This window comes from Cyanistes caeruleus, chromosome Z, assembly GCF_971803275.1.
Source record: "Cyanistes caeruleus chromosome Z, bCyaCae1.hap1.1, whole genome shotgun sequence".
Classification (NCBI taxonomy): domain Eukaryota; kingdom Metazoa; phylum Chordata; class Aves; order Passeriformes; family Paridae; genus Cyanistes; species Cyanistes caeruleus.
The window spans coordinates 41,437,247-41,581,425 of NC_141732.1; the positions used below are offsets into that span (position 1 = coordinate 41,437,247).

Genomic DNA, 144,179 nt, shown 5'->3' on the forward strand with positions numbered 1-144,179 from the left:
TTTTTCCACGTATTTACTGTTTATCTTTAGCATATTTCCCAACTAAAAAAAAACACTAAAATTAACATGTTTCCATAAGAATTTCTTTGTGAATAGTGGGGCAATTTGTCATTTTTAGTTTTTACATGTCATTTTACAGTTTAGTAAGACAGAAAAAGTGTGCATCACACACATCCAGTGCAAAAAACATTAAAAGCAAAACCACTAAACCAAACAAAGAACCCAGAATTTTTATTTCTCCCAATGTCAAAGAGTTTGGAATTTGTTCATGGATCAGTGGTATTAGTTAGGTTTAGCTTTATCAAATATACATTTATTTTTTTCTTCTCTTTTTGAGCTATTTGATATTAAAATCCCCTGCAAACTACTTTGGAAGACAAATGCAACTTTCTCTTTGGAAAACACAGAAGTCATTGCCTATGACTTTTCCTAAAAAAACCCTTTTTCTAAACGCCTATGATAGGTCATGACTGCAATAAACTTCTGTACTTTTCTTCTGAATTCTAACATGGTTAATTTAATAAAAGAAACTTTTTTCATGTTCTTGGTTCATGAGTTACCCATTAATACAATCTATTCAGTGCTCAGTCTTCTCCATATCCTTCTGTTACTTTTCCCCCTACTCACACATTCATAAGAAGAAAGAGTTCAAATGAGAGTACAGGATGGATGCAATAATTATCTCTAGAAAATAATTTTAATTAATTCAACTTCATGTATGACATGAAAACTGATTTCAAACTTGGAAATTAATTTCTTCTCCAAAAAACATGTCTTATACTAGTTTCAAAAGTATTAAAAGCAAAATTGATGCTACTAGGGCAGTCAGAATTAAACACAACCCTCAGATTAGTACCAATAGCCAAGGTTGAAAAGATCTGAGCTGAAAAGGGCTTCAAACATAAAAAAGAAGATAATGTTCTTCCAAACAAAGGATAAAAGGGAATTTAGGTATTAAAGAAAATAGGAAAATTAAGTCCTTCCCTTAGCTGTTATCACCCCTAAAATCAAAGCATAGCTGTAAAAATAAAAGTAAACCAAAATGGCTTGGGTTATCATTAATGTAAGAATACCTGATGAAATAGCAAGTGTTGTCCTGAGGCATAAAAGTTGTCAAATGCACTTTTACAAGTTTATTAGATTGTGCAGGTAAGCAGTAATAGTTCCAACAATGCTGTCCTGCACATGTGTCCTGGAATGTGGAGTCCTGGACAGAACCATGAAGGTTCATCCATCCATGCAGGTAGGATGATGAATCAGAGGAAGCAACATAAATTAAAGAGTTTGTTTAGCTTGGGGGATTTTCAAAAAACACTTATTTAGCAGAAATTATCCAGTACCTTTATACTTTTTATGTCAAACTCATCATAGATGTCAGGAAGATGATAACGCAAGAGAACTAAATAAATTAAATTTCAAAATTGCTAATAATTTATATACTTGTCCATAACTTTAGTTCTTATGTCCAAACTGATATATATGAAAGAAGGTTGCCTGCCTTTGAAAATGTTGTTGTTTTTTTTAAAATTTCTAAATAATGTAGCATTATATTGTATTTTTATTATAGTCACTAATACAGGAAAATAATCTGATTTGTACAACATCATCTCTCTGCAAATAAAATACCCAAAAAAAAGCATCATACTTTAAGGTTCCAGTATTTAAAGAAGTAGTGAAGTCTAGCAAGGATAATAGGTTAAAATTCATCATCAGTTTTTCCTGGCTGCAAATCTCTGTTTCAGAGTTCACATAGTGTATTTATTGATATCAGAAGTAAAGGCTTGAGATCCATTTCATCAAAATAATTAAGCTTATCTCTAATTTAAATATCAGTCATCAAATAATCTTAATGATACTATGCAAATGTTTTAATTTTTTTTATCTTTATTCATGGTTTGGTTTATATTGTCATGTAAAACTAAAGTTCTGGAGCTCCTTGGCTTCATGAATAAATAGCTAATTAATTTGGGTTATAGATGGAGAATTATCTCCCCCAAAATGCCAGATCTTAGAATTTAATATTTAATTTGCTTTTAGCAAGAAAAAAATAAATTGCTGGAGTGTGAAGCCAAGTCTAATCCAGCAGCAGCTTTGAATAATCCGTAAACCCTTTGTTTAAACTAAAGTAAAAATTTCAAGGATGGGTGAGAAAACAAAATAAAAGAAAACTAACATTCATCAGCTGAGTTGCAAATGCAAAGTACACTACTAATCTTTTTAATTGGATGTGCAGAAAAGTGATTCAAAAGCTAATGTCGATAATAAATGCATTGTATAGTAGATAGCAATTTCAAGAGAAAAACTCTTTAGACCAACAGCTATGTCCCATGTTCAAACTCTCTTTTGTATTAAAAAGGGAATTTAGTAGCAATTAATACAGCCACTTTCCATTTAAGATAAAATTTACAGTGCAGAAGTGAGCTGCTTTTCTCCAGAATGTGGTATCTCTTCATATAAATTAAATATGAATTTAGACTTTGAAATTCCTGAAATGTTACTTTTCAGATCAAATATGAATTTGTGTAGTCATATAATTAATTCAAGTGACCGATTAAAATCTCTGCATCCAAATTTTTCTGTTTAACATGAATAATTTTGTGAATATCTTAATGCATAAGTGATACACTCTCTATACTTCAGTGCCTTACGCATATAATTACACAGATATAGATACACACCCCTCAAATTTCCTATCTTTCAAACTTCATATTTTACCGAAACACAAGGAAAGAAGATTTGAATACATAACTTACTTTGTTAGTTTGATCCTTTTGAAGTGAGTTTGCCAGAGAAGCTCTCTTTTAGAGGTGTAATGACAGACATTGACCATGAGGGACTAGTGAACTATACTGTTAAGGACTTTTAAGCTAATTTAAATGTTTTCAGTGAATTAAGTTTTGTCTTCAACATGGATGAGAAAGGAGCTGGGTGACAGCTTTTGATTTTACTAGGCTTATTTGATTAGAAATACCTTGTGATCAGACTGCAGCACATAAATGTGATGAAGCAAGATTAAGTAGGAATAGAAAATAAACAGAGAAATAATCACCAAATAACAACACTAAGCTGAAAGCTGAAAACCAGGTAAGAATCCAAGTCAATACAGCTAACATGGCTTGATATTTCTGAAGATCCATCCTTGTGATTTTGGTTGTTATGACCTGAATCTGCTATCTATATTTTTATCCTAATGGATAGCTAGCTTTAGCCCAAGTAGATCATGTATGATCTTCAGTTCATAGCAGCGATTTTAGAATGACCAGTATTTCTGAAGTCAAAGTCATTCTAATAAAAAGGCATAATATAAAAACCTTTTGTCATTTTAAATGCTTAAATACCTGAGACAGTTAGACTAAAAAAAATAAAAGACAAAACAAGACCCAAAACCAAACAAACCCAACAAATCAAAACAGAAAATCAATCCAGCGATCAAGACTTCATTATTTTTTTAAAATAAATTTCTGAGAACTATAAATACATTAAGCTGTCATGCCTTTCCTGAAAATACAGATGTTAATACTGTATAAAGGATGTAAAATGTTCATCCAAATGGAAAACCAAGGAGCTAGCCAGTTCTGAAACTGCAGTAGAAAGAACCAAACTTGACAGGAAGTGAATCATATTCCCTCTGAATATCAGAAAACATTTGATTTAGAAGGGTCTCCAAAAGCTTTCTATTATATCCATCTTCATATTGAATAGTTAGTCTAATACCATTGTCCTGAAGGTTAGAGTTAGAAAATATGTTAAGAACTTTGAGTCCAGCTGTTACCAAGTCTGCTACTAAACAATCTCCATGAATGCCACATCTGCACTTCTTTTACTATTCACTAATATTCATATTACAGATACTTATTACATAATATTCATATTATTTGCCTCCTTTTCTCAGGACAAGATTGTTTTATCTCTCCTGTAATATGCAGCCAGGTCATACAGATTTTTACTGTGTCACAAAACTTCACAAATGGCTGGTACTAACTAAGGAGAAGAGCTAGGGTGCAAAGTACTGATGTACAATAGTAAATATTTATTCATGCACACGAAGTGTACCAGCAGTACTGAGGCATCCTGAATGTGATTCTACATAAGATTTGAATAACCTTTGAAGGTTCACCGATTCTGTGATTTGATTAATCAGTAGCAACACATCATCCATTACAAGTGATAGTAAAAGTCTGAAAGTAACTTCATTTTTTTCAGAATTCTCATCACTTGTCTAGTGATTCAGATATCCAAGGAGATGGACTTTCCATAGTTACTTATCTACAATACTAAAAACCATTGAGCCCTCCACCAAAGAAAGATGTATTAGAGAGATTGGGATGCTGCTGTTATCTTGGCTGCCCAAGGGTGTCATTATCCTTCACAGACAGCTCTAAGCTTCCAAGAAGAAAGGTCCTTATTTCATGGGCTAGGTTTTTATAAAGTATTGTTTCTTTAAGTATGGACAATATCTAAGTCTTCTAATACCTGAGTATTCAGTAAATTCCACTAGCTCATTACCTTAAATTGTACTGTAATACACTTTTACAGTATAAAGAGTGATTGATATAACATCTAGGGAAGGAATTTTCTTACTGTGCAACAATGGAAGTTGCTGTAATGTTTATAATACTATAATGTCGATAACTTGAACATTTATTCTGAAGAAAGACTATTGTTCTTGACTGCTATCTCAAATGAAAGTGACCAAAAATCTATGACTTTAAGTAAGACTTTCTCTGCTGCAGTGTCCCTACATATGGTTAGACTGATCAGGGAAGCTGAGAGGGTGTCTTTTGTTGTTCCTTGATTTACATAAAGAAATCTGCACCTCGTTAGTAAAGATCATGTACTTCAACACAAAACTTGCCAGATCTGGATACAAAATGATGAAAATTATGCCAATGTATATGCATGATCATGCAATGTGCTTGAACTAATCAGTCATAGGTGCATATGAAATGGAACATGAAATGGCCTGAGCTTTGTTAACAGTATATGATAAATTATAATAACATGAATAAAACAGTTTATGCAAATAAATGTTTAATGAAAATAATTATAGTTCAATTTACTGCAGTTTTGCAAAGATACATTCATTGGAAAGATGTTTAAGATACTGGCTGAACCAGCAATGACTTTCCAGTATGTGCTTCTAGTTAAAGAAATATTTACTTTTTCCAAATACAGCAAAATTCTAGATGAATTTCACAGTAAATGTAGCTCTGCTCAGTGCAAACAAAGGATTCAGAATAAATACTGATTCTCTCTTTCAACTTCCTCCCAGCTATCAAAAAAAGGAACACTGACTTTTACTCTAGGCTATATGGGATACTTCCATTCCATTAAGTACTTTTGAAAAAATTAGAAAAATGTAATCTGAATAAGTAAAGTCACTTTCAAAACTGTAAACTCAAATGCTTGTAGGCACTTTTAGAAAGTGCTCCTGCATTGGGTAAATTTTTGTGCAAATTGCACTGAAGTGTGTCAATCGTATTTAGCACAAGTTTCACATTGGAATACCATTTAATACCCTTATATGAACAGAAGTGTTTAAATCCTGTTTATATAGGCAGTAGAGAATTCTCACTCTGTAGAACAGTCATCTTAGAAATTTTGAGGCAGCTCAGATCTAGAGACAAAAATGTGCAGGCCCATCTAAGTATCAAATCCAACTTATTGGTAGCAGTTTTCATATCTCTGAAATGTCATTCACAGTAAAACACTTCTCAGTACTTTTTAAGATTATCAAAAAAAAGGCAATGTATTTGCATAGATCACCAGTCAAATTCAGGTCAATGTAATCATGCAAAATGGCATATTTCTAAATTATCTGAGGAGCACTCATGCTACATTTGGTGTCCCATCTGTTAGTGGTTTTAAGAGTAATAGGGTTTGTTTCGGTTTTCTGGTTGTTTTTTTTTAAATTTTTTTATACTTTATAATGTTCTGGTGCTGATTTTAAGAGCTATACATTGTTGTGTGATTGGTTTTGCAATCATAATGCCATAATCTGCCTACGCAGCATCAGGCATGCTGGCATCAGATTGGGCTTACCTTTCCTTTGCAAGGAAGGAGAGTTTTTGCTCACAAACTAGGAGGGATCATGGGCAGAGATTAAAACTGTATGTGATGGGGAAGGGGGAAAATATCAAGCGAGCAGATGAGGCAGAAGGCTAGTATGGTTGAACAGGGATCTTTGCTTTGGAATAAGGGAAAAAATGAAGGTTTATGACAAGGTCAAGTGTCATGGGAAAAACATCGAGAGACTGCAAAAATGATGAAGAAGGAGTTTTTTACAAGGGCATAAAGTGATAGGACAATGGTGAATAGCTGCAAAATGAAAGAAAGTAGCTAGTTCAGATATTGGTAAGAAATTCTTTCCTGTGGGAGTAGTGAGGCACTGGAAAAGGCTGCCCAGAGAAGTTGTGGATGTCCCCTTTCTGGAAGTGCTCAAGGCCAAGATGAATGGAGCTGGGAGTAACCTGGTCTAGTGGAGGCTCTCTGTGACCACTACAGGGGATTTAGAACTACATGATCTTTAAGGTTCCTTCCAGACAAAGCAATCCTATAATTCTATAATTCTATGAATTTTTATTCTAACCAAAATTCTTCCTTGTTTTTGCAGTATTAGTTTTTATAGTTTTGTTGGATTTTCCATAATGTTAATGTTGTCATTATTTTTACTTTTTTAAAATCAGTCTGAAAGTCTTTCTGGTTTAGGAAGCAGTAACAAAAAACAGCTTGAAATATATGCCACTTAAATTATGATAAGAAAAGTATTTAACAAAAGTGGTTTGTTGGTTTGTTTGTTGGTTGGTTGGTTGGTTGGTTTGTTTTAAGGGATTGTTTTTTGCATTTGTTTGGCATTTTTTGTTTGTTTCTTTTCAGGCTTTTTTTCTCCTTTTATCTTTTGGAGATAACATGTTTCTTTTTCCTTTTACTTAAGATTTAGTCAAAGCACTACACTAATCTAAGGTCAATATTCCTTTTTTAATACTTGTTACATATGTGACATTCATGAAGTTTATGTAAGAGGTCTAGATGGTCTGCTGCATTAAATAACTGTTAATGTACAGTTTCAATCTTTCTGTGCCATTCATTACAGATGAAATCTTTACATAAAATCATAGACAAATAACTTTTCTATTGAGCTACAATTTGTGCTCATAAGTATAATACTGTGATGCTAGGTATACTCATCTGTGAACAGCAATCAACTAGAATCATCTACAACAGCTCTGTGACTGTTCATAGCAAATTATTCATGTGGAGAAACAACCTAGCCACAGTGAAGGACCACAGCAGAACTGTAAACTTAGTTTAACATTGACCTCTGTAATGTCTGACAAAACAATGAATGATATCAGATTTCAAGCCTTCCAATTTTTATGTGTCGTTTGGTTCTTTCCTCAAAGGCTTACCAAATTAAAAATTACGTCACTATACCCTTCTTTTAATTTAGGCCTATTTCCTCTGCTTTCACATGAGAAATATGAAAGTCAGAATACATGGTACAGTGTGTGAATTCCTCTGTCAATAGTATTTACTCTAGACCTGCTTTGATGACTTTTGTCTGACACAGAAAAAATAATGTTGCAAAGGTCATATGCCCTCTCTTCTCAAAAGAATACACCATCCCCATTTTCTCTCAAACGTCAAAATTCTTATAATCTTGTTAATGTTTCTGAAAAGTTACCAAGTACACAGAATTTATTGTCAACAGCTGTAAAACTACCACTCTACGATGATTACTGTTTCTTTCTTCAGTTATGACTCTCACTCTGTGCATGAATTTTTGCTTCATTTAGTCTTCCAAATGGATCAAAAAAATTGGTCTGGCATTTGCAGTTAAAGGTAATAATCATCCCTCTGGAAAGCTGAGGCAATTTGTAGAATGAAATGTCTCAGGCTTGTTAGTTCTAACAAGAGAAAATGAGTCAGAACAGATTTCTTTCCATGCTTCTCTTTTAGATCCTGAATAGAGCCTTAGATTTAATTTTGTTCTTATTTGGAAACATGTAAAGTTGACAGTTTCCTGGACTGTTCAGAAAAGACATTTTAATGATAAGTACAGATAATCACACAAACTGCAGCATTTTAGAACAAGATTAAATCTATTGCCTGGCTTTTTTAGGCCTTATAGAAATTTTATTTCAGATGTTTCATTAGCTGAACTCTAACAGCTCTTCAGGACACTCAGAATTCTAAAACTACATAAATGATTAGAAATGCATAAAGAAAAGATTCTCTGTGATTTGTTTGCAAGAAACAAGAGCATACCATCTATTAGGATGGCAGAAATGAAAATGATAAAAGTTGCATGTTAGTTACTACTGATATATTGCAGGCTTACACTTCCCAGCAAAATACATGCTGAGGCAAATTGTTTTGTTCTTCTAAATAAACAATTGCTAGCATACTCCTTCTACCTGACAAACTGCATTTTCAATTTTATATTCTTTAATCTATTTGTTAAATTAGATAACTTGATTATAAGGATAAAATTATATAAAAGCCAAAATAAACCTCACAATATTTGCCTTCACCCTTTTAAAAATGACCTTGAAATTTCATTATTGTATGAATGTAACAAGACTTTAATGAATTAAATGGTTGAAATGGAAAAGAAATAAGATACTCTGAGATGTCACAAACCTTGAGCTCTAGTGAATGAGAAACAGATTGAGGGTGCATTTCCACCATCACAGTCCTCAGTCTAATCGTACTGCTAAATTGTCTCATTTGGGCTAGCCATCTTAACAGTGACTCAGATACTGCTACTGATGAGCTTGCTTTCATTTTTCTATTCCCTAGATGTAATTTGGTGTATAACGAAGGTATATAGAATATAAGTCAGCCCTGGCAGCCCAGAGAGCCCATCCTGTCCTGGGGGCATCAGGCACAGCACTGCCAGCCAGACAAGGGAGAGGATTGTCCTGCTCTGCTCTGCCCTGGAGCAGCCTCACCTCGAGTTTTGTGAAAAGTATGAGGGGCCTGAATATAAGAAGAATATAAAGGTACTAAAGTATGTCCAGGGAATAGTGACCCAAGATGGTGACAGGTCTTGAGGGACAAACTTAATAAGGAAATGCTGAAGTCACTTGGTCTGTTCATTGAAGAGAAGGCTGAGGGATAATCTTATCACAGTCCAAACCTTCCTCAGTGTATGATTCTGAAGTTGATTGGGTTATCATTTTTTTCCCACTATACACAGGTACCTTTTTTTAAAGTTTATGACACAAGTTCTAAAGGCAATTCTTCATTCTTCTGTGTGTGTCATTGCAATGTTTTCATGCAGTTTAAGAATACTGGAAAAACTTCTTGTCTCCTTTTAGAGGTACTGGAAACAAAACTACTACTGTGAAAGTTGTGAATATGGCTGCCACTTTTTCACTACACTGAGTAAGTTGTTAGTAAGTTGTTTTCCCCCAGTTCTAATCAAACAGATATTCACTAAAATTGCATATTACTCAAACTGGCTTTGTAAATCCAGAAAAGACAACCTAAGAAAAAAACAGTAGATTACATATGCTAATATTTGTAGATAAGAGCATTAAATTAGAGATTTTTGGTTATTTGGCTGTAAAGCGACAAGGTTTATTAATATAAACACTTTCCTGTGTAGTGCCTTTCAAACAGGAGAATTCCAACACCAATATCCAGATTAACTGTCAAACAGGAAGCAATATTACAGGTATTCTATGCAGCTTGATGACATGATGATATGCAGTGGAAAAGAGGTAGAAGGCACATGATCTTTCCCTCAAATCAGTTTCTACCTTATGCATAGTAAGAACAAGACTCCCTCTGCCTCCTGTCTTTTTTCCATGGTGTTTGCTTTTCTACACATATTCTCTGTCTTCTAATGTATCCCACTATTTCCAAATAATCTTTCTCTTCAAACCTGTCTTATTTTCAGGGTTCTCCCTGTTCAAGAAGGTAGGTGTGATGTATGAAATTTATCTAAAGAGAAAAGCTCAATGTTCCTAAGAAACCAAAGTATTTCATAACTTTAATATCAATATCATAATTTCATATAATTTAATATATATTGTTTTCTCCTTTATTGGTTTCTAGTATGTTAATGTAATTGTTCTATTTTTGGAACTTTGCTGGAATACTGTGGACATGCATAGGTGCTCCACAGAAAGAAAAAAAAATTAAAATTTTGGAAAAAAAATCTAGTGACAAGAAAAGTCAGGTTCTCAACCAAGATTCACCTTGTACTGTTTTGAGCAGGAAAAAATAATTTAAAGGAGCTTGGTAATATTTCGTGCTTTAGAACTTTTTCAATTTCCCCCTCAAGTCATTATAAATAACCATAGGCTTCTCATCTTACACTGGAAGTAATACAACTGAATTCAGATGTTTCAACAAATATTCCAAGCTCCGTCTTTTTAAAAGAAGCACCTGTCCCTGTAGGTAATTGATGGATTTTCTCTGCTTTTGAAGGGGAAAAGAAAAGCATGCTTTTATGGGGCTCTTGCCAGGAATGAAAGGTACAGCTTTAAAACTGCAGAGTAGATTTTACATGGTCACGTAAGTATACTTCATATATGTTAAAACCATGACATCATATAATATATTTCTCCCATTGAAGAAATCCTCTTTGGTGAGAAAACAAATTTTAAGATGTATTGGGATGGAAAGTAGGAGGGATAGCCAGACCCATCATTAAGGATTAGATAAATTCCAGAACTGCTCCTTACCTATATAAATTATTCCATGATCCTCAAATAAAATACTATTTCTTTTATCTCTAAATTATTTTTAAATTCTTCAAAATACAGAACTATTCCAACACCAAGGAAAATAGTGACTGAAGGATCTGTACTTTAACTAATATACCTACTTATGGCTCAAAAAATGTAATAATACCTCTGAGAATTGTTTGGTAATATAATAGGCCATTTACGGTTTTGGTTCCTCTATAGCATAATAGTCCTTTCATGGGAAGAAAAAAACCCCTTTTTATTGCTTCACTCGAGTGTCTCATATTTCTTTTTCTATTCATTTTAAAACCCCTTTTTGGGCTATATACAAGTCTCAGGTGAATTGTTTGGCCTTCTGAAAAAACAATATTTCTTCTGATTGAGTTTCATGCGCTTATTCTCTATGAAAATCTTAACACTCTTTTTCTGTTCTGTTTAAGCCTTAATAAAAATTTTCAAAATGTTTTCCTACTCAGTTTAAGCTTCATAAAGACACATTTTAAAAACCTTTAAATTATGTTTATTGCATATTCAGCCCAGGACCATTCAGGGCCCTTCCCACCCTCCTCAGGCTGTGGGGCCCAGCACTGCACACAGGACCCAGGGTGAGGCCGCAGCAGGGCTGAATCCAGCAGGATGATCCCAGTCACAGCTGGTGATGCTGTGTCTGATGCAGCCCGGGATGGGGTTTGCCCTCCTGGCTGCCCGGGCACACACTGCTGATTCGCCCTGAGCTGCTGCAGACCAGCACCCCCAGATCCCTTTCTGCAGGGCTGCTCTACACACACTCCTCTCCCAGCCCATGATCACCCTGCCCAGTGCTACTCCCAATTCCAAGGGCAGAAATCTGGCAAGTATTGAATTACATGCCATTGATAATTGCCCAGTGCTACAGTATATGCGGATCCCTCTGCAAAACTGAGATGTAGAAGCCACCTTCAACAGCACTGCTCAGTTTGGTATCATCAGCACACTTGCTAATGGTGCATTCAAGTCCTGCATCCAGATCACTGCTGCCCAGAACTGGTCCTACAATGAATTCCTGAGGAACACCACAGGTGATTGCTCACCAGGCAGATGCAGCCCCACACATTAAAACCCCTGAAGTTCTGACATTCTGCCAGTTCTTCATCCAGCACACTGTGTACCTGATCAACACAACAGCTTGTCCAAAAACAAACTGTGAGGTGACGTGGTGCTGGAACTGGCTAGCTCTCCCTCAGCTCCACACCAGGGGTGGGACACACCCCGGGAGCAGGATTACCCGAGGTGCAGCTTAGAGTGGATGCTCTATGGCACTGCTGTAGCGTCAGGTGCAGGGTGGAGGCAAGGACGAGGAGAAGGCCTTTTGTATGGGTTCCAAGGAAGGTTTATTTCCAGGGAAAGTCCAGGGACAAAAGACAAAAGACACAGGGCGTACAGCAATTTATAGACAGGGAAGGTTTCAAGGTTCTAATAATGAACCAATAGGGCTGTCTTGGGGAGGAGTACAAGGCAGGGTTTAACAATATATCAACCAATGAGGAAAACACAGAGAGGAGAATAGAGGAAAATCACCTGGTCACCTGGATCAATGAGGGGGGGTGGGGAACGTGGAAGAATCAAGGGCAGTCCAGGCTGGGGGTTGGCACAAGGGAGGATTGACATCTGAGGGGAGGAGGAACAGGGAACATTCGGGAACAAGGGGCAGGTATCAGGGTAGACTGACAACCAGGACAGGAAGATATAACTCGGACTGAACTATTAACATAGAAGACAACAGAATAATCCGTTAGAGGGAAGTATGCCACAAGAGTGAGGGACAGTATCAAAAGCAATACTCAAAGCAAGAAAAGCTGCAATGACCGCTTTCCCTTCACCCACTAGATGAGAGATCTTATTGTAGAAGGATATCAAACTATTTAAGCAGGACCTTCCCTTTGTTGAACTCACACTGTTCCTGGAGATTGCATTGTTTTTGAAATGCCATTCAGTAGTTTCCACCATTAACTCTTCCCTCATTTTTCCAGGTACTGAGGTCAGACTAACAGGTCTCTAGTTTCCTGTGGCCTCCTTCATGTCCTCTGTAAACTGAATAACACTGGCCAGATTTTATTCAGTGAGGATCTCCCCTGATTCCCCAGACCTTTGATAAATGACCATGGGGTTCCTCTTTTAATATATACTAGATCCTTCAGTACTCCAGGATGAATCACACCAGGTCCCATGGATTTATGAACAACTCGTCCCTTAAAATTTCCGTGTCCACTTCCACAGTTGCGGTCTTCCAACTTAGAGGAATGGGCAGGTCAAGATGTATCAGTATTATTAAAGAATGAGACAAAGAAGGCACTAAATGACTCCACTTTTCTTTTTTTTTTCATTATTTTTTTCCAGATGACCATCTTCCTCTAGTATCAGTTTAATATTTTCCTTAGACCTCTTGCTATTAAATAACTTAAAAGTGCCTTTCACGGAATTCCCTCAAAATATAGGTTAATGAGGAAACTTACTATTTGCTTGTTTTAGTTTCCTTTCAAAGTAAATTTATGAAGTAAAAAAATGCATGTTTGCTGGACTGTTTGGATCTGTCAGAGGAAATGTGGCAGAAGTTACAAACGCAGTTTATATTGATTCTGTCATTATTAATATTTGGCTGGGGCTAACACAAGGTTTTCCACAAATGTGAGAATGGAATGGCACAGTGTGGGGTGTGCATAACTCCAAACTTAAAGGGAAATAAAAGCAGAGAAAAACCTCTCAAAAAGGAGGGGTTGTTTTGGGTTAGATTGCATGAGAGTGAACATGAATTCTTCCTGAGCCTGAGGAATGTGGTATTAGCCCAGGAGACCACCTGAGTGAGGCTGTTTTCACAAGCTGTGGAGTCTCCAGAAAGATCCCACACCTTGCAGCCAAGCTCCCCCCAGGACAGACCCATGTCCCTCTGTGCAACCCCAGAGTGGTGGTACCTGGTCTGCCCTTGCTGCTTTCTGCCTGCCCACACAGCCTCACCGTGTTCTGCTTCTCCCACCTGTTCCAGCTGTGTGCCTGGGGCCATCTGGGACCATCTCTGGCCTTGGCATGGGGAGCTGGGCCTTCCTTTGTGGCTTGGCAGAAACTCCTGATGCCAAAACCAGGAGCTGGCCTCCTGATGCCAAATTGAGCTGCCCCATGCTCATTTTGCATGGTCAGCTTGGCTGCAGAAGGGGACCTATGTCAGAGGAAGGTGCTCTCAAGACCACAGAGGAAAAGAGCTTTTCTGTGGGGTTTGCTCACAATGTTTCAGGTCTTCACTGCAAGAAAAACCGAGATCTACTGAATATGAGTATTCTGAAAAACATGTAGCGTTAGTGGATGATCAAATGCATTTTTTCTGATAGCAGTTGTTAATAAAGCCATTTTTTAATCTATGAAAGTTTTTTAGAGCCAGGAAATTCAGAGTGATTTCTGCTCAGTGTCTAGAATACAAGTACATGCTTAGTATGAGGCATGCCAGTTTAAAGCTGTCATCAATGAAAATAAAATATTCCACAAAACTGCTTTGCACAGAAATGACTGAATGGAACAGTTATTTTGGCTCCGTAGTCTATAATATTTCTCATTTTGTATCACTTGTCATTCCATATTACAAAGATTCAGACACACTTAGTTGTCCTTGCCCAAATTGTGGTACAGGATTAAACTGCAAATTCTAGGCTTTATCTTGTCTATTCCTACATTTTGTTTCTCTGAAACAACTTTCCTGTCATTTAATATCCAAGGAAAACCATCTCCATATAAATTAATTCCTTAGACTTCCCTATTACACATACCACATATATTTTAGAGATAAAATTAATCTTTTAAGGATTAATTTTCTATATAGTCTATGAAAATTTCTATAAGCATCCTCTGTTTAAAGTGCTTCATGCTTTGCCCTTTTTCCAAGATTCCTTAAAAATAATACCATACAGTAGTATACCTGGGTCAGGAAAACGAAAACACAATTAAGCAAAATCAAAATCTATTGTTTGCATTTTCACAAATTATTATGAAAAATAATTCATTATAAAAATTGTATTTTGTACACCTATTTTAGAGTGTATGAGGAAGAGTATTCTTGGCACTACAGTCTGAAAGCTGCTTAGTGAAAAAAGATCTGGGGGTGCAGGTGGACAGCCAGCTCAGCATGAACCAGCAGTATGCCCAGGTGGCCAAAAAGGCAAACAGCATTCTGACTTGGATCAGGCATATCAGGAAAATTAGTGTGGCCAGTGGGACTAGTGAAGGAATCATCCTCCTGTACTTGGCGGTCGTGACTTCGTTCCTCAAATCCCTTGTCCAGTTCTGGGTCCCGAAGGACATTGAAGTGCTGAAGTGCATCCAGAGAAGGACAAGAGTTGCTGAAGGGTCTGCAGCACAGGTCCTGTGAAGAACAGCTCAGGGAGCTGGGGGTGTTTAGGAGGAAAGGAAGCTCAGGGGGCCTTATGACTCTCTCTGCAACTTTCTGAAAGGAGGATGAAGCCAGGTGGGGGTCAATCATTTCTCATTGGCAACAGGTGACAGGGGAAGATAGCCTCAATTTCTGCCAGGAAGGGTTTGGATGCACTTTCTCTGAAAGTCTGGTCAGGCAATAGGTTGCTCAGGGAAGTGTTACAAAGGTGTGTTTGTAGCACTTGGGAGTGTGGCTTAGTGGCAGCATGTCCATGCTACTTTAACAGCTGGACTCGTTGATGTTGAAGGTAATACTTCCATGATTCTATGAATCTATGGGATTCCACATAGATTCTGAAGTCAACAACGAAGAGAAAATTAGATAGCTTGAGTGTATGGACACTGTTTACTGAATTTCAGAAAATATTTTTTACAAAGACTGTTAGTTTTTTTACAAAAACTCCCCTGGGCTATTTTAATGGCTCACTGCTTACCCAGGGTGACTAATCTTTTGAGGTAACAAATCTGTCTTGGTCTCAGAAAGCAAACTTTTTCCTAAACACAGCCTACAGAATGTCAGTAATGGCTCATGCAGAAATTATTCTGGAATGTGTCACATTGTCTTAAGTGCTATTCCCTGTTGTGCCTTAACACCTGCCTGTGCTGTACATCGACGCTCAGCTGTTCAACCAGTCTGTAGCTGAATTAGAGTGACTATTGCTGACTCTAGTTGCCTGTCTTTAGTTATCTCATTACTTCCTGTTTCCAGTGCTAAAATACTGGATGGCTTTAAGTGAATATTATCTGATCCAACCTCTAGGTCCTGTTTCTGAAAACTAATAGTATTTCAGTTCTGCAATATTTAACTGGTGTTCATTAAATGTTCCCACAAGGCTGTAATAAAATTTATCACAAAATATATAGCAAAACTCATAATTTTGTCTGTGTGAAATTATTTTCTGGAGAATAGAACTTGATTAAAGCCCTCCAGGTGTTTAAGAGATACCTGTCAGAAGCTGAATGATCTGTAAAAGTTATTGTCATAGTTGAATTTCAATCCTTGAGACAAATTAAGGAATATTTTTGACATATATTAAAAATTGGATTAAAGGTTCTGATGTCTCCCACTGAAAGTTTTTTAGAGCTAAGTGAGGAAGGAATGGAAAAGTTTAAAACATCACAGGAATCAATCCTATACAGGAATTAATCCCATGCTGCTTGAGTATATTGACATGGAAACTTAATGAACTTCTCAGGCATTCTAAAATACATCAATTTCTAATTTCAGTTATTTAATCCACGAGGTCTTATTTTTTCTTTCTAATATTAAAAATGAATTAATAACTGTAGCCATTGCAGTTGTAGTTCAGTTTGCAGCACCAGCTGGGAATTTGCAATCAATTAATATGAAATTGCTTGAAGTAAAAGTACAGTTGCTATTACTGTAGATGAAAGTTTCTTATAATTGTAAGTAAAAAAGTGTTGGCAAGAAATAAATATTGAAAATTATTTTTAATATTAAACATTAAATAACAGGCAACACGCTTTCTGTATGTTAGTGTGTCTCCATAGAATAAGCGTAAACAGCAGAAACAATAGGTATAGTATCAGGCAAGAGATTATACTATACCACTTTTACTATTCTATATCACACTATCTCCACCTTATGATCCCTACGGTCAAAAATTTCTTCATTTTTGTACTGTTACAATATTACTATAAGACAGTTAACATTAAAGTCATTAAACAGACTAAACCTATGATAAATAATGAAGTTTTTCCATTTTTACAACCAAATCTAGAAAGTTATTCTACAACAAGTCATTCAACTTGTTGAAGGACTTGGAGAAAGCACCTTGAAGCTCCAAGTCCATTATCCCTTGAACAAAGAAAGAATCCAGAAACACTGGTGAAATATTTTTTTAAAACTGTACTGTAGCACTGGTGTCCCAGGGAGGACCCAAATGACTGCACAGTGCTGGGGCCTGGCCAGGCCTATTGAGCCATGCTCAGCACTGCTCAGTGGCCTCAGGAGGGTCTCTGAATCTGACCATGAGATGACAGCAGGCCCTGCAGCTGCTGCCACACCGCGACAGACACTGCGGCTGCTGCAGCGCCAGCGACAGGCACTGCCACTGAAACCACTGGAACAGAATCAACCGCTGCTGCTGCAGAGAGGCAGAAAAGTACACAAAAGTCACCAGGTAAAAAAGCTTCAGCAAAAACAGTCAAGGAGTGTAGGAGCTAGGGCCTGGTGCTCGGAAGATATCGGGATGTAATGGAAAGATAGTCACCCCCCTCCTCTATAGTGTATGGTAATGAACCCTGTAATTAGCCAATAGCACCTAGCTGTGATGAAAGCAGATGGGAGTGACACTGTGGACCTAGGCTATAAGGTGTCAAATTCTCCAGCAATAAACACCATTTCTGCCATCCATCACATTGATGCTTGTGTGCGACCGAGTGGCCTGAGCATGGCCACCGTGCTGTTCCTGAACCAGGGTGTCTGCCTTGCTAGGCAACATTTGGTGCCGAAACCCTGGAAACCAATTGCGAAAAGTGGGATTCAAACCCAGAAAGCCAGGACTGCCTGGAAAACAGGAGCAGCGGCCAGGACAGCTGGACCACTCCTGGTGAGGGACACGTCCCTGAGACCAGAAGGAAGATGGAAGCCCTGATAAAGGTTGTATCTGAATTACATAAACAGTGGGGAATAGATTGTAAGTCTAGAGATTTTACACTTGCTATCGCAAGGCTTTTGTATATTGAGGTCATAAATCAGCTAGTAAAGATTATCCACCCTAAAGTGTGGGAGAGATGTACTAAAACCCTTGCCGAAGAGACCTGGAGGGCAGCAAAAAACTGTTTGCTGGCCACCCCGAAATTTGGGGTCAGAGCAGCCACCCAGACATTACAGCCCCCAGGTGAGAGCGGCTTGGCTGAGCCAAAAGGGGCCCAAGAGGGTGATACATCCCCTCAATTCCCGAAACCCGATCTGCTCTCGGAGGGACAGCAGAGAGCAGAAGTTTTTTGGAGAAAGTTAACAGAGGAAGCCAGAGGTGCTGCAGAGAAAGCCTGGGGGGGACCACCGCCCCATGTATCCCAAAATGGTGCTGAGCAAAAAGACAAAGAGCGAGGGGAAAATGTCCTTGGTGAGAACAGGGAACAAACACTAGCATTGATGAGCGAACATGGTCGGGAGGATGAGAATGATGAAGTACATGAGAAAGAAAGAGAATGTGAAACGAAAGAGAAAAGATGTGGGGGAGATGTTCAGAGAGAAAGGGAAACGAATGTGAAGGAGAGGGGAGGGGGGCCAGCCAAGAAGGGGAAAGGAGAGGAGGGTGGAACAGAGGGTGGAGTGAAGGGTGGAGTGAAGGACAGGGAGAACCAGGACGGGGGATCAGCTCGCCCACAGGGGGTGTAGGTGGGGCCGGAGCCCAACAAAAAGGCACGGGAAACCGGAAATAATGAGCCAGTCGAGTTCAGACTCCAACCGAGATACTAGCGAAGGTGAACGGTCTGCGACCGACTCCTTAGAGGAGGAAACAACAAAGATAAACAAGAATACCCCCCTCCACATTAAAAAAGAACTGAGAGAGGATACTCCTCTCACAGATTGGGGACAGATAAAAGCTTCATATGCCACCTGGGTCCCTTCAGCAGCGCTAGCGTTCCCAGTCCAGGTGACAGAGGGGGGACAGAGGATCCACTCACCAATAACTCCTAAACTGCAAGGCTCCAGCCTGCAACAGCTGATGGGCACAGACCCAGCAATGATTACCCCATGCCTATCAGTTTTTAACTTCAGTGTTTCTAACGATTTTTGTGTGCAAGTTGTGATTGTTCCCAGGGTCCTGTACCACCTGGATGAAGAGTTGAGCCTGCAAGTGGAGAAATTCACCTGACTTCAGAAAAGAGAACTGGTGGCAGGAATGACCATAGTGATGCTGCTTAGCCTGGGAGCAGCTGGTGCTGCCACAGGTGTCTCTGCCATCGTGACCCAGCAACAGAGACTGTCTCAGCTACAAATGACAATTGATGAAGACTTGCAGATAATTGAAAAACCATGTGTTTTAAATAGGCTCGTGTCTTTTGTCAAGAGCCAACTACAAAAAGTCAACATCCTGTTTGTAGAAAGACAGCAGATGCTCTAAAAATACACTTGGTCACCGCATGTGCCTTATGTTTGTTAATGAAAAATTGTAGTGTCTATTTTATAAGTTTTTAGCCTTTCAGTTAAGCATAGTGTATCCTATATTTTACTCAAGTCTATAATATCTACTTTTAAAACTTGTTATAATATAGATAAGTTAGATAAAATGTTTAGAGCTAGATATATAGAAGATAACGTTAGAACTTTTAAGACTAATATACCTCATATTCTAGCAAATTTGATTAAGCATAAAGAGGGGGAAAAGTAGGAGCTAGGGCCTGGTGCTCGGAAGATATCGGGATGTAATGGAAAGATAGTCACCCCCCTCCTCTATAGTGTATGGTAATGAACCCTGTAATTAGCCAATAGCACCTAGCTGTGATGAAAGCAGATGGGAGTGACACTGTGGACCTAGGTTATAAGGTGTCAAATTCTCCAGCAATAAACGCCATTTCTGCCATCCATCACATTGATGCTTGTGTGCGGATTGGACCGAGTGGCCTGAGCGTTGGCCACTGTGCTGCTCCTGAACCAGAGTGTCTGCCTTGCTAGGCAACACAGGGAAGACAGGGAGTGTTGCAGTTTGTTTATTTAATTTTGTTAAGCACATATTAAAATTGTTGGTACATTCTTGTTTCCCCCCTGTTGTTGTGTAATAGTTTAGCCTTAGTTGTCAATATTGTTAACCCCTCCCCTTTTTCCTGAAAGTTCCCTGTCAGTTGTCTTCACCCTGCCCCATCTCCCCTATCCATCATTGTAAACCCCACCTTTCCTTCCAGCTCCTTCTGTGTATTTCATCCCTTCTTTGATAAGATATTGGTTACTATGTTGTTACCCCGCCCTCGCTGTAGCCCCATTGGCCCTCAATATTGTGATCTCCTCCTCTTACTCCTCCCTCTGTGATCCCTGATTGGACCCTGAATTGTGCCCACGCCCGAATAAAACCCGACGCACAGAGATGCTCGGGGCTCTTTCTCCTGCTCCGTCGTCCCAGCCTGAACCCTTGCCTCCGTTCCCTTCGCCCTAATAAACTTGTTCCTGGAAAGTGCAGCAGACTGAGCCTCCTCCATCCTTTTGTCACAACCCACGACACCTGAGTTAGCAGAACCCGGCAGAGGTTGGAGCTCTGTAGGTTCCGCAGTGGGATCACATTTCCCCTGCAGTTCCCCACTCCTGGCCGCTGCCCGTGCCGGAGTGGCATTGCAGAGCTAGCCCAAACCTCCGGTGCGACTGAGGAGCAGCATCAAGGGAGAGCTAAGAGGAGGAAGAAGCAGAACCATTACAAGGGTGATTTTCAGGGCCATCATCAAGGCTATCACTGGAACTGGAAGAGGAGACAGAAGAGACAACCACAACTCAATCCCTATCACTAAGTGAGCTGCAGGAGCCAATAAAAGATTTCAGCCATCATCCATGTGAGCATTTTTCTGCCTGGCTACTCCAGTGCTGGAGTAGATGGAGTAATGGAGACAATAATATAGAGTTAGAGGGTAAGGAAGCCAGGCAGCTGGCATCACTTGCTAAGGAGCCAGGCATTGACCAAAAAAAGGGAAAAAAGGACAAAATTCCTTAGGAGATTGAAGTCCACAAGTTGCTGAAGAAGATTCTTAACAAGTGTGAGGGAAAGTTATTCCTATAAAGATGATCTTTCATGTAACTCAGGCAAATGGACCACAATAGAGAAAGGTATTCAATAACTGAGGGAAATGAAATATGCGAGAGAAATGAAATATTTTGACCCAGACAATAAGCAGCTCCCCGCAGATCCAGATGACTCTTACATCAATGAACTTTGTGGAGGAAATTTATACAGAGTGCAGCAACAGTACATGCTGACCCCTTGGCAACAATTTTTTGAAAAGGCTATGCACTACCAGCAGTTAGTAACGTGATTTGGCAACTCTGGGAATATGAAGAGAGTATTCCTTCCTCCATTGTTTAGGCTATGGAGAAACTGATAGATAAACTGACAGATAAACTGACTCATGAGCTGCAGCAATTCAGAGGAGTATGTCCTGCTCCCCCCCGTGCAGGCCTGAACTTCACCAACTGATGGCAGGTGTCCTTTTGCTCAAGAGTGGGAACATAGAAGGTCCACACCACAGGGTACCCTGCAGCTTTACCTGTGGGACCACAGAGAGGATATGAGGAAGTGAGATGGACAATCCACCTTAAATTTATATGTACAGGTGTGGAAATTGCTGGATAAAATGTCTACAGTTTGTTTTTTTTCCAGGCAGTTTGTGTCTCTGTACTCCAGAAGCAAGTTTTCCAGGCAGAATGGAAGGTCTTTTCATACTACTATGAAAATGAGTATGAACTCATACATACTCATACTTAGTTCCCTCTATGGAGGGAAGTTCTAGCCCATTCTACAAGATGTCAGGAGAGAATGCTGTGATCAGTGTTAGAGGGGTCCTGCTACCAGCTAGGTGGATGAGAGGCATAACTGGGTTTACTGGACTGTGTAGATTCAGTGGCCTGGCACAGTGGCCCCACAGGAGCATAAGGCTTTAGTAGGCTCTGATGCACAGGGTGCCCTAAGGCCATCAAGCTACATAGAATCTATTTGTATTTCTGGAGTGACAAAGGGATCCAAACAGCTGAGATTACCCTAATTAGGAATGAGTGGCAAAAGTACCCTATTTTGCCTGGACCAGACATTCCACACATTCTTGGCATAGCTTATCTCAGGAGAGGATATTCTAGGGACCCAAAAGGGTAGTGGTGGGTCTTTGGTATTGTTGCCCAGGAGATGGAGTAAATCAAACAGTTTCCTACTTTGCCTGGTCTTTCAGAGACCCCTTTTGTTGTGGTGTTGCTGAAGGCTGAGGTATAGCAGGTGCAAACTGCTACAACAACAGAACATTAGGGGCAGTAGAACACCTACCAAAACCTGAAATTCCCATCTATAAACTATTTAGTCACTCGGAAAGCCAAGGAATCATCAGCAGGACTTGCTCACACTTTAACAGTCCCATATTGGCCAGTCTATGACCTCATATGGAAAGTTTAACAGAATGGAGGCTGAGTAAAGTGTTGTGGCCTGAATGATATCACACCACCTCTGAGTGCTGCTGTACCAGACACAGCACTTCAATATGAGCTGGAGCCAAAGGCAGACAAGTGGTGCCACCACTGACATGGCTGATGCATTTTTCTCAGCCTCTCTGGCAGTAGAGTGCAGGCCACAGTTTGCATTCACTTGGAGGGGTGTCCAGTATACCTGGAACAGTCCCTGGGGTGGAAAAACAATTTTACCATCTGCCATGGACTGATCCAGACTGTACTGAAAAAGGTTGAAACTCTGGAACACCTGCAATATATTGTTAATTTCATTGTGTGGGGGAAAAAACCAAAGCCAAAACCAAAAATATTTTTCCATAAAACTGACTAAGATAAAGGGACCTGCACAGGAGAACCTGTTTTTAGGAATAAATGCTAAGATGGACATCATCAGACCCTAATGGACATTATTAATAAGATAATCACAGTGTCCCACTAACAAGAAAGAAACAGAAGCAGTTTTTTAGATGTTTTAGGCTTTTGGAGAAATCACATTCCAGATTTAAAGTCTGATTGTAAGCACTCTCAAGTGACCCAGAAGAATGATTTCAAAGTGGGCCCTGAGCAGTGACAAGCCTGTGATCAAATCAAGCAGGAGACAGTTCATATTGTAGCCCATGGGCCAGTCCAAACAGTGAAATATGTACAAAATGTGCTTTGTTCTGCACCAGAAAAGAATGGCCCTACCTGAAGCCTCTGGAAAAAAGCATCAGGGGAGACTCCATGATGACCTCTAGGTTTTGGAGTCAAGCATACAATGAATCTGGAACATGTTATACTTCACCAGAAAAGGAGATACTGACAGCATATGAAGGTGTCCAATTCACTTTGAAGGTGATCAGTACTGAAGCACAGCTCCTCCTGGCACTCTGGTTGCCTGTGCTGAGTGCGTTGCATGTTGAGTGGACGGATGTTCTCTACACAACATGCAACAAACGTGATTGCAATGATAGGAAACCCCAGCTCTCCAGGATTCTTAGAAGTGCTCATGGACTGCCCAGAAGACAAAGATTTTGGAATGTCACAAGAGAAGGTATTACATGCTGAAGAGGTCACACTGTAATGAATTACCAGAAAATGAGCAGCAATATGCCTTGTTTTTTATTGACCCTGCTGTTTTGTGGAAATACATCAGAGATGGAAAGTAGACAAGACACAGAAATTGCTGAAGGACAAGGTGAATCAAATCAATTTGCAGAGGTGAAAGCCATTCAGTTAGCCTTCAACCTTGCTGTATGAGAGAAATGGCCAATACTTTATACTGATTCATGGATGGCAGCAAATGTCCTGTGGAGATGGTTGCAGCAATGGAAGCAGAATCAGTGACAGCTACAGGGTAGACCCATCTGGCTGCTGCACTGTGGCAAGGTATTGCTGCCTGGGTGGAAGACATGGTTAGGCAGGTACATCATGCAGAAGCTCATGTACCTAAGAGACAGGCCACAGAAGAGCCTCAAAAAAGCCAGCAGATGGATCAGGCTGCTAGGGTTGAAGTGGCTCAGGTGGATTTGGATTGCCAGCAGAAGGGAAAATTCTTGCTCAGTGGGCCCATGACACCTTGGAACATCAGGGAAGAGATGCAACATATAGATGGACTCATGATCGAGGGTTAGACTTAACCATGAACCCTTTTCACATGGAGCATGTTCTGTGATCAATCAGGCCAAGTGGGTCAAGCCTCTGTGGAATGAAGGATGATGGCTGAAATATAAGTATAGGGAGGCCTGGCAGGTTGCCTGTATCACACTCCTCCAAACCTGTGTGGCAAGCAATGGTGGAAGCAACCATAGTACAGCTGGAAAGTTGTTGCTCCCTTTCGCACTGTGTGAGTCTTGGGACTGGGAAGGCTTACTGTGACACAGTATTCCAGAAAGAGTTGAATCAGAGAATGGAGCACATTTCCAAAACAACCTTGTAGAGACCTGGGCCAGAAAACATGATGTTGGGTGGATTTATCACTTTCCCTACCATGCACCAGCTTCTGGAAAGATCAAATGGTGTAATGGACATTAAAGACTGGACGTTAAAGAGAAAAATGGCTGTTTGGACTTTCAAACATTGGGATATACACTTGGCAAATGCCACCTGGTTACTTAAAGATTTGTCAATAAGGCTGGCTCTCACCAATCAAAATTTTTACATACTGTAGAAGGGGATGAAGTTCCTGTAGTGCACATTAAATCATGCTGAGAAAACAGTCCACCTCAACAAAAGGGACTGCTTTTGCTCAAGGACCCAGCGACACTTAGTGGGTAATGCAGAAGGAGAGGAAGGTCCAGTGTGTGCCTCAAGGTGATTTGGAGTGAAAATAGGCAATGAGTTAAATTATCTTACGTTAATATCTAACACTGTGTATTACCTCTTCTATGATGTCTACATATGTATCACATCACTGAACACCTTAGAGCATCAATCTTAGCCAAAAACATCCTGGGGATCTGAACCTGACATCCTTCTGATTGTTGCACTTGTAGCAGTGAAGAATGAATTTTGACAAAACTTAACCAGGGCAGAAATACTGGAATCAGAACTGACTCAAATATGCAGCATGAAACAATTTGGCAGCTGCATGGTGTTTTATCTCCAGCTGGGCTCAAAACCATGACACTAATCAATGCCAGAAATATCATATCAGGAAGAACAGGGGGAAAAAGTATTTTATTATTGTTTTTCCACACTCACAACTATAGAATTAGAAGGCAGCAGCACTGTAGCACTAGAGTTCAGGGAATAAAGCTGTAGCTCAGGCATGAGAAAATTTTTTTTTCTTCCTTTCATAAAAGAAACAAAAAGTTACACTTTTCTTCACCTGCATCCATCTCTGTTTACTGCTGTTAGGGAAGAAAGGTTATTGACTGTCATTAGAAAAGCTTTGAGTAACTGGATACAGTTGCAATGCAATTGATTAAAAAAACCTTATTCTGAAGTCAAGAAAAATACTGCTTTTAATATTTATATTTATATAAATAATAAATATATATAAATAATACATATTTATTTTTAATATTGCTTTAGTTAAGCATAATTCTTACAAACAAACTTGCTCATCAGCTATACAAAACCTGTGTTCAAATTCCTGAAATACAGAATAAGGTGTACATACAAATATGTACATGACACTAACAGCTCATAGCTACTAACACTTGTAAATTTACCAAGTTTAACATAAGTAAAATGTTCTAGTTCTTAATAGAGAAAAAAATTCATCCATTGAACTGTCTCAAGAATCAAATGTGAAGCTTTCTTCACCTGCAAAAGCTGCATAAATTTTCAAACCCTGTCAAGGAGATGCTATGTTGTAAAAGTCTATCAACTAGTTCAGTATTTCACTTTTTTAAAATAATTTGCAGATCCCCAGTAAGAACATGACAGCTAAATAAAATTAACTTATTTGAAAATACCTTCTATATTGTTTTTGAACTGCTGTATAATATTGTTTAGCAGTGAAATAACTACAAAATAATTTCCTCTAATTTTTAATAGAAAATCATACTTTGTTCTGCTTGTTAATATAACTTGCTTATAACAAGACATTTTTTAAGTAAAACTTTCTACTTTGTGTGATGCCTCTGCAAATTGCATAGCTAAGCACACATTTCTAGATGACCATACAAGAATTAACAGAGAAGTATTAAGATGAGCCAGCATTCATAAAAATTTATGGTCTACAGGTGGGCCTAGGAACAAATGTTTATTCTTTTAAGTGCTCACAGGAGACTGAAAACAAACTACTAAATTTCTTATATTGCTGTTGTCTTTTACATATAATCACAACTCCTGTTTATATAAATTGATGGTCACTTACATCAATAATATTGTTGTCACTTACAACAATAAATATTGGCCTGTTACTGACAAATAAATCAGATAATTTCCAACTAATAAAACAGAAACCAAACATTGGTTTCAATCAAAATAGAACCAAACATTGAAGTAAAAGTATCTTGATTTCTGTTGAGTTTTATTTCCAACTTCCTAGTGTGTACTGGTATAATTTGTTTGTAAAATTTGTGAGACGTATTTGCTGCTTCTAACTCTTAACTCTTGGGTTCTTAATTAGAACCCAACCATGCTAATTTTTTTTGTGATTCTACATCAACAGATATCACAATAAAGTATGTTGTCAGATATGACAGAGGACGTAAAATAAAGTGTCAAATATGCATCTTCACATTGAGGTAAGCATATATTTAGAAAGTGATGCTTATTAGAACAGGCAGTATCTCTTAAATGGATGTATTTTAACTTCATGACCTGTAGTATTTATTTGAGTTTATCTTGCTCAGAGACATTAAGTAAATATAAAAAAGAATGAATACTATCATAAAGCAAAAATGGGTTAAAAAAATTGGAAAAAACAGGAGTGGCTTCTTGGATATCTCTTTCTCAGAAAAAAGAAAAGTTCTGAAAGCAGATCTGATTTTTCCTTTTTCACTTATCAACCTAAGTACATCTGTAGTCCATAACAATGTCTCAAAAATGTAGAGTTGTTATGAACTGCAGAGCATTCCATAGAGATTCTGCAGCACTTGCTGTTTACTGAGTGACAATAATTAATTGAATTTAGGTCAGATTTTCAAGTACTTTATTGTTTGAATAAGAGTTGTATTTCATTCTGAATTCATCCTAAATTCTAATGCAACTAAGAATTTATCCTCCTTATTCATTCTGCATGGATACTTCATTTTTAAGAAAGTGCTAAAGTCAGAATCCACATTTCTACATACATTTTGCCATAGAAAATTGAAAGAAGACATTGGAAGAAATAAAAAATTATTCTACGTTTAATAGAAAAATATTAATTCTTTATACCCTATCAAAAGAAGAATATCAACATGAAGAAGCAAAAGAAGCAAAAGAAGAAAAGCAACATGAAGAACTTTGCTATAAGGTTTTCTGTTATAAAGGTATTAAATTATTATATATTTTTTGTTGATAAGGTAAGATAATGTATCTTGATATGGTAAGATAACCTGAGTATGTAAATTTCTCTTAAACAAACTAGCATCCTCTTCCATTTAATTGATATTATGATCAGAAGAATAAATATCTAAAACAGAGTGGCTGTATTGGCAAAGCAGATATCCAGAAGTTAATAGTGGAAATTACAAAAAAAAAATAATATTTAAAAAACAGCCTTGTTCTTATCCCATTTTTTTCCTCTTATATTAATATACTGAATACATGGTATAGGGTTAGACTAACCTTTTCCTTTTCCTGTTTTCTTTTTTTCTTTTTTTTTTTTTTTTTTTTTTTGTGAGACAATGACCTATTTAAATGAAGAGTTTTTTTAAATTTTAGGAGAACTGGCAAACTGGCAGAATAATGGTAGCAAAAGCAGAAGTTCAGTGGGGAAGGTTAAGTCATCACTCGACAGCCCATCAAGCCACTCAAAATTTCAGAGAAAAGAAGAATGAGAGAATAGTAACAATATCTTTCAACAGCTGTTCAGAGTAGGGAGACCAATTGAAACACAAGATGAAGACACTAGTCCTATAATCTAGGCAGATCCTCTAAATTATTATCTTTCCTGAGGTAGAAATCATGAAGTGAAACTCGGCAGATAACTAACTGTTCCTGCCTGGAAACAGAGCTGTCCATGTGATCACTAGTAGATATTATTCATTAGGATTTATTTTCAAATTATCAAATGGCAACAGAGTTTTCTTAAAGTGATACAAATCTTGGACACCTTACCAAGATTCTCCATTGTATGTGTTCATTTTTAGCAAGCCAAAGGATTTAATAAAATAACATTTTACGTAGGGTGATAGGAAAGAGTATTTCTGAATTCTCTAAAATATTTTATCTACAGCACTTAAAATAGCTGTTCGGTAGTCTGATGGCATCTCCATTGATCTGGAAGGAAGAAAGCAGTCAGGTGAATAATAACTTCATCTGCTGCAAGATTTCCTTAACATCTTCATTTATTGCATGAATGCATCTTTCTATTAAATTCTCCTATCTTTTTCTCTCACAAAGCAGTAAATACTATATCACCTCTAAAGTTATCATTTCTAGGGCTAACTCCAGTTAATTCTTATCATAGGTGGATGTATTTCAACACTATCTAACTAGTACAAAAGTGCCACACCTAAAGCATACATACCATGTCACCACAGGTGTTGTAAATAATCATGGTATTTTCAGAACTAAACTTCAGATAGAAATAATATCTTTCCAGGTTACAGGAAAATAACATATTGTTCTTTTTAAAAGCAAAGTGTTCACTTTTAAATAAAAGTTTGATGAATGCAATGCATTAAAACTATGTTAACATAGCCTAACTATTTAAAGAATGACATAATTGTAAAGCAGGGAAACATGTTGAATTGTAGCCTTCTCATTAGACTCCTTCCTTTTGGAAACCTGCTTTCTTCAACAGAAAAAAATAAAGTAAATATTTTTTAAAAAAAATAAATTATATGCTGGAAAACAAAGAAACAAACAAAAAAAAATAAAAATAAAAGGAAAGCCAAGTTTCAGTCCATAAATTGTAATACTTCTCAGTAGTACTTGAAACTCCAGGGCAGACATTACCAATGTGATAAAGAAAACATTCAGGATCATTGAATTCACTTAAAATATCAAAAAATCTTTCAATAGCACAACATATATTTGAAATAATATATATATATATGTTTAAAATCATAAAAAGGAATTAACATGTGTTTCCCAGTCAGATTTCAGACTATCAGTCCTTTCATTATTTCACCTCTCTGTATTGACTCAAGAACACCTTCATCTTTAAAAGAGGTCAGCAAATTTATTTTCTCTTATTAACTGATGTGGAAACAGGAAGAATCAAAACACAGTAGCAAGAAAGAATTCTTGAAGAACACGCAGTTTCAGTTTGGCTGTCAACTGATCAGAATCAGACACAGTTGTGTGGGGCAAAGGTAAGCAATTTCTCACTGAGCTTCAGGCTAGCTGAACATCAGTTTCCAGGGACTGATGGGTTAAATCTTATCCATGTGGGCAGACTCTCTTACATAATCACTGTAGCAGTGCTTTTCAAATGAGGGAATGATGCTATTATCTTAAAACCTTTTTAAGGAATAAATACATGATATCATAAATTTTACTTAGATCTTTGCTGTAATCAGTTTTTAAAGGATTTAATTTATATACAATTCTATATTTCATATATAATAATGAATATTTATGTTTATAAAATGGGTTGATAGAGAAAAGTATTATCTTGTCAATTAATTTATACTCAGTATATTGCCTTTATCTTCATTCAAAATTCAGTTTTAGAGGTTCAAGTTTACATTTCTGAAATCAGTTTAACTTTTGCAAGTGCAGTGTACTGGTTTTTTGAATGTTCAAAAGAAGTAAATATCTAGGTACCATCTTTCAGTGACAAACACACTAAAAGAAAAACAATAACATTGTTTCTTTATTTCTGTTTGTTACTGTAGGTTCAAAAGTCTTAGCAATCTGATGATCATTTTGTATTTAATGATGATGTGGTCAGAATACTTCTGATTTACCTTTATTAACTTTATAAATTATCCCAAGTTCTTCCAAATCCCTTACTACTATTGCATTTTTAAAGGCCTTTTCTTTGGAGTATTTGCTTTTTCTCTTGAAAAAATTGGATAATACTTAACCTCTGTGAACAGAAGCAGTTCATCCTTTAGCTAGTATAGTAATACCCACCAGAATTCTTTTAAATCAAATGATCACTGATTTATGGAATGTTTTGTTTTATCAAACATTTTGTCTGATTTATTTCAATAACTGTCACCTTTGGGATGAAATAAATTGTTAGAATATAATCTTACACTAATGAGAGCCACTTAATCCTTCTCCTGTCTTCTCATGTGTCTTCAGAATTGTGAATGCCTCAGGTGAAAAAAAACCCATTATGTTTCAGAATAGCTGCATTTTATTTACATGCAAGATACAAACTGATTCTCTATGAATACAACAACACACACAAATACTCAAAACCAGATTTATTCCAAATCCACCGTTGTTCTGAAAGTGTGGGTAATCTTAACCTTGAAAGAATTGTAGATTCAACCTTACATGATTACCAGAATAGTCTTTTATATCTCTATCTTTACTATGCTGTTTACCTGGTTAGCTTTTAACCACTTTTAAATTAAATGTAAAATGTTAAAAAGCCTTCTTAATGATACTTGCTATTGCAGGTTGTACAGATACAGATAGAATATACAATTGATGGGAAAATACTAATATATTTTTGTCTGAACACTGTTAAAAAATTCAGATAACCCGCTAAATACAACATTAATTTTTATAGGCAAAGCTGATTACATTTTAACAAGTTTTGGCTTTGGGAGGGTTTTGTTTGTTTGGCGTTTAGAGAGGTTTTTCATTGGTTTGGGGTTTTTTATAATAGTGTTGCTGTTGTTTCCTCTCTGTTTCTGCTTCATTTTTAGGTTCTTCTGGTACATTTTATTTGTTTTTCTTTAAACTCCTCAATAATCTAAAAGCTATTTGTTTCATAAGCTAAGTTTCTGATATGACGAATAGAGGGTTTATACCTATAATATTGAACTGCCTAACTTTTGCTGTCTAAAAAAATGTTATTAGAAATCAATAAATTCATATTTAATTAAGAAAAGTATTTACTTTTACAGAAAGTTTCTAATCACATGGTGCTTTCACGTTGCAATTTGCCTTTTCTGCCTACAGTATCTACATTAGGTTGCATTCACCCTTTGGGATTTGCATGTTGTTACATGAGGTCACTTAATTGTCCCATTCTGATTTCATCCTTGCAATCTCATTGTGATTATTTTCAGCATCGTTCTGGAGTCAGCCAGTGCTCCACAATTTTTTGTCTACCACATTTTAATCAAAATGTGTTCTAGAAATTATTTTTAATTCCTTACCTCTTCCTCCCATAATTATTAAATTAGTTATAATGATTCTTGCATGGATGTACGTATCTAAATATACAGGACAAGAGTGGCAGAGGTTCAACTTGCCTTGAGGATATACATCCAGGGACAGAATGCAGCAATGTGAGAAGCATTCTTTTTTACACAAGGAGCCAGAGAGGACTACTGCTACAATATTCATAAATGACCTTTAGTGTCCTAGGCTCAGATCCCTAAGTATCAAACTCCTGACTATTTATTGCATAAGAAACCACAGTTTTAGCAGAAGCAGATGTGTCCCTAGGATGAAGTACGATTTGTGCCCCTTCTCAAAGGACATACCATGAGCAGTGATTTGAATCCCATGAAGTCTCCAGTTTCTACTCCAGCAGGGCAAGAAGTGGTCCCAGAAAGGAGTAATGGGCTTCTCTGCCAAGTGCCCCCATTAGCCAAGAATGTGAAAATGAGACAGATAAGAAAATGAGACAGTGTTTACAGCTTTCTCAAGTTATTAGACTTCCTGAAAACAGTGCTAAGTAAGGAATTTGTGAGAAATGGTGCTGGACACAAAATTAAGGACTGGACAATGTACTGGCATTTTATATGAAAAAATGGAACACAGGTGCTTTTAAGCCATAGCAAATGATCATCCTTATTTTTCCTGTGAAAGCATTTTCAACTGTCCATGTGACTTTATGTGCTGTTACTGCATAGATGCTGTAAGGCTGAAGTGAACCACGTAGCCATGACTGACATAAAAAAACAATTTTGTATAAAGAATAGGAAAACTTGTATAAATATTATTTTAAGATTATTTATATACCTGAAGCCCAGAAAAAAAAATTGAACATTATGGAAAGTAAAGAAAACAGATGGTACTGGCTATACATTGCAAAATATTATCAGGCTAAGGTTAAGAAATTATTAATAGATAAAGTCAAATTCTGTTTTATTCCATTCAGGTTGTTGAGATTGTGTGTGTAAATGTGTGTTTTTTGTTTGGGGTTTGCTTGTGGTCTTTTTTTGGGAGCTTTTTGGTGGGTTTGGGGATTTTTTGGCTGTTGTTTCATTGGTTTGTTTTTTTATTTTGCCATGGGTTTGAGGGGTTTGGGTTTTTTTTAAAATAGTTTCAATAAAAGTTTTAAAAATATGTTCCTAAACTATCAGTTTCTCTCTTTAATGGATTTGGTGACAAAAGATGATTCCTCAGTAAAATATAAACTTAGAAAGTCAATCAAGATTAACTGTCCATTCTAATGAAAACAGTAACATTAAGGCAAATTTAGCTGTTCATTAGAAGTGGCCAGACCAGTGGACATAACCTTTAGCTCAACTCTAGTACCATATATGAATACAATAATTATTCACATGAAAAAAAAAAAAAATATACTTTCTGAAAGATCCCCATATGTCTTCTTTGAAGTTGGCTTTTTTTCCCCCCCAAGCCACGCAACTAATATTTTGTCAGATAAAATAGTGCTAAAATTATTTACTCATTTCCTGCTGTGAGATATGAATTAGAAGGAGGACAAAGCAGACTCAATTCTTAAAAGCTATAAAGAAAACTTTATTTACAGAAGTAAAGGAATAAGAAGAATTAGAATAAACCTTTCAGATTTACTTTTCATCCCCCTACCCAACTTATTTTCTTTCCCAACTGACAGCATAGAGACAAAACCTGGGATTTTTCAAGTAGTTACCACCTCTACAACAATCTTTCATCAGTTCTAGTGGGGAGAGGAGTTTTCTCTCACCAGGCCATGTTATTGACACTTCTCCACAAGAAACAGTTCTCTCATGGCTTTTAATTTCCATGGAAAGCAGCTGCCTGGGAAAAAAATCTGCAATTGTGAAACTCCTCCCATTTTCACAGCCTTCCCACTGCTGAGCTAACGGGCCATGTAAACTTACAAGGTATTATTTTACAGACAAGTTGTTCAAAAGCAAAGGTTCTCTTCATTTATCTATGAGATCATCTTCATCTCTAGAAACAGACGTCTTCTTCTTTCCCTGGGGGCAAAGGCCCTTCATCACTCTCATCTCTCTCTCTGTTCAAGCTTCTCATGGGACCAAAGCTACTTCAACATCTGCTTTGCTTCACTATGGATGCCACTGCTCACATCTAGTTTGAATATTCCATTCCCCCATACTTTATCGTGAATTAAAGAGGATATTCCAGTGTATCACAGTCCATCTCCATGGATGCCATGGATGCCAATACTTGGGCATCTCCTCATTCTTCTTCTATCTGGGACTTGATTCCTTCTTTACTGACCTTGGTGTCTTCATGTTGTCTTCCACTTGTCATCACTCTGTCCTTTTCTCTCACCTGAGGGAACGATCGAAGTCTGCAGGTCTCCTCTGTGCAGTGAAAAGTTTAATATCTCACCCAGGCCTGCAGATGGTCATGATGGTTTCTGCTGGGCAGTGGCTGAAGCAGTCACTGTGATGGATTTCAGGCTGCACTGGGGCCCTCTCTCTGCCCAGCAGCCGCTGGGGCTGCGGTGGAGGGGGCCTGGCCCAGTCTGGAGCCGGTCCCAAAGCCCAGGGGACCCCAGCTCAGCATGAGTCAGCAGCAGTGGGACAGGGCTTGGTGTCAGCAAGATGTCAGCAGCCGGGGCCCTGTGACCTCCCATCCCCTGCCCAGCCACTGCTGGGGTCCAGCCCAGCCCCACCAGACCGCATGCACCATGGCAGAACCCAACCAGAGCCCAGTTACCTTTCAAGACCGGAAGCAAGAGAGAGAGATTTCCTGGGCTTGCCCATCTTTAAAATGTAGAATTCACAGAAGCGGATCTAGCTTCTAAGTGGTTTAATAGGTTGCCGATTCTCAGAGCCAGCAGGTCTCTGGTCCTTCCCAGGCACAGAGGAAGCTCACAGAAGCCTCTCCCAGAAAGATCACGTCCATGGGTGGCTTCTTCCCTCCTCACCAAATATCAGTAATACAAAACCAGTACAGAGCTCTTTGTCTTTTCTTGGCAGTAAACAGAAAAGTATGTAGAGTTTTTTGTTAGATGATAATACAAAAAGTATTCTTCAATAGTTTGTGAATGCTAAGAGGCACAAAGTAAACATCAAAAACAAAATTATCATCTGTCATTTCAGGTCTTCTTATATTAGCCAACAGTTTCTGTATTACTTTTCATTACAGTGTTTCATAGACATATAAAAATGAAAAATATTTTGACATTCAACAAAGAAATAATTACAAATTCCCAGATAATAGATGCTGTCAAAATTATTTTTTCCTATTGCATGGGAGAGTTCAATTCACAGAGTGAGGTTTTCCAAGCTGATGAGGAAAACCACAATAGCAGGAAGGCACCACTGGGAGTAATACCTCTCTCTACAAATGGCATCATACTTGTGCTATGCTAGTGACATGATAGAACTTACAGGGCTGTGGGGTGAATGTGATTGATGTTTCTCTTATGAGCATAAACAGGACAAAGCTGTTGCTTAAAGCCATAAACTTAATGTGCCTAATCCATCACCCAATGGAAAAATAAGTAGCACCTGACAAAAGGGACAGCACGGACTCAGTGAGCCCAAGAAGGCACTTATGCTCAGACAGCAGAGAAATATGCTTTCAGCATTTCAGATCTCAAAAGCAAGTATGACTCCACAACTCTTGATTCCAAAACCTAGTTTTCCCTATTTCTAATTCAGACTGTTTTTCCTAGTTTTTCTCTATGTTTGAAATTACTTAGTTTCACTGTTTTGACCTTGACTATTTTACTTTTTCTTTAAAATTGTTTTAAAAGTTCTGTATTTCTTTAGAAACCAAAATTTGGTTTGATCCAGATTGTTAACAATAAACATCTTTTAAAAAGAAGGAATAATAATAAAGCAAAATTTTTTCCTCTTTTATTTTCTCTGATTAAATGATTATAAACATTTTTCTATATTTTTCTATAAACTATTTCTGTATTTCAGTTTGTTGTATTTTTCAGTTCCCTCTGATAGACTCCTATTGTGGCAGATCAATAAATCCTTTAAAGAGAGTAATGCTGAGAAGTGGTGGGCAGAGGTGAAGCTCTGGGAGTTATGTAGAGTGTGATAGACCATTACATTTGCAAGGAACCTCACCTTGATCTCAGCACAAAGGGAACACAGACCACACAAAGGCCATGGTTTTAAATAAACAGCTATGAACTGCTGGTGTAAATGTTATTCCCTGATTTCATCAAAAGAATGTGAATGTCTCCCCAGTTTAGCCAGACCAATACCTGTAGAGTGAACAATTGTTCAGCTCAACCTCGACTATAAAAAACAGGCAACCAGCAAATTAATTTTAAGAGAGCAACAGGCTTGGGCTAGCATCAGACCTTCTGTTCCTTCCTACTGAGAACACTGAGCATCATGACACAGCATATGGTTGAGACTGGCAATGGGAATCACATTGGTATTGTGATAGAACTGTATATTACAACTGCTGCATTTTGCCATAATCTACCTTTGAGATTTCAGTATATTTTTAGTTGCTCTTCTAAATCAAAAAGCCTGTGTAGCATCAGCTCTCTTTAAAAAGTTTAATTTCATATTAATTTTATTAAACATTAAACATTGTGCCCTCCATGTCTAAAAAATACCTAAAGAACATGGTCAGAAACTTTTCAACTCTCACACACATCAAATGAGTTTAGATAGGTGATCAATCTTCTGCCACAACACTGCCTTTTCTAACAGACTGGAATGTTGTCATGAAGGGCTACACACTGCTAGGAGAGACAGACCAGAAAGGTACAGTGGTGGAGTTACCTTCTTTTGTGAGGCCAGACTTGGAACATATCAAGTCTGCCTTGGGATGGACGATGACTGAGTTGACAGCTTATGGGTTAGGATAAAAAGGCAGACTAGTGAGGGTGACACTCTTTTGGGTGCTTGCTGCAGGCTGCCTGATCAAGAGGAGGAAGTTGATGAGGCATTTTACAGGCAACTAAAGTAGCCTCAAAGTTTCAGGCCCTGGTTCTTGTGGAGGCCTGTAACTACCCTGACATCTGCTGGAGAGACAACACAGAGAAGCACAAACAGTCCAGGAAATCCCAGGAAACATTGATTAAAACTTTCTGACACAGGTAGTGGAGAAACTGAAAAGAAATGGTGTGGTCCAATATTTTATACTAACAAAAGGGGAAGGCGTTGTTGGAGATGTGAGGCTGGCAGCAGCCTTGGCTGCAGTGACTATGAGATTGCAGATTTTAGTAACAGGTAAGGAAGAAAAAGTGAAGCAAGTAAGATTTTAACCATGGGCTTCAGGAAAGCTACCTTTAACCTCTTCAGGGATCTTCTTGTAAAAATGCCATGGGAACAGATTCTACTAAGAAGAAGGGTCCAGGAGAACTCATTGATATTCAAGGATTACTTCCTCCAGGCTCAAAAATTATACATCCTGAAGAGCAATGAATTGTGCAAAGATGGAAAGAGACCTGCATGGATGAATCTTCTGTCTTTACTCAAGCATAAACAGAAAATACACAGGAGCTTGGACAGGACAATTGGAATTAATATAGACATGTTTTCAAAGCAGAAAAGAAACAGTGACAAAGACCAAATGGAATTAAATCTGCCCAAGAATGTCAAGAGCAACAAGGAGAGCTTTAGACACATCAGTAAAAAAATGAAAACAAAGTATTATGTGGGCTTATTATCAGGGAACCCTGATAACAGAGGACACAAAAAAGGCAGTGTCGCTGAATGCCTTCTTTGCATCAGTCTTCACTGATAAGATCAGACATCAGGAATTTCTGACAGGGAAGACCAGGCTGAAGGACTGTTGGCAGGAATTTCCTTCAGTCAAGGAGAACCGGTTTAGAAAACACCCTGGTAAAATTCATATCCACAAATCCAAGGGCCCTGGTGGAATTAATCCATAAGTGCTGAGAAAGTTGGCAGACACCATAGCAAGGAGACTTATAATCTTCTTCTGGAGACTGTAACAATCAGGATTGGCCCCTGAAGACTGGAAGAAAAAAAATGGCATTTCAGTCTTCAGAATTGGCAAAAAGGGAATGCTGGCCAACTCTATCTTACTTCGGTCCCTGGAAAGGTGACGTAGTGCCTCATCCTAGAGGCCAACTCTATCTACACAGAAGATAAGAAAGTAATCAGGAGCAATCAGCATGGATTCACTACAGGATCAACATGATTGCCTTCTATCTGTTCTTCTGTGGAACAAATACCTGTAGAGATAAGGGGAGAGCACTGGATATTGTCTACATTGACTTCAGCAAGACTTTCAACACTGTCTCTCACAATGTAGGTACGCTCAGGAAGTGTGGACTGCATGAGCTTAGAGTGAAGTGGATTAAGAATTGTCTGAACAGCAGATCCTAGAAGACTGTAACGAGTGTCACAGGCTCCAGTTGGTAGCCTATCACTACTGGTGTCCCCCAAGTGGGACTGGGTCTACTCTTGTATAAATTATTTATCAGTGACTTGAACAAAGCTGGGAGCAGTGGCCGATACTCCAGAGGGCTGTGCAGCCATTCAGAAGGACCTTGATAGGGTGGAGAGATGGGCAGAGGGAAACCTTACGAAGTTCATCAAAGTAAGTGTAGGGTCCTGCACTGGGGAAAAATAACTCCAGGCACCTGCACAGGTTGGGGACTTATCTGCTGGGAAGCAGCTCTGCAGAGAAGGACCTGGGAATCATGGTGGACAACAAGCTGTCCATATGACAACAGTATGCTCTGGTGGCCAACAAAGCCAATGGTGTCTTTGGGTCCATCTAGGATAACATTAATAACAGCTCAAGGGAGATGATTCTGTGCCCTAGAGAGGCACATCTGGAGTGCTGTGTCCAGTTCTGGCCTCCTCAGTACAAGAAAGATATGGAGGTCCTGGAGGGAGTCCAGTGGAGAGCTACAAAGATGATGAGGGGATGGAAGCATCTCTCTTATGAGAAAAGGCTGAAGGAGCCAGGACTATTCAGCCTTGAGAAGAAACAACTAACAAGAAACCTGTCAGAGACTGAAATTTTATGCTTCATAGCTTAAAAATTGTTATGAAGGAGTTTTGTCCATTATGGCAGAACTATGTATAAAGAAGCTGCTATCACTGAAGCCCACCCCTCCTAGAAGATGTCTCCTGACAGAAACCTTGGACTGAGTCAAATTGCCTCAGGGAACTTGAGATAAGATAAAGGTGACACTATTGTTCAATTATCTAGGGTCTAGGAAAAAACAAACAGGGCTGAGGGAGAAGAATGCATCCAAAGAAAGCCAAACCCAACAGCTGTCCAGAAAATCATTCCTAGCTGGGTTACAGGTGGGGAAGGTCATGGCTCACACAATCATCTGCTGAGGCCAGGTTTTCACACATTCCTCTACAACCAAGGAGGAGAGGAGGAGAATTTTGTGTGTGGCATAACCTCTGGTCAGAAAGAGTGAAAACCCATCCTTCCTTACACAAACTGGCTCAGCTCTAAAACCCCTCACCCCAGGAAGGCCACACCCATGAGATGTTCACATGAGAGGTAGCTAAGTGGTGTCACAATCCATCAAATAACCCTAAAGTGTCCCCCAGACTCATTCCTGAGGCCATGCACCAGAGAACTTCATGTGATGCAAAGTGATGCAGCTGATACTGAGTCTGGTGCAATTGACAGTGTCAAACTTTTCCACCACCAGGGAGGTACCTGGGCATTCCCATCTGGCCCAAACATACATTAATCCATTGAACTTTATGCTTTTGGGGGACCCTCACCATCAAGAATGGTGATGATGGAAATGATCAATGAGATGCCATTGGGATCCACAGAGTGTTGGTATTTTCTACTTAATCTGTCTCTGTCACACTCTTTCTCTCCCCCCACCTATTTTCTCTCTTTCTTTGTTCCTTTCTCCTTCGCTCTCTGTGTCTCTCTGTCTCATTTACTGTTAAATAAAACCCAGACTACTGACTTTGGCACATGGTCTTGTTAGCACCTTAATTCAGGTAGAGGCATCACTGTAACAATTTTAATTACTGGATCATAACAGAACCTTATCAACCTCTTTAAGTATCTAAAGGGAGGGCATCAAGAGGATGGATCCAGGCTCTTCTCAGCTGTGCCAAGCAATAGGATGAGAGGCAATGGGCACAGGAAGTCTCACCTGAACATGAGGAAGAACTTTACTGTGTTGGTGACCAAGGACTGGAACAGGCTGTCCAGAGAGGCTGTGGACTTTATTTCACTGGAGATATTCAAGAACTGACTGGACATAATCCTGTGCCACAAGCTCAAGGATGACCCTTCTTGAGCAGGGAGGTTGGACCCCTTCCAAACTTACCTGTTCTGTCACTCTTCATCACATCTAAAACTCTTTATTGTGTAGTACTCACCTCTATTGTGTAGACAGATGTAGTTCCTCGGCAACTACAACCTTTCATATGCAAGACTAAGTTTGAACCTTGTGGAATTCACAAAGATTCTAGCCTGTGGGGAAAAAGAAAAGAAAAAAAAGCAAGTGCCACCTAATGCCAAGTTAGATAATTCTGTCATTTTCTGTTTGTTGGTTTTACTAATGGCTCTGGACATCATTAAAACCTTATTGCTTGATAAAGATTTCAGTTGTATATGATATAATGAAATGCTAGCCTTACCCAAGTCATATGTCTTTGACAACCTGCGTCTTTGTCAATTTCTTGATGCATTATCAAGAGTGGGGATTTGTTCAGCCTGGACATTCTGTTCACAGGATTAAAACGAATGCAATCAGGAAATGGCAGAGGAGGAGTTCGTAGGCATAACCCATCTCTTGACCCATCCCACTGACTAATATAAAACAAAAAAAGAAAGAAGAAAAGGAAAGGAACATTGAATAAATTACAATAGAATATCCTGTGACATATCATCCTATACAGGTTCTGTTTTGTTAATGATTAATAAGAAGATATGATGATAATTATATCTATTAAAAAACTTTCAGTTTTTTTTCAAATCTAGAACTTTTCAAATGATTATGAAAAAGATTTAGTGAATATGTAGACTACATTAGCAAATATGCAATTAAGAAAACCGTAAATGTCAAAAGCCAGTACGTGATGCCATTCTTCTGATTTTTTATGCTTCACAATAAAACCAGAAGAGATACATTTCAATCACACTGTGTAGAGCTAACAGATGAGCTTCAGTTAGAAAGGTTACCTCTTCCCACAACCTTTCTCATTTCTTCTCAGGACAAATGTAGATGGTTTGAGCTGAGGTAGGAGAGTATTTAGCATGGAATAAATTCCCATTTTAGATCTATTAAATTCTTTAGTGCATTTACAAACACTGCAAACATGACTGAAAACCAGTCAAAGGACACATAGTGAGAACCATCAATAAACTAAATTAGATTTACTGTTGAAAGAGGCTGGTGCTTAAAATGTTGCTATTTTCTCTCACTGAAAACCCTGCTTTGCATCTGCCACAACACCAAATGTGAGTACTTTAGATTTTCAACACAAGTTATAAATCTTTAAACTAAGAATATTTTAAAAATAGACTTCAATCATAAATTGTAAACATCTATTGACTAAAATATAGGAGGAACTGCCATTAACATTCACTATTATAGATAACCAACTCTTCTATCCAATTTCTTCTATTCAAGTAAGACATAACTAACACGGATCTGTGAATCACTTTAGACATAGCTTTAGAATTTACCACTTCGTGTAAAATGTCTTGCACTCAAGAAAAAATCCAGCTTCTCTAACCCACAGTTGATATCCTTTCCTTTTTCCTTACTGTATGTTTACTTACTTTTTTTGTATAACTACTGGATCTCAGTGTTAAATGATAATGTACTGGTAAATTTTTGCTTACTATGATCATCAGTGTGCCTTTAAAAAGTAACACAAAACAATGATTCATAAGTGTGAAATACTGACTATCTCTATTCTGAGCATGGACATGTGTGCATGTTAAAAAAAAGTTGTATGCCAAATTTGTTTTCAATTTTATTTATTTTTTTAAAAAAATTTGGTGAGATTTTAGTGGTATGTGCATAGTGGAATACCAGCTGATTTTTTCCATCTCAGGGGAGCATTAGCATTCTCATTACAGAGCATATTTCTAGAGTTTCATTAAATGTATTTATGTAACAAGCAGGAGTATACTGATCAGCCCTTTATGTTTGATTTGACACTGCTGATCATTTACATGCTTGCAGGTCATCTTGCCACATGCTTCTGTAAATGTTTTGCAAGTTAATTATCTTAATGACCATGGATCTGTTGGAAAACAAACAGTACTAGCAAATCAAATGACATTACAGAAGTGGGTTCCATAACTTGCTTGTCCATTCTAAAGTGATGGGAAATTTTAAAAAGCATTTCTGAAGCATCTCACAACTTTTCCTGTCACAAATACAAATCATGGAGCTCTCTGTGTATAGCAGGGCCAGTTGCCTTAGTAACAGCATCACCCCACTTCCTCAACTAAGTGCCAAGTCTCTGTGCTTGAGGCACTGAGGTCTCTCTGCAGTTTCTGTTAAGTCATAGCTTTCCCAGGGAAGAATGTCAGCTTATTCAACCAGTCTGGGGAAGAATTATACAGAGAAATTTGGCTGAGGTTTCATTTCACTTCACCTCCTGTTAAATATGCTCCTTCTTGAAGAGTGATTAAGTCAATTGTCACCTACTATGCAGTCTTAACATTTTTAGAGATATACAGGTTATCAAACATCACCTAGATCACAATAGAAGTAAAACTTTTTTACTAAATCTGTGGATTGTATCATATGTTAAAAAGGTAAAAAGAAAAAAAAAAAAAAAACCTGCACGAAATATACTGTGGGCTATAAAAATGCAAATGAAAGAATGTTCCAAGTGTTCTTGAAGCCTGCAAGGGATGCTAAGAAACTTTACGTTACTGTGCACACAAAAATAGATTTTCAGTTTTAATTAGTGATTTTGTGGCTTGCTAGCATCACGAGGAAGCATATTTCAGTGATCTATGTCACCCTAAAGCAAGAGTCATTTTGAACAGCAGGGGCAATCCCAGAAGTACAGCTAATCAATTGGAAACCAGCCACTCTTGTCTTTAAAACTGCTTTATAAGGATAATTAAGACAAATTTCTGGCTCTAAACCACTTATTTTAAGGTGTTTTGGGTTTTGGGTGTTTTGGGTTCCTTGTTTTCTTTTTTGTTTTTTTGGTTTTTTGGAGTTTTTGTTCAATGTTTTTCGTTATCTTGAACACAAACTTTTGATAAATGCAAAACACAAAATATAAATTAATTTCATTTTAAGATATTTGATAACCGAATTACTAAGACAAAAATGAAAGCCAAACCAGAAACAAACAAAATCCAAAAGCTAACCCAGCCAAACCAAACCCTGGTAATCTATGACAAGGTTCTTCTGCCAAAAGCCAGTGATTAAATGCTTTTTTTAATCTACTTTCTTCAGCCTATGTAGAGGTATGAAGGCATTACAGATACACAAAAGAAACTGAAAGTAAACATTCAATTTTTAGGGAAAACTTTTTTTTTTTTAATTCAACCCTCTTCAGGAAAGTCCTAAATATTGTTGACACTTGATATTATTAGGAAGGAAAACACTTTGAAATAAAAAATATTGAAGCATATATCGAAGTGAACTTCCTTCATCAGTTGTATGTTAAGTACTCCTTCAGTGAAAGTATTGTAACTAGCAATAAATTAATAGTAAATCAGAATGGAATCTAATATAATGACTTAGAAAGAAAAGAGGAAAAATATACAATTTAAAGCCCAATGCTGGGAACATTTCAGTATTCACTGGAAAAGTAAGAGAATTTACTTGCTTTTGTAGATAATATGAAAGCCATGGGTAGTTGAAAGCAACTATGACACCTAGACATATTTGAAGTAACATCTTATTACAGCCCATATTTAGAGTAGGTAACCTAAATACAGAGCCCTACTGTATTTTTAAAACAATATTCATTTCATATTAAAGTTTGAAAACTGAATTCAAAATAGGTCTTGCAAGAACAAGTGTAAAATGGAGTTTTGTAAGCAGCCTTTGCCTACTGGGTAAAATTACATTTGTTTTAAATTGGATGAGCAGTATTAAAGAGGTCTGAACAAAAAAATAACCAACATGTTATGAAGGCATAAGGCTATTGAAAATGATTCATTCCACTGTCAGACTTTATATTGTAGTTTCCAGCAGTAGAAATTTCTTCATGGACAGGGAAAAAGGGAATAAACAACTCACAACCTTTTTGGATCTTCCTAGTATATCCCTCAGTATAAGTTGGATAACATAAAAGGAACAAGACAAACTTGAAAAGTGGCTATATCAATATGCTTCCCTTGAAGTCCACACTTGTTAGAACTTCAAAAGATTCTTAAATTCAAATTTTGGTCTGGATTAATCTTAAAAGTAGGGCAGCTGTCCTAGAATATAGTTTGTATTCTTTCTTGATAGAGGAATCAAGAAATAATCATTCCATCCCTTAAGCCTAAGTGAATTACCAAAATATCCAAATAACACCAGCAACAAATGCCTTTTTTCTTTTCATAATAATATTTAGATGATATTGTGAGATATTTGTCACAGGAGGAGCATTAGCCTAGCATCTGGATAGCTCCTCTGTAGCATTCTTATTTGCCCCTCAACTATTACCTCTTCTAGAGAGTCTGGTATATGTATGGATTTAAGAACGATTCTGTACAAGAGACTGTATTTTCTGAATGTCATTTTGCACACACTGCATGACAAACCTGTGGGCTAACAGGATGATTTCTGACTTCTGACTTGAGTCTAGGCATTTCAAATCAAGAAATCCTAGTCTCCAAATTTTAGTTAATCTTCTTCAGCTCATACTCTGATAGTACAGCTGAGACTGACATGCTAACCCAACTCTTAAAGTAGAAATACTGAATTGACAAAAATTTCTGACTGCTGAAGTATACCAGAAATAATCAACAAGATTTAATCAGCAAAAGTATTGCATTTAGTAATTATCAGCCTCATGATTCCATTCCAACAACTTGCTTTTAATACATTTTATACATACACGTACATCACCATGAATTATTCATCAAAATATTCTCAACATAGGAGGGTAAAAGGAAAAAGAAAATAAAAAAATAATGTGATGAACTCAAGACCAGTTCAAGACAATGGAAATGTAAAATCTCATTTACTTACTTTTGGTATAAGGAGATATTGCCATTTTCTGAGAAAATTCAGATAAATTTTATTCAAAGACAAACAGTTACAAAAATTAAAAGTCTAGAAGAACAGGATTATTTTACTTTCTGCATCATTACAGAAGCCTTAAATTATTTGTATATTTAATCTCATAGAACAGCTTTCTGGCACATGCTTTCTGGCACACAGTAAAATGAGGGGTCTCTCAAGTTGTTGCTGTGCAAAATGGATTAACAATTGAAGAACTTCTGTTATAATATTTATAAACAAATGTTAAGTTGAGAAGGGAATAAACTAAGCACCAGGATGAGATGGCATGCATTATTAAACAGGAGCATACAGAGGAAGAATATATTAACATACTGTCCAACTTTTATGAGACTTACCCTACTAACAGGTCTTTAGGGTTTCAGCAGGTGGTTATCCTAGAAAAGGGTGAATATTTAATACATAAATACTTTATGTAACATTAAATAAGAGATATGCTTTCTATCAAAAAAAAAAAAAAAAGATTACGAACTTGAGTTGTATCCTATGCCTAGGAAATTATGGGTTTTTTGCCCATAAAAAGTATCAAGATCTATTACAGATGGGATTATATGAACTAGTTTGAATTAAACACATAAAAGCTAGTGTATGCTACATTTTATGGAATGATCAACATGCTTTTCCTTTGGTGACCAACATAAGACTACTTAAGTGTTTAAAATAATTAGGCAGGCACCATCTATTCAGCTTTTTTTTTTCAACTTCACAGCTAACTCCTAGAGTAATTAATGTGTTGCATTTATGGATTCCATGCTGAAGTGTCTGATCAATAATTAAAGCCATAATTTCAAAAGCCATAAATGCACTTTTCAAATACAGTTTCCTGAAGTTAAAGAATTTTCCAGCTACTGAGTGACAGTGGGATACTACAAATAATTTACTTATAAAATCCACTGCTGTGTCTTGTAGCCAATATAAATTTGCAGAAGAAAAAAGGATGTTGATTTTGTTTACTAACTCCATTAACTTCTCTTTCACAAGTAATCTTCCTTCCCAGTAAATATCCCTTGATACTTCATTTAAAGTCTAAAGAAACCTCTCTGCATTATACTATTCCATTATACATCATGAAAACTTTGGTCGTAGCACTTATATGTCTTGTCACAAAAGGCACAAAAAAACCCCTTTCAAGCCAATTACAGAACTTTTTCAAGGTAAAGACTTATTGGTCAAGACATGTAAGTCACTGCAGAGTGAAAGATGAAGACATGATTTTTTTTAGCTGCTTATCATGCTTGTTGGGCTAACAAGCCTCAAACTGTGCAAAACGTGTTTTTTGCTTTGAAGGTCAAATTACTAAACCAGGATACTGTCTCAATATGAAGTGTAAAATGCACACTGGGTAGAAATTAGAAATTATGCCATTAAAGACACTTACTCCTGTTTTGCCCTAGAATGAAATGCACAAACCTATTTTGTATTTGAGAAGGGCTTATTGGAAAGTAAAAGCAGAGGTGAAGTACAAAAAAGATTGTAGTCTCAGTTCATTATTGGCATCATGCAATTCCAAGTACTCCAGCAGAACAATCTCAGCTTTTCACAACAGCAGAAGAAAAATTAAACATTTATAAGGCTAATTAGAACATGAGTTATAGGGCATAAGTCATTACTAAGAGGTAGAGACAAGAAGCAACATCTCCTTTGGGAAGTTTCTTTAGGAATATCTATTACATTTCCAGCACTCTCAGGGTCAGGACTTCAAGCTGTATCATGTTTACTAAACATCTCAAATTTTAGGTCACCATATTCTAATCTGGTGTACGTAGGGTTTTATTCCATCTGTATACTATTTTAAAATATTACTGTTAAAAAAACCATAAAACAATGAAAGTCCCAACATATTTCTCTTCAGAATTTTATTTCAAATTTCTTTAATCACATTCAACTGCATCTTTTCTTATTATTATCTTTTAATATATAAACAAACTACTAATTAAAAGCAACACGTCAAGACCCCATAGCAAGAAATTTTATAGGGCAATTTCTTTTTATCAGATATTGTTGCTACTGGAAAAGAGAGGGGGTGAAAAGCTGCTAAATGCATGTAAAGGTGTGGAAAAGTATTCAGCTATACCCTACTATTAAGTCTATTTTTTCTTAACTCTCCTTGTAAAAATTAAAATATGGATTTTAAATCTGTTAAGAAAGTACAATAAATTTCTCTAGTAAAAAAATTCCACAAAAACCCCAAAGCAAAACAAAACAAAAATTATCTTAGTTTCTTGGTTTACCAAAAGGGTATCAGTGTACACAGTAGAATATATTTTGTACTTACAAAAGAATTTCAAAAAGAGTAAGAAAATTATGTCACAGCTGCAATATTAAGGAAGCATAACAGTATCTGGGATTTTTATTAGATTTTTAATAGTTTTTGGTCAGCCATTTTTCAGGAAATTATGATACCTGATAAAACACACACATTTTTTTTTTTTTTTTTGGTGAAGATTTCAAGCATTTCTGTTCCCAAAGTACTTAAAACTTGAAATCAGAAGGCAACTCCAACACTATCTATCTTTCAACCACACATCACTGAGAACTTGGTACTAAATTGGCAGCAGAGTAATTCTTTCAAGGCTTGCTCCAAGATCTGCCACAATTAGAAGAAGAATTTGGATCAGATCAAGGGAAAATCACAGCCTGAGGAAGAAATATGCTACTGCCAGGGTAACTGTCATTTCCTGTGAGGCACTGGAAATTGCCCAGAGAAGCTGAGGATACCTTGTCCCTGGAACTGTGCCAGACCAAGCTGCATGGGGCTCTGAGTAAGCTGGTCTAATAAAAGATGCCCCTTCTACTAGACTGTCCCTTCTACTATTGTTCAATCCCGATGGTCAGTTATTCTTAAGGTCCCTTCCAAGACTAACTGTTCTGCTTCTGTGGAATAAAGTATATCAGACCAAGTCTAAAATATTTTGCTTTACCAGCTCTGCCAGCCAGTGAACTATTGAGCAATGTAAAACACCTTATGATTTGCCTTGGGCTCTAATTCATTTATGCATTTCTACTGCTATGCTGGGGCACTGGAGAGCACTGACTATTACTAAAGTCATAACATTATAAAAAAGAAATTACTTTGTGAATGAAAACCATATTTCCCAATTTAAAAGATGATTTTGTCTTGCCCAGGTAAATTCTAGATGGTGAAACACAGACACACAAAAAAATCCTGTTTTGTTACTGTTCATTGGAAGTCATTAATTATTTTCACATGAAAGTAAACAAAGTAAGAGATTTACACATTTAAGGAATAAGTTCTTTAGCTTCTAGTATATAGATAGATAGATAGATAGATAGATAGATAGATAGATATAGATATATATATGAAATACACACAAATACTGGAGAAATATATGCTAAAAACACAACTACTACTATTTACAAAAAAGGTAAGTCATAACTATTGGTGTCTTTGGCAGAAACAAAAAATTATTTGTGCTGGGGTAAGGCCTGGTCATGACTCCTAAATGAGAAAGTTGAATAATAGTTATAGTGTGCAGATAACTAATTGAAAGTACTTTCAGGACCTGGGGGAAGTAGAGAGAAAAGGCCTAAAGGACTACTAGTTTTACTTGTTTTGTTTATTTACAACTGCCACTGCCCCTAGTCCTCTGAAATTGATGGGACTGTTATACAGACTTATTGTATAATACACCAAAGACTATTTAATCTTCTCATACCAAGACATTCAATATATGCCCAATTTCTTTATACGTTTCCATCAGGTTTGTATCTGTATGCTCTGCCTCTTCATTTCTTGCAGCATTTATGCAGTATTTGGGACCTAATTCTGTGTGTTTGTGCAACATAGAACAGTCCTGTCTTGCTCTCCAATTGTTTCCAAGGTGCTACAAGGAATAATAAGAGCAATCTGTCACATAATAACTCTTACTTTTATTTTTTTTAACAGACAATTAGTTTTTACTTTCAACATCTTCACTTTTTTTAAATCTAAGAGATATAATATAAACAAGAGATAATTATAAATAGAAAACCACCTAACAGTAAAGAAGCAATTAAAATTGATTCATATCTCTGAATTTCTTCTATTTCTAGGATGTAAGAGGGAAAATGAAAACTGAAAATTATAAAGATGAAGTAACTGAAAGAAAGTATTGAATTTAAGAAATTATTTTCCAGTTCTGATGTTTTTTTAAAAATCTGTTAGGTCCATTGTCTCATTTCTCCTTTGATTTCAGTCTCATTATTGGGATTGCCAGAAGAGGCCAAAAGAAAAGAAAATCTGAAGAAATGTATCAGTGGCACACATTTTGAGCTATCAATACCCTTGATTTTAGGCATGGAGAGAAGGAAGGTAAAGAGGAAAATCATTACTATAACACTGCCAGCCAAATAATATGAATTTTCTGAAACCTATTAGAAATGTCAGTGCACAAACTACGTTTAGTTTCAGCATCATTTTCTTTGGCCCTTAGCAGGAAAATGCAAAGGTTGTTTACCTATTTTCATGGGCAATTGAATTATTTTATTATTCTGATGAATAAAGAGGGTAAATGTATTCATTTCTTGTTTGTTGTTCAGTCTTTTTTTCTTTTCTAGCCAGGCTCCCTACAGCTTTACTCATTAGCTATGTTGATTTTCATCCCTTTGCCAATTTTAGTTTCAGAGGAGCCAAAATCAGAGTTTCTTCATGTTGTCTTACAAACAGCTTCCTTTATTTCTTCTATTTTCCTCCTAAATGTATTTCATTTGCAACCTGATCTCCAGTCTCCCTGAATGCCTAGAGCACCTGTTGCTGATTTATTACCTCGCAGAGACCTGTTAGCAGCTGTTCTTTCCTTTTGCTTACAGCCTCCAAAAGGTGCCAGTGCATTTGGGTTATGCAGGCAGCCTGATGGGTATGCAGATTAAACAGTATAATTCAAACTAAACAGGGCACATCCTAGGGGAGTGGAGGGAGAAAGAACCAGAAAGTAGAAGTTTAATTTCTAGGTTTAATACAAGTAATATTAATTTTATTCAAGGCAAACCTAAGGATTTTAGGATGTGGATAAATACATCTCACTAGTCACATTTATTTAACACAGGTAACTTATTATATTGGTTTGGTAACTAGTGTGATTTGAGTTGCTTTTCCAGCAGTTCTGGAACTTTTAACCATTTCTTTCATGTTTTTCTGATGTGTTTTTCTTGGGGGTTAAGTTTCTTGTCTTTTGTTCCTTCTTATCTATAGAATTTTTTCCATAAATTGCTGAGAAATACTAACCACTGGGTACTTACGGGTACTTAAGAAAACAAAGAGGTAGCCAAGTTCAGGAGGGAGGACGGCATCTGGATACACTTCTCTTTTTGGGAATTCCTCTCCAAGAGGGAGACACACTGTGAGGAATGGGCAAGGGCCAGAGGCTAGTCTCCTCTCACTCTGGGCATAGGAGGACGTCAGGCAAATTGCTGCTCACTGTGGTGAGAATTCACAGTCATCACCAGAGCCCAGTCCTGTACTGCCTCTTCCTTTCTGTGGCCTTTGGACTGGGACCTTATTAACAGCTACCTCACTAAAAGAGGGATTTATCCCTGTCTGGTCTGCTTGGGTGCCCAGGATCTTGAGCTCTCCCTGCCCTGCTGGTAGACAGGTTGCTGCTGTCCCACTCCCACCGCTTCTTCGGCGCTGCTCCGAGCTTTTATTGCACTGTAGGCCCGCACCTCCTGCCAGACGAGACATCCTGCGGCTCCAGTAGCTACAAAGCTCTGGAGCTTCTGATACATCTCATCTACCACCTCGGGATTATTCTGCTCATTCCCACCAGCCTGTCTTGCTGCTCCCTAGAGTCCTGCGGGGACACCAGGACCGGCCGTCCCAGCGGGGTTTGTGAAGCGAAGCCTCTCTCCCGTCCCTTCCCGTCTGGGCCGAGCCGCCATCACCGCGTGTGGGCCCAGCCCGCGCCACAGCGCCCCCTGCCGGCCCGGCGGAATCCCCGCCCCGCCCGGCGGGAGCAGCAGCGCCCCCTGGCGGCCGTGCCAGAGCTGCAGTGAGGGGAGAGCGGCCCGGAGGGGTCACTGGGGCCTGCTCTGTTTGGTGTGAGTGCCAGAGCTGCTGTTTGTCTGCTTTATTGCACACATTAGTAAAGAACTGACATTCCTATCCCCATATCGTCACCTGACAGCCCCTTATTTTCATAATTATAGTAATTTGGAGGGAAGGGCTTTACATTTTCCATTCCAAGGGAGGCTTCTGTCTTCCTTAGCAGACACCTGTCCTTCAAAACAAGACAGTTTTCTATGGCAGTCGGTGTCTCCTTAGCTGGATGCTGTATTTGAAATATGCTGTCCTTGTGTTGTGTATGTGTTGCTGGCTGGGTCCTGGGGGCCTGTCCGACCCTCAGCTTCTACCAGCAACAAGCCCAGACAGTCAGGCTGTCCCAGTGGACAGAGCCACCGTCCAGGGTTCTGCAGGCAGCCTCCAGCCAGGGGTAACCCTTGGAGCACGGGCAGAGGCTTTAGGGTGATCAGCTCTTTGAGCAGCGATTTCTGCTCAGTGATCAGCTCTGTTCAGCCCAGGCAGCTCCGTTCAGGGGTTCCCCTGCCCACACAGATAAGAGACGGGAAGATCATACGGCGTTCCGCAGAAGGTCTTTAATGCAGGCTTCAGCGAAGGGGGACAGTGATGGTCCAACCATGATCTGGGAAAAAGCTGGGGTTTTTATAGGGAAGGGGAGAATCAGGAAGGGGACCAATGGTCTGAGAGGGGATAAGGGGATAGTTAACAGGGAGGTCCTGAAGCAGGAAGGGGTCCACAGCTTAGTCACAGTGACTAGGCAGTTTTATCTTCTCTTAGGGGCTTGATCTCTGGGGAGGATGCCTGTCAGAGGACTGGACCTCCCTCCTCCACATATATGTTTACACAAAATGTTGGTATGTGTATATGTATATATCATGTATATGTAGCAGAATGCAGATTTTTCCAGTTTCACTTTATAATCTTCATCGTGTTCTTTGTAGGTATTTCACATTTATTTCTGTCTCTGAATTTTTTAGTGAGTTATATTGCATATTCAAGAGGAGCTGTATTTTGGTTTTTATTGTGAGTTGTGGTGCAGTACTTCATCTACATCATAAAAATAGAAGTTCTCTGATTTTTTTTATTCAATAGATTTTATTAGAGATAAGAAAAACAGACCATATAAGCTAAGAGATTAGTGCTTGTCAGGTGATATACAGTAAAATTTTGGTGGAGGGCTCAACTGACTAATAATACCCAGAGGCTAAAGCCTGCTCCTGCAATGTTACTACAGTCAGTTCACATGCCATGACATCCATGGTAAAAAAATTATTCTGATGAAGTCCCTATGTAAGAGTAAAACATAATTCAGATACACTCACTGATGAATGGATAGTTATTATTTTCTCTTTCAAGATTGTTTGAAGTTGTGTTTACAAAATTGGGTAAGAGTCACACTCCAGGAAAAAAACAGAAATGTGGATTCTTAAACAGCTTAAGCTTTTCTGAATTAAGCTTCCCTTTCAGCAAGTTTCTTAGCTAAGTTGATCAATTAATATGTTCAAAAAACAGAGTTTGATAAGATTTGGGAAAGATCAGAAAAAACTCAATATACAGACTTCACTGTTTCATAGATGGTTAATGGCTTAAAAATTGTAAGATTTTTTCCAAATTCTTTACAACTTTCAGGTTTTACACATATGTACCATGCTTTCATCATGTCACCCCCCCACATGTGGAATTGCAAGACTACTTACAATTCCAACAGGAGTACTATTCTAGAAAAACTACTTTAAGTCCACATAGTTTTTATCCAATTACTCTAGATATAAAAATTATAAGTCAATAAGTTCTATATAGCTTTGTTTGTTCTGTCTGGAAGAAATAACCCTTTTTATACAGTGCAAACGTGTATAGGAAATAAATTCAGAGAGATTTGATACTACCTCTGCTTTAGGAACAAATGCTCATAGAAAAAGATTAAAATCTAACTATAGAAAGATAACTAAAGAAAATAAAGAAAAATAAAAAAATTAAATTAAAATAAAGGAAATCTTCTAAAGTCAGTGGTTAAAAAAAAAGGAAAACAAACTTGGAAGACATTAACTTTATATGGCTAACATCTATATAAACATGTACTGTCATTTTTACTGCTGTCTTGCCATTAGATAAAAGAATAAAACAGGCCAGATATATGGAAGATGTTTAGTAATATCCATTGTGTTGCTGTGTGTTCTTGTTTGTGTTAATCTGAAAAGGTTCCTCCTTGGCAGAGGTCAAGGAGTGAACAATACCCCAGAAGTCTTATCTAAATTGAGTATTAGCTCCGTTTTCATGAAGTCACTTTGTTACTTTCTATTAGCTCAGCATGAAGAATAGTGTTAATCTTGCTAGTCCCCTTATCAGATGGCAAGGAGACAGTGTCATCATCATACAAGTAAATAAAAGATTTATCAAAGCTGAGAAAGAGGAATTATATCCACACTAAAAAATATAATAAACATTTAACTCCAGTACTGGTTGTTGCAATTGAGGAAAAAATACCAAAAACCAACCTCCCACCCACCCAAAACTCACAAACAAACAAACTAAACACAACACAACACAACCAACCAACTAACCAAAGAAAACCAAAAAACAAACAACCAAACAAACACCCCCACACAAAAAACAAACAAACAAAAAAAAAAACAAAAAAAAGAAAAAAAAACACAAAAAACTAAATTAAAACCAACACCAACATTTGTTGTTTTAAATTGTTGCTTTCTTTAGCTAAGAGAGATTGCAATCATGACAATACTAGGTTATTAATACCAAACACAGAGATGAGCTTTCAGTGATATTGTACTGAACTTATATATGTGAAATAGGTTCTTTGAACTGAACATCAGTCTTATATTTCAACATCTTATCTGAGGAGGAAAGTAGTTTATTTGCAAAATGATATAAAACCCATCCCTATATGATGATTAAATAAAATTGGTGAGGGAAATGAAAAAAAATCGATCTGTGACTCTTGCTTCTTAAAAAAGGTAAAAATTGTTAAGTGATAATTCCAAGGAAATTAAAATCTGAGATTCTTATAATGTTATTACTACAGAAATTTTTTTCACTCTCAGACTTTGGCCTGTTAGACTCATTAGGAAAAGCAAGACAAAATTAATTACTTTTCCAACCCACACCAAATTCTGTTGGTGGATATTAATTCAAAAAAATAATTCCATCCATATTAGCTATTTGAGAGACAATGTATGCCTTAACAAAACATGATTACTGTTCAGAACTTGACACATTTTTGCTTTATTTGATGTTAAAGAATGAATAATAATGTGTACAGTTATAGAGGGCTGTCAGAGGAACCAAAATCTTTAAGATAATCACACTAACGATTTCAAATACAGTGCAGAAGCTATTTAACCATACAGTGGCTCTTTAATTTTAATGCTTTCATTTTTAGAGTTCATAATTACATAAATTATATGAAAGAAACTTGAACTATGGTATGGAAGTTGAATTTTGGTAAAGTAGTGCATTCATAAATTCTACTGCTAATGTGGCTGCTTCCACGTCAATGATTTGTTTCAAGAAGACAAATCCCATATCATACTACAAGATAACACTGTCATCTCTTGATCTAACACTACACTAAGTAGTATTGGAAAATGTTAGTGGTAGATCTAAGTGAGAGGTAAGCATCTAGTTTCAAAACTATGCTGTGATTTTAAAAGATATTAATCCAAATTTTGATTAATTTTGTGGGTATTCTTTGTGGTTTGGGGATTTTATTTTGTGTTTGGTTGTCTTTGTTAAGTTTGGGTGGGGTTTGTTTTGTTCGTATTGTTTTGTTTGGGGTTTTTTGGGGCTTTGGGCTTTTTTGTTTTGTTTGGGGTTTTTTGTGGATTTTGGTGGTTGGTTGGTTGGCTTGTTTGGGGTTTTTTGGGCGGGGGTGGGTTTATTGGTTTTGTTGGGATTTTTTTCTTTTCTGCTTTTGTACAATGATACTTTGTGTAAATATATGGAGATATTTTGTTTCCAGAGTTTATACAAGTCTTTAAAGTGGAACTCAGTTCCAGAACAGAGGAATCCAAGGGCAGCTCAGAGAAGTAAGGATCATCCTTCTTGTGATAGATTGCTGATACAGAAGAGCACAGGCTCAAATAATGTATTAAAATCCTGTGAAAGATTCTCATATATCCTAGGATACTTAAAACACTATTGTATGCACATGGTTACAGAAATGGACTGCCACTAATGTCCCCTGAATAGATTCTCACATCTGTCTGTAATTGCTGGACAGCTTTGCTGATATTTGCTGTGCTACTGGGAGAGTAAAATAATAATTGTTAAGAATCTCAGCCCTATGACCTTATTTTACATATCTTCCATACATATGAATATCCAATTAGTTGGATTATTTTAAATTCCAGGATTCAAATTATAAATTGGGTAATGGAAACTTATTGTATTAAATAAATTATATTTAAATTAGTCTTTTTTTTTTTAATGCAACTAGTCAATAAAATATAAAGTTGTAATAAAAAAGCCTAAAATATAATTAAACTATCTGATAAAAACTTAGCATGATGCCTAGATGTTTTCAAGGAAGTAATGCATGATCATGTTGAAGTACAGAAATCCCTTTCTTTTAAGCATCTTATTTAATTTTTGGAAATGAAAGTAATCAAGTCCTGACCTAAGGATACTGCCAGGTATTTAATTTAAAGTATATTCATTTGCTATTGTTGGAATATATATCACACTTTTTTTTTTTTTTTCACAAGGATTGTCATCACTAATTTATATTTTATTGGAATATAAACTGTAAAATCTATATGTCTTCCTTCAGTCTGAAAAACGTGATTGTTGATTCCAGTTAAAAGAAACAACTGTTCTAGAAATGTAGTTCAGCGTGCTGCATTAAATTTTTTCACTATTTCAGTCAGCATCTACCCAAACTGGGAGGAGAAACAGATGTTATTCAAATTGGTTTTACAGAGATCATTCAAAAGTTTACCTGGGGAGTAAATGAAAATTGCTGTAGAATCTGGCATTATATTTTTATGGAAAAGGAAAGATGGTCAATGAGCCTTGAGCAACAAATGTTGCATGCTAATAAGATCCTCTCTAAGACATATGAATTTAAAGCCCCCAGAGTTTAGGAGAGGACCAGTTCTTAGTCTAAAACACAGATTTTAACAGTGCCATGGAAATACAAGAATTTACACTTTGTAGAAAAAAACCAAAACCAGACCAGATAAAAATATTTTTTTTAAAGTAAAAAATGATACATTATTGTACTCCAAATCCATAGGCCCTCAGGAGCCTTATGTAGCTTAGCAGCATATGTAATGAATTAATTTTCAGTGACTTCCTGCCTGATACAATTATTGGTCCATTAATTTTTTTCATGCAGTGCATCCAACTAAAAAATGTAGGGACATTTACTGTAGGCTTTCACATGCTACTGTTTTTAAGGAGAAACTTCAATTTAAACTTATTTTCCAGTACAAGTCCTTCCCAAGGAATGCGACTTGCAAAATTATATAAAGGGGGTTATGTCAATACCAGCTTGACTCAATTGCTCCTGCCATCTGTTTATCATAGTCCTTTCAGCAGCTGTTTTGCACTCTTCTATTGACTAAAGGATATTAATATTGCTTGACAACTGCCTGGTGTATGAAATAAATATTTATCTCATTTTTTTTGCCTAACAGCTGTTGATTCATCCATGCTAACATATTTATGGAACATCCATCATGTATTTAAAAGGTGGACATCTTCCACTGTATTTTGAGCAGGAGAATATTGAACAATGAAGAACGGCAGCCAGTAGAAGTTAATGACACAGCTATACAACAACACTTAAAATTTTAGTAACCTACACATCAATCACCTTTCAAAGATGACTTTTCCTCTGACTAAAGAGCCCTGCAGGTAAGTAGGTAAGACATATTGCCAAAAGTACAACTTGAATAAGAATCAACTTGCTGGGTTACCTTACATATTTTCTGTGATTTTATTTCTGTTTTCAAAAACTTGTTTATGTGTTCTATTGAGAAAAGGTATTGTATAAACACCATATGTCAAAGAAGACAAGCTATTTTAAAAATAATTTGAGAAAAAGGACTTCCTCACCTGAATGGTTAGACATTGTATTTATGCATGCAGAAAAAAAAAAGTAAAATCAGAGCACTAAAAGAAGAATTATAAATCTGGTTGTTGTTCACAGAGGCTTTTTGTTTTCTACTATACAAGATAAAAGAAAAAGATGTATATTTCAAATTTAAAGAGTTTTATTTAAAAATAACTTAGTATTTATTCAGAATAAAGCTGTTCTGCAACTGATTCTTTAGAAGCATTATTATACTTTATTTACTTTGTTTCTAGACTAAAACTTTTGTTTTGCTTTTAAAATGCCCAGTTTTGGAGTTTTGACTTTGTTTGGCCACCAGGTGCCCACCAAACTGCTCTCACTCACCCTTGTCAGCAGAACGGGAAAGAAAGCAAGATGAAAAAAACATGTGGCAAAGAAAAAAAAAAAGTTTAATTAAAAACAAAAGAAAAGCCTCAAACAAAAAACAAAACAACCAAACCCTACTGGCATATGGGGATGGGAATATTGGAAAGACAGCCTTGAGGCTGTGCCAGCACTGCTCTGCAGTAGCCAAAACACTGGTGTGTTATCAGTCCGTTTCTAGCTACCAGTGCAAAGCACAGACCTGTGAGGGCTTCTGTGTGAAAAATTATCTCCATCCCAGCCAGACCAGTTAACAAAGAAGTGTAGCTTAGATTGGCAGCAAAGAATTCTCTTTGTCCCTCTTGTGCTTTCATACCACCTTAATTCTCCTCATATCTTTGTCTTTCCAATGAGGACTTCAGCTTGAATCACGGGAAAGATTCAGTGGATTTATATAAAGTAAATGTGTATCTTTCATCCCAAGTTCAATAGCAATTGTAAATATTTTATCCTTAATTGTGTCTCACATCCTTATTGTTTTTGATTATTTTTACTCCTCAGGCTTAAAATATATAAGAAATGTTGAAATACAAAGAAGACATAAGGTTCTGAAGTCTTCACATTAATTCTTAACATGAACTAAATACTCAAAATATGACACATTGGATATAGCAACTCCACAAGTGTAAACTACACTACATAAACTAAACCAAACTACATAAATGAAAATGTAGTCCATGAATACTACACCAGCAACAATATAAGAAGCATTTTTCCCTGCTAAAAATTCTGAAATTTAAAGTAAAGTTTTATATAATTATAATAAAACTTAAAAAACTTATGTTTATCGAAGTGAAAATTTTTTTTTGGAGAAAAATGAAATCTAGTTGCAAGTTCTGATAAAGAACAGGTAAAACTGAATAGGTGAATTGGTACTACTTGAAGAGGAGATGGAAAGTTTGAGCAGTGTCAGGGGATATGTGTAGGGGACTGACTGGCAGAGCTAACTTGTACCAACGCCGAGGCCAGCGTACCAGCTGGCTGCACCTCAGGAAGCGGACAACCCCCTACTGTCTCCCCATCAGGCAGAAGTGGATTTAAGAGTCAGGCAGGGAATAGAGGCAGGTCCCTGCTCAGGGTGCCAGGCGAATCCGCTTCTCTTCCCAGGTGCCCCTGTGAAAGAGACATGAGGGTCTGGAAACTGACGACCAGGAAAACGATGAGTTAGAAGAAGGAACACCTGGGGGGTTGCCTAAGGCGATTGGTGGTTACAGGTTATTCAGGAGAGATGGGCAGGGCCAGTAAGGCGGAGGAGGTGGCATTGTATGTAACAGAGGACTAGAATGTATAAAGGCTGCAGATGGCAATGGCAAGGTGAAGAGATTCTGGTTAAGGATTAAGCAACAAACAAATAGTGAGGATGACACCACGGGAGTCTACTGTGGACCACCTAGCCAGGGTGTTAACATTGATGAATTATTCCTCAAGGAACTAAAGGATACCTTCAAATCAACTGCCCTTCTCCTTACATGGGACTTCAGCTTGCTAGATGCTGACTGGGAAGATCACATGGCTGGCACAACGAGGTCCAGGAGATTCTTAAGAAACATGGATGACGGCTTCATGGTAAAAGCAGTGAGGGACCAACCAGAATATATGCCCTCCTTGACTTGCTGCTTGTTAACTGAGTGTCTCATGAGTGGTGATTGATGGCTGTCTTGGCCCCACTGAACACAAAGCCATTGAGTTAAAAATTTCTGTTGGCAGGAGGAAAAACGCCAGCAAAACCTCAACTCTGGACATAAGAAGAGTGCTCAGGCTGCTCAGGTAACTAGTTAGTGAGGTCTCCTGGGAAAAATGTTTTTGAAGGTGCCAGGGTTCATAAGCTTTGATCACTATTTAAGCAACAGTTCCTAAGGCCATGAAGCACGCAGCTCCAAAATGGAGCTAATAAAATAAAATAAAGTATTTGCCCAGTGGAAGCAGGGTCAGGTGATATAATAAAAATACAGAGATGCTGCTTGCCACTCTAGGGAGAAAATTTGTCTAGCCAAAACCAATTGGAATTGAAGCTGGTCAGTACTATGGGAAGCAATAAAAAGAGCCTTTAAAATAACAAAAGGCAACGTGAGATTAAAATCAGCCCATTACCGCATGAGGACTGTCGCCTCATGAGTAGGGACATATACAAGACAGAGATGTTTAATACTTTATGTGCCTCCTTCTACAGCATAGATGATGGAATCTGGGGTACTGAGGCTCTGAGCTGGAGGATCATGTCTGTGATAAATTAGAGTGATAAATTCCTGGTCAACCCTGAAGTTGTTCACAATCTAGTACTCCATTTGGATCCCTGAAAGTCTATGGGGGTTGATAGGATTCATCTGAGAATACCCAAAGAGCTGGGTGATGTCATTCTGAGGCATCTCTCAATGATTTTTGAATGGTCTTGGGAATCTGGAGAGGTCTCCGTCAACTGGAAGGTGGCTAACATGGTCCAAATTTTCAAGGGTAAGAACTACAGTCCTGGAAGTTACAAGTTGTCACTTCAGTGCTTGATAAAGCTGTGAAGAAGGTGATTTGGGGGTACTATACAACAACTGAAGAGCAATGCAGGCATCAGTTACAACCAGCACAGTTTCACGAGAGGAAAAGTTCTGCTTATCTAACCTGACCTGCTTGTCTGAAAAGCTTATTTGATATAAATTTTTGGATTTTAGTGAAACTTCCAGTACTGTCTCTCACAGGACCCTTTTGGAGAAAATGTCCAGCCCACAGCTGGATAAACACATCATATGATGTGTGAGAAACTCGGCCAAAAGGGGTTATAATGAATGGGATGTCATCAGGCTGTCACTAGTGGGGTTCCACAGGGATCAATTTTACGGCTTCTTTTCTTCAAGGTTTACAAAAACAATTTACACACAGAAACCAAAAGGTGAAAGGTGTACACACTCCCCACCCCACCCCCCCTCTAAATATATATATATATAATGAGAAAAAGAGACTGGTTGTAAAAGTAAAGAAGAAATATTACCTTAAGTGTTGCTTTTATCACCAGTATGGACTGTGCTTCATGCCATCATCTTGTCAGATCTTTCAGACTTAATTGTATCATAGGTGCACCTGTGAGGAAATTTCTAAGAATAAATGAGTATGCAAACACAAAAAGGAGAGTTAATTATTGGCAGGTGTGTGTTATTTTGAAGTATACCATTGACAGATCTGGGTTGGAAATCTTGTTTTGATGGAACACTAAAAATCAAAACTCTTTTTGGTTTGTTAAAGCTTTTGTCATTCACATTGAAAAAAGTATAACTGTACAAATTCTTTCATATTTTCTGAACAATTTTTTCCCCTTAGTTTTCTCTTGCTCTTAGAGTTTGTGCTGAATTCAGTTGTGTAGTATTATAATTTTTGAAAAACTTGTCTTTTTGAAGTTGGTTTAACCTATCCATCTAGTTTATAAAGCTCTTTTGTGCGCCTAATAAAGACCTTAAAATTTTGAAATAATTTTTGCTTTTGGTTTTATTAATTATAAAAATCAGTGAAGAAAGCTAACCTAGTTATAATACCATTTTGGAGAGCATGTCCATGAAACTTTCTAGCAGCGATCAACTATCTTGTTTGCAGGGAGTACAGTTAGAAGAATTCCTCTACTTTTTTTTTTTCTCCTGAACAAAACTTTGTAGCCATGCTTTAAGAATCATTGTTTTAATTCCTTATCATGTTACATTAATGTCAACTCTGCCTTCAGTGCCATATTGCTGAAATAATGCAATTAATAATCCTTATTAATGGGCTCAAATATTTTTAATTCAGAGTGTATTTACTCACAGCTATACATTGTCAAGTGTGTAAGCCATCATTCCTTTCTGTTAGCTTTTATGTATTTCACAGTTAAGCATTCTCCATGTAATGTGCGTCAGGTGGCCTTCAAAACTTGCACAATATACAGAATAGTAAACAAAAAATTCTATAAAATCCAAGGGCTCTAATTTTGTACTTGAAATATTATTAGTGTTTCTTAAAGTGTAGTATAGACTTTAGACACAATAGAATCCGACACCTAGGGAATATATAAATAGCTAAAAATGAGTTAGCTAGTTTCCAGCCTTTGTCAGTATTAAGGACTGTCAAAATTAAGGACGTTTTTTCAGCTACTGTACCAAATAAACATGAGATGCAAAACTAGGAAATCTAAATAGTTTTTTGTTTCCACTTTGTCCTTCCTGAGTGTGTTTAGTAAGCCTTCAGCACATAACATTTTTTTAATCTCTTGAACTCTATGCGAGGTTATAAATAAATAAATAGAGATAATTAAATTACATTCTGATGGAGCTGCAGATGAATGTCTGTTCCTGTCAGAAAACTGACACAAAGGCTTTTAGTATTCATTCAAGGCTTGCAGTACTCATTGTAAAACCCTCCTTGATATAAAGTACTGCAATTCCAATTGTCAAGGGTCCCTTATATAATAGAATACCAAAAATAAAAAGTAAATCCCTAATCCCCCAAATTTGAGACCTTATCCATAAAAACTGCTTCAAAGTAAGCATAGATGTGACTCCTAGTATTAAAAATACCTGATTCAAGACCCACTATATATATTCTAGACCCATTTGTGTGAAAATCATTCTATAGACAAGAGAATGCTGACCTCCTTTTGCTACAGTTTATGCATATGGGGTACTGAGGGTAGAAACTTCACTTTTTAAAAACAGGATTTAACTTTGTCAATGGCCAGAGATAAATCACCTAAATTTTAGTTGGGTTTATTACTGCTTCATAATTACCACATTATTCGAGATTATTGTGTAAAACCTGTTTACATAATTAAACAAATAATTACCGAGTTAGGAATTAATGCCTCATATTTCTCCATTTAAAACCTCTTAACGAAGGCAATTTTATTTTTCTGTCCTATAGAAACCAGTACTAGTAGCCAAAAACTTCAGTGATCAGGGCTCAAGCACCTTTCACTGTTTCAGTAATTTTTTTTTCAAAACTTCTAGACTATTTACGTGGTTAACACCCACTTCGTAACTGAGTTTAAGTTTCGCTACTAATGTAACCACCTACAAATCCCTTATAAAAATTAAACCCTTACAGGCAATGTTGGTCATGCTTGTCTAGGGAAACTGTCTATTTCCTTTAGAAAGCCAGATTTTTGCTTGTGGCACATGAGAAGAAAGTTTTAAGAAACCCCAGAGTAGCAACACCATTCTGGAAGAAGGAAGGAAAGATGTGCCACCAACCACACAACATACAAGGATCACATAATGTGAATAATACAAAAATAAAGCAGTCTTGAGATTGAAACAGAAAATGTGCTCTATTCTTTACTGCAAGTGTTTTGTCTCTCTTTTCAAATTCAGCTATTTTCCCAGGAGGTAGCTGTAAACCTGTGCATAACACTGCAGCCTTAGAATTACAATAAGAGGCACAGAGGAATATTCACAATATAAACCAGACAGGTGACTCAGACATGAGACATTACATGTCTTGCTCTAAAATTTTTTATTAAGGTTTCCATCTTTCTACTATTTAACATTGCAAAGTCATCTAAATAAATTTTAGGGAAAAAAATACTGGAAAATACTTCATAACAGCAAAGCCAAAGTTTATTCCATATCTTAAGGGGACACCACCACTGCTATTACAAAGCCATATGGAATACAAAAACAGTCTATGGTGACTAACACATCTGGGGCATACTGAGTCTTTTTAATTTACCTCAGAGATAGGTAAAAAAATTCAACAGCTTCTCAGTTAACTTCCATTTTATTTTGCCATGCTTAGATATGTGTAGTGCCATGTGTAACATAGAATTATAATTGCAGTTTCAAATTTTCTGCATTTTTTTCTGCATTGGGAACATTTCTGTTTAGGTTCAATTGACAATGAGCGACCTAGAATTGTATTATCAACTACAGAAATTTACAAATTTACAATTATTTTTCTAATTTTTATATTTTAACAAAGAGCAGATTTGAAAATCTAGTGACACCAAGGCCAATTTCAAAATTTTTATAAACTACTAAAATCAGAATCTAACCAAAGCTTGTCTGGCAAATTACATTGTCAGTAGTAGATCATGCATACAAAAACATCAAAATTGAAGTGCACTGAACAAGAAAATATTCCCAGGAAATCTCTGAGATTAAAAAAAAAAAAAAAGAATCTTTTAACTGATTATTCAGTTACTGTTTCAAATTTATAATTTCTCAAGGTAAAAATACCTTAGGAGCAGTGTACGTAAAAATAATTTTGCACTTTCAAAAGCTTCATCCATGTGTGTACATACATAGGGCAGCAACAAACAGGTGTTTGGATAAAATTCATCTTGATGCATCCACAGCTGGATGTTAGACTTCTGCATAACTACATATTTAGTAAAGATTTTTTACTTCTACAGAAAAGCAATAAAAATGCCAACACAAGCTGACCTCGCAAACACCTTGCATTCATTTGACTAAATGTATGCATTCATTTTAGATCGTGGGACTGATTATATAAAGAAAAGACATGCATTACCCTAAATTACATTCATAAACAATTCTTCACCAACATAGCCAGAATAAAATAAAACCGAATTAAATAAAATACGGTTTCAATTTTTTAATTTGATAACTGATGTTTCTGCGTTCTCTGATAATCTATATGAGTATGGAAACAAGGACAGAAAAGAAAGACCTTAAAGGGGTAGTTTAAAATTTTTATAAGTATCTGGGCTATCTAGTTTATCTATGATTCTGTAAGGGAATTTTAATAATAATAATAAGAATAAGAATAAGAATAAATTTTAAAAAAAAGATACCATGAGAGTCCGGTTTTTGTGGCTCAGAATTGGTAGATCTGTGGGCTGGCTTAACCACTTAATTTTGCTCCAGTTTACACCCAAATGCATGAAATGAAAAAAAATTCCAATATCTATCTGACTTTCAATTTTACTAGCAGCCCTCACATTCACCTGATTTGGTTAGTTCTGGCACCATGTAAAAAGTGCAGGGACAAGATTTTGATGCTGAAATTAGCACTGGCCCACCTGGGGAAGGGCCACAGGGGGTCAGAAATGATAAAAGGATAGCAAGAAATATGACATGCGCCATGCTCATCTACTCTGGATCTAAAATCTGCTGAGATCACACTGGATCCTACAGTGGTGTCTGTCTACCTCTTTCTTTCTCTTTTTCTCTGTTTCCCTTTCCCTTTCTTTTCTTACCTTCCTCTTAAAATACACTGCAAGCCAGACCAAAAAATCCAGTCAATGCCTTGCTAAGTGCATTATTCTGTCTGGTTATTTTAAAGTTTGCAAAGTGAAAGTTTTCTAAATCTGTTATTCTGTGTGGATGCTCTAAAGTTTGCAAATAAAAATTGTTTGTAATTGACCTTATGTGATTTTTTTCATTTCTCCTGCACAGTGCCCAACACAAAACATTCCCTGCAGAGTATAATGAGCATTACAGGCCTTTCTTCCAAAAGCCTACTAACAACTACACAGGAACTGCACAGATATCATTTGACTGTCAGTGCTGACACTTGGAAATGACTGCCTATCACCTTTTAAGTACTGTGTCACTAAACTCACTATATTATTAAGAGTGTTATTACAAAAATTTTATCATTCATTTGTTAATACTAGTACACTCTGAAGTACGACTGCAGTCTCAAAATTGTCATTGGTGTTTTCTAAATTACTTCAAGCAGGGAATTTGAGATTTGGGTAAGGGAAAAAGAAAAAATCTCAATATAACCCCTAAAACAGACATATCTAAAACTAGCCACAGTCACTGTCTTCCTGTTTTGATTAAGTGTGAATAAATGAGAATGTTTAACACCTCTTTTGCAGTGATTCAGAGGTGTTACCAATAGGTAAGGCTTTGTAACATGGCTCTGGCCTGTTACTTAGGCTAAGTAGAAGGGAGCTATGGGAGAGTGACTCAGCTGGAATAGGGGCAGAGAGATGTGAGAGACATGGTGTGTGACTGCCACATGTCCACACCGTGGTGTGTGGCAGTTGCTTGTCTAGGGCTTGTTGTGCCTTAAAACTATGTCAACTAATATCCGGCTGCTTAAAAAGGCAGGTTTTTGGCGATGAAGAGCACTCCTTTGCACCTGCCTGGGGTCCCTATGTCACTCATTATTGCAACAGAGATGATTCTCACAATTTTTATTGCTAGTGCATGTAGTTGAGTATTTTAGTTCAATAGCAACATGAGGCTTCGGTTGTCTTTTGTCTTTCAGACACTATGTTAGGAGAAAACAAAATTTTTAATTAAATACGCTTCTGTTTCTCAACCTTGGATTCTCTGAATTGTTGTCTCCCTCTATAAAAGATTATGTAACTACCACTAGCTCTTTGAACTATTGCAGACAAATACAGCTAACTCAGTCTTAAGTCAACAGTATCAATGGAGAAAGTCTTGGAGAAAGCCTGCAATGATTTGATGATGCACTAATTTTGGGATGACCGCTATTTATAGGCCGCACATCCATTTTGTTTAAAATTCAGTAGAGCTGTAATAGCTCAAAGAGCAATATATATCCAAACAAACTCAGAAAAATAAAAACTCTTCTAAATATATTAACTGAATCTCTAGTAATAAGACACTACCAAAAAAATATTCACATGACTGCCACACTTCAAATCTAGTACATCTGGATGCAGATTCATTTTCAGGGACAAAGTGAAACTAGAACTTTTTTACAGTTATCCTCTTACTTCAAACAATGGCTTGTTGGATCTACATATCTGTGCATTGCGGGACATGTTCTGAGCCTGTTCTACTAGAAAATCACTCTTAAATAATCTGAGTGCCTATAATTTTGTAGTTGCAAAGTGTTCTTTCTGAAGAATTGAACCATGCAAGTCTTCAGATCTGAATACACAGTGGGTTTAACACTGCCAAAAATCACCAGTTCACCTACTAGAAAAATTTACTCCTTTCCTGCTGCGAGATGTAAATTAGAAGGAAGGCAAAGCAGGATCAAAATTTAGAACGTATGAAGAAAAATTTATTAACAGAACTAAAAGAATAATAAGGATCAGAACAAAACCTTCAGAACACTTCTCCACCCCTCCCCACAACCTCTTTCTTTCCCATGGACAGCACAGAGAAAACAAGGTATTTTCAATCAGCTACCACCTCTACAATAAACTTTGTTTTGGGAGAGGATTTTCTCTCGCCATGTCATGAAGACTTCTCCACAAGAAACAGTTCTCCTGTGGCTTCAGTGTCACAGAGAATCAGCCACCCAGGAAAGGAAAATCTGTTTGCAGTGTGAAAGTCCCTCCCATGCCTTGCAGCTTTCCCAAAGCTGCTTTCGTTGTCCATATCAACTCATGGTGGGGTATTTTAAGAATGAGCTGTTCTAGCATAAAAATCCAAAAGTTCTCTTTTTTTATCCCCAGGAACAGAGGGTTATCTTCTTCTATCCCTGGGGTTAAGTTTATCATCTCTCTTTCTGTTCAAGTTTTTCATTAGATTACAGCTTTCCAGCATCAACACGCTCCAGCACAAGTGCCCTTTTCTCATGGGCTGCAAGCGAATGCTGCATCCCCCCGTGCACTACATGAATTACAGAGAAAAAAAAATGAGGTCTGGTATATGAAAAATTTCACCATAGCCTTAAAAAGAGAATTTCAGCTCAAGACCAAGGCATCTCCTCAATCCCCTCCTAACTAGAATTTGGCTCCTTGTTTACTGACCTCAGTGTCCCATTTTGTTTTCCTTATATGTCTTTATCTTTTCCTTTTCCCAGCTCAGGAGAGAACTGTTCATGGGTTCATTTGTTCTCAAGCTTTATCAACTGACACAGTTTTTACAGAGCTCTGCAGTGCTGAAAGGTTGCTCTCATCCAGGCTGTGCATTGGGGGAATCACTCGCTGTGCCTCTCACTGCTGCTCACGGGGTCTTTGCCGACACCATGGGAACCGTGCTGGCCGCTGGCTCCACTCAGAGCTTTTCTTCATGTGGAGTGCTGGAAACAAGAAAAGTTCCTGCTGCTGTTTTTGTCCTCTTTGTAGCGTGGCTGGCTCAAAGAGGGTAAATATAGTTCATTTCAAGCCATGCTGAAGCAGCCATGGTTGCGTGCCCGCTGCCCTGGTCAGGCTGATTTTTTGTCCCTGCAGCCCCAGCCCCGTGGCTGCTCCCAGACCAGGCCAGCAGCAGCCCCTCCCTGCCCCCCCAGCTGCTCCTTCCCTGGGGCTGCTTCCAGCACCAATAGAGCCTCCAGCCAGCATGGCCCAGCAGTGCCGCTGGGAAGAAAGGACCGATGGGGTCCCCTGGGAAGAGGCCCCAGCCGCCTGCCAGGATGGGGCCTAGTGAGTAGCTCAGCAGCCCATTCACCTCCCCTCAGGGGCATGAAATCTCGGCTGGGCTGCATGGGTGCAGCCCACCACGTGGGACTGGGTCACCCAGTTACCTCTTCAAAAGCTGGAACAAGAGAGAGATTTCCTGGACTTGCCTGTCTTTAAAATGTGGAATTCTCAGAGGCAGACCCAGTTTTTAAATGGCTCAATAGGTTGTCAACTTTCAGAGCTAGCCAGCTATTGGTTTCTGCTAGGCACAGAGGAAGCTCTTAGCAGCCCCTCCCAGAAAAATCATTTCAGTGAGTAGCTTCTTCTCACCAAATGTCAGTTAATGCAAAACCAGCACAGAATATCTAAGAACAAAACCACAATTTTTTCCCCTCCATTAAAAGCCTAAAACTGTTACTCTCAAGTCCAATAATGGGCCACCTTTCAAATCACTTCTCAAAAAATTCTGCTTTAATAGATGTTACATTCTATAGCACAAAATATAGGAAATATATGAACAAAGACGCTACATACATTTAGTATTTAAACAAAACTGGAAACAATGATCACTAGAAATGTAATATAAATAATTAGTACTTTTACAAAGTAAAAAAATTTAGAAATTTACAATAGTATGACTGAATGTTGCTGTAAACACCACTTAAATTTTCTTAATAGCAAGCAAGCAGTTCCTTGACTTGACTAATCTCTTTTAAATTAGTATTATAGAGCAGTCAGATGCATCTACTGAAACCCAGCACATTCCTCAATGCTGGTCTCAACTTATGCTAAATCTTTAATATTCTATTGCCTTCACAACATGGAAAACCTTTGATGCTGAAAATTTTTCATGCTTTTCAGCTTCTTGAAATTGTGCTTTAAATGTCCAAATCCTGATGTTCATAACTTGAAAATATAATAGATCAGCTACTTAGAATGAAGACAAAGAAACTCCTCTACAGCTTCTGACTAAATGTACCCGGTTTCAGCTCTGAATATAATCCTTCAAAGCTTTACACAGCTTTTCACCTGCAGTTATACAATTCTAACTTTACTTCCACATTTTATATAAAGACATATAAATCCTATCCTATATTGCACATTCTCTCATTTCATATATTGCTAAATACCTTTTTAGAAAGATCTCAAATGTATTTCCTGCCATTTTGTCACATCATTATTATTTTGTCACCATAATAGTGCTGCATATAAAAAACAGAAAATACCTATAAAGAGCAATATTTAAATATCATGCTTTCTTAGTAAAGCAGCTAAAAAACTCATAGAGGCTTTAAGAAACTATACATACTCTAAATTTCAGATTACAAACAATTTGAGAAATACATATCAGTGACACCTAAGAACAGCTCTTCCATTTATTTATTTATTTATTGAGGTTGTCACTGACCTTATGATCTCTGAAACCTACAATTTTTGAGCATCTGTGGAACCAACCATGTAAATAATACGGAGAACATAGCAAAAACCAATGGAAACACACTAGTAGTGTCTTTTTGAATCAGTACTTATGTAGCACTGGAAATGAAATATAATAATACTACAGAATACTTTAATATACAGTAGAATTCATCAAATTTTTGAATAAATAATTAGGAAATGCCTTTTTATTTTATAAAGAATATTTATTTTATTTTATAAAGAATATAATATTTTATATTTAAGTTGCAATTAAGTTGCAATTTCAACTTACAACTTTTACTTTAAAAACATAAACATCTAGTTTTTGTATGTACTAAACAAATGACACTATAACTATATACAGGTCATTAGTACATGTTACAAAAGAATAGGCTTTGAGGGTCTGTGTTTTATGCAGATGAAAAGAATTTAACTATTTTAACTTGTGGAAGGATTCTGTCTGGTAATTGTGAAAGGAACTTTCCAGGATGTATATATTTCACCAGATGTGCAGAAGCAGTTTCATGAGGCATATTTTAATACTCAGTAGAGATATCTATAAAAATAAATGTTAAAACTGCCGTAGAAACAATTTCTAGGCTATAAGTCCTGGGAATTGCAATGTCACTTCAGAGGGAAGCTCCAGGAGATTCTCAAAGAAGGGTACAAGGAACATTAGGAGTGTATATTTATCTTCCTTCTATAAAGACAACAGTAATTGTATATGTAGATATAATCAAGCTAATATTTATATTTCATCTATCAAACTATTTGGTTGGTTGGTTGGTTTTTTTTCCCAGACTGATCTGAACTCTGAATTAAAGGGTGAATTTAAATGCATACTATGCATTCCAGGTTCAGAGCATGCAGAAATTCCCAGCACATGTTATGAATTTTAGTGAATGACTTTCATTCATTAAAACTGAAATGGGCAGTGCACAATCAGTCATGCAATAAAGAAAATACTAAATTGTACTGCAAATTTCAGGATGAAAATAAGTAGATGGCTTAAAAGAGTCCCTGTACTTTAATTTAATATAGCTGCAGGTATTTTTTCCAATTTGTATGGGTTCAATCTGGAAGGCTAGTAAAATCTTCCTGGGACAGTAAATTTTCCTGTAAAGAGCAAATACACATACACATACAGGTATTTGATTAGAGTATGTTAAACAATGTTTCCCTATATTGTTTGGCCATATGACCTTCATTTTGTAATAAAAATAATGAATAGTATTATTGAACAAACTTTATTACTCTCCATTTATAGAAATCATACTCCTTACATGTCAGCCTACGGAATGTTGATATAAGTTTTCATCAGAACTTCATGAGTACAATGTCATTGAAATCAGCTTTTCATTTTATTTGCTTAATTTCAATCTCTTAGTTTCATTTACCTGTAGCAAGCTATTGATTTCTTTGACAGTACCCACCATGCTGCAGATTAAAAAATTTTTCAGATGCTACTCCTAAACTTTTTTATACCTTATTAATTGTCTATTTGTTGAGTTATGTCAGAATAAACTATTGATATCCCTTTGCTGTTGTGACTGCAGCACAAGTGGATTATACTCAACACAGCTATAATCTATCTGACTACTCACAGAGGCAGAATTGCCTTTGCAAGGACATCCACTATTGAATACAGAGGCTGCTGTTTCATTCCTCTCATTAGGCAAACTAGTGAGGTTAAAGCTAGATCAGTTATCGATACCTGTGTTGCAATCACACCTCTGGATTTCATTTCTGATTTAGCCTGTGGAACTGCAGCTGGCTACAGAGAAATCCAATACAGGAGTGAAACAAGGTCTAATAAAGAAAATAACTAGAGTAAGGAAACTCTGCACTGGAAAATTAAGCTTTTGTAAAATCAACCCTTACATTGCTGAGAAAAAATAAGGAGACTTGATTAAAATAAAGCAAAATATTGAAGTTCATTGATCATTAAAAATCATGAAAGGACAAACATTGCTGAAAGGAAAAAGTAAGTTTGGGGATATTAATCCAATCTAATTACATTAATTACATTTTGCTTGACATTTTGATTGTCTTCAACCTAGGTTGTGTTCTTATTAGAACTTGCTTGTCTTGCTGGTTAACATGGAACCAATTATTAACTCCCCTCTTTTGTACAAGTGAATACATTATGTGGGAACTTGATCTGAATATGACAGGTTGCCATTGCATGAAGAGGGTGAAGTAGCTTGTGACTAGAAAAGTATTGTCAGTAAGAATCTTCCCTCACTTCCAGGTAGCAATTGGAATACTATTTTGGTTGCATTCCTTCCATCAAAGATGGCCATGAGAAATAGAGTAGCAGTAAAGGTTTTTCATGTATGTCCAAAAGCTTCTAGACCCACACACAGAAGGTGGTGTAAATTCATAAAATAAGATGACAATAAATATGCAAAGAAATTCCAGTATTACAGTATTTTCTTTCATATATGTTCCTGGGCTCATCACTTTGAAACATTTGGTTGTTTTGAAAGACATAAATAAATAAATAAATAAATAGTTCTGTTTTCTACAGTAACTTTCTTATCCTTAGAAAATTCTGAAGCCTCTTCTTGAATAGTGCCAAAATTCATCACACAACATTTTGTATATAAATTTTAGTCAGAATTAGGTTTTTGTCCTGGTAAGCATATCATTGAATTTGAACAAATCATTATGTATTGACAGATACCCACATGTTTCTAACTTCGTATTGTCTGTTTCAAAATACTACAATGGGAATTGCATTTATATGTGAAAAAATTAATATTCTTATAATTTCCCTCATTCTTTTCCTGTTTGCATGAGCAGAACAATTACTGAATACATCCAGTGCAGTTAGCTTGATTTGCAGCTGCAGTGCCAGCTGCAGGTGGAGCCCTGGGCAAAGGGAGACCAAGACAAGAAGCCATGACGTGGTGCCAACCTTTATAACAAAAGGCACCAGGATCTGTGGACCTATGGTGTCAGCAGGAGACCATGACCCCAAGACTTTCATGCACTGTGAGCGTAAAAGCCCAGGCTTTCCATTATTCTGGGTCTCTCTTGGAGGCACCTGGCTTGAGCTGTTATTTTATTGTTGTGCCCTGATTTTATTAATCCAAATATTCATCTGTACATCTACTTTCATTTTGGATTATGATCTTGAGTAAAATTATATACTATTAATGGAGACAAAACAAGTTATTGTCCTGGTTCCTTTCTGCCATTTATACTTACACTATTCATTTCTTTTAAATTTAATTTTCACATAAGGGAAAATCCTTTTTTGAGGGAAAAGTTTACACAAGTAAATTTTTTGCATTCAAAAACGTATGGCATTCTTCAGTATTCCTGTAACTAGTCAGTACGAGACAGTCACAGGTTATTACACAATGAGGTCATCCAGTGAACTGCAAAGCTGATGCTTACTTATTTATGTATTTATTTTCTACATGTCTTGTATGTGTTAATGCAGCTTTAAATAAATAGATATAGCAAAAGTACCTCAGTTTACAGTAAATGGTAGGCTGGGTCAAATAATATCAGTAAAAAGGCTTTTATATTGATATTTTGGTTACAACTTTGTCTTAGGTTACAAGGTAAGATATAACCAAACGTATGTATTCTTCATAAGCTGTTGAAATTGGTGGGGCAGTGATCCTTTTCTCCTCCATGACTCATCCCTCATAACTGCCTCCAGGGGCTATCTCTGCTAATAGGCCATCAAGTCTCACTGCACGACTCATAAAATTACATCAGCCCATTGTGAAATGCTCTGCCCAAGGGGAGGAACTGAGAATTCCTACCTGGATATAATCTGAGACTTGGAACACCATGAGCACCCTTACCTACTAGATTACCAGAGGACAAGTGCTAGATAACCACCGCTGGACCTTCAGAGGAAGACCAGACCCTTCAATAGGATCACCACTTCAACAAAACCACATCTATCATTTCATAAATCATAAATGTGGACTACAGCCACCATTTAATCAGACTGCTACCACCACCCTGACCAACAGCATGTCAGGTTGTATCCTGACTTCGTCATTTTAAGCCAGTGTTTCTGTATTATTACCCTGTCCTGTTTAGGGCAAATTTGGGAGAGAACTTCCAAATGGGGTCCCGCCAGAAAGCAAATTCAAGCAGCCCCTCCCCCACTTGGTTTGGGAAAAAGATTTCCTTGGAGAGAAGTGGAAAAAACTGTTTATTTAACAGAAATGGAATCATATTAAACAATAAAACCTCTCACTGTTCAATGAGATGTCAAATCCAGAAAAAGTCCTTTTCATGTGGTGTAGCTCGGCTCTCTGTCTTTTATCAGTCCCTCCAGTGCTGGAAAGTGCCAAGGCCCAGGCCCTGGTGGGCCACAGGTTTTCAGTCCAGAGCAAGTTTGAACAGATCCAAGGAAAAAGGAATAAAAACAGTCCAGGGAACTTCTCTGCCTCAGCTTGCTAAAAACTAACTAAAAGCAAATGTCCCACTGTCTGTCCATGCTGCAGACAGCACAGTCCAGAGAAGCATGCAGGGGAGTGAGTGCTGTTTCTGAACACAAACTCTGCGCTTCTTCTTCCCCTCTTGTTCGCTCTCGGAACCAGTCTTAAAGGTGCAGAACTTCATATGTAACATAAACAAGATGATTTGGGATACAAGCATGATAAAGTCACCCAAAGACATACTCTTATTTTAATCTTCCTAATAAATTGTAATTCTGACTTGGAATCTCCCACTGATTTGCTTTCAAACTAGCACAAACTTCCAGTTAGTTTCTTTTCTTTCTCCATGTAATTCCATTTTATAAGGAAAAATGTGCCTTCTGTTTTAGTCACCATTGTACCCAAAAGTTGCATATTCTTTCAGAACAGATACATCAGAAAGGGAAGGAATTATTCAGTTGTACACTTGGCACAGGGTAACCATGTCAGACAAAATACTTGCCAAGACTTCCTGAAGTAAGCATAATTCAAATCAGATTTCTCTTCTGACTGGCCACAAAAATGTCAAAAAAATTCTTTTCCAATACAGGCTAGTATAGCAATCAAATAAGGATGAATTTCTCACAGGATGGTTTTCCTAGAAATTTTCTTCCATGGCTGCACTAAGTGAGTAAGATTCTGTATCTAGGCAGAAAAGAAGAGACAGATTGTAACTGCAGACCAATGTCATGGAAGGGTCTCTTTGCTGTAAACATAGGGTCCCCGTGCTGTATAACATGAACTTGATACCTGATTCAAGACAACACATGAAGATATAAATGTGACATAGATGGGAAAAAGATACTCATCTCCACACCTGCCACTCCCACTGCAACCCATGCCTCCTTCTCCATTTCCAAAGGAGAAAAGAACAGGATAATTTAGCAATGTTCTTGCTAAAGGAGGATTATTTTAAAGGTCAAAATTAAATCATAGAATCATAAAATGCCTTGGGTCACAGGGGACCTTAGAGATCATCTTCTTCCAACCCCCCTGCCATGGACAGGGACACCTTTCACTAGACCAGGTTGCTCAGAGCCCTATGTAGGCCACGTAAACACCTCCAGGGATGGGGCATCCACAGCTTCTCTGGGCAGCCTGTTCCAGTGCCTCACTACCCTCACACTAAAGAATTTCTTCCAAATATCTAAATTAAGCCTACTGTCTTTCAGACTGAATTAATTCCCCCTTGCTCTGTCACTACCTGCTCTTGTACAGAAGTCTCTCTCCATCTTTCTTGTAGGCTCCCTTCAGGTACTGAACAGTTGCAATTTCCCCAAAGACCTCTCTTCCCCAGGCTGAACAATTCCAATTCTGTCAGCCTCTCCTCCATCCCTCTGATCATCCTGGTGACCCTCCTCTGGACTCACTCCCACAGTTCCATGTCTCTCCTATGCTGGGACCCCAGAGCTGGATGCAGGGTTCCAGGTGGGCTCTCACCAGAGCAGAGCAGAGGGACAGAATCCCCTCCCTCCCCTGCTGCCCACACTGCTTTGGATGCAGCCCAGGACACGTTTGGCTCTCTGGGCTGGGAGTGCCCATGGCTGGGTCATGTCCAGCCTCTCACCCACCAGCACCCCCAAGGCCTTTCCACAGGGCTGCTCTTCATCTGCTCATCCACAGCCTGTGTTGGTATTGGGGATTGCCCTGACCCAGCACCATGTGCTTTCTCTCATAGGACTTCATAAGACTGACATGGGCCCAATTCTTAAGCATTGCCAGGTCCCTCTGGATGGCATCCCATCCGTCAAGTGCATCAGCTTCAGCTTGGTGTTGCCCACAAATTTGCAGAAGGCACACTCAGTCCCTCCATCTATGTTGTTAATGATGTTATTCAGTAACATTTGATCCAATAGGGACCTCTGAGGTTCCGTTGTAAAAGATTTAGATTTTCACAAAGCAGAGATTATTCTTGTGGTTTCATTTCCTGACTCTCTTCCCTATTCACAAATTTTAGCTTTATCTAATGTAAGGAGTCTGAATTATTTCTGCCCGTTTGCTGTCAAGGGATTTTGTAAAGCCCCTGCATTTCAATCATTAAAAACTTTGTAGGTCAAACTTTTTGATTTTTCTCCCCAGGCCAAGTACTGGCAAACTGTTAATTAAAACTGCAATTAAATAAATTGAGCTAGTAATTTTTGTCCTGGGAAGTAAACTTTAAAAATGTAATATATTCAGTACATTAATTGTTCTAGCAGAATAATAATGACCATTTTAAACTGTTTGATCTATGTAATATCAATGTTGCTAAATTAGATTTCTCTCTCAGAGTATATCAAATATGTTTTCAAAAATCATTATAACCATCAAAATGCATAGACTCAAAAGAGAGAAAATGGAGAATATTATTTTAAAAGCTGCAGCAGAACCTGTAGAATAGTTTTTGTTTAAAATTTCTTTACTAAAAAAAACCCTGTTTGTGTTGGTAACAACATACTTCTTGTGCTGGGAAACATTTAAAATTCCAGTTGTATATATAATGGGAATAAGATATCAGATCTGTGGCCTGACTTTGAAGATTTGAAGAACCTGTGATATAATATGACATTAACAATCACATAACAGAAATGTTAGAAATATCTTCAAGTATGGTTTATTATAACCATTGACTTTTAACTTTACGGAGAACATCTATTTGGTTATAGTCTATCATATGCTATGGATTAAATAAACCATCTTTTCATTAATGACAAACATTCCTTTATAGTCTTCTAGTTACATTATCCTACTGCTAGTTTCAAGACTAATTGAAACTATTCTATATCTGTCTTGTGTCACCACTAGTGAAAGCATCACAAGCTAGGAGCACAGGATTTTTGTCAACTAAGTGTATCAGCAGACCATGTCAGATTGCTCATTTTGTTAAAAAAAAATGACATATTAATTTGAGAAATTAATTTGAGTAATTTTCAAGGCAAGCAAAGAATTATTGAGAGGTTTTTAGGCAATATGGGGTTTCATTGTGTCAAACTCTACATTAAGAGTGACAGAGGAAATTTTTGGTCACCAGCACATTCAAACAGATGGTTTGTGGTACTGGCACCACCACTCCAGCCCTGAAGAGAAGTGAAGTCTCTAGATGAAACGAACATCAACACAGCTCATTCAATATAAAGAGAGGGGAAAAACCTTAAGTTCAGGGCAGTAAAAGGTAAAAATTTTTTAACAGCTCACTTAATGATTTCTTGTATCTATTTCTAGCAATTTCTCAGGTGTGTTGGACCAAACAGCTTAGCAAATTCTTAGAGGTTTTCAGAATGCACAAAAAAAATTAACAAAAATAAACAAATTGTATTTAGATCAAAAAGCAAATGATCCATCAATAGCAATAGGGGTTTTAACACTAGGAGCAATTGACACAGGTAATCAGTGAGACAATGAAAAGTGTTACTCTGCTATGTCTCTTACTTACAAGTGAGAAGGAATTGGTCAGGTCAGTTTTGGCAGTAGCAATCACAAGATGCTGGAGTTTAAGGTACTGAGAAAAGGGAAGAAGATAAACAGTAGGATCACAACCCTGGTTTTCAGGTGAAAGGAATTTGGCCTCTTCAGGGACCTACTTGTAAGTGTACCACAGAATATGGTCCTGGAGGGAAGATTCTCAGTGGATTAGAGAGCATTTGAACAAACTGTGATTTAATCAAATCCATGAGACCCAACAAGGAATACCTACAAGTACCAAGGATGTTGTTCAAGGACATTATGACATTACTGAGAATTACTCTCTGAAATACTGTGGAGATTAGAGTAGGTTTCTAAGGACTTGAAGACAGAAATATCAGTACTGTCTTCAGAAAGGACAAGAATGAAGGTCCAGGGAGATACAGCCCATGAGCCCCGCCTAGACTACTGAAACATGATAGAGCAAATAATCCCTAAAATAATTTAACAACACAGAAGGACTAGAAGTTGGGACATATAAACAGAAAAGTGTTCCTAACAAACCTGATAACATCCTGCAGTGAGAACATGGATTTGGTGGACATGGCAGAAGGCTGGATGAGTTTTACCTTGGCATGATTAAGGCTTTCAACATTATTACATTATTTTTATTGACAAACTGATGAAGAACATACTGGATAAATGGGCAATGAGCTGAACAAAAACTAGCTAAACTGATTATTTAAGGATTGTGGAGCAGCAGCACAGAGACTAACGGTGTACTCAGAGTTCAATACTATTAGCAATAACTGTTTAACTACTTCATTAATGACTGGGATAGTAAGAAAGAGCACATCCTCAGAAAATTTTCAGGTGGTATGAAATTGGGAGTAGTACTTGATACACCATATATATGGATAGGGTTCAACAAACAGAAAAAGGAGCAGGAAATGGAAATCTTTCAAGGACACATAGCTGATCATGAGCTAGGAATACACCCTTAGCTGGGTTATGAGCTAGGTTCATAAAGGGGCAGCACCCTCCTGGATTATATTAGGAAATACATCATCAGGCCAGTGGAGGTCTTTCTCTTCTGATCAGGGTGGTTGGTGTCAAGTGCTCACATCTCAGGTGCTGGGCCCTGTCTGAGTCACTCCAGTGCCAATGGATACAGTTGAGTGAGTCCAGCAGAGTGACATGATTAAAGGCCTAGACCATCTAAGTTTGAATCGTTCATCTGATACAAGGAAATATGTATATATGTGTGTATTTGCGTGTGTGTGTATTTTTATATATATATATATAAAACTGATGGGGAAGGGGAATTTATTGAGAAGATAAATATTGAGCAGATCTGCCTAGTGAGCCCTGGCAAGAGGCAATGGACACAAATTGAAATAGTGGTGATTACATTTTAAGTATAGATTCTTTATGGTATGTGTGGTCAAACACTGAGACAGACTGCCAAGGTAGTTTGTGGAGCTTCCATCCATGGAAGCATGCAGAAACCAGCCAGACACAGCCATGTGTCTTGAGCTTTAGGAGAACATGTTAGAGATGATCTCCAGAGGTGCCTTCCAACCACAGCCATACTGTGGATGTCTAGCTATCCATATCAGGAGCTGGTTAGCACTAAGTGATCCTTTGCATGAACTCATGAACTGCAGCTGAGTATTTCCAAAGTTTTTTGCTTGGTTTTTTTTTTTGTTTTGTTTTTGTTTTTGTTTTTGTGCTTTTTTTTTTTTTTGTTATATTGGATGCACTAAAAATTCTTTCCTCCAGTATAAATACATCTTAAAGCTATGGAACCATGGTATTGTAGTGTCCTCAGCATTGGACACACACTATCAAAGTGTGGGAGTTTATGTCTTCAGAGAAGGAAAAGTGTTTATAGATGGCAAGAATAACAAAATGCTGATTAGCACTAACCTCCTAACATAAATTGTAGTTCGTCTTTTCTGACTCATAATTTTAATATATGAATCTTTATGAAATTTAAATCCACGTAGATTAGATATTTTGCATACCTGAGACCTGTCCTTCATGGAACCGTATGACTCAAAATAAGAAGAAAGACTAGAAGTAAAAAATAAATTGAATTTTCCAAACTATGTCACTGCCTTACTGAATAGTGCCACCTTATGGCAAATATAATAAATTTGTACAGCTCATGTTTTATTTGAAGTACTTACAGTGATTATAACTGGAAAAGAAGAATAGAAATAGAGGGGAAAATGTACAACCTATATTCTGACCTTTAAAACAATTATTATTTTCCTTTAATATGTATTTTGTTAAGAAAACAATTGATCCTACATTTTCCTAGTGTATTGCCCTGTTCTGATCCCTTCAATGTTTTCAATGGTACACTGAAGGAAATACTCTTGTCTCTTTTTAATTTCACAGGTTATTTAAACACTGGAACTCCCATGAAACTTGATACCCATTAAATACCATTAAAAAGCTGATAAAAGTTTTGGCAGATATTCAGTAAAATCTATGTAAACTAACTTTAGAGAGAGGTGCATTGCATTAGAAGTTCCTAGAGAATAACATTTCTGTGCTAGATTACTGCCTCTCTTTTTTGTGCCACTGATACCATACATAGAGTAATTTCTAGCTCTTCTAGAGACCTTTCCAGGTCTCATTTGCAATAAAACAATATAAATAGACAACGATTTTCTATTTGGTTTTCTTTTGCATGTACTCCTACCTTAGGCTATATATTAGGGTTTAACCATGCTAAATAAAAGCAAGCAAGAGACTGGTTACAGTATTTCTCACTGAAAGATCCTCCAAATTCATGATATCTAAACAGTAAAAGGCAGACCTAAGTCCACAGGGTATTGTTTCAAAAACAACGCCTAGCATAGCTTAATTTGGCAAGAGTCTGAACACCCCCATTTGCATCATGCAGATAAGTACAAAAAACCCTTTTCTCCTCAGATCTTACTCATATCCACCCTATTGTATTCCCAGCAAGAGTCTCCAAGTACAACAATTTCTGGCTTCTTTTGTATTTTTCTCAGGGACATAATCCATTGCTACCTAAACAGGATTATTGAGGATGTCACCACCTACTAGATTATAGAAAGAAATATGCAAAACACACCTAAAATGAAACCACCTCTCAACAAAGTAATGTTTGTGTCCTAGTTTAGGAGCTCATAACCACTTTTGGTAGTTTAGAAAATTGCCAGCAATTTGCTGAACTCTTTGAATATTTTAATCTGATGCTAAGCTCCTCCCATGTAGGGAGATGAGTAATGTCACAAATGAGAGAGGGTGTGAAGACAATGGAGACACTTAAAAATAAACATTCTAGCGCTGTTTGCTTTTAGAGTCATGTTCAGATGTGGTTATTTTAATACTGCATTAATTTTTAAACTTCTATGATTTCTGGTTTTGGTTTGGGTTTGGTTTTTTTATTGGTAAAAATGTGTATATTCAAGATGAATGGCATAGATAAAATGACTTATCCTAAACTCAGTTAACAGCAAACAGAATTTAAATTAAATGCTTTCTTAATATCTAGATTAAATTTCAAGATATTTATTAAGTCATTTGCTTCTTCATCATTTAAGGATACATATCAAAATACAAATTAATAACCCCTCTACATTTTACCTGGAATGTAAATGTGTAAATGTAAATCTCAGATCCAAGGTGGTCTAATATAAGAGATAGTAATTTAGAGGCTGTGGTATGTCCTTCCCTGAAAAAGGCTCAGAATGGGACTGAATATGGCTTTGGGCAGTCTCCAACCCACCCTGCACAGGACATTGGACTGGGTGACCTCTGGAGGTTCCTTCCTAATAAAGTTACTTTCTGATTCCACATGCTGTGCAAATTACATACATTAAATTGATACTCAATGTCAGCAGGTCCAGGGACATTCATTACTTATCAAATGTTAATGATAAAAAGAACAGAGGTCATATTTTTTCAGAAAAAGATATCCTTAAAATGTTGCTATTATATATGACATTTGGTTTCAAGTTCAAGGTCCCAAAAGCACAGTTATAACTTTTCCATGTATTTTGCTTGACAGAGTGTATGTGTCAACTCAACACCTAAGACCAAATTTCATGATGTTGAGCAAACCAGGGGAACAAAAAGGTTTATGGATAAAGTATCACTTTTTCATCTCAGGCTCTACACTTTCTTCTGGAAAGAAGGGGTAAGTCAAATATTCTGTCAGTCAATGACAGCCAAAAGCCCTTTCAAAAAGTCACCTTTTCACTCATTGGCAACTGTAACATTGCCATAAGTGGCCCCTCCCTCAATCGTCAATGATGCAATTTGGCGTTTTTTATCAATATTAACAGACATGCTTGTGTGTGTTAATAGCATTGAGCTTTCTTGTTAAAACTTTTCTGTGTTTCTGATTATCTTAAACCCATAAAGTGATCAGAATGCCAGCAACACTACTCTGTTGTAAGTAAAGTACTTTTGGAGCATGCAGCAAAAACCCAAACCATTTCAAAATGTCTGATTCTGTGAACTTGAAATTCTGGACTTTAAATATTGGGTTTTCATTGCCAGATTTCCAATGAGTTTGTAATTTTTCTTTAAATATCCTGACCTATGCTGCACAAGAAGTTCCAGCAGCTGGTACAGCAATATGCACTTGGGTAGGGGTGCTTAGAAAAGAATAGGAAATAGCATTCCCTTCCTGTGAAAATTCTAGAGAATTAAGAAATCATTCCACTCTTTCTTAGGAGAAAGTAAATATTTAACTCAATATTTCTGATTTTATAAAAAAGAGAACTTGACTGAAAAATATGCAATAAAATATAACCAAAGATCATTACATTTGTTTAGAATGTATGAGATGTAAATTATTCCCAAACCATACATCAGTATAAACCTTGCCTTCTGATGTTCAAATTCTACCCTAAACATTCAACCTCAATTATCATTCAAAGTCCTTTTCGTTGTCAGAACAATTCTAAGTAAAATCATTACTACTGGAATGGATAGGTCTTTTCATCACCATACCATAAACACAACTTCCATTTCATTGTCTGCTGTTCTAGAAGATGTATGTGTGTTGGGCTGGTTGGATTTTAAATGCTTTAAATGTATGTAGAAACAGGTGTTTGCTTCCTCTACGGTATCTGGCCAAGAACCTTTCCAGTGCAAAAGGGAAAATAAGTAGGAAGACATAAACAGGAACATACAGCATCCTGAATGTGATCAACAAATGATAAAGCAGATGAAATGACCAAATTTCATTATGTGTGCCCATTGGTAATGGTACTGGAACATGGGAATTTACATTTCAGGAGGATAAACAGACTGAGCACCTAAACAAAGGGGATGGCAAAGAAAAGAGAGAAGCAATGGACAAAATATACAGATACATAAAAGTGACAGGTAAATATAATGGAGACAAAGGCAAGAAGCAAACTTGTACAATACACTGACTGATGGGCTACAAAGGAACTGCAACAGAGAGGCTTTGCAGCTGACCAGGATGCAAACTTGGGGATCCAGAAGCTTGGCAGACCAGTGGGACTGTGCAAACTGATGGAGAACTGTTCAGGAGAAAGAGTCGGGGAGGAAAAAAGTGGAGTTGGGAAGAAATGGGTGTAAAAGGCGATGGTCAAGTCTAAAAGGTCTTGGTAAGCATGCTCATCTCTTTTCTGTGTCTGTATGTGCTGCTGGGACTAAGTGGTTCTGGCTGTGTGAGTAGATGTGCTTTCAACAACTGGAGTTAGACTGAGGGTTCAGGTGCACCCAGTTCATGGTGCCAGCTGCTGGAGCAAGTGAGATGTCAACCCCTACCACAGGGATCAGAACAGAGTCCGTCCCAAAAACTATCCCAAAAGACAAATTAGGGGGCATGTGGTCAGTGAGGAGCTCAGAATAGGTAGCTGGAGCAGAAACCTCAGTCACAATCCATATGACTGAGTACTTCTCTGGTTTTTCATGTGTTTTGTGGTGGTGTACAGCCACTAATTTAGAGCATGGCTGTTAAGGACAGTGGTTCTGCATATACAGTGAGAGCTAGGGTAAGAATTAATCATTAGCATGGAGGTATTCTTAAAGACCATTAATTGAAGAAAGGTTCTCTTAAAAATCTAAAAGTGGATATTCATCAGTCTTAACACATCTATTACTTGTCTCTGATACATATCCGCATGAATACAAAAAATATTTCTATAGATTCACAACATGTAACAACATTTGAACTACTGAAGAAAACATATGCTTGCTGGTAATGGAAAAAAGATTGGGTTTGATTCGCTCTGTTTGGTAGATACAGATTTTTCTTCTCTTATAAAAAAACCCTGACCTTCCTAACCAACCAGCTAACATTTCAACCACATAGATTAAAAACAGTACAGTGAAGCCTCTCCCAAAGGTTACAGACATTATTTTTCCAGAATTAATTTGACATTCTTCCTAACCTAATTATGTAGAGGCTAACATTTACAGTCACTGTACTTGTATCTTTTGATCTTTGTATCAAAAATAGTTTTATTCTGCACAATTTCTATAGGCTGAAACAATGTTGCTACATTGCATTATTGAACTGTGTGCTAAGAACCGCTTGTCCTCTCTGCACAATTTTAAACTCTGTCATTTGGCAAGAACTTCCTCTACTCTCTGATAAAAAGTATTTAATTATCATAAACTTTTTCTTCAGAAGCAGGCAGGCAAGGATTATCTGTTTCAGGATTTTGTCTGCTCACTAGTTGTCGTCAATGCAAAAGTTATGCAACCTCTCTAAAATTTCATTTGTTTAAAGAACCCACAGTTTTGGCTGTAAGTATTAAAAGTAAACCCTCTCCTGAGGATAAGTCTGAGGTTAAACTGCAGGTTATATTCACAATTTTGTCTTGCTAGTTTTAATTTAGCTACATTATGTTGCTGTCTTGCTCTGGTGGCTGTAAAGAAAAGATTAGCATGCTCAGAAGTGCATACAACTTTGTAAAAATAAATACATGCTTTGTATGAACTTTTTGCATTAGTAGTTGAAGACAGCACAGTAGATAAGAACACTGCAAAAAAAAAAAAAAAAAAAAAAAAGAAAGAAAAAGATAGTCACTAGTAATATTCTGAACTTTAGTTTCCTGGTACATGCAATGCACAAAAATGAAAAATTATATTCAATGAAGCTGAAACATATAGTATGGGGCAACTTGAAATTGTACTGTTCTCAGGAATTGCTTCAGGTTATAGTCTGAATCAAATCAGTTCTAAGCTTCTAGGAGAGTAAATTAGTTTAGTTACTATACTACCCAGGGAAAGAATGTAGCATATGTTTTACCAGATCATCTGGTTTGTGAATACAAAATATGGATACAACTAAACCTAACACCCTCTTAAAGCCTATTACAGGGGGAAAAAAAAAAAAAATCTGCTATTTTGAAGTACAAACAGAAAGATGTTTGCTTTCCTTTTAAAATGAAGGATATTCTTCCTTTCCAAATGTATCTTATACTGTATATTTCAAAATTTCTCTCCAAGTTATCACCATCATTCTCCTTATTTCTTACTACTGTCTACTAAAATATTGAGTTGTGATATACTCATTTCTTGTACTTGAGGCTATTCTGTTTCTGCTCTCATATAACTTACTGTGGATAACAGTGTCAGCCTGAGATGGCTCTTTTATCCTACTGGCCAGTGTATTTTTTAATTAAAAAACCCAATCCTAAACCAGCTATGTGCACCTGCTGTGCCTGTAACAGCATGCTTTATCTGAGCTTTATAATCCTTCTCTAATAAGTTTGACAGAAAGAGATGTTAATAAAGTAAAACATGTGGGGCCTAAACAACTAATTAAAATATTTGCTGATTATAGCCCACTTGTAGACATAATTAAAACTAATTATTAAAAAAAATCCTAATATCAGTATCAATATGCCTTTCTGAATATTTTTTCTGGACACAGATCAATAGTAAATATCAAATTAACAATCACTAGGTCTGTATTTTTGCTTGCTGAGGAATTCATTGCAATAGCGTTTTTAATTCCACAGAAGGACTCTGTGATTTTCTTTCACAGTCAGACTGTTCATTAGCTTCTTTAACTGTCACCTGAAGTTTCCCCAAGGAAAACACAAATCCCATCATTCCTAATACAGTTCTGTTGCCTCAGGGTGTTAAAAAAGTACCTATGCCCCTGATTCCCGTGTCAGTGCTACCAACACTGCATTCGTTTGCATCTTTAAGACAGCCTAAACTTTGTTCACATGTTAGACATTAAAACAGAAATTTCCAATGGTCTTATCACCAGTTCAGCTGAATTATTGTTAATTGAACTCTTGGTATGTGTTTTGAAGGATAGTCTATTGTGTATTAGAAGCCTTACAGCCACTTCAGGGTCAGCTGAAGCAGCTGAAGAACTCTGCAGTATATACATAAGACCTCAGAAATGTCTGTGTGGTGGGTTTTAGCACTAGCTAAAGGTACCAGTGTACTTACTCATTTCTTGCTGTGAGATATGGATTAGAAGAAGAGCAGAACAGGCTCAAAACTTAAAGGGAATAAAGAAACATTATTAACAGGACTACAAGAATAAGAAACCATAATAAAGTCTCTAGAAACCCTTCCTCCCCCTACCCAATGTTTTTTTTCTTTTCCCAAATAACAACATAGAGACAAATTTTGGGATGTTAAAACAGTACTAACTATACAATAGTGTTTTCATCAGTTCTTGTAGGGAGAGGAGTTTTCTCTTGACATGCCATGGAGACTTCTCCACAAGAAATAGTTTTCTTGTGGCTTTTCATTTCCACAAATAGCAGCTGCCTGGGAAAAGTTCTGCCATCATGAAATTCCCCCCATTTTCACAGTCCTCCTACAGGTATGTTTATGGACCATGAACTCATGGGGTATTATTTTAAGGAGGAGCTGTTCAAAGGCAAAGGTTCTCTTCATCTGCCTGATTCACCTGTGATCATCTCTGGGAACAGAGGTTTTCTTTTTCTCTCTCCAGGGTCAAAGGGTCCTCATCAGTTCTCATCTCTCTCTCTGTTCAAGCTTGTGGGATCACAGGTACTCCACCATCTGCTTGTCTCCATCAATGGATACCTCTGCCCAGATCTACACCTTGAATACTTCATTCCCCCAGTACTCTTTCATGAATTAAAGGAGATTTATTATCCATCTCCATGGCCCTACCAAAAGTATATTTCAGCCTCATCCAGCACCTCCTCATCCTTCTTTCATCTGTGGTTTGACTCCTTCTTTTACTGACCGTTATGTTTTATGTTGTCTCTTTACACATCGATTGCTACATCTTTTCTCTCCCTGCAGAGAAGGTCTGCACGTCTCATCTGTGTAATGAATGAGCTAACTCTTGCGAGGCTGCAGCAAGTAGTTACAGTGTCAGATTTCAGGCCGTGCTGGTGCCTCTCCCAGCCCAGCTGCCGCAGGGAGGGGAGGATGATCTTTGGCCTGAAGCCGTCTGTGCAGGCCGGGGAGGGGTGGGGGTCCCGCAGTCTCCATCCCCTGCCTGAGAACCGCTGGGCTCCGGCCCAGCCCTCCCCAGGCCGCACAGGCCGCACAGGCCGCAGGGGAGCGGGGCCAGCCGCACCAGAGCTCTGCTGACTTTCAAGGTCGGAAAGAAAGAGGAAGAAGTTCCCAGGCTTGGGTTTTTAAAAGGTGGTATTCACAGAGATGAACTTTTCAGTGGTACAAAATGCTGTCAGTTCTCAGAAGCGGCCAGCTATTGGCCTGATGTCAGACACAGAGGAAGCTCCCAGTAGCTTCTCCCTGAGAAATCACTTCCATGGGTGTTTCCACTTCTTTCCCTAAATGTCAGACCACCACAGCCTGGTACTAAGCTAAAGATAGCATTTCATTAGATCCAGCAACAAATATTTAAATTTTTTTGGTGTTGTAAGATACAGTTGACCTGCACTGGAAATAAAATTCTGCACTAAAGGTGAGTGCCTGAGTAAGCAGGAGAGGAATATAAATGGACACTAGGATGTTTCCCAATTGCTACCACAGTATGCCGCTGAGATTATGACTGGTCATTTCAACATTCTCTCTCCAGAGCAGCAATGCCTAAGAGGTCTCCACATGGAGTGACAATAAACTCCTGGTTTCTCTTGTACAAATCTTATTAGGAAGCCCACTTTGCCACACTATCTGTCATCTTGATGGAAATGACTTTTCTGTCTGGAGTGTACCAATAAAATCAGGGGACATGCAGACAGAGGGGAGAAAAAAAGTGTAAGATAGCAACTTACAATGTCATTTTCTGTATCCTAGTATTTGAAGAAAAATGGCTTAAACTACTTTCAGTTTTAGAGCACACACCTAGCATTGCCTAATTAACTTAAGCGCAGTGTTGTATGTGGGTTTCTTCTTAAGCTGACAATAGGGCTTGCCTCCTGTGTTCTAGTATCTCTCCTCCACTGCAGGCTTCATGAAAAATACAGTGATTGCTTTTTAACCTACAAAACTAATGATAAAAGATATCATATGGGAGTGCACATTTTATTAATCTTATATAGATTATCATAGAATCACTATAAATGTGTATAGGAAGGCTACATAATTTTTCTTCTCAGATTCGGGGTTTTTTATAATCATGTAATTGTTGTACTGTATGTACCGTATGTATACAGTATGTACTGTATATATTGTAACTGTATGTACTGTAAACATAATAATGTTTACAGTAAGTAGGATGTAGTGGAAGTGAGGTATGGAAGGAACACCAATAACAATCTTTTTTTTCTCCTCAAAACCAATTGTCTCCTTTTAACTCTATATGGAAAAATAAAATGATGTTATCAGGAGTTATTGTGAAACTGACTATGATAAGTCATATGGTAATTTGCTGCATTCCGGGGCTGCAGGATCATATCCAGGGAGGCTACAGTTAGCAGTGAACAACATGAGATTCAACAAGACGGGCTTCTGCTCAGGAAAGCATTTATTCGACACAGGAACAAACTCAGCTTAAATCCATAGACAGAGAGGGTGAAAGAGAGACAGGATGGTGGGTTTTGTGGGACAGAACCACGATGGAGCTTCAGGTTAGGGTCTAATAGGGACAGAGAAAGGGAGAAACACCAGGGGCTCAAACCCAATCAGGATCCCTGGTCTTCCACCCCACAAGGGTTCAGGGTGGGGCGAGTCTTCCCAGGCCCACAGGGCCCATCCCCCGAGGCAGAGGGACGGAATCCACTCTTTCCGGGCTTTAAATTGATGCTTCTCACTTCAACAATGTTTATCTGAAACTAAATCTTTGCGTCCCTGTGCGGGGCACATCTCACAATAACTATGCTGTTACTGCTTGCTATAAGAAACGAAACCCAGTCCTCAGTTAAAATTTTAAGAAAATGTAATAAGGAACAATAGGGGATAAAGTCAACAAAGCAAAAGGAACAGTGCTGGCTGCTTAGCCATAGCCAGAGGCACAGCACTCAACACAGCAACATCCCTTATATATCCTGGGTATTGCATCAGCTAAATACATATTCATAGATGGTCATATATATTCAATCATTTTAACATAGTTCTTTCTTCATCCCACTTTTTTGGAGCATATGCAGTAGTCCTAGTAGTGGTCATTTGTTAATTGTTGATACATTCAACAGGTTTCAATTCCTTCACTGGTTAAATGCAAATTCAACAAGTCTTCACCAGCATTGGTACCACAACACAGCAGTCACATTAAAAGAAATCTAAACCTCAGCAAAACTTCTCTTAGAAAAGTCAACTTTATAAAACACATTGTATTCACTCTAACAATTATGAAAGCCAACACTGTAGTATATTTATCACACTTGCCAACAGTGTAATTACATTCTCTGTCATGACATATCTTGTATTTATATACATAATTTAGAAAGCAAATGATAGATAACATATGCATCTAATTCTTCAAGAGTGAAGGACTGAACTGCACATAAAAAAACTCCAAAACTTCATAAGCAATGCCAAAGGATGAAGGATATTTTAAACCTTTCTTTACATTCCTTATAGGCACAGCCAAACTTTTGAAATCATGAAGCACATAACAGGCTGTTGGGGGATTATGTTTCTTTCCTTTTTATTGGTATTAAAAACGAGATTCACTTAATAAATTATAAAAATAATTTAATATAAACAAAAGACAATTAGGAGACAAAAGAAATAAAGCAAAGGGTTAAAATGGCCAGGTGCTCTGGAACACACCTGGTATCTTGGGAACACTCTTTTTATCCCCTCCTGCTGTGAAGGTTTAATGCATATTCAAACATGTCCCCTCCCTGGTTCTGCCTTCTTAAAACATGCTTTTGTACAATTTTTATTTTCTGCTGGTCAGCATTATTTTTGCTGGTCATCATTATTCTTGCTGATGAGCATTATTTTGGAGTTTGGTTTCCTTTCTTTTGCAAATGGTCAGTGTAGATAACAGTCCGGGCCCATCATCCTTCCCCTGAGGGCAGCTGTCTTCATATCTTCTGCTGATAACAGTTTGGGTTCTATTGTTCTCCTGATAACAGCTTGGGCCCCAGTGTCCTTGCCCTCTGGGGTTTCCTTGCCCTGTACCTAGGAAATTCTTTTAAGCTTAAAATTTGTTAGCAAGGAAAAAGTACACACTAAAAAGTATACTTTTACTAGTACTAGCTAAAAAGTATTTAACATATAATATTCATCTGCGAAAGCCAATATCACAATACAAATTTATAACATTGGGATACAGGATAGATGGGGTGAACTGAGAGACATTGTAAAAGGTGTTTTATTGCAAAATCAGTCTCAGGGAAGGGTGAGACAGTGAGGTTGTTACATTGAATGCCAGCACATCAGAAGCCATCTTAATTCTAGATACAATGCCTTTTAAAAATTTCTTAGCTAATCAACAACTTTTACAAAGCTCTTCATAAACCAATCATTAATTGCCTTTGTCTTATACAATTCTACTGCAATGCGTCTTTTTTCATCTGATCATATAACACTACAGAAACGTACAGTGCTACGTCTTAAATTTCTAACTCTATAACAAGTTATACTGCTAAACTTTAAAATTTTCTACTATCTTGCTTAACATATTTATTCACTTACATAAGGCATATTTCTTCTTGCTTAAAACATATTTCTGCTTAAACTACAAACTTCTATTCTTACTTCTATTTCACTGTATTTCTCTAAAGCTTCAAGCTTTCTACAAGGTCTCAGGTCAAACATTGTATCCATCTCTGTCTCTAAGCCTGTGTACTCAAGGCCTGCTCTATGCAGGCCTTTCTGTTCCTGTATTTCCCACACCTTTTTTTCTCCTTCTTACTTAGGGAATTTTATTCCCTTAAGTTGCTAGGAAACACTAACAACTGGGTACTTAAGAAGAACAAAAGAAGTGGCCAAGCTTGCTTGGACGCCCAGGATCTTGAGCTTCTCCCTGCCCTACTCAGAGCAGTGCTGCCACTGCCCCACCCCTGCTATTTCTTTGTCACTGCTCTGAACTTTCACTGTGCTGTAACCCTGCGCCCCTGCCTGCCGAGACATCCTGCCATCGTAGCTTGCTGCTCCCTAGAGTCCTCTGGGGACACCAGGACCGGCCGTCCCAGGGGGGTTTGTAAAGCGAAGCCTCTCTCCCGTCCCTTCCCGTCCGGGCCGAGCCGCCATCACCGCGTGTGGGCCCAGCCCGCGCCACAGCGCCCCCTGCTGGCCCGGCGGAATCCCCTCCCCGCCCGGCGGGAGCAGCAGCGCCCCCTGGCGGCCGTGCCGGAGCTGCAGTGAGGGGAGAGCGGCCCGGAGGGGTCACCGGGGCCTGCTCTGTTTGGTGTGAGTGCCAGAGCTGCTGTTTGTCTGCTTTATTGCACACACCAGTAAAGAACTGACATTCCTATCCCCATATCGTCACCTGACAGCCCCTTATTTTCATAATTATAGTAATTTGGAGGGAAGGGCTTTACATTTTCCATTCCAAGGGAGGCTTCTGCCTTTCTCAGCAGACACCTGTCCTTCAAACAAGGACACAGGCTTCAAACAATTAAAACATATTAATTTGCCAAGAATAAATGCAGTAGCAAAATTCAACATCAATCATCAGAATTTCTTCTAAGTGCTCTCTTGTAAGTTGGCTCATGGCAATTACAATCCAGTCATTGACTACAATACGTCTGAGGCAAATATTTTTAACAGAGAAGGTCATCACAGACCAGAAAATGAATACAAAAATCATTGATGTTTTGCACTGCCTCTTCCCTTTCCCCCTGGTCAATATTGAACAGTAATCCTTTTTTTTTATTTGAACTTGAATCTGAAGAAGGATTAGCCATACTGAATGGCTATAATCTCTTTCCAGCCTCTAACAGGCTCTCTAATAGGCACAGGTACACGAACATGAGACTACTCAATAACTTGTCTATGCTCTTCAGCCTGGGCAGTCACCTTAGGTAAGAAAAAGAGCTTGTAGAAGATGTAGATCTGCATTTTCGTGGACAAACTTACTTCTGTTTGAATCAAAGGGAGAGTTTTATTCACAATCATCAGGAAAGGGACAGGGTACAGGAGTGAATATTGGAAGAACACTACTGTCTCCTATCTTCTCATCCCAATCCATTTCTCCAAATTTTAGATACTCTTGTTTCAGCTTTTCATGTATGAGTAGTATGTTATGCACAGTATAAATGTTTAGAAACAATGCTAAAAAAGACATAAAATTATATTATGCCTGTATAATTTAAACATTAAAAATAAATCAATCTTAAATTTGTCTTATAGAAATGTGGATGAAACCAGGTATGCCTAAAATGAAGATATGCTGATTGCTTCTTTTCTTAATTGTCTGCTGACACACCCAAATCCCTCAAACAGAATATAAATCTAGATAACACTGGACATGAGCTGGCAAGAAAATTTCCACTCCATGTGGAAATGTTAATCTGAAAATAAATTTTTAATAGTCCTAAATAAGTTTATTCCAACCATGTTGGAACTTTACCATACAGAATGTTTATTTTTAAATAGATACTGCTATAAACAAGTGCAACTGCGGAAAGAAGTTGCTATGAGGAACCCATAATGGATGATTATTTACAATAAGAAAACAGACCTTATCTGTAACATTCATTATTGTCTACATTTAAAAAGCATATGAAAACGAACATGAATGATATAGAACACAAGAAAATCAGGTCTTCATAATAAATCAGGAATAGTGTCCATTCACTCTTTACAAAAAGAACAGTTTGCATTCTTCCACTTCTGTAATTATAAACATTCATAAAAAAATATAAATAAATTTTGTCTTTTTTATTAATTTTCTTTGGATAACTTGGATTTTTTCACCCTTATGTCATGGTATAAAATGTTTAATTACTTTTTAGATAAATTTTTCATTCTCTACTGGAAAGAAAGGGTGCCCAAAGTCCTTACAACAGCAACTCAAGATCAGCATTTAAATTGTTATGTTCTCAGCTGGACTCAAGTGATTTTGTTCAAGTACAATAATTTTCAGATTCCAGCTCTTACCTCTCGGCATGCTGCCTCAAAAATTAACTGGGCTTATGCTGTACTTTCATAGGCAAAAATCCTCCAATCACTGTGGCGCATCTGTGTTAGCCCCAGAAGAAGACTGGCAGTCATAGTGACAAGTCACACTGCACTGCTGCATGCTCCTTTCCTCACAGAACCTAAACTTGTTACAAATTAACAGTAGAACAACATTTGACCACACTGGTCCAAGAGCTTTTGACACAACTTTGAAACTGAAAGCTGTGACCATACAAGAACTGACAGAGGTCAGATTTCTCAAGATGAGAGAACTGCAGGCAAGTCAGGTGAGACTACCCTCTAAAGGTTTTCTAGCCTGTTATGAGCTTTCCAACTTACTGGTGTATGATTTCCTGACCCACCCCCATCACCCTGGAAATTTCTTTATTGTATTTAAATCTGATCCATACAAATGCAGAATGTTTCATCATGGCCTTGGTATAAGACATGTTTTAGGTTCACAACCACTCATGGTATCACCAGTTTGTCTAAGTGTGATGTACTCTTAAGCCAGTTTTATCAATATTAAACTCTGCTGAGACTGTTTTTAAGTTAATGTCTGATGGTAAAGTGTTATATAAAGCTGGACGTACCCTTTCCCATGATAGATATCCTGTCTCTGCTTTAGCATTTTTTCCTCACGCTACATTAAGACCCTCTTCCTTTATGAATCAATTTATAAATGCCTTGGATTTCAGTTTCTCACTTTCCACATTCTAATTTATATCAAATCTCTTAACATAAAATTGTGGAACAATTTTCCAAAAGTGGCTTAAGACAAGGAATAGTGCCTTCTATACCAGGAAAACATTTTCATTCTTTTTAGTCTGCTAACTTGTTATTTAAAAAGCATGTTATATCTGGATAAAAGTCTATTACACCCACTCCATATCAGAATAAAATAAATTAAACCAAGAGGGAGTTTACAAAACCAAGGGGGGAGGGGGGAGAAAAAAAATTTAATAAAAAAAGTAAATCGCTAGTAAGGGCGCATTCTTTCATGTGCAGGAGCAGCAGCAGCCAACAGCAGTGGCAGCTAAGTTTAGTTTAGGGGTGACTGCTGGATCTTTACAGGGGGATTCTTGAACTGAGAGATGCAAAATCAGCTGCTCAAAGCCATATGCAGACACAGAAGTTCTTGCAAACAAATCAGGCACGGAGAGGGTGTTGTCAGGAGCACCCTGCAGGAGATTTAAACAACTCTGGGGAGCACCAACAAGCAGAACCACATCAAACAGGGTGGGCAGACAGGACGTGGCACATCACAAGGACATGGCAGAGAATTTTGCAGGGCAGTTCATGCAGGCATCTCTCAAAAATAGGGCACAATGCTCCACCTGGCATCTAAGGAGAATGTGGGGAGTCATCACCCACCCAATTAGAAAAGGAGTAAGGATGCGTTCCACTTGGTCAAAAATCACCATCAGGTGGAACACAGTGACCCAGACGGATCTCCCAAATCAACCTGGATCTGTCCTAATCTCAGACTGCAGTGAGTGCAGAGGTTGTCACTGATACAGTGGAGGACAGCAAAGACAATTCCTATTTTGGTGTGAGCAGGTGGACAATCTACTCAGCTTGGTGTCAGAACTCAGACAAGCCAAGCAGTACTAGGAAATGTGAGAGGAGTGGCCACACAGTGGGTGTGGCCTTGTGAAGGACCTCCAGCAATAGGTGGAGCTGCAGGAAGTAGTCAAAAGGTGAAGATACCATGGAGGCTGGGAGGGAGAGCTGGTTTCAAGCCCAATGAGGGCCCAGTGAGGAAAAGCCAAAAATTCATCCCCTGGAATACATGAAAAGGAGAGAGAGCATTAACACAGAATTGGGAAGAAGCAGGGGTGGGGAACAACAGAAAGTAGAGGAAAGCAATTGATTAAAGGAAGGGACTTTCTCAAAAAAAATTTGACATTTTCACTAAACTGGACATTTCCCATAAGATGGACATCTCCACCGAGAACCACACTGTAGCTCTCCAGGCTAATGAAACAACATCTATCACACTGGAAGAACACCCAGAGAAAACTGCAACAGTCCAACCTGTTCCACAAATAAAGAAATTATTTCCCAGGCTGGGCCAGGACTGCTCTCCCCCACAGCAGCAGCTAGACAGGTGCCCAGTGCAGCCTGAAATCCATCACCGTGACTGCTGTGGCTACTGGGCGAGATATTAACTCTTTCACTACACAGATGAGACCTGCAGACCTTGCTCCTCTCTCCAGGGAAAGAAAAAGAGCGATGACATGTATAAAGACAGCATGAAGACGTCAAGGTCAATAAAGGAGTCAAGCCTCAGACGGAAGGAAAATGAGGAGATTCTGGATCAGGCTGAAAGCTCTTTTGGCCGGGCCATAGAGATGGACAATGATACACTGAAATATCCCCTTTAGTTCATGAAAGAATATGGAGGGATGAAGTATTCAAACCGTAGATGTGAGCAGAGGCATCCATTGAGGAAGCCTGGCAGATGTTGAAGTAGCTGTGATCCCACAAGCTTGAACAGAGAGAGAGATGAGAGCTGATGAGGACCCTTTGACCCTGGAGAGAGAAAAAGAAAACCTCTGTTCCCAGAGATGATCACAGGTGAATCAGGCAGATGAAGAGAACCTTTGCCTTTGAACAGCTCCTCCTTAAAATAATACCCCATGAGTTCATGGTCCATAAACATACCTGTAGGAGGACTGTGAAAATGGGGGGAATTTCATGATGGCAGAACTTTTCCCAGGCAGCTGCTATTTGTGGAAATGAAAAGCCACGAGAAAACTGTTTCTTGTGGAGAAGTCTCCATGGCATGTCAAGAGAAAACTCCTCTCCCTACAAGAACTGATGAAAACACTATTGTATAGTTAGTACTGTTTTAACATCCCAAAATTTGTCTCTATGTTGTTATTTGGGAAAAGAAAAAACATTGGGTAGGGGGAGAAAGGGTTTCTAGAGACTTTATTATGGTTTCTTATTCTTGTAGTCCTGTTAATAAAGTTTCTTTATTCCCTTTAAGTTTTGAGCCTGTTCTGCTCTTCTCCTAATCCATATCTCACAGCAAGAAATGAGTAAGTACACTGGTGTTTTTTGCCAGCACTAAACCCACCTGGAAGACAGAGGGACTGATATTCAAGTATTACCTCCTCCATACTCAAGAGCAATGCATCCCAAAACAAATGAAATCAGGCAAAAATGACAAGAGACATCATGGATGAGAAAACTCAGAGCAAAATAAAAGAAGCTTTCTAAAGAAGCTAACTTCTTTAGCCATAGAAGAAAGGAAAGACAAAAATCACAACATACAATAACCATCTTTATAGTTTTCTTTTCAAAGTAATTCCATTTTTTCAAGTGACTTTTGAATTCTGGATCTCTATGACTTCCCAAGAAAAACAAAATGAATTTGTTAACTGGAAGCTATTATTATAAAAACAGATGTTTGCTTGCATACAGATATCTAGAAGAAAATCATGTAGTCATATGGATGAGGACAGAATTAAATCCAAATATGTTTTTCAGGAGAGTGTTTATGTTTGATGAATTCGATTTGCTGATCTGAGACAAGCCCTGGATCTTTATCTTGTGGATAAAGATTTCTTAGGGTCTTCGGGGATGGTTTTACATTGATCATTCTCAGTAGTAGCCACTGGCAGAAGAGAAGGAAAACACTGTCATATTTCTCTGTTCTATAAACAGTATAGAAGAAAACTTAACTTTTACAGACATGTGTGAAAAACTGGACTTAGTTGGCTTAGTAAGGACTTAGTTGCCTTAGTTGGACTTAGTAAGTTAACATTAAAAAAAAATCTACCTATGTGTCTCTCTGTCCCATATGAGTTCCCATATGAGTTTTATTTGTGTAGCTTCATCACAAATTGTTTCAGCCAGTCTCAACTATGGTAGTAGTTTAGTTAAGCTAAGTATTTAATAGCAATAATTTATTCTCTAATTAATTTTTTAAGTTAACTTTTGAGAAAGACTTGTTTCTACATAACACTTGAGAAACCACTCTGAACTGCCAGAAGCAACTCTGCTCCTTAATTTTGGTTTACATTACTTACAAATGAAAAGGTGAGAGGCTTCAAATATATTCCTGTTTAGTATGTTTAATAGTGAACCGCAGGCTTCTCTATTTAATGAATGCTCAGGGTTCTCTAATTAATGAATTCCACAGGGCTTGTGTGCACAGGATGCTTTTTTGGTAGATATTATATCTCTGAAATAGAAGAAATGTGTATGTTCTTCCCTAAAAGAGCGGTGCTTTTAGAGGAAATCTGCCTGCTAAGGTATTTCACATAATCCTTTCCCACTTCTCAGTATCATCTTCCTTGGAAACATTATATAAGGCTCTGCAGACTGTCTCCACAGAAACAAGAAATGGTAAGTACTTTCTGTCACAATATAGACCATTTGGGTAATAAAGGGAGAAGGAGATGACACCTCTAGCATGTCAGAAGACACCAACCATACTCAAATCAGCACAACTTTTAGAAATACAAATGGAATATTTTCTGTGCTCATTTTTCTTAAATGAAAAACAAAAAACCCTAGACAAATAAACAAACCCCAGCACTGAATTTACAACACCTTTTTGGAACATTTTCAGTTAACCTTAGCAATTTTTAGCTCAGATTGATAAATCTTTCCATACTTCAGCATTATGATGATTTCTCCTGTTCTTTCTGGTTGAGTTGTTCTCTATTGTGATTTGCATCATGTCTAACTGTATTTCTTTCAAGAGTGTAACACATCACCTCATCTGTAATGCACACAGAAAATCCCAGTTGTACATAAGGTTAAGAAACAGGAAGAATTTGTGTGTATCTCTGCTTTTCACAGAAGAAAGTTTTCACTTATTCTCAGTAACTTAGATCTTGTGATGTATTTCCATTTCAGATTGCATCTGCATCCCATTAATTGTAAAGGTACTAGAAAAAAATTACCTTTGTGGATCATTGGTTATTGTTTGCACTACACTTGCATATGCAATAGGAACAGGAATAAGTTTGCTTTATTAATATCTTTTTTTTTGGTAGGAATTTTATTTTGTTTGGAAAATGAACTTTTAATTCTGGCTAAAGAGAGTTATTATAAATAAGGCATTTATTTCTGTTTCAACCATTTACCTGTTACATTTTAATAATTATTTTTAATCTTTCAGAGAAATACAATCTCTGTCACTACTTTTAATGTAAAGGTTCTTCAGTTCTAACTCAGAAATGTTATTTCTTGCCCTTCCTTCCCCTCTCCAACTTCAACTGACAGAACAGTAGAAATTCTGAGCTTGATATCTATAATAATTGTCTGTACAATTTCCAGATGAAGAAGTGTAAAAAGATATGTTGTTTTTTTTTTAACCTGAACATAAGTGTTTTGCCCTTATGTTTAAGGGTCATCAGATTTGTAGAATACAAGGAAAAGTAGTCCAAATACCCACTTGTGACAGAGAACATATAGAATCACCTTCTGTTAGTAACGTTACTGTTCTTGGAGTTTGTATCTTATTTCCATCCAAGCAGAATCCAGTTCTCACACACAGAAACATTTTTGTAGTTTGAGTCATGAAGGACGACAGTCATTTCTTCACAATTATGTTTTAAAAGTGTAAGTCACAATACCAAAAATATGTGAAGCATTTAAAGTCATTTGAAATTTTGAAATACACTGAAACAATTATTTTAGGTTTGCTTCCTAATTTTTGCTTAAAGAATTCACGCAAAGTCTCTTTTATAAGTTTTAGCCACAATACCCAGAGAATGGAAATTATTTTTAACAAAAATCAAATCTTTGTATAAATGCAGAGTGTTTTGGATCTGAATTAAAGAAACGAATGAATGTCCAATAGAGAAATAAAATTGAAAGGCACAGAAGTGCTAGGATTTGTTGAGTTTATTAGGATTTTTTGCACATTTAGATATTTTACTTTATATTAGTTGACAAACTAGTAACTTTGCCTGTTTTGACCATCCTTCTGAAATAATCCAAGTTAGCTATATACTACAAAGTACATACAAGAGGACCACTTTCTATATTTAGAGTAATAAACTTGGTACTATCAGCATCAGTAAAGCAAACGTGCTTAAGAAAAATAGTCAATGAATTTTTTGGTTTTCAGTACTATAACTAATAGATCCATCAAAGCAGCTCCTTGCTTTTAGAAAACCATTCTTCCAATTTCATATTGCTAGCATGCTATATCATCCAGACTAAACATGTTAAAAATCCACTTATTGCTGCACTAAAAATATAGTATCTTAGTAAAGTTGCTTTCTTGATGACCTTTTTTTGCAAGATAAAGCATTTTTCTTCAAAATTCCCCTTCTCATTAACTCATTAATTAAACATGGCTTCTACAGAAGCAAATATGGAGTAACTTATAGCTCTTTTTCATTATTTTCAAAGAAGTAACAAGAATTTAATGTATATATGAAAAAAGGACAAAAGATCAGCTTAAAATGACTTCTTTGTACAACTTATTTACAAGTTGCCTTTTGTTACTGTTTTTTCAATAATGATTTTTTTCCCCATTTTTAAGGACTGATACATTCTTAAGGTTTCAAAAAAATTAACAAATAATAATTCATTGACTGCCTTCTTTGCATGTCTATGATGCAAAACAAAGCGTTTGTATTTTTCCGTGAATTCATGTCATGTATTACTTTTTCACTGGAAAACTGTTCATTCTTTAAATGGTACTGAAAGCAGCATAATTCAATTAATTTAATTTAGCTATTTACATTACTAAACCTCTTAGGATACAAATAAAGAAATATGGGCCCAGTATCTCTAACTGCATTTTCTCCCGAGATAGAAATTGCTAAAGATGCTAGATAAAAGGGGCAACAAACACCTGTTAAATGACACCTTAAAGGATCTTGAAATATCCAAACCATTTCAGACTTCTAGTAGATCAATATCAAAGCTGAAGGAATTGTCTGCCTTGATGTCACTGCATTATGTGGACCACATTAAAACTGTGAAGACCACAAATATCTATGAACTCAAGTAAAGAAATTGTCAGCTTTCTGCAATCTAGAATCTAAGTAACTGGATTTGCAAAAGAATTTTTTTCATTATGTATTTATTTTCTTTTGGTCATCTATGACTACATTTTTAAAAGTCCAATATTGTACAGCACTTTGTTAACACAAACCTACTAAGTTTTCTGCAGCCCATTTTTTACACAGTTTTTGGCTTTTACTCAGTTGCCACAGTGGTAACGGGAAAATTCAGCTGGATAGTTACACTGCATGTTAAACTTCTTCTAGTAAGTATTTCTATTAACATTTTCATAATTAACTTGAAGAAAAAAAGAAAACGACCTGAAAGAAAATTGGCAGGCATGACATATATGTTTGCTAAAAAAATCCCAAAACATAAAAATTCCAGTACAGCCTGTAAATATGTTCTATTGACTTTATGTTTTTTTTCCCTTTCTCCCTTCTGCTGTAGGTCATACAAGTTCATAATCACTTAAAAACATTTCTACTCAATAAGTAAGTAATAATTATGTTATTAAAGATTCTCATTACCCTAATTTCCTCATTTTTATTATCCACCAAATTTAGCACTGATTTTCCTGGTTCATTTGAATGCTTCATTTAGATTCTGGTACGAAGCTACATACCAACCCTTGCGGCCCCCTTTTTCCTTTTTTCAGAGGAGAGTATTTTTGTACATGGAATCTGGTAACTGAAATTCCTCAGCATATCAGCATGGAGTTATGGAGTTGTGCCCATACTAAACAGAGGGTTTTTTATCTTTTTTTTTTTCCCTCTTTTTCCTTTTTTATTACTTTTTTTATTTGGTTTTTTTTTGGCCAATAACACGAGCACAATATACAAGTGATTAAACTATTTCATATCTTAAAATAAGATTTAAATACCTATAAGAAAAGTAACTGGAAGATTAAGGAAAGCCAAAACTTCTATGCAAAATTTCTACTTGTTCCTTTTCTAAAGGTGGTGATCAAATGCAGTAAAATACAGCAAAAAAACATGTTTACAAGTTCAGGGATCAATCCAGGGAGCAATCAAACAAAGAATAGAAGAAAAAAAGTTTTCCTTTTATTTTTTGAAATATGGTATCTTCATAAACAAATAGAGAAAAATGGAAATCTGAAAGCTGTTCTTTAACACCTCCGGTGAAAGTAGTTCTCCAGCTCTGATATGTGTGCCACTTGGGCTGTATAGGCTTCACTGATATATGGGATGATTAAAGAGATTTATTGTGCATAAAACAAGAATCATTTTTAGTACTCTTATAAATTGACCTGAATGTGGGGGAATGCTAAATTTTAAAGCTAGAGATTGGTAAAGCCAATTTGAGAGGTACAACAGAAAATAACTGATATAATGGGGGTGTACCTATATATTGGAAAGACTAAGAATGCATCATGATGGTATCTCAAATAATATTTTTTTTTTTATTATATTTATTTATACTTCCTTCCAGGACCACTGGATATGTTGGAGCAACCTTGCAATCTTCTCTGGTTCTTGAACTCAACATTTACTCAACTGAGTAAAAGAAACTTATATTGCATGTTAAAGTCATGAAATATTGTTTATTCTATTAAGTATTGTATTAGAGAGCTGAAATTGGTCCAGCTTCTCAGACATATATTAGCTTCAATATTGGTTTTAATGGAAATGTAATACCTGAATATCTAAATAGCTTTGACAGTCTGAGTTGCAAAATAAAATGATGAAGATAAGATACATGTTCCATCTGCAGGGGTATTTTTGTGGTTTTGTGTTTTTTTGTTATTTTCTTTTGTTTGGTTGTTGTTGTTGCTGGCTGGTTGTTTTCAGGTTTTTTGGTTTTTTTTTTTTGTTTGTTTGTTTTGGTTTTTTTTGTTTTGTTTTTGCTTTTGCTTTTGTTTTTGTTTTTAAGATTCCTAGTATTTCAGCACGGATGACCAGTTCAGTTAAAATCTGTATGGTGAAAATTTTTGATCAGGCTTAGGTGATAATCAAGACAGTCTATGTATGTAAATTCAATTTATAGAGCTTGGGTAAAGTGAATTACTTCAAGCTGTAGGGTTTAAGTTACCTAACAAGATTAACTTAATTATTGGCAAGTATAGGTTGAAGTCATACAGAGGTCATAAAATTTAAAAAACACATGCAAAAAACTCATTGGCTTGTTGCATAATTGAGGTTATATTTTATTTTTAGTATTCTTTAGGTTATGCGGATCACATATCGAAGGGAAGAACAGAGTAAAGGTCAGCATGGACACATTGAATCAAGTGAACTTGTGAGAATGGGGGAGGAATGGTGCTGTGAATATATGAAGTTCACAACCTTTTTTTCTAGGCCTTCAATGCCAGTTCTTGTGGATAAGGGAAAGTAAAGGCTTTAATTTAAAGAGCTCCACCATAACAGCTGCTGAATATATCACAGATGATATCAAAAGCTTTAATTTTAAAGAGGTAAAAACAATTTAAAGTACATAGTATAATGTAAGATATTCTCTGCACAGTGTAGACACATATTCTCTTGTAATAACTACAGTTTAGTAAATATGCTTGGAGTTTTCTGCAATATATTATGCGTTTGCACTATACTACTAATACATACTTCAATTTAAGGAAGGTAGTAAAATCCACAATTAAATTTACATCAATATCTTATGTCATACAAACAAATGGAAGGCTTTACATAAAAAAAAGCCTATGTATTCAGGGGGTAATTCAGTCAGGGAAAGCATTTGACAAAATGTACAGCTCATGATATACTGAAATAACCAATCATTTTTATTTATATACATTATAAACTTCTCAATATGCAAAGAGCAGGTCCAGCAGGGTACCTTCCCTATTTGATTAGCTCAGCAGCTGTGTGAGGAAATTATGTTCTGCACACTTCAGGAACCTCCTAGACTTATTCTTCTCTACTATGTTGTATTTCCAGCAGACATGGGGTAAGGTGACAGAAAAAGGAAAAAGGTCTACCAATCACAAGACTTCTCCTAGCTGCTTATAGGATATTTATTCTGCTTCTACATCCTGTCTGGGTGGTCTTTAAAAGGCTCTCACCAGGATATCTGACCTGTTGGTCTTCCCCCTGATTCTTACTCATAAACACTCAGCCCTCTCACCAACATCATTAGGCTTGAGACAGTCAAGAGTCCCTAACGTATGGAGATTCCTACACCTCTCCTTTCTTGTCTGTCCTTTCTGAAGAGTTTACAATTGTTCAATGTAGCACCTCAGTTATGTCATCACACCAAGTCTCTGTGATGGCAACTAGGTCACAATTTTCTTGCTGCATCATGGTTTTCAGTTTCTCCAGTTTGTTCTTCCTGTTGCATTCATTTGCATAGAGGCACATCAGCCGGGTTATCAGTCTTGCTGCCTTTTCAGAGGGAGAAACTCTAGTTCCTGCATGATGATTCTCAGGAATTTCCATGTATTCCACATCAACAAATCTTGCAACCTTGCATCCTTGCTGCTATGTGGATCATCATCCCCTATCTATTATTATTTCAGCAGACTGAAAGGCTTCACTAATACACTATTGTCACTCTATTAGGAATGGCGAGATTGAACGACACAGACTCTCATGGAGTCCATTAGGAGAATTTCTCGTAGTTTATTACTTCAGGTCTGTTTTATAGACAGACACGTGGAAAGTACAGAAAGGAAACTCTTATTGGTTAGCAAACTACTACATTACCATCATTGGTCAGTGGGGCACACTACCCCCTGACCTTCTCCTGCAAAGAAAACAAGGGACAGAGAAACAACACCTGCAAGGCTGTTTTCTGTCTTTGAGGATTGTTTTAAATCCTCCTTAAAACTTCCCAGGCCACTTTCTTAGGCAGGACTTGAGAAAGCTATGTGGCCTGCAGTTCTACAGGCATTTTGCTGCCTGCTTCAGAGTTAGCATCCACACACTATCCCTCAAAGAGTGGTGTGCCACCCTAGGCTTATTTCCAGGGATCCTGACTTTATCCCTTTCCCCTTTCACATTGAGTTTAAAGTGAGACCTATGTCCTGTTCAAGGGTCCTTTTTCCCCTTTGAGACAGGTGCTATCTATTGCCAGCAGGTTCCATGAGATGCAAACAAACTTGAGATCAAAAACCTCAAAAAAACTCCAGCTTTTGGCATCACCAGGCTTGGAGAGAGATATTCATCTGTATGATTCTCCTGTTTCTACCCCCATCATTCCCTGTAACTTGCAGGGTAAAGAAGATCAATACTTGTGCTTCAGATTCCTCAAGCAGTCATCCCAAAATCCTGATGTACTGCTTGATTAGCCTTCTTGTTTGGTCTTCACTGCTGACCACCTGAAAAATCCACAATGAAAAATTATCAGACCAGGCCACAGAGTTTGTTGATAATGTCTCTAAACCAGACCCCAGGGAGGCAGCAGGCTTCCCCATGGGTTTGGTCCAATCAACATTTTAAGCAAATCTCCCCTTGTTTTTTTCTTAACTGAGGCAGTCATAATGCAGAGGGTAACATCTCAGTAGTGCACAAGCTTGTATGTGGATTAATCTAATTAATATTAGCAAGATAGAATTATTAAGGTCAGAATTTTTAATAGTGGATGTCTGTAGGCTAAATGATATCTAATTAAATTGTTACAGGCTATTGTATTAAATGATAATTGAATTCCCAGAACGTTTCTCACAATTATAATGTATTAACATGAATACAATTGCAAACTTAATGGCTTGCTGATCTTTTTCGTCTTTTTCCTTGCTTTATTACTTTACATCTAGGTTTTCTTATATTCTCACTTAATGTCTATAGATCTTCCATTACTGACTTATGCTGTAGGTTAGAGATTCATAGGATCACGTCTTGACCTCAGCCGCTAGATTGAAATATTTTTTAGGTTTATTGGAGCACAAAAGTAAGGACATACCTTTGTAAAATGCATGTAGATCCTACGCCTTCTTGGATACTAGAGTATTTAATGAGTAAGTAAAAGACAAAGCTAGACTAATTCAGTTGCACAGTAGCTGCTACACTGCAGAAAATGACAAATTTCTCTGACACAGGACAGTTGTGTGGCCTAACAACAATTCATCTTTGCTACAGAGAAATTCTATATTCAAAACACAGAGCAGGCTTTTTTTTTTCTGAAAGGAAGCTGAAATGTCAATTTGCTTCCCAAAGTCAAAACTGGTTTTCTAGGTGAATTAAGGATTCTGTGGTATTTAATATTCAGAGGGTCTCATAGCTGTTTCTGCCATTAGCCTATGGAAGCAATTAATTCAGTTGATTCAAACAGTGAAGAAGGAATGAAGTGAATAAAGTAAATCCAGTTCTACCACTACCTTGTAATGACAAGTCAATTTTTTTTTTAACTGGTTTTCCTGGATCTTAATGTTTGGATAGAATTTGTGTCATGATCTGTTTGTAAGTAAATTTCAAGACAGCTATAAGTTAACAGTACATTAATCATTACTTAGCTAATTATTTTTAATCCTATATATATCAAAACTTATAAGAATAGTCTCAAAGAGGCAAAACTGTTCACCAGGGTATTTTTTAACTTATAATACTTGTAATATATTTTCATCATATGAATATTTTATCAGAAACATTCACTAACTACACAAAACAAAGAATCTCTTGTCATAGTTCTTCTATCAGTTCAAAAGCAATCCTGAAAGGAGTAGAATGTGTGTTTTGATGCTACGAGGCAGAAGTCCCGAGTGCTTTTCATCTTCATACCCATTCTCTATCGTCCGACATCAGAGCATTATCGCATGTGTAGTGTGTGTGTACTGATTCTACACAGTGTAACATGAAAATGAGGCTGAAGTGAGGAATAGAAAATGGCAGCAAACCACAGTGGATTTCTGTCTACACAGCCACTGTGTGACTATTTAAAAATCTACTTAAATGTGTCTTTCTGTCAGTTACATATCTGCAAATGATGACTGACTTTTATGCTGAAGAATGTGTTTCTAGAAGTTTAGGGTTCCAGAAAGAAAAAGAGATAAACTCCATCTATGCTGCTGTTACTTCAGAGCTGATGGACTCAGTGGAAGGATAGGGAATGTGGGAAGGAGGGACTGCATGCCAGAGTAAATATGCAAAAAATTTAAATTCAAAGAAATAAAGAAAAAACAGTCTCTGTCTAATTGACTGTCTCAAAAATTAACAGACAGCGGTTCCACAATACATGAACAACAAAAAAAAAGACAACAGTACAAAAGTTAAACTAAATAGAAAGTATGGATATTTTCAGTTGTGGCCCCACTGAACTGTACCTCTACTTGACCCATGTGCAAGTATGTTTGTACAGAACCTTGTTTCTCCCAAGTGATTGTAGTGAGTCAGAAGGTAGCATCCCAAATCAATTCCTAGAAGAAGAACTTCCAGGTAACATGGGAGACGTATTTGATATTTATATGAGGTATCTTCACTGCTTTTCACACTGGAATTTCCCAGATACTACTATGTAGAAGCCAGGTCTGTGAGCAGGCCTTTACAAGATTACAGGTAGGTAAACTAGAAAGTAAAACAAGCACTGCAATTTTCTCATATTCACTCTGGAGGAAAGGATCTTTTCATTATGTATATGATGAAAATTACATTACATACTTATGTGTATTTGTATGTATGCATCTGTACCTATGTGTAGACATGGAAGTGTGTATACTTATGATTATTTAATGTGTTATTTTACATGGATCTTCTAATCCTAAAAAGGGGTTAAATCTAAACATTGCTTTGTTCATGTCCAGAGTTATGTGAAAAAACCCTGCAAATGGTTTTCAAGGTTTTCAGTGGTGGAAAATGCACATTTTTCTGTAAGGTGGATTAGTAGTATCACGACCAAATTTATTAAGAAAGGATTTCCCAGATTTTCATGTTGTTCTTTCACTTACACAGCCCTTCCCCACTCCCTTTTCTGACATACTAAAGCTTAACTCTGACTTAGTTGCTGAAAGAAGTATATAAATGCTTTATTTATCAGAGAACAGAGGTATAAACACAAGGATGAGGCATGCATTGCAGGATGTTTGAGTCCCATTGCTTTGGGAGTTGCAATATGAAGAAAGTTTGGGTTACTAAAAGATAGCTGAAACACTACTAAATTTCTATGCTTCTGTACCAAACAATCAGCTTGTTTATGCATAAGTAAAACTATACTGAAAAATAAAGTAAGTTTGTTTTCATTCTTACTGTCAGTCAAATTTATAAAAACTATAGTGATTTGGACACTTCATATGGATGCCTCACAGCTGACAGTCCATTTTTTCTTTGCCTAAAATCTCAGCACAGCATTCATTTGCTCCAGTGAGATCTCCTCACAAACATAATTTGCTAAAATTGAAGTGTTTTTCTATTTCTGGATACAAGTATGTAAAAAGTTGGGTCTGGCAGAGGAGTAGGTTTTCCTCACAGCAGCCCACATGGTTTTAGGTCTCTGAAACATTGATGATACATTAGTGTAACGCAGCAATATCCATGGAGCAGTGAGGCCTACTCTATTTCTTTACTCAGCCCACGCCTGCCACTGTCCCAGAGGGTGGCTCAAAGTGAGAAAGAGCCTGGAGGGAACAGAAATGGGGCAGCTGACCTCACCACACTAAATGGATATTCTGTACTGAAAACCATCATGCTCATCAATAAAACTGGGGAGAAGTTGCTCCTATGTAGGCATTGCTTAGAGACTGAGCATCAGGCTGCTGGTGGGAGATAGTGAGTAATTGCCTTTGCACCACCTGTTTGGTTTTCTTCTCTCTTTCAGTTATTAAGCTGTTTTAATCTTGACACATGAGTTTTCTCACCTTTGCCTTTCAGAGCCTCTCCTCCACAAAGCTGGTTTCAGGGAGTGAGTGGGCAGCTGATCTGCTGACTGAGGAAACCTATCAAAAATATTACATTTAAATGCAACTTATCCTTAGAGACTCATAGCAGCTAGACAAAGAAATCCACTAAGTGACACAATAAACATGAATATGCAGTTTGTTAATGAGATTGGCAGCAAGTACACTACTGTAAACATACCATTCCAAAAGATTCTTTATTTTCTTAAAGTATTGTCAGCTTTGTTGTTCCTATAAAATATACTGTGTTCTGAATAATTGCCTTTCTACTAGCTTCACAACTTCAACATTTAGATTTTTCCGCTTCATAAAAATGAATAGAATTTGGTCTCCAGGCAACCTCTGAGACTGAGAGTTCCTATATCATTCACTTCTAATTATTACTTTTTTCTCATCACAGTGCCACAATACTTCTTAATGTTCTTTTTCTAAGCAGATTTTATTTTTACCAATTTCTAATTTATGCTTCTGGGTTAGAAGATCTCTCTGTTTACCATATTTTTCTCTTTATTCAGAAATATTGGTGGTCTCCTAATTAGTATTAGAACAGCATGAAGAAATCAACTTCTTGTTATTAGTTTTCCTGCTGCCAATTGATTGGCAAATTGCTTTTTGCTTTTTAAAATGTGGTTCATTTTAAAAGAACAGCATCCACTGTGCTCAGTGTAGGAGTTTAAGAAAATGATTGTGTTTGATGGACATTTAAGCATGTGTCCATCTGATTTGAGTCTCGAAGTGTCAAGTATTTTCTTGTAATGCATATCAATACTAGTAGGGCCTTGGATATGTTTGCTGATGTCAGGTCTCACAGTTACCCACTGATGAAAACATGGTTTAGACAGAAGGTTTGAGTGGTGAAACACAAAGCAAAATTTTGGATATTCATTAACTGTAATTATAACATGGTCATAGTATGAAGGGTGAACAAAATACAAAAAGAACAGATAGTCTATTTTCCATAATAACTCCCAAAAGCAAAGTACTTTAAGTTAGTGTTTAAAAGAAGAAATGCGAGTGCAACCTCTAGGTGCATATGAAAGCCATCATGCTGAAAAAACTGCTTGTGTATAGCCTTGAACACTGGACTTTCTTATATTAAGACAGAAGATCTTTCTGCTGGTTTTGCCTTAATTGACATTTGGTGAGGAGGAATAAAGCCACCCACTGAAATTAATTTTTCTGGGAGGGGGCTGCTAGCTGTACCTAGCAAAAACCAATAGCTGGCTAGCTCTGAAAATTGACAACCTATTGAGCCATTTAGAAGCTGGGTCCACCTCTGCAAGATTTCCATTTTAAAGATGGGCAAACATGGGAAAATCTCTCTCTTGGCTTCTGGCTTTTGAAGACATAACTGGGTGCTGGTTGGACTGGTCTCACATGGCCTGTGTCTGGGCCAGGCTGGCCCTATGTGGCCTGGCTGAGATTTCCTGCCCCTGAGGGGAGGTGCACAGACTGCCGAGCCCTCATGGGGGAATTCACTGGGCCCTGTCCTGGCGGGCAGCTGGAGCCCCTTCCTAGCAGGGCTGGGCCCCTTCCTTGCAGAGTCCTCGATCCTTTTTCCATCAGAGCTGGCAGGCCATGCCAGCCTATATCGGTCTATATCGGTACTGGGAACAGCTATACAGCTATGACCAGTGCCAGGAGTGGCCCTGCAGTCAGCACTGGAGATGGCCCTCAGGTGAGGAGCAGCCGGGGGCCAGAAGTGGTTGCCGCCATCTCATACTGGGAGTGTCCACATGGCCAGGACTGCATGGCCAGAATTGGCACAACCAGGACAGTGGCAGCTGTTGCTGCTTCAGCATGGCTCACAATAAACTTTATTTAGCCTCTTTGAGCCAGCCATACTGTGGATATAAGGACAAAAACAGCAGCAGGAGCTTTTCTTGTTTCCAGCACTCCACATGAAGAAAAGCTCTGAGTGGAGCCAGCAGCCAGCACGGTTCCCATGGTGTCGGCAAAGACCCCGTGAGCAGCAGTGAGAGGCACAGCGAGTGATCCCCCCAATGCACAGCGTGGATGAGAGCAACCTTTCAGCACTGCAGAGCTCTGTAAAAACTGTGTCAGTTGATAAAGCTTGAGAACAAATGAACTTACAAACAGCAGTTCTCTCCCGGATCAGGAAAAGGAAAGACATGTAAGGAAAACAACATGGGACACTGAGGTCAATAAAGAAGGAGTCAAATTCTAGTTAGGAGAGGATTGAGAAGATGCCTTGGGCTACAACTCACTTTGTAAGGCTGTGGTGAAGATATATTTTTCATATATCAGACTTTGTTTTTTCTCTGTTCATGAAGCACATGAGGGGGATGCAGCATTCACCCACAGCCCATGAGAAAAGGGCACTAGTGCTGGACTCTGTGGATGATGAACACCTGTAATCTTATGGCAATCTTGAACAGAGAAAGTTGAGATTTGTCCCAGGGGTAGAAGAAGAAAAGCCTCTGTTCCCAGAGATAAAAGAAGAGAACTTTTAAGTTTTTGTATGCTAGAACAGCTCATTCTTAAAATAGTCTCCTATGAGTTGACATGGCCCATGAAAGCAGCTTTGGGAAAACTGCAAGGCATGGGAGGGACTTTTACACTGAGAACAGATTTTTCTTTTCCAAGTGGCTGATTTTCTGTGACATTAAGCCATCAGAGAACTGTTTCTTGTGGAGAAGTCTCCATGGCATGGTGAGAGAAAATTCCTCTCCCTACAAGAATGGATGAAGACTATTATAGAGGTGGTAAGTGATTGAAAATCCTGGGTTTTCTTCCTACATGTACAGAGAGAAGGAAAAGAAATTGTGGGGAGGGGTGGAAAAGAGGTTGTGGGAATGAATGGAGAAGTGTCCTGAAGGTTTTATTCTGATTCTTATTATTCTTTTAGTTCTGTTAATAAAGTTTTCTTTATCTCCCAGGAGGAAATGAGCACATACTTCTAGTAAGTGCACTGGTGATTTTATCCTTTTGAACCCACCACAATCTTACTCAACAAAAGTTGAATATATTATAATCTGGGTTTAGAAGTGCAAGTGTTCTACTTCTTCAGCCATCAGGAATGGATATTTTTCTTTCAGTGAACACTGGATACATCTATTTTATCTCACTAACAAATCACAAATTATTGTAGATACAGTATTCACTAAGTGAACACTCCTCTCAGAATCTTACATGCCATTTTTATTTCTCTAAATATGCACAATTAAAAAAGAAAAGTAGAAGATATTCTAGAATAACAAGCAGAACACTATTTCCAGATACTTTTGTGGAGGAATCTTCAACAGTGAGATTACAAGTGCTTCACTCTTATAGGTATTAAGCGAAAATCAGAAGCTAAAGCATTCTTTATTACACAGAAAATATGTTGCCATATCCCCATTCACTTTTTATGCCAGATGCCTCTAAACTTAAGTCTCAAATTTGCAGTCAGAAGAAGGGAGAACTTGTTCTCTACTTCAATATCCAGAAAATACCCTTCTTGCTGAAGAAAGAGTTCGTACTGTTTCTTTACAGTGTTTATTCTGTAAACAGCTCAGTAAATTCATATATGTAAAAATGAAAGAAAATTTAGTAGAAACTAATTCTTATGGCAATATTCATCCAACCAGCCTAATCTTATGTCTTTTATGGCCTGCAGTGAATAACTAAAAGATGAACAGAGAAGACCATTGGTTAATAACTACTACCAGTTAGGCTATTTGGTCCATGAAAGAGCAGTATATGTTCAAACATTAAATTATACATATAGTTACAGCAATATTTTATTGTATTGTATATTTATATTGCTTAGGATTATGTTGTCCAGTATAATTTGATAATATTCTCATGGAATTTAGCTCAATAGCTTCTTTAAGTTCTGCAGCCTGCTGACTACACACTTCTTTCCCCTGTTTTGCTCATGAAACCAGTCTTAAAGATGCCAAACTTTATATCCAGCATAAAAAGAAGAGACAACTGGGGATACAAGCATGATAAAGTCACCCCAGGATATAATTTTTTTCACAAAAGTCTTAAGAAAATTAGGCTTTTTGATCAAATTGTGAAAAGTCATAGAATCACAAAATCATAGAATATCTCTCATTGGAAGGGACCTACAAGGATATAGATTTAGATTTATCACAGAACTACCTAAATCTAAGCTGTATGATGAAGATCATCATCTTTTTTCTTCTGACAAGCATGACCATATATCTGGGGAGTCTATTCCAGTGTCTCAGTGAAGAACCTTTTCTGAAGGTCTAGTCTGAGTTTCCCCTAATGCAGCTTCATTCTATTTCCTCGCATCCTGTCACTGGTCACCAGAAAAGATCAGAACTTCCCTCTCCACTTCACCCACTGAGTTTGCTGAAGGCTGTCATGAGGTCACTCCTGAACCTTTTCTTCAAACTGAACAAACAGAGTCACCTCAGCCACTCCTCACAAGTCTTACGCTTGACACCATCTTCATCACCCCTCTCTGGACACACTAATATTTTGATGACCTTCTTATGTTGTGACACCCACAACAGCTCACATGTAATGTAGTGGGGCTGCCCCAGCTCAGAGCAGAGTGGGACAATCCTCTCCCTTGCCTGGCTGGCAATGTTGTGCCTGCCACTGTGACCATCAAAGTTCTCTCTTCCCTGAGGATGCCTCCTGACTGGAACTTTGGACTGTGAGCTAAACCACTGAAGGGAATTTGAGATGAGATAAAGGTGGCACTACTGCACAATTATCTCAAGCCTAGGGAGAAGCAAACAAGGCCAAACTACCCACAAGAAAGCCAAACCTAGCAGCTGTCCTGAATCACCCCTGGCTGTGTTTGGGATGGGGAAGGCCATAGTCGACAGACCCATCTGCTGAGGTGAGGTTTGCACACAGTCCCCCACAACCAAAGGAAAGAGGAGGAGAATTTTGTGTGTGGCATAACCTCTTGTCAGAGAAGGTGAACACTCATCCTTCCTTACATAGACTGGCTCAGCTGTAAAACCCTCCACCCTGGAATGCACACAGGACATTGATGGGACATTCACGTGAGGAGCAGATGAAGTGGTTGATAAACCATCAAAGACCCCAAAGGCACCCCCAGAACTGTCACAGTATTGTCACAGTACAGCTGGCCTCAACTGGACAAAGTAAATCTGACCATAACACAAATCCAATTCAGCTAGCCTAGTTCATGTCTGAACATGTCCCTGAATAAGTTACAGGAGCCTTGGCCAGCCCCATGCAAGCTGAGAAGAAAGCACACCACTGGCCAGGAAGCTGGGCAGAGAGAGAGATATCAGCCAATGGCTGTATAGCCTGGGAGATTTGAACTGGATATTTGAGTTCTGAATAATAAATGAGGCTGCTTGTCTCATGAGCATCTGGAGCACGAGTTGTGGATTTTCATCTCCCCACCCACAGCTGGAGCATCACACGGGCCAATTCCTGAGGCCTTGCACCAGGTGACAGCATGTGATGCAAAGTGAGGTAACAAATTCAGTCTGTTTCAAGAGTATAAAATTTTCCCCCCTCCCCTCTGCCAGGGAGGGGGCAAGTTTTTCCCACCTGGCCCAAATGTGTATTAATCCACAGGACATAGTTTTGTAGGCCCTTATGACCAAGAAGACTAGAAAAGCATCAATAGGACTTTTCGTTCTTTCCCCACCACTGTTGATATATTTTATATATTAGTAAAGGCCTGTCTGCACGAACCAGTCTTTGAAATAAGTCGTGATATTAAAGGCTAAAGTCCTTGAAACCTTCCTGCAGAAGAGAAAGCAAAACAATATCCTTGTGTGTAGGAGAAAAATGTAAACCTGTGTGTGTTAGCCAATAGTAACTTGCTTAGCCCGCAGACCCTGTAGAAGCCTATAAAAGGTGTGCTAAAGATAGAAATAAACGGTGTTCACGTTTACTTCTGTGAAGGGTCGTGAATTAGCTGTCAGGCTCTCAATACACCACTACCTCTTTTTTCTATTTCTTTCTGTCTGTCACATTTACTGTTAAATAAAATCCATACAGAAACATATCTTCAACAGTTTTAATAATCAGATCATAACACTGAAAAAACTTTTGCTAGCTGCCAGTAACTGGGTCTTTTCCAGACACCCAAGACTATTGGAAAATAATGAAGAAAGCTTCCGCAGTGACATTAACTGGTACTTTTAGTACTCTGAGACCCACTGGAGACCACAGACTTATATGCACCCAGCTGGAGCAACAAGTCTTGAACAAGTTCAGAATCATTGAGGAATTTATCAACTCCCAGTCATGGTCTTCCAGCTCAAGACTGCAGTGGTCCAAACTTCCATTAGCAGTGTTAAAACCAGGGCTAAGTACGGAACTGAATATTTTTCTAAATCTCTATTTGTGAAGTGACCCATCCCATCAGATAACAGACTGGGTAACTTCGACTTGTTACTTCAGCTTTCCTCTTTGTTTATAACATGCAGATTTTTTTCTGTGCACAAGCGTACTGGATCATACTAATATGTGTTGAGCTTGGAACCACCTCACCACAGTACTTTAATGCATTTTAACTGGTGTGAAAATCATCATTTCTCAAAACTTCTCTACAGAGACAGCCAGTCTTATGATATTATCAAGGAAAACAGAAGTTCAACCACTGTTGTCTTACAGCAATTTAAGACAGTAATTTTGGTTTTATACTCTAAAAAGTTTTTATTTAAATAATGTTAAAACATACTTTTGTTCTGACAGCAAAATCCACCTTTTATTGACCCTGACTAATTCAATACAAAATTACGTCCTTTCATTTGAAATTTAGGAGATAATGTTTGCAACCCTTCATCTGAAAACTGATGAACTCATGGTGTTATCCATGTTTGTAGTTAATAAAGTGCCTTCAGTGCAGGCATACACAGTATGAGTAATAATCCTACCTCATTATTCTCAATAGTTTTAGAAAAATATGTATTTGACAGGTACACCAATGCCTTCTAGAAAGCAGATTTGGATAATATACACTACTTAGCACTAAAAAACAGCTTCTCCAATTCTAAGCCAAAAGAAGAAAAACAAATAGATATTTGCATGTCACAGCAACCAATTTGCATCAAAAATTTACAGGAGGAAGGAGCTCAGAAGTACTGACCATTGCATTAACATTTTTCTTCTTTTCCTTTTCTCTGTCTGAAGAGAAAATACAATTGGGGTGGTAAGTCACTGAACAATTTACTTTGAAAATCTCTTATAGACAGAAGAGGTTAGTACAATTTTAACAGGTTATTGAGAGGATTTTCTGTTTAATATGCAGGTCAGAACGGATCAAAATTTGTAAAATAAGAATCACCACAATGGATAGAAATCATGGCAAGAGACACAAACTAAGAATTAAATATAAAGATAAAAGACATACCCTCACACATATTTTAGCTATCTTAAACAATAATTGGGAGGTTTAAACAAGTTTTTATGCACTCTATATACATCCTTGTGTTTCTTCAATAATTAACTTGAAAATTGAATGGCAGAATACTTAACTTAAAAGCTATCCTGAAGAATAACAGAACTCTCAAGAAAATCAATTGGTCTTTCAGCTTCAGAGGAAGATTTAAGATTGTAAGCTTATTTCTTTTTTACATACTATAACTAAGATCAATAAGGATTACAGATTATGGAAATGATAGATATTGCCATTTCTGTGAATGGGCAAGTGAAGGAAACATGCATCTTATTCTAGATGCAAAAAATGTCACAGTGCCCAGTCCTTTCTTTTTGCCTTGATATTATATGGAAAATCAAACTTTAAAAAAATAATTACTATTTCATTTAGGAAAAGCAGTGGAGAAATCACGTTGTACTCTTTGAGCATCCGTTATAGACAATTTCCCAAAGATGCTAGTGTCCCTCCGTGTCCTCAGTAACAGCTCTATTATATCTCAGAGGGCCTGAAGAAGTAACTTTTTTAACATATTCTTTCATTAGTCTTTCCATTTGAATGGACTATGAACATAATGTCTCTTTGAAAAAATATAATGCAAAGGCAAAACAATTAAGTATCATGTGCAAGTTCCACATATCTAAAATGAGAATTTTTCTTTATGATCTATAATTTTCCTGCAGTTTTTAATTGATTTTAGATTTTTTCCTTAATTGTAATTGATGAGCTGTCCTTTTCACCTACAAATATGCTGAGTATGTTGTAGTTTGCAAAAGACATACCAACAATAATATTGATAGCTCCTGTTTACCTGTATTGGGCTCTTAATAACTGTGGACTACTTGTCCTTCTTGTGCCACTCCTGAAGTGTAAGGTTAATAAAGATAATAACCAAATGGATTCAGGTGTTAAACCAGCTAGTAGGCATATGTGAAATCAAAAAAGTTAAACCATAACTCAGATCTAACCTGATCTAAATATATCAAAATGCAATGCTATTGTACATGGTTAAGTAATTACCTCACTCACAGGCATTCAGAAAATATATTACTATAATGATTTGATTGTTCATTAGACAAATTCTTCAAACACAAAAAAAAATTACAACACAAAATAAAGGCTAGCATTTGGCATTTCTGTTCTGAAATTAAATCAAGATACTGAGGGAATGAGGTGTTTAAGTGCCTTGCAGCACTGGAAAATTTCCACTTAATTTCATTAAATAAAGTCAAATATTTCCTATCTGGAGAAAGGTTTATTAGCACTGCACTTTGAAAAGAAACAAGGACACATGTACAAATGCACAGTGGTTTCCCTTTTCTACAAAATATTAAATGAATCATTGACTAAACATTTTTGAATACCTAAAGACTAGAGATAAATTTAATAATTTAATTAGCCTACTTTTCGCTCTCATTCAAAAAGCTTTTCTTTATTTTGGAAACCCTGTGAATATTTTTTTAAAGTAAATATTTGGCAAATCCTCAGTCACAGTTAATTATTTTATCCCCTTGTATCTTCCTGCCAGAATTCAGTCAATATCAATGGGCATATTTCCCATTTGATTTAACACTGGTGGTATTTTTGGGGTGTATGAAGGCGTGGGGGTTGTGGGTTGTGGGTTTTCTTTAACTTTTTTTTGAAGAAAATAGCTCCAGTATTGTGAAAAATGTCACAGACATAGACTAAGTCCAATACTTCCAGATTTTTTAAGACTTCCTACATGCTTTACCAAGTCATACATGACACTAAAAATTTGAACAGAGGTAAAATATACAGTTTAAAATAAGCAGTTGAACATGCAAAAACATGTATTTCTCTCCACCACCCCTCCACCCCACCACCCCTGTACCACCCTCGCCATTATAAATAACATTCTGAATTGAAACAGGAGCTGGCAAAAATTTCCAGTTATTCAATGCAGACTATTGATTACAAATTGTTCAAGGTAGAAATTCTGTGCTACTCTGCACTTCTTTCAAATCATAATAGAACAGAGATATTTGGGGCATACTGTCACTGGTAGAAATACAGACTTTAAAAGTCTTTTCAATATCAAATATTTCAGTTCAATTCAATATCAAAAAATTATCAAGATTAACTAAAAGTGTCATGTTATCAAAGAGAAAACTGACAGAATATCACAATATCTTAAAATTTAACCTGTGATTATATTAAATGATCTGTTTTGATTTTTTTGCTTTACTTATTGCAGTAAATGTTATGATTGAACATTATGAGAAAATGTGCTGGATGATTTTTCCTTTTCAGTTCTGGATAGTTCTGGATTTTCTTTTTGTTTCAACCATGACTACTGGATATCAATGGATGTGATATTCAACAGATAAAAACTTCTGAGCTTTATGACATCTACTTCATAGACATCTTTCTGTAGGAAAAAAAAAATAATAAAAAAAATAAATCCAAACACCACCAAATTACTTGTGCTTTTTGATGTGACTGGGTGTTTTTAAGTTTGCATTCCAAAACAGAAAAATAAGTTGCAGATCAGTCAGATGAAGAAGAAATCATAGACCAGATTCAGTTTATAGATTGACCTAACATTCTTGCTTGACATTGAAGTGGATATCCTATATAGGCCATGCTCAAGGAAGGTTCTACAAACTCCTTATCCTTTTTAGAAAATATACACTTGGCCAAAGTTAAGGAATGCTTGATCATATTGTAGATCAATAGTATCATATAAGGAACATATATGAACTGGAACAAACCTGCAAAATTTACATTTAACAAAAAGCTTTCTTCCCCCAAAATCATGTAAAAGGAAACCAGCATTAAATGACCACTAACCTAAGAAAGATTAGTTCTCACTTGTTAGATTTTTGAATTGTCTTGTTCTTGCTGCCAAGTTTCTTTTTCTCAAGCAAATGAAATTTTGGAGGAAGTTCAAAAAGGCACAGCAGATCTGCTTGACTGCTACCTTTTGTAGATTAAACAAGGAAATCTTCCCATATGATTGCTCTCCCACCTTCATGAATCCTGGGCATGTCATTGTCAAAGAACAGAAATGAAAATTCTAGTGTTTTTGTTGCATATTTTCATTGTGGTTTGTGGCTGCAATCTAAGACTTGAGTCCAAAAAGAAAATGAACCTGCACCTGTAATCACTGTTTCAGTCAGAGAGAAAGAAAAATTTTAGTCTCCCAACACTAGGCCCATTGAAATTGTTATATACATTAAGCTTGTAAAGTCATAGCCTGTTTAAATCCTTGTCTGTGTTTGAATTTAGATAACCTGTGACCAAACCAAAGATCAAAGACATTATTTGGAGTCTACAAGTCTCTGATAATGGTTAGATACACAGTACTTCACACATAACAGACTAATAGCATATTGCTGCGTATTTTTTTAAGGGACATGCTTTTGCAGAGATGGCAGCTTCACTATAAAATTTGAATAAAAGGCTATAAAATAATTCTAAGGCACTCATGTAATGTGAAAAGCAGAGAGCAATTCTTGTTGCCAAGTAAAGGAAATAGATTATCAAACTGAATAGTTCACTAATTTCTTTATGTTGCATTAGTAATCAGGAAACAAATTTGCTTCATTTTCAAAATCAATATTATTGTGTTCTGTGTTCCCTAAAATCAAAAGACAATCACTGTAACATATTTAATGGGATGCGTTTTGTTTGTCTGTTTGAGACGATTTTTTTTTCAGATGATTTTTTGAGATCATTGTTGCAATTGCTGGGCAAACTATGCATTATCTTAATTAAGAAACTTGCATGAAGTAAAAGATATATTGGAAAGTTTTAAATTAAAAAGCAAATTTTTTCAGAAGGTTCAATAATAAGACTGTGTCGCCCTGAGAATTAAACCTTCTGATCTTGTTTTCATAGATTCTAGCCACTTTCCCAGGAAAGTAGCTATAAACATAGATGTTTATACATTCCATTAAGGAAATGTCTTTTGATAGACGCTTTTCACTACCAGTGTGGTTGGGAAGGTGGTAACTTAACTATTCAATCCCTGGTCATTGTCAAGAATCTATAAATACTGAAACCATGAAATAAATGGCTCTCTTTTTCCTGTCACACATTGAGCTGTATCTGTGTGAATAATTTCATGTCCAACAGCAACAGATTGTTCCACAAATATTAAAAAAATGTGCTATAAAATTCTTATTAGAAATTCATCAGTTTCTAAGAATTAAGCGGTTGAAGCAGCCTTTGATTACTCACCTTATGTGCGCATCCTAAGATAGGTTTTAATCACATGACCACTACATTTTCAAGAGAATAACTGCCTTCCTCTGTATACAGAATGATGATGCTTACTTAATGACCAGCTATTCAGAATCTTTTCCATCATAACATTTAGTGAATGACCCTGCGGTGTATTTACAACACATTATTCAAGAGCAACTCTGGTAAGGAAATGATTGCTTCTCTCATCAGTTTTCCTGGAATTAAGATTAATATGGTATCTGGAACAAGAAATAAATGTCTCCTGGAAAAACAAACTAGATCTTGCTGGTGTCTGTGTTAATAATTCCAACAGTTTCTAGTAAATGAGTGAGGTAGTTTCTGGTTAGTTTATATATAATGTCTTTTCTCTAATTTCAGCACAGAAATATTTTGGATAATATTTAATTATTTGGTTTTGAGTAATGGATTTATCTTAAAAATATTTCTTAAGAGTTTTGCTATATATAAAAACTTGTTAGGTTAAAAATATGGATTCCAAATTTTCAGCCCATAATTTGTGCAGATCTGATGAGGTCAATTCATAAGTTAGGCAAACTATGGCTGCTAAACAGATACTGTTACACAGGATTTGAAGTGGAGAAACATATAACCAAGTTTACCACTAAAAATAACCAAGAAATCATCATTCCTCATTATGGAATCTTGAGGATGAGGCAACAAGGGAAAATATTACTTGTTCTTTGCAAAATAATTCACATCTGATTTATTCTGAAAGTGTCTGAATTTAAACACTAAAAGATGCCCACAACCACCAGAATGTGAAAAGGAAAATACCCTGCATTAAGCTGGGTATTAATGTGTATTGTGTCAGGTTCATGTGCAGTTTAATAAACTGATGTGCAAACTGCAATACTCATAAATCTCAGAAGAGACCTTTGGTTCTCCAAATAAGCACCACTTTTATCTCTTGTCTGATTAAATATGATCTGGTTAACAAAAATATATTTGACCTGAAGGCTAAGGATATTTTTTTACCACAGAGAAAATTGATCAACTTGCTTAAATTCATGAAGAATTGTTTGGTTAGAACTGTAGAATGACAATTACTCTATAGAAAATCTTATATATATATATATATAATTTTTTTTTTAATTTTTATTTTTTTTGTCTCAGACATGAGCAGCACACAGAACACATAGCAGGGCTATGACAAGGATAGAACATATAGTGTTTAATTCACAATATACATTTCAGAGTCTGGGCCAATTAACAACAAACTTTTACATGAAAGTAATATATCACAGATAATAATATTTTTTAAATTTTTTTAGTATAAGCATTGTTACTCTTTTCTCTCCTTTTAGATACAGCTATCCCTGTAAATACAGCGTGAAAAGACGTGTACTACCACCATTCAATTAAAAATGCAAAATCTATTAAAGTAAAAAAAAAAATAAAAAATTCACCATTTCACAACAAAACTGACTGGTTTTATAGCGCCATTTCAAAGGTCTTTGTTCAGTATCTTATATAATTATGGAGAAGTGGTGTTCTAATGCATTTGTCTCGGAATAATCTTATGTCAATCAAAAGCATCTTTGAGGGAAATTGCTTTCTCAGTATCACTGATTAACTAGGTCTTTGTGAGCTACAGATTGTTCTCAGCTTCTTGCTTACTAGACAGCAAATTTATTTCATCTGATCTGTAAAAATACAATCTAAGACCCACTTCATTCTCTGATGATGCCAGTAAAATAAAATGTGTTAATTCCTTAGTTTGATTTGACCATGGCAGTCTTCAGAAAACCCTGGTTCTCAGATGGTCGCAGTGTTCCATATGTCAAACCACTGCTTTCCTAAATTTGCCCTTTAGTTCCTCTCGAGGACCCAATCAGAATGTTCAAAGAACTGTAGAAAGCAACCTTTTCAAGGTTTATTGTTATATCAGACAATTTTCAGTTTCCTTATAAGAGCAGACTGAAACTTCTACTGAATACCCAGGTTATTAATTTTCGAGAAATATTCATTATAAAGGGTCTGAGGAAAGCATCTGCAGAAGTCAAGTGATTGAAAAAGTGAATGAATCTGATATTTTCACATAAGGAACAAAAAAAAACCCAACCCAACACCTTGTTAAAAGGAGATAAATTACTTTCTATTAATTTTTTAGAACACAAAATAAGATGCTTCTGAATAAAAATGTGAATTTGGCCAATTTGTGTCATATTATCTTGAAGGATACTTCCTTAAAATAACATAAAAACTGCAACTGACAAGATTTTCCTGTTTCATAAAAGTACTCATTAGATTGATAGAGGTTGGTTGAGGTTGTCATTGTTAATGTAGATTTTTCTAATACTGCATGAAGAAGCTTAGATTTAAATTCATGAAAACTCAGTGAGAATTCACAAACAAATTCCTGTGAAATACCAGAACACCAGAAAACATTAAAGACTTTGAAAAAACTGATTTCAAACTTTTAATGTTTCAACAATATCTTCCTCCTGTAATCCTATAAGCTTAAAAAGTAAATAAAGTAATTCACTCAGACCTTCCATCCTTTATTCCAAAAAATAATCAGGTTTGAAGTAATATCCTGTGTGTATTTTAATTTTGTCAAATGGATGAACTACTTATTTGTCTACTTCTGATAAACAGACCATCTTTCCTTTTTGTCCTATTTCCATAACCATGAGGAAAATGAATCACTGCATTGAAATGAGTAGAGATAGTAATGTACAAAATTAAGTCTTTCATTGTCTTCAATCATAATGTAATCACTGTGCAATCCTTGTGCATAATAATGCAAGATTAAGAAATGCTGTCTTCTGCTCCAAATGGCTAATTAGTTAAAAGCTTTGGATGAAATGGGATTCATTAAATATTTTTTTTGTTTCTTCCTTCCGAATATTATGTTTTACATTTGTAATTGAATCTCCCTATGAGTTTTGAGAAACTATTTCAATTTCATGGATTAAAATTATTTTATCCATTGAAAATAAATATTTCAAACAAAATACTTGAAAGCAATGCTCTGCCAAATCCTCTACCACATTTAATCATAATCATACATGAATACATACACACACTTAGAAATTTGCTTGTATGTAGTGGTTTAATAATTCCATTAGACATTTATTCTCGGTCCACTTCAATCCCATTTATAATAACAGGGATATCAACCCTTAAATGTGGACATTTTTTACCCATTATGGGCTATGGGTTAGCACCCAGTACAGAAAGAAACTAACATACAGGGAGAAATCCATAAAATTACAGGGCTAAAACACATGGTGTATGAGTAGAGTCTGAGAAAAATTGGTTTATTGAACCTTAAGAAGAGAAGGTTAAAGAAGGATCTTTCTGCTGTGTCCGAATTGTAAATGGAAATGTGGACCAGAAACAGACCAAACAGTTCTGAAATATGCAGTAAAAGGGGAAGAGACAAAAGATACAAGTTACAGGGGAATAAATTCTCATCAGGTGTTAGAAAACAAATTTTTACCATGAGGATAATTAAGAGTGGAGCAGAGGCCCAGAGGACTGTCATGCTGGATGATACTCAGACCTGAAAAATGACAATCCTGCACAACTTCTACAACATTTGGCCCTTATTTCAGCAAGGGATTTGACCTTCACAGGTCACTCATGACATAAATTATTCATTGACTTTTATAACTAAGTTAATAAGAGGAAACTCCATTACTAACAGTTCTAAGGGTAAAATGTCCTTTGCCTTATTAACCTACTATTATAACTTGACTTGGTTTAAAAAAAAAATTATCAATCCTAATTTAAATTAGGCTTCTAACATGCTTTCCTGTTTCTGTAATAATTAATGCATCATTTTAAAATGTTGTTTAGCTTGTAAAGACTCCACAACTTTGTGAATGACAAGAAAAATAGTATCTAAAGCACTAAACAGAAGGATTCCCTGTCTGACAACATTTTTTTTAGCATCATTGGTGAGTGTAAAGCCCCATGAGCTGCTTTGACAATTTAACTTATAAAGTTAGATGATACTCATTTTACATTCTGGCAGTCACACTTCCTATGAATCACATAAGACTAGAAATTCCTCCAAAACAAAAGTGATGTCAGCATATTAGAAAGAGTATAGAAGATACTCTGGGAGGCATCTTAGTGACCCAATCTGAATCAGTACCTAAACTGCATTTAACACTCACTGACATATGTCTTACGGTGCTTTCTGAAAAAGTGTGACTGAAAAAGTAAATGTTCTCCTACAAGAATTTCCTACAAATTCAGTGTCTTTCAGTCCTGTAGGGCTTGTACTGAAAGTTTATGTGTAGGCAATGTACATTTTGGCTGAGAGAACTGAGCTGTTTCTTAAATTACTGAAATAAAATATTTCCAATTTTATTGCTGAATTGCAAGAAATGAATTTAACTATTATATCAGAAATGGTTAAAGTGCAGGCATGGAGTATGTTACATTCATTTCTAGCAGACTAGATTTCTGTTACAGTCTTGACCAGTGACTGTCATAAGCTGTGAGCCTCCTCCCACTGAAACTTCAGATCCACTAGGAGGTAAAAACTACTTTTATGTTCACCATATTATAATCAAACAGCAATTGTTATTTTAACTGCTCTCTCACTGGTTCTATATGCCGATTTAATTTTCGTTTTAATCTCTATAAGCCTTCCAAATTTTCAGAAGCCAAACCTGACACCTTTGCATTCATGGAGAGTCCACTAAAAAAAAATCAGATGATTATCAATTAACTTAATACTTTATGTCCTGCTTATTTTAATAGTTTTATCAGCGAGTAAAGGAATTAATCTCATGATAGTACATATGAAAACAAATCAAAATAATGTGTTGCCATCCTAATAAAGACAAATCATATTCCTTTAGTATCAATCTTTTTTCTCCTTTTTATATTAATTAACATAATCCTGGTTCAAACACTAGTCTCATTTGCAACAGGTGTTTAACATACATTAGTGAGCATCAAAGAAATAATAATCTTTAATTACTTCTACTGATGTACAGATAAATATTTACAGTCAGCACAATTGGAAGAAATCAGATATAAAAATTCATTCATCCTTTACAACTTTAGTTTGATATGTTCAAAACCTCTCTTTAAAATAAAAAAACTTTCTTTTACATTCTAAAACTATCAGTGTATCTTGCAATAATACCCACTATGTGAAATTTTAAAAAAGTGCAAATTGGATTTTGCCCCAGAATATGTATTCTATAAAGAAAACAGGGGAAGAGGTAAAGTTATTATATTTTTGTGGGCCTAGAACTGGTTCAATTAGACCAGAAAACCAAAACGGACAGTATTTGCATTATAGAAGTTATCTTCATAGCAGAATACATGCAAAGCAGAACCACAGCATGACTTGCTTCTTGCTGCAGAAATCTGCATAATTGCACAACTTTTCCAATCTTTTAGATGCATTCCCCATGATTTTATCTGACACAATATTCATTATCCTATATTGAGTAACAAGACTCATAATTTCTTCAAGACTTTTTGCAGACATTTCGAAATATCAGGACCATATCTGTCTAGAAAGAAAGCAGTTGAGTGAAATTACAGTAGATATCCAGTTAAAGGTATATTTTCTTATTCTTCTTCAGTAAAAAGGGGTTCACAGAACATCTCTTGTCTGATATTTAGTTACTTTGATATTTCATTACATATTTCCTGATTTGTATTTTATTCCTTAAGAGTTAGAAATGTTTGTGATATTTGTGCTTCTTAGTGATAAATAATAATGATAATAAACCCTTAAAGCTATTAATGGAAAGAATATTAATTTAGAAAAATTAGACTTCCAGGTGGTTTTAAAGATGAATTACCTTAATCTCCAGAACTATGCAATAAGAGGTAACCTGTGACCACAAGATTCGCTTTTACAAGACTTGTCCAATTATTTAATAACAAAAACAAAAACAAACACGAAAACAAACAAAATCAAAAGAAAACCAAAACCGAAAAAGCAACCACCTAATATCTACTAAAGGAGAGATTTCATCTGTTTCTGTGTATCTTTCTTGGGACAGTACTGGTTTCAAATTGTTGAGACTGTTAGAAAATATGTCTTAAATAACAGAAATGTGATATCTTTCTGATGAATTTTCCTGCTGTAATACTTAAATCATGTAGCAATATTATTTAACAATTTATCTCATCATTCACTATAACAGCTCACTTCCAGGCAAAGAATACTACTTACTTACATCTAAATGCTTTGAGAATACTGGAAAATATCAATGGTTATAAGAAGGACTGAATAAAAACTGAGATGTGAGGTGTGGACTGAATCCACTGGATTTGAAGTATTTTCTGCTGCAAGGATATTTTACAAATATGAGGATATTGGAGATACTTAAATTGACTGCAGCACTGAAAATCTCCATCACCATGCAGAATTTTGGTCCTGACCCAAGTTTCTATGTTCAGAGCACCACAAATAATGGTTTTGCATTCATATAATGGGACTTTCAAGGTGTAAAGTAATCTCACATAAGAACCAGCACAACCAATCCCCATCTTAAACCTGGCAGTGAGAAAATTGAGACTTCATTCGTTACTAAGGAAAGGAGAATCTTATGTTTAGATCACAAACAGAACTGTGGGTGCAAAGATTGCACTGAATGGTTAGGGTCAATAAAATAATGAGATATTGTATTGAAAGATTAATCTGTGGCTTTTTGCTTAAAGGCATATAGAGAATGTCTGTCTTTATTGGCACAAGGCAAATATTTTTAAGTATGACTAAATTATGAGAATCATAATTCATTACTCTAAAATTACGTGTCTACTTACTGAAAAGGCTATTTCATCTATTATTTGCACTTCCCTAATATTCAGAGATCGCATTCAGTTTACAATGTGAGTATCCAGAAACAGTGAAAAGGCTATTACTCTTTTCCCAAAGAGTATAAGGAATAACAGAGAATGACAGGATAGAGAAAAATACATGGAAAAACATGGAGTATAGAGACTCAGTGGTGATGTGGCCATGCATTGTAAAAGGATGCAGGCACAATTATAGCCTATTTCTACAGTCCCCTGTAGCTGAAGCCAAATCACATAAGTATTAATAATACCTTCACAGTGGTCTATGTATTATAATGATAACAAGTGATTATTAGCCCATCGAAGAACTAACTGCACACCCATTTCTCATTTGTGTGGTGTCTAAAATCATGTGATAAAATGCAGATGTGTCTGATTTTTTTCTCTTCATGTAAATTCACCTGCTCCTTTGCTCTCATGAGCATTCATCCAGTACCACTTTGAGCGTGTTAGAGGCATAAGTAATTTAAAACAGTATGCTGTATACATGGAAGAATGAAGCAAAGGACTAGGACCAATATACTAAAATGTCACTCAAAAAATAATAATGAGAGTACTTTTTTCCTATGAAATTCATAACACAAATAGCATGATGTTTTTTTCTCAGCTGTTTCAGTGACCTACATTAGTTAGTTTAGACTTTTGGATTAAAATGTGTACCCCAAATTTTTAATTAAATGTTAAGGATGTAAATATGTGTTGCCTCATGTTTGCATAACATGGAAAATTCATATGTCATTGAACATTAAGTTTTAATTACATCCTATTAAGAAATATCAAGTCTGGCTTTAAAAGCAAACCAACCAAACAACCAAAAAAACCCCACAAATCTTCAAATATTTGTATGGTTAAAGAGAGTCTTACTTTTCCTGAAAACTGTGTCAATTGAAACTAATTTCCAAATGTCAGAAAGAAAAGCAGTGAAATGTCACTCCCAGTAAGATCCCAAATTAGTAAACTATTGCATTCAATTATAAAATATTTCTGTCTTTGATTAAAATATTATTATTTAAATTTGGTGAAACATTAATCATTGTGCCACTACCATGATTCTATCTGCCCCAGAGCTTGTTAATTTTTTATTCAAGTTAATGAACTTTGCTGATCATTATTGAACTCTGCTTCTGTTCTATAATCCACATCAGGAATGATTTTTAAAGTATACAACATTTCATTTGCAGAAGGTGTGTTGTCCTGACCTTAAGGGGACGAGAAAACACTCTTGAAGGCAGGAAGCAGGCAGGAAGGAAGGCAGGCAGGGGAGGGAAGGAGGGAAGGAGGGAAGGAAGGAAGGCAGGCAGGGGAGGGAAGGAGGGAAGGAGGGAAGGAGGGAAGGAGGGAAGGAGGGAAGGAGGGGAGGGAGGGAGGGAGGGAGGGAGGGAGGGAGGGAGGGAGGGAGGGAGGGAGGGAGGGAGGGAGGGAGGGAGGGAGGGAGGGAGGGAGGGAGGGAGGGAGGGAGGGAGGGAGGGAGGGAGGGAGGGAGGGAAGGAAGGAAGGAAGGAAGGAAGGAAGGAAGGAAGGAAGGAAGGAAGGAAGGAAGGAAGGAAGGAAGGAAGGAAGGAAGGAAGGAAGGAAGGAAGGAAGGAAGGAAGGAAGGAAGGAAGGAAGGAAGGAAGGAAGGAAGGAAGGAAGGAAGGAAGGAAGGAAGGAAGGAAGGAAGGAAGGAAGGAAGGAAGGAAGGAAGGAAGGAAGGAAGGAAGGAAGGAAGGAAGGAAGGAAGGAAGGAAGGAAGGAAGGAAGGAAGGAAGGAAGGAAGGAAGGAAGGAAGGAAGGAAGGAAGGAAGGAAGGAAGGAAGGAAGGAAGGAAGGAGGGAAGGAAGGAAGGAGGGAAGGAAGGAAGGAAGGAGGGAAGGAAGGAAGGAAGGAAGGAAGGAAGGAAGGAAGGAAGGAAGGAAGGAAGGAAGGAAGGAAGGAAGGAAGGAAGGAAGGAAGGAAGGAAGGAGGGAAGGAAGGAAGGAAGGAAGGAAGGAAGGAAGGAAATCACTAATTATCACCAGTGTTCTGCCTCCAGTGTCATCCCCTGATGGGAAGTGCATGGTACTGGGGTTGCATGTATGCCCAGGCCCTGTGGGTATACCTTTTACTAGGTAAATTTTTACTCTGCCCTGGAGATAAGTGTCTAACTTTCTATACAGATTCATTGTAATGCAGTGTCCATTCTTTTCAGCCTTTCCAGAATTGGGTTCGAAGTCTTCAGAAGTCTTTGATTGCCCATGCCCACTAATTGGCCTCATTCCTGCACTTTCACTGTACTCTTCTAGGCTTATTTTGTCCTGGAAAGGTGCTGCCCCACTTGTGTGCCCTACATCTCCAGCCATATCCCGTAATTTCTCACGTGTTGTTATCAACAATCCTTGGCTATTATTACCAGAAATTCTTGACTGTCTCCACTGCCATCCAAATATCAGTGTTTGAGACATACATATTAGCCCCCTTATCATCTAGGTTTATACAAAAAGCCAGTCAAAACCTTGAAATTCAGTGAGAATTTGTGGGGGAAGAAGCAGGGAGGTGATAACTCTCACCATGTTGCTGGTGTTAATCCTTTTGCATGTCTTAGAGAGATTTCTGTTATTAATCAGATATCGCACATCACACATGAAGTGAGTAAGAGGTAGGATCACGTGGAATTTATTGACTGAATATAAGGCAATTTGGTGCTGTACATGTAACTCACTGTTCTTCTGCAGCAGTGTCATGTTCTAAAGATAATGTATATCAAAAGCCAGAAATCACTAGGTTTCCATAAACAGGAACATAACAGGTAGGATTCTCTTTCCATAGTGTTTCTATGAAATCCTGTTCAATTTTATTACTGTTAGATGGGTCCTAAAGTTCCACAGTCAAGGGGGCAGGCTCCACAATTTACTTGTAAATACTGGAGAAGTTGCTAATTATACACCTGCTACTGTGTTAATTATTCAGCAGCTATTTAGGTGGTTCTGAAGGGAAGAATGTGAGAAAGGGAAGGATAAATAGAAAGCTGTTTTGTTATAAAAACAATGTTTCAGAAAATATTTCTTGTGAGTGTAACATCTATCAAAGGACCAAAATCCCTATTCCTAAAATCAATGCTAAAACTATGATCACAAGCAGTATTACAAGTGTTTAGAGGGCTTTTTCCCCAGTTCTGATCATTACTTCTCTCTGGAGGGCCCAATGCATCTTCTAGTGCACTTAAAAAGATAAAAGAGAGAATGATTTATTCTCTACACAGCTGTTAAATGAGACCCTTTGATTCTAGTTTGAAGCAATCTCAGAGGAAATAGCTTTCGTTTCTTTTATTTCTTGTGTGCAACAATGTTTATAGTTTTCCCAGCTGTGGCTGAGAGGTTGCTCTATGGAACTTTCTGACCCTCTTCAGTAATAGTTAAACACTTTCCTGATGTATCTCTGTGGCTTGCCATAGTGGTTGCAGCTCATTGATTTGTCCTCTTTTCTGTCCTGTACTTTAACATATCATTCAGAGCTCATGTGCGGCAGCTCCTTTGTGTATCCATGTTGCATTATATAAAACTTTATTAGGAGACAATGTTGAATTTTTCTGCTTACAGACATACTCTTTCATTTTGCTTTAGAAACCTCTGCCATCTCCTTCAGGATAATATATCGTAGATTCACTTCATATATAATTTGTCATAGAGCTGCTTATTTCATCCTTATTTTGCTTCCTTTCAGTTAGCATCTATCCTTGACTCTCACAGATGATAATATCTTCATCTTTCCCTTTTCTCCTTATCCAGCTGACTTTTCCTTATATGAGTCTCATATTTCTAAGTAAATTTTCTCCAAAACTATTAGAGGATGCATTTTCACTTTGTTTTGCTCTTGGGGTTTTTTTGAATGACTGTCGTTTTCAGTAATTGTCAAACATTTTAGCCTAACAATGATGAAAATTACAATAGTCTTTCACTTGATGTACTGTATTTAAGGAAAAATGTGAGAATCAACCTTTAATCCTCACTAGAATATTGACTGACACCATCCTCTAAACCTCAAGTCTTTTAAACATCTCACTACTTATTTAATTAGAATGTCACTGTATGTATTTCTTTTCACATATGTGGTTGTGTATATCAATTTACACAGATTGGTGTGGGGAGAAACAGAGAAATATTAATTCATGACAGTTGACAGGTGACAGTTTCTATTGTGTCTTTTAAGTGCAAATTTTTCCCTGAGCTGAAAAGCTGAAAGAGTCATTTAATACTGGCTAAATGTTACCTATATATCAGAAGCAGAAAAATCTGTGTTCAGTACTTTACAGGAAATTACATCTTTTTGGCTTGGTTGGTTGAGGTTTTTTTGTTGCAACCACTTCTACAGTCGTTTCTCAGAAAAAAAAAAATAAAAAAAATCTAGAAATGTCTAAAATAATAACAGTAAGATATTTTTTCCTTGAGTAAAAATACTGATTGTCCTTAAGTGTTTATATATTTCAGAAATTTATTTTGAAATTCCTGCACATTTCTAAAAAAAGTCTAGTTTCTATTATAATTCATTAACTTCATTTTTAGAAGTATTGTAGATGTTAACATATAACAGTGTTAGTAATGTAATATGTGCAGTATTTGTTATTCATATAGAATTATGTGTAAGTATATTCTATATATCAATTAAACACTATATATAAATATTACTTTAAATGAAGCATAAAACATATAATTATACAGATATATATGCATATAAGTATATGTATGCATGTATATTTCTTTAGAATAAATATAATTTCCTAATACTTATAACACCTGTTCTGCCTGTAAACTGAAACTTGTGATTTAGGAGCAATGGACTTTGTGCATGTGTTTGTGTTCCCATGTATTATGTTGGGTACCAGCAGAGCTGCCTCTGATTCTTCATCAGTGGCTTGCCCTATTCATACAGCTCTCTGTCTCCTAAATCCTCAACTCTGCAGCTCCTCTCACTGTGTCAGTTTTTTTCCTCTATTTTCCAATGTTAGTTTAATTAAATAACTGACTGTTCATTCAGGTGTGGTCCACCCTTCTAAAGACACAGGCATTTTCTTAGCAGTTTGGGTGAATTCCTTAGAAAACTGAAGCAGAGAAGAACTCACTTGTGACTGCAATAAAGAACAAACATGAGCTACTTGATAGTCATTATCTTTAAATTTCATATAAATTTAGAAACAATTTTGAAAATACTTTTAAGTATTTTAATATTTTTTGATAAAGTAGGGTGAAAGTGATTTAAAAAGGCATGTTTAGTTTTATTGAAGAAAAATCTGATAGCGCTGATCAGATGTCTTGAAAATTAACCCAGTAGAAGGATTCAAATAAAACTGCAACATTTTTATGTGTTTTTTTCTGCATCAAGGTGATGCAGTTTCAGAAGAGTGCTCCAGTAATGACTCACCTCTCAAAGGTGTTTTACAAGCAAGAGATTTAATAAATTTAATTTGTTCTCTTTAATAAGTAGAAAAGAAGTTTAAGGAATGGTGTGAGCAGCAGCTACAAGCAAGCACATGAGGAACAAATTTCTCACAACTTTTCAGTCTAGGAGAGGAGAACACAATAAGAGTCACTGCCTGGAAAACAAACTAGGGGATGAAAATTCAAGTATGGACAAGAATGTTTTCCGGTTTATCACTGTAACAGCTTATAGGTGAACCTTCTAGAATCTCCACTGCCTAAGGCTTTAAATTAAGACTAGTTGTCATTAGAAAAGCGCAAGAGTTCAAATGATGAGTGTTTTAGATGCACGTTACTAGCCTTTATAACATGCACATCTTACTAATGATCATATGCCAACAAATCATTAAAAATATATGACATGCAGGAACACATATAAGGAGAGAAGCTGTTATAATTAAATTAGCTCATATATTTGTCAAATTTATGACAAAATATATATATGCTAATATAGGAATGCCAGTAATGCAAGTTAATGGCCTGTAAACTTTAAACACAGAGGCAAAATATTTATTGTTATTTACATGTCTCCAAAATGTGTAAGTCACTTAAAATATGAATGAATTTCTAATGCACACAAAATTTGGAGAAAAGCAAGGACAGAAGTTGTATTATGATAAATTTCTTCCACAGTAATCCAAAGTTCTTTCAAGAGAATTATGACTGATGGGGATATATCAGTCTCCTTTCAAAACAGTACAAGTCTGACATATTGTGTCAGAAAATGTGGTGAAATGCATGCCACCTTGAAGTCAGTGACTAAATCAAGGTTTTGAATTTATTACTCAAAGTCTTTCTTGTGACAAATGACAAAAAGTTGAAAAAGCCCCATGCAAGGGCTTCATTAAGGCCTTTTAAGAGTTAAGACAATTCAAGAGTTAAATTTTAGTGCTGCTGCAGCTGTTTCTTCCATTTATGTACATGCTTATTTTTCTACAGCATAACAAACTAATTCTTTGAGAAGCAAAGGAAGGAAAAAGGTGGACCTGTCTATTCTGGTTTTGCTTTTTGAATCTGAGATAATCTCTTTACAAATAACAGGGTTGTTCTTATTGTTAGGGAGCTAGAAGTTATGTGCACTTTCCAGTAAATTACTTGTATTTGTTAGTATTTAGTTTGAAGCATTTGTCTTCATTTAATTGTTGGATAATTTGTACATTTCATACAGCTAAATATACCTAAATACCTTTGATTTTAATGGGAAAATGTAGACTGATAGAGACAATTAGAACTGGAGAAAAGGAAATTACACCGAGGACAAATATCCAAGTTTTTAATAGTTGAAATTCTTATCTACAATTATTGGTTCCTTGTTTCTTAGTTTGTTAATTTTTCAACTGGACACCATTCAAGGTAAATCAGTAGTCTCTTAGCACCATTTTTTGTACTGTAGGATGACCTGGCACCAGTACCTGAAGCTGACAGCCAAAATCTGTGGCTTCAAAGTGTTCCTCTGCCTCCAGAGAATCAGCTGGAACAGAAGAACAGCTCACAGAGCTGTGGACAGGTTCTTCTGTGGACACCAGAGAACAGCACTGGGTGCTCCTTCTTGCCCATCTGCCTATATCCCCAGAGACTCCAGAGACAGGTCTCTCAGTGTCACCATTTTAGAGAGTTAGAGGGTAAACTGGAAAGAATTGGTCTAGTCTGTCAATTGCCAAAGAACTGAGCAACTCAGTGCAGGAGACCAGATGATTCTATTCCTCATCACCATACAGAGTTTCCTATTTAATTAGAAAATTTATATTTGAGCAATTCCATATGGAATTCTTACAAACTTCCAGTTAAAGCTATGCAGGTGTGCACCAGCTTACAGGCTGACAGGCTCAGAGCTTAAATCAAACAAGGATGTTGTGATGAGATAAGACAAATTGGTAAAAATAAGCACTAGGAGAATGATAAAGACTATAACATTGCATGGAACTCTGTAAAATGTTATTTCTTCATATTTAAAAGATTAAATATATATTTAATATTTGTGATTATAAACTAAACCCAATATCAGTTTAAAATAACTTTTTAAAAAATAAATTCACTTTGTTTGAACTCAATAGGAATAGATAATCAAAGCAATTACAAAGCTAGTGTGAACAGGTGGCCCTTAACTAGAAACTATAATAACTTTTAATATAAAGACAAAGGGTCTTATCATCTGATTTAAAGATTACAATGAGATTTATCTCTATGATGATGGAATTAATATTAAACTATATATGCTCATTATTTCAGCTCATGTAATGAAAACTTACTTTATTACAAAACTATTCAATTTAATTCCATTTAATTTGCCTGACTGGTAATGTCTTTCCCACAGGACACTGTAAACAAAGGCTAGGAAATCAAATCAGTTTTATGCTAGCTTATAGCTGAGAAATCCCTTTACACACAGAGTTACATTTTTGGCTAAGAAAGTTAGAATTCAAGTATAATATTTGCAAACTAAAAGGCACACAACCCTATATAAATGCAAAACCACCTATCAAGATATCATGAACTAGAGAAATATTAGGATCACTTTAAAAGAAAGTCAGTCTGGAAAACTTATAACCTCTGGTCAGATTCAACATTCTTCAAATCTGCTTCTCAAGAGTTTTCATGCCTGAACAGTGTGAAGATACAGCCTCATCAAAGCAGCTAACCTTTTTCACCTTTTTCTTAAAAGCCAAATTAAAGAGGATATTCTGAAATTTAATCTTTTTTCTTCTTCTTTTTTTTTTTTTTTTTGTTTTAACCACCTAATTTAGACTAATGCACTAAAGAAATGTAAGGCATAACAAATCCACATCTGTATCCAGCCATGTGTTTTGACAGCACTGGACATCTGTTCCTTTCTCAGAGCAAAACAGGGGGAGAAAAAAGATGAGTGACTGCAGCTCAGAAATTAGATAAAGACATTTACCTACTCTTTTACACTCCAAAGGAAGCATAAGAACAGTAGACTTTTTAAAAGTGAATTCTAATACAACAAAGAATGACAGAGTGATGGAAGTTGCATCCCATTGCTACAGTATAAGATTTTGCACCTTAAACAGATATTTGATGGTATTTTTATTTATGGAGACAATGCAATTTTACTAGAGGACAACATTTCCTTATGGAAATCCATGAGGATTTATTAGTATATGTGCAACTAATTTAATTTTAACTCGTACTGATTAATGGAGTTATAAAACTTTTCAACATGACAAGACTCAAAAGAGTGGAAGAAAATTAAAATCCAATTTATTTGGAGGTTTCACATGTGAAATTAAATCAATTTTGTGTTTCTTTGTACAATACTTAAATGAAAATATTTAGAATTTAAAGATCAACTCTTTGAGTTATTTTTATATAAGATAAGAACTAAGCTTGACAAAATTTTCCCTAATTCATCATCCTTAATTCATCCTCAGTCATCATCCTATACATCATATGTACTCTTTACGTTATATTATCTACTGTAATAAAATTTCCTAATACATGTATTGGTAGTATGATTGAACTGAAAATCTTATTTGCCTTAAATTTCTGAAGTTCTCTTCAGAGAAAATTGTGTTTTGAGAAGTTTATTTCCCCTTTCCTTAAGAATATACTGCTTTGAGAATGCCTGGAGTACTAGTTACTGATGAATTTACGTGCATGAAATTTGTCTTAAAAGTCCATTTTTCCACAGTAATATTTATTTCTACCACATACTATTATTATTAATACTGGACAGTTCTTTCATATAAAGTTCTGTTCAGAGAATATAAATGGAAGTCCATTTATAGCCTGCAGGAGTTTAGCAAGTGACTTGAGAAGGGAAAAATGCAGTCCTTTTGCCAGAAGAACATCAGAATATTTTGAACTAGGTACAATATATCTAGCTAATAGTCAAACAGCACATTCTGGAGAAGGCACTTCTAAATGCACCTGTCCTATGGGAATGGATACACTGTTCCATTAAAGTTTGTCTTGACTTCTTTCTAAGGTGTTTAGGATTGATTTGTTTTGAATATTCTACCTAAATGGAAGATTGAACAATAAATTTATCAGATTCACTTGCTTGTATGACGAATTTTGGAGGCTGCCTCTGTTACTTTGTTTAAATGCGTTATAAAATGAATAGTTGAGAGACAAAAATATATCTACCATTATATAAAAACACAAATATGAAGCTTACTGACACTCTACAGAAGGAAAATCAAGCATTTATTTCTTGTCTTCTGTTTTGTTCAAATTTTAAAAACTATATGTAAATGACTTGACCCATTCTTCTTCTCTTTGAACCTGGAAGAAAAGTATTTTCTTTCATTTCTCTAAGACATTCCTTTAAATTAATCCTGATGGTTTTGATTTTGTAACTTAGGATTGGATTTGTAAACAGAGTTTTTTCCTTAAGACTGATATATTACTATTTAAAATAATTGCTGCAATAATCTATGTAGCACTGATTGTAATATCACACTATATTTTCCCTAAAGTCTATGAAGGAGAGATAGAAGAAAGTGCAAAAATAACATTCTATTATCAGATCTAAGGTTACTTGGTTTCTGATCTTAAACACAACATTGAAATTTGTCTGTGTTTCTCTAGCCTGCAGTAGAAAGATTTTGAGAAAAAATTATTTGTTTGTTTGGATTTTTTTTCAATACTTCAGATTTTTTAAATTTTTTTACACTATCCAATATATGGTTAGATTTATTTTTTTTTTTAAATTAGAGAAATTCTTAGTGCAACACAGCACAGGTGTATTTTTATCCTTTCCAGTATGAAAATATATCAAAACTTATGAGACAGTATATATGTATGATGAAAAGTTGGGAAAATAATTTTCATTACTTGAAATCACAGTAATTAACTGTTAAAGGAAATGTGCAATTAATCCGTAACACTGAAATTAAATAGTGAGGACATAGCTAAAAATATTTATGAAAATTTCCTGGGTTTTCTTTGTCCTTTTTTTAATAACAAAACATTTATTTCATAATTTTAAAAGGAAGTGCAGAAAATATGATTTATTAAATTGCATAATTGAGACCCAGATGTTTTCCATTCATTATAGTCTTAATACTTTTTTCTGTGCATGAATCTTCTGTAAAATTATAAATGTTGATAGAAGGACCTATATTTAAGTTATTGCAATATTGAAACTAAAAACTACAGAAGGTAATATGAATCACATTCTAAGAAATTACTGTGTTTTTCAGAATTAACAAGGAATATGGCATATTCTTAGACATAATAATTCTACTTTTTCCAAGTTAGTATATTTTAAAAAGTATTTAATACCATTCTTATTTCCTCCTAATATTTCTTGATATGTCTGGTGTTTATTTATTTATCATTTTTTAGCTATTTCTCTAAATTTCTTTAAGATCCAACAATATTATAACTGTAACACATAGTTACCTGAACAGAAGGAAATGTCTTGCAGAGTTTCTTTCCCTAAAATTAATGTTTCTTGCATAAAATCCTTTAAGATTCTGAGTTCTATGCAGCTTAAAGGCTTTCCTAGCAGTGAATTTATTCCTTAGAAGACTTTTTATTGTGTAATGTACTTACCACAAATTTGATCCAGTCCATTTTAAGCTATCATTGGTAGTAATATTTGCTTAATAAATTTTAAAAGGATTCAAAAAACAAAAACATTATTAGACAGTAACATGAAAGGCATATCCCCAAAGTAGTCTTTTGACAACTCATGTACAGAGTGCTTTACATTATCTCTCTGTTCATTAATTTTATTCTCAATAATAAAATTTAGGTCATCATAAGATGTTTGCCTGAGGGTAAATTAATTTGTTTTCTGTCTCTTGTGAAGAAGGTTTTGATTCAGCTTTTTCAAACTCCAGAAATCTGAATTAAGCAACCATTTTCTTCAGCATCCTATGAACTGCATTTATGTTTAACAGGTCCCTAAATCAGAGATTTTTGCTCCAGGTTGCTTGTTCCAAAGAGAAGTGGAGATCCTGCTAAAACTTAAATCAATGGCATATACTCAAGAGACCTAGAATAATAGTAATAATATTATATTATAAAAATAAATATAATAATAAATTATAATAATAAAATTATATTTTTTTAAAAAAAATCTCATTTGGAAATCTAACTTTAGTAAGAAATGTTTAAAAGGGAAAGATTTTAGACTATATAGAACTAGATTAATAGAAAAAATAATAATGTTAACTAACAAATTTTTAAAAATGTATTTATTTGAAGATATTATAAGAAAGATATACAATTACAATAAATACAACATAAGGAAGATATTAAGCTATTTGAAAGTATAAAAAGAAGGCAAAGATGAGAAAGGTCCTTGAAGTGAAGCCACAGGAGGAGCTGTTGAGGTCTGTTGATTTGTTCCTCATGAAGAGGAGACTGAGTGTTGGGGAGGATGAAGCAAGGAAACCTTCTAAATGTGATTGTTTAACAAAAGATTCTGAAGGTATGAGGCCTAGAATTGAGATAGAAATGAAAGCCTGCTTTGAGTCATAAGATACAGAGTACTGGTTACTATATGACCAAAAGACAATAGCCTAGCCAGTTGAAGGAGAATCCCTGCTGATAAAACAATGTCCTTCTGCTGATAGAAAAGTACAAAGGTAAAGAAGCAAGGAAAGAATTTGTAAAACTTTGTAGAGTCTAAAATGCAACGCTGTATGTTAATATAGGGAAGCCCATAGGCTGTATGTAAATTCTTTAGTGGGTGTGTCTCATGGTGATTGGTTACTAAGAATTAGAATATTCACCATAGGAAAGCATATATTGGATTGTAACAGGAGCCTCGCTCTCTTACTCCCTCCCTTCCCCTTCCAACCACACCTCCCCTGCTCTACCTGTACTCTCTCCCCTCCCCTGGACCACGCCAAGGCTGGTGGTGGACATGGGTCTCCCCTCTTTTTACCCTTATAATGAATTGCTTATACTTGAACAGCGTGACCCTGGAGAAGTCTCTCACCGCGAGCGAGCATTTTTTCACTCCAATAACTGAGGACAGACCTCACTGCAGTTACCACTCCTTCATCAGGAGGAGGAACAGGCACTGATCTCATCTCTGTGGTGACCAGTGACAGGACCCCTGGGAACGGCCTGAAGTTGGGTCAGGGAGGTTTAGGTTGGATATTAGGAAAAGGTTCTTCACCCAGAGGGTGGTTGAGCACTAGAACAGACTCCCCAGGGCAGTGGCCACAGCAGCAGCCTGACAGAACTCAAGAAGCATTCAGCATGTTCTCAAGCACAGAGTGTGACTCTCAGGGATGGTGCTGTGCAGGGCCGGGAGCTGGACTTGATCACCCTTGTGGGTGCCTTTGAACTCAGCATATGGGTGATTCTGTAATTGTGTTCAATCCAGTCATCATAATACTTTCCACACTATTACAGACCACTGCTCTGTTCATATATAGGGCAAATATTGGTACCAAAATACAGAAAACTTGACACTTTTATTTTTTTGATATCAGAGCCAATAGAGACTGGGCCCTTAGACTGTTGCTCTCCTACTTCTCACCCACAAGCTTCATACTTATTCACACAATAAAATTGGATTTTATAATTTGTAGTAAATGTAGATTTTTCTGTAAAAACCTCAAACTAGTCATGAGTTGGAGGACCTGGAAAATTTTTTCATATAATAATAACCTATACTCAACTGCATAGCTTAATAGAATCATAGAATCATAAAATCATAGAATAGTTTGGGCTGGAAGGGACATTTAAAGGTCATCTAGTCCAACATTACTGTCATGGACAGGGACTAGATCAGGTTGCTCAGAGCCTCTTCCAACCTGAGCTAGAGTGGTTCCAGCAATGAGACATCTACCCCCTGTTTGGGCAACATCTTCTAGTGTTTCACCACCCTTTTAAGAAAAAAAATTCTTTCTATCTAGCCTAAATCTAGCATGTTTTAGTTTAAAACAATTACAAACATTTTTACAGGCCCAGATAAAAAAAAATGTCTCCTTTAAAGCCCTCTTTAGGTACTGTAAGACCGCTATATTGTCTCCTCAGACCCTTCAAAAGGCTGAATAACCAAACATTCAGTGCATGTTTTTACAGAAAGGGTGCTCCTGGCCTTCCTATGGAACCCCTCCAACATGTTTCTTGCCAACAAAAACATACACAGGTTCTGCAAAACCTCCAAAACCTCTTTGCAGGGAGATTTTTCAAAGAAGAGTTTTACCTTTGCTCTGCTCATACTTGACCCTGAAAACATGAGGGTAATGAGAAACAAGACTAAGTATTTCTGAGACCCCAGCTTTCATTACTGTTTGGAAACCAAAAATGCTTCCTCCTTTATCAAGTAGTTTGAGCTATTTTAATCCTTAGTATCTGGTAGTTAAGTAAACTTTTTCAGGAAAAACTGAAAGATAATAAGTTTAGATTAGGTATTAGGAAGAAATTCTTTACTGGGAGGGTGGTGAGGCACAGGAGCAGCTTGCCAAGGAAGTTGTGGAGGTGTTTGATGCCAGGCTGAATGGGCTCTAAAAAATCTGGTCTGGTGGAAGTTGTTCATGGCAGGTGGGTTAGAACAGGATGATTTTAATGTCCTTTACAACCCAACTTATTCTATGATTTTATCATCCTATGATTGTTTTGAGGCTGTAACAAAGACAAGGTGGATGAAAAAATAAATCAATTTCTTTTGATTGCTTGCTGTCTACTACTTAAGCTAGTTCTGTTCTTAGATGTTCAAAACAACATTTTTTTATATCTTTAGGAAGTAAAGACTCACATATACATGAAAATGTGAGCATGTATGAAACATTTAAAAGATGCTCTGCACTTTTCAAGCAGGATAAAAATAAGAATCACAGTGTGACTCTCTGCTTTTATGAGAAAGATATTTTCCCACTGTACATAATCATGTGAAAAAGTTCTTCAGAAAAGTACTTTTCTATAATAGTGACATTCTATAAAAGTGAGACCAGTACAGTCTGTTGCATGATAAATTAAATTCTCCTTTTTGAAGGCAAAAAAGTTCAATGCCTGTCTTAGGCAAGGTAATGGGGAAACACTAAAGAATTCTCAAGTCATCATTCCCATGAAAGAAAAACTATTTCTTCTAGAGAACGACGATTGCTGCTCTGGATTTTTTTATTACTTGCTCTAAAGTGATCAAACTGGCAGGAAATCTTCATTTCAAAGCCTGGTCTACAGTTTCAGAAAGAGCTAAGAGAAGTTTCTTACTAGCCAAAGTTAATTTGTTTTAACCTTTTTAGTAAATTTCCTTTTTTCCCTCTGTTGCTGCTACTTTCACCCTAAACTGCTCTTTAATTTTGTGCTCAGAGAATCACTTTACAATATCAACTGAGCAAAGGACCTTGAATTTATCTTCACACTCGGGTAAGTCTGTTCAGTGTTGGTCTGGCATGCCTATATGCCAAGATGGTAGGGAAGAGTCTGTATTGATTGCACATCACAGAGGCTTTTCTTCTAGCAGAAAAGGGACAAGAGTTCATCTTCATTAAACTTAGGCAAGATTTTAATACAAACAATATATCAGCTTTCTCTTTCATTTGACCATAACAGACAGAAAGCAGTGGAATAAATATGTATAGCCCAGAGAAACAAGGCTTACAAGCAACATAATGTATGGTAATTCTCAATAAAACAGCAATGGTTATGCCTATTTTGAGAGAACTATTAGATGAGAGGAGCAGGGCCTGCATGATTTTTTATGTAGAAGAAATATAAATATAATATTAATATAATATTAATATAATATAATATAATATAATATAATATAATATAATATAATATAATATAATATAATATAATATAATATAATATAATATAATATAATATAATATAATATAATATAATATAATATAATATAATATAATATAATATAATATAATATAATATAATATAATATATATAATTAAAATAGTTTTAAATACTTTTTTGAAGAAGCACATTCTATGTTTCTAATTATATTGTTTTCAGAAAAATTTCAGATTAAGTACCAGTAGAAATAAGCAAAATTCTAAACGTATACAAGGACATGTTCAGTAGCATTTGACACCATTATTTAAGAACTGATGATAAGCTTGATGTTGCCTATATGGAGATTTTTTTAATAACATTTTTAAAGTTAGATCCAGCACTGTTTAAATGCAATCTTGTGCCCAGGCTGCTTCAACAAATTTAGTTGTCTGGCAGGATCAAACAATTCCTTCCTTCATTTTTAAGGCACCTGACACCTGAGTGGAAGCCTCCAAACAATATGTTTCTTGACATTGTGAGACTGCAATTGAAACCATGAAGCAGTGTGAGACTGGATCCCTGCTATCAAAGTTCAGAACAGTCCACTCCAAGAACACTTTGGGAGAAAATAGGAAAACAGCTTTCTTGTCCACACAGATAGACCAGAGTCAAAAAAAGTTTGGTAGCTATGGTGGAATTGATAATTACGAATTGTTTAAAAACAACTGGGGAGTCAAAAATTGTTGTATTTGACATGAACTGTGGCTACAAATCCTAGTGAACAGTGAGCTACAGAAAAAATATATTAATTGCTTAGGGAGTTCAGAGCAAGGACAACCTGAACTGCAAAACTCAAGAGAAATGTTAGCTTGCAAATTCTTGAGGCCAGAAGGCTTTATCAGGACATAAATAACTGTATTTATTTCTTTTTTCTAAAAACATGACTGCACAGTGTGTCTGTGACAGAGATCAGACTGCAGCCAGTGTGGCAAACTCTAGCACTTGCAAACACTGATATTTGCATCAGATTATGAATTAAAACATTCAACATCTTTATATAAATTTGAAGCATATATGAATGATTTTCAGACCTAAGACCTTTTCTTTTCAGCAGCAGCAGATTTAGTCCAAATCAAAACATGTTTTAACTTGTCTAGTTAGTGGAACATGGACTCACATTTTGTCACCAATATCTGATGTGTGTTTTTGAGACCCTTCGCAGTGTATCATACCAGAGTTTTACGCAGTCACAATGACTCAAGTTTAAACATTTAGAGATGCAAACGTAAAAATACCTTACCTTTTTATAAGTAAAAATATTTTAATTTGTGCTTGGGGCTTTAAATAGTATCTGAATATATTAATAACTTACAACTGCCTTTCTATATTACATGTCAGCCAGTCATTTGAATCTGGTTACTCTGGAGAGTTAAAAAGGGACAAAGCTACTTTAACACTGCACGTTGTAAAATTATTCTTTTACTAGATGGCCCACAATATTTCCCAGTAGGGTAACTGATACTGAAGCTATGGAGCTTGGTATTCCCACATCTTCATGAACATGAAAGATGCAACAAAGAATAAGTGATAGATCACTTAGATTCTTTGTGAAGGACCTGGAGAGACTCAAAAAGCAGGTGACTTCAAGGTAAAACAGATGTGAATACATCACAGAGATAAGTATTGACAGGAGAAACTAATAGGGTGGAGATTGGCTACAAGGAAAGGAACAACAAAAAAAATAATTACAGAAAACTGAGGCGATGGCAAAAACATATTAATACATTATGGCAACATATTGGTCATACACACTTCCCTTTTTACAAGTAATGGATACTGAGATTAAAAAGTGGCATATTACAAGTACTAGGGAAGGCAAGAAGAGACAAGAAGAGAAAGAATTTTTTTTTAAATATGACCACAGATATAATGACCTGACCACGACACACTTGAAATGTGTCTGTTTACCACACCTTTAGTATAAAGACTTCAGATGGAGGATATGTTTTTGTATAGTCTATCCCATTCTGAGCTGAATTGTGCCTCTTTCCTGACCTGGGATGCTGAACTACAGAAGAGCACAAATAAAACAGGATGGAATGGAATGGAATGGAATGGAATGGAATGGAATGGAATGGACAACATAGTAGTCTAGTCCCCTGCCTGTAACTGCTGTTATGAAGCACCTGCACAGGACTGACCAGAAGTTAAAGCACATTATGAGGGGCATTATCCAAATGCCTCTTTTTGAGACAGTGGCAGACATGGGGCACTAAACACCTCTCTATGAAGCCTGTGCCAGTGTTTGACCACACTTGTAGTCTGCTGAGAGAGTCAACAGCAGCTCTCCGTTTAGTATGATCAATAAATTTATTAATTGTGCATTCAATGAACACGTAGAAATAAATTATAAACCTGTTGAACAGAACTGGTCCTACAAATGAGTCCTGAATAGCTACTGGGAACATGGCAAAAATTGTAAATCAGTATAATTGAACCACAGAGAGTTTAAATCAAAAATATATTAAGCAAAAAAAGTCTTTTTTAAAGGAAGCATAGACTATTAAGCTACCAGGAAAGTATAAAGAGGGGGGGAAAAAAGAGCAAGGAAACTCAAGAGAACAAGCTTCAGCAGAAAGAGTGAGAAAATCTACTTTTTTCAGCAGCTTGTTTCAGCTTCCACTCACTCTATCGACCCTCACCATAGGAGGGAAAAATGTGAAGGAGTCCATGGACAAAGGGGAATATGCCATGTGTAGTACAAGAGGAGCTTAGAAAAGTATTTGATACAGGCCCTGAGGAAATCTGTCTTCAAAGAACAACTTGAAGTCATCTGGATGTGAACCAGTCTTCTATGAACTGAAAATTGCCTGAAGGGCAAGGCAGAAGAGTAAAAGGAAAATGCAAGTGTCTGTGCTGCCTGGTCTATGAAAGCAGTACGTTATCTGAAGTCTCTTATGCTATTAAACTAGGATTGACATCTACAGAAAGAGAAATAATACCAATGAAAGGAGAAGTGGAGGTCAAAAATGTCTAACATTGAAGAAGATCACACAGAAACGTATTCTAAAGTGTATCTACTCTAAGAGCAGCAATTAACAGTGATCATTGCACATAATTAATGGAGATGTGTTTACAGCAGTGTCAAAAACATTAATTCAACCTCATGTCATAGACAAGTGAAGTTTTCTTATATTATTCTACATGAAAATGACCAAGGCAAAGAGACTGCTTATCACATTTCTCATACAAACTAAATATGTATTAAGTACATTCACTAAAGAAAGATGGACAGGTTATGAAAAAAGTACATGAAAAGCTATTAATGTCCTCTGTATTCAAGAGTAGAGTGTTTGGGCACATGGATAATAAAAAGCAAACAACAGAGGAAATGGCAGAGAGTCACCACCTCACATGGTACATTCTGTTTGATTTAAGTACGCAAGTTTTGACCAAAAAAATGCGTTGAAGCAAAATTACAAAGCAAGTGTATGTTCTGCCTCCCTAAAAACAGTACATCAGATTAAAGTATGCTCAGTCTGTTCTGTGAGATATAGTCACCTATATTCCTAATCAGTGGAATACTTGCAGATCTTTGCAATTAAACTGTAAGGACTCAGTATCAATCCTGTTATTCTAATTCTCTTTATTTAATATACTAAACATATAACTTAAGAGCAGCAGTCTAAACACTTTGATATGAAATTTATATTAGAAACTCATTTGTGGTTTGGAAGTGATTTGTTTCCACATATTAATCAATATGCATTTCTCCTCTATTACTTTTTTGTTTATTTGGACAAAATTCTTTATCCTAACTGTGGTCAGCTGTTCTCCAAGTGCACCCCACATTGAAATGAAAAGTGCACTTTCACCATGTATCTAAGATGACATTATAAACTTTTCCCAGAGAGTTAAATTAGTGGTAAATTACGTTTCTGAGAAGTAGGCTCAGATGACTAGCAATCCTCAGAAGACCACATGGGAACTCAGACCCATGTGGTCAGTATAGCAAACTCTACTACAGAAATTTGAGGACATATAGTCAGTGTTTTAATATTTTCTTGTATTTTTACATGTTAATAATTCAATTCGGTTAAATTCAGTGCTCAGAAGTTTTTCAATGTTTTACTAAGGTTATGCCAGATGATTCTTGAGTCCTAGAGTCCTTCAGCATGTG

The 144,179-nt window shown here is 36.7% G+C and overlaps 1 protein-coding gene and 3 long non-coding RNA genes across 4 annotated transcripts; 3 read left to right on the forward strand and 1 right to left on the reverse strand.

Annotated features, from left to right (window-relative positions):
* Positions 1 to 32,718: 32,718 nt before the first annotated feature.
* On the reverse strand, positions 32,719 to 89,926 carry LOC111941793 (uncharacterized). The gene is made up of 7 exons (XR_015280144.1): positions 89,785 to 89,926; positions 49,574 to 50,109; positions 44,674 to 44,712; positions 39,759 to 39,930; positions 39,498 to 39,591; positions 33,892 to 34,146; positions 32,719 to 33,533 (listed from the first exon to the last, which is right to left on the reverse strand). It is a non-coding gene; the product is annotated as an uncharacterized LOC111941793 (long non-coding RNA).
* On the forward strand, positions 50,236 to 56,225 carry LOC111941794 (uncharacterized). Its single transcript, XR_002870262.2, has 4 exons — positions 50,236 to 50,371; positions 51,129 to 51,205; positions 54,328 to 54,394; positions 56,006 to 56,225. It is a non-coding gene; the product is annotated as an uncharacterized LOC111941794 (long non-coding RNA).
* On the forward strand, positions 57,968 to 60,258 carry LOC147648387 (uncharacterized). Its single transcript, XM_086868235.1, has 4 exons — positions 57,968 to 57,971; positions 58,109 to 58,374; positions 58,516 to 58,575; positions 59,259 to 60,258. Exons 1-4 carry the CDS (start codon positions 57,968 to 57,970, stop codon positions 59,316 to 59,318), a joined length of 390 nt encoding a protein of 129 aa, XP_086724361.1. The 3' UTR covers positions 59,319 to 60,258.
* A 9,261-nt stretch (positions 89,927 to 99,187) lies between the features above and the next one.
* LOC147648388 (uncharacterized) lies at positions 99,188 to 104,031 on the forward strand. Its single transcript, XR_015280145.1, has 2 exons — positions 99,188 to 99,233; positions 100,192 to 104,031. It is a non-coding gene; the product is annotated as an uncharacterized LOC147648388 (long non-coding RNA).
* Positions 104,032 to 144,179: the final 40,148 nt, after the last annotated feature.

What these genes read in the sequence shown, in the direction of transcription:
- LOC147648387 (XM_086868235.1), top strand. An exon ending in ACATGGATGACGGCTTCATG is followed by an intron (nt 58,375 to 58,515) that starts GTAAAAGCAGTG and finishes TTCTGTTGGCAG; the next exon opens with GAGGAAAAACGCCAGCAAAA. An exon ending in AGAGTGCTCAGGCTGCTCAG is followed by an intron (nt 58,576 to 59,258) that starts GTAACTAGTTAG and finishes CAAATTTTCAAG; the next exon opens with GGTAAGAACTACAGTCCTGG.